This window comes from Bombus vosnesenskii, unplaced genomic scaffold (genome assembly GCF_011952255.1).
Source record: "Bombus vosnesenskii isolate JDL3184/JDL3185 unplaced genomic scaffold, Bvos_JDL3184-5_v1.1 scf7180000013267, whole genome shotgun sequence".
In the NCBI taxonomy this organism is placed as follows: domain Eukaryota; kingdom Metazoa; phylum Arthropoda; class Insecta; order Hymenoptera; family Apidae; genus Bombus; species Bombus vosnesenskii.
In genome coordinates this window covers 1,241,961-1,386,139 of record NW_022882927.1, presented here as the reverse complement: position 1 = coordinate 1,386,139, position 144,179 = coordinate 1,241,961, and the positions used below count along the sequence as shown (strand labels likewise).

The 144,179-nt window shown below is 37.8% G+C and overlaps 3 protein-coding genes and 2 long non-coding RNA genes across 13 annotated transcripts; 3 read left to right on the top strand and 2 right to left on the bottom strand.

Annotated features, from left to right (window-relative positions):
• The first annotated feature begins 1,231 nt into the window (after positions 1-1,231).
• Positions 1,232-2,563, top strand: LOC117230401. The gene is made up of 2 exons (XM_033487819.1): positions 1,232-1,792; positions 2,025-2,563. Exons 1-2 carry the CDS (start codon positions 1,606-1,608, stop codon positions 2,234-2,236), a joined length of 399 nt encoding a protein of 132 aa, XP_033343710.1. The 5' UTR covers positions 1,232-1,605; the 3' UTR covers positions 2,237-2,563.
• A 41,731-nt stretch (positions 2,564-44,294) lies between these two features.
• Positions 44,295-46,029, bottom strand: LOC117230405. Its single transcript, XR_004492781.1, has 2 exons — positions 45,841-46,029; positions 44,295-44,548 (listed from the first exon to the last, which is right to left on the bottom strand). It is a non-coding gene; the product is annotated as an uncharacterized LOC117230405 (long non-coding RNA).
• Positions 46,030-46,084: 55 nt separating this feature from the next.
• Positions 46,085-137,080, top strand: LOC117230404. Of its 3 annotated transcripts, none has more exons than XR_004492778.1 (4): positions 46,085-46,185; positions 46,278-46,363; positions 47,013-47,131; positions 133,674-137,080. It is a non-coding gene; the product is annotated as an uncharacterized LOC117230404 (long non-coding RNA). The 3 variants fall into 3 exon arrangements; XR_004492780.1 differs by lacking the exon at positions 133,674-137,080 and adding an exon at positions 94,216-94,987; XR_004492779.1 differs by lacking the exon at positions 133,674-137,080 and adding an exon at positions 92,658-92,763.
• LOC117230393 (acid sphingomyelinase-like phosphodiesterase 3a) lies at positions 74,011-123,857 on the bottom strand. Of its 4 annotated transcripts, XM_033487801.1 has the most exons (11): positions 123,383-123,778; positions 123,178-123,311; positions 99,910-99,983; positions 98,128-98,196; positions 97,008-97,164; positions 92,720-92,925; positions 91,492-91,688; positions 78,856-79,036; positions 77,139-77,248; positions 76,367-76,542; positions 75,097-75,349 (listed from the first exon to the last, which is right to left on the bottom strand). In XM_033487801.1, exons 3-11 carry the CDS (start codon positions 99,965-99,967, stop codon positions 75,097-75,099), a joined length of 1,407 nt encoding a protein of 468 aa, XP_033343692.1. In that variant the 5' UTR covers positions 99,968-99,983; positions 123,178-123,311; positions 123,383-123,778. The 4 variants fall into 4 exon arrangements, with proteins under 4 accessions (XP_033343694.1, XP_033343692.1, XP_033343693.1 ...); XM_033487803.1 differs by having other exon boundaries at positions 74,011-75,349; positions 123,178-123,778; XM_033487802.1 differs by lacking the exon at positions 123,178-123,311 and having other exon boundaries at positions 123,720-123,857.
• A 2,350-nt stretch (positions 137,081-139,430) lies between the features above and the next one.
• Positions 139,431-143,623, top strand: LOC117230398 (glutathione S-transferase 1-1-like). 4 transcript variants are annotated; one of them, XM_033487816.1, is made up of 7 exons: positions 139,431-140,020; positions 140,945-141,109; positions 141,182-141,382; positions 141,799-141,857; positions 141,914-142,055; positions 142,144-142,311; positions 143,222-143,623. In XM_033487816.1, the coding sequence occupies exons 3-7, from the start codon at positions 141,242-141,244 to the stop codon at positions 143,375-143,377; spliced, it is 666 nt and encodes a 221-aa protein (XP_033343707.1). In that variant the 5' UTR covers positions 139,431-140,020; positions 140,945-141,109; positions 141,182-141,241; the 3' UTR covers positions 143,378-143,623. The 4 variants fall into 4 exon arrangements, with proteins under 4 accessions (XP_033343707.1, XP_033343705.1, XP_033343704.1 ...); XM_033487814.1 differs by having other exon boundaries at positions 139,431-140,142; positions 140,945-141,090; XM_033487813.1 differs by having other exon boundaries at positions 139,431-140,142.
• Positions 143,624-144,179: the final 556 nt, after the last annotated feature.

The window sequence follows — 144,179 nt, the reverse complement described above, 5'->3', positions numbered from 1 at the left end:
TACTAACAAATTTTTTTACTTCACAGGGCATTAGTAATGAGCTACGAGCTCATGTATTGTTATCGATCTAAATTTTTATTATTTTTATAGCAACCTGGTTCAGTACCCCGATCAAAGAATATTTCTGTATCGATAACGCAAATCATATCGTTTCCACGAAGTTTAACGTCAGTAACGTTACTATTTACTTTGTTGTCATTGTACAGTTTTAATAATATTTGATACATGTCCCATTTATTTAAATATAAATTATAATAGACATCTGTTTCCTTCATATATTTTAAAATTAATTTCCATAAAAGTGAGAATGTACATACGTACTGAATTATTACTAATTTAAAATTTAAATTTAAGAATTTAAAAACAAACGTAACGTTAGTTATATTATATAATTGTGTTACGTGAACTAACACAGTTTTTGTTCCAAAAGAAATATTACAGCTAATGCGAACTTTCAAGTTTCGGAAACTTATCAAAATTACTTTGTTATATCATTTCCTGTACTGCTTACAAGTATATTTTGACTTAATACTCGTTTTGCTGTTTCCTTTCTTCCTACGCTCTAGTTAGATTATAAACCCTATTTACGATGATGTATCGAGACGTTGACTTATGTGATATAAATCACATAAATCTGGTTAAAAGTAGATGTGTGTAATTAATACTCATCATAACACAGAAACAACAGTTATAATTTTCGAACTTAATAGATGATGGATGCGTGTCATTATTCGTTATGTAGATGCGAGTTTTTATCGAATTCTGTCTATTGTATTTATTGTATTGGTTTTATTACTAACATCAATGGCGTTGTTATATTCGATCTCGATACAAAACGAACCAGAAAACAATGTATTCAACTGCAATAACTAATATCGATGCTTGGGTTCGAACAATAAACATTTAAGTGTCAAGTAAAGTGAATTTTGCTTACAAATTATATTTCTATCGGTAAATTGCTATTTGTTAAATAATATCTACTACTGCTATTTATAAAATATGCACGCTCTTCGTGGGAATCTTGACACGCGGATTGCGCGGAAAATCGAATATTTTCAGATCAACTACGGTTTGCTAAACGCTAAATATGTTTGGAGCGCAGCATTGAAATTTCGCGCGGGTAAATATGAAATTAATTTCATAAGATGTATATTGGAGGAATATTCGTTTAATTAATTCTTAGTAATATGAAGGGAGCTAAGCGTAAACATATTTTTCTCTAAATTACGATCAATTTACGAAATCTCTGTTTTCGAAGACAATAATGCACGTGATACGAGACGAATAAATACAAATAAAATGGCCAAAGCGAGTTCAATTTAATTGTTATTTCAGTATGCCATGGTTCATAAGTCGCTAGCTGTGTTAATCGATAATTTTAATACAGTTATGCATAATTTAGTTCCATAAAGTCAGAAACAGGCATCCTTTGTACCTGTATCGATGCTTTGAACAGTTCGTGTGCTGTAAGCGGGTATCGTATCGGTTCTATACCAGGTGTTTCAGGATAAATGCGATCTAAGATAATTCCTAAATCAATTGACGGTTCTATGGTATAGTAACGAACATTTTGTTTGTCCTAAGAAATATAATAGAATAAAAATTATGTCTCACAGATTGAAATTTAACGAAGAGAATAGATCTTCGTGCTATGGAAAACGGCATGCGATTCGAGTACTTATTGGATGTTCAATAATAATATCTCTCAAGCAAGAGTCTGCTACGAAAAGTCATACAGATGAATCCATTAGCAGTCCTCGGATAAAAGTTACAAACTCGTCCTCCACCTTCCGTAAGACTACGCTCTACAACTCTTTATCTTTATTAAGATATCTTTTAAAACTTGTAACAACGACTAATGGCATTATTATCTGCTGTTTTACACATCTATTAAATTAATAAAAGATAAAGAGAAGTAGCTTCAAGAATTTCTTTGTAAAAAGTTAGGCATTAATTATTACAAAAATTTCAACAAAGGGATTTATAATTCTAAAAATACTGTAAAAAAATTTTCGGAATTCTAGTAGAAAAATTAAAGTCCCATGACAAATTTCGATATTCTGACGCAAAAGCTCTGAAACGTTTTCGAAGTACCATATTTATCTTCGGACATCTTATAGAACATGATGTCAACGAGTTTTCTTGCGAGAAAGGAGGGAAAGTTCGCGCGAACAAGGTGTTTCACGTCCATTTTCTACTTTCGTCTTGCGTTACTGAGCCTATCAACCATTTATAAAAAATGATAAGGAAGAACGGCAGGCCCGGTCAGATACAAATTACCGGTGTGTTGCGTTAAGTTAGATGGAAACTAGCCTTGGGAATTGAGGGAGGCGCGCAGGGAAATCGCTATACGCCTTTTACCTCCATCTACTGCATCCTCCTTACTAAACATTTATCCTCTCTGTGCGAGTCCCTGCCCTTTCTAACTTTTCTATAATAGGACCAGTGTAACGTTGGTCAAGAACTGCAAGTTAACCCAATCTCCTTGGTGAGTGTGTACATTCTGCTGTCAAACTCATTAGGATGCAGCAGATACTCGATCGAATCGTTGTTTCACGCCACTGCGACAATTCTCCTTTTCGCTTAACGTTCGGTAAGTGTTAGTGCGCATTTGATAAAATTTCATAAAGATATACCGTTTCAAATATTGTTCGATTGTTCTTTTTTCCAGCTCTGTCTCAAAGAAGAGGAACGTTCACGAAAGTCGTGAGAACCGTGGCGACGGTACAACGCGTAACGTACCAACGACACTGACTATTGAAACCCGAAGAATAGCAAATATGTCAGGTATAGGAGTTATACAAAGTATAGAAATTATACGTCATGATTATTTATGACGGAATTTTATACTTATGGCGTGGGTTACGAAGATGCATGAAATAAGAAGGAATCGTAAATGTTATCGTAAAAAAATATTTAATATTTTTCACCGTTTTTATGTCGCATTTTAGTCAGGATATGCAAATCGTCTTTCTTAAATTCATAAACGTACATAAGTACATGTTTACTTGGAAAATAAAACGAATATCTAATCTTCTAATTTTCTATCGCTAATTTCATTATAACAAAATTCAATATTATCGATAGCTGAACCAACGCGAAACAATAAGATAAATGTAATATCTTCTCCGCGAAATAACGCGTACTGTTCTTTCTAACAACTCTCCGACGAGAAAACTTCCGAACGGAACGTTGCCGCGAAAAGCAACCAACACGAAGATCCTTAACGGTGGGTAGTTAAAAAGTCAGGGGGTAAGATAAGATCAAAATAGTAACGCGTGCCGTCGTAACGGAACTACACTCGGCCAACTTTACCCACTGATACTATAACAGAGAGGAAAGTAGGGTGCACCCTTGGGTTTCTCCGTTATACTCTCTATCTCTCCTACTTGTTCCTCCCATCTTCCTCCTCTCCAAGCAAGCTTCGTCGCTTCGTTCCAGTAGTATAGCCTTTCTCTCGCACCCTGTAGCCTCGTCTCTCCGTGTCCTTGCGCTCTCGTGCACGGTGTTTACGAGGGTCGAAGATTCGCGACGTAACACCTGGGGCTTATGATTCTGGGCATTATTGCCTGAGTAAATTAACCGTACGATATTGTTCCCCTTGCTCGACGTCTTCGAGTCTGCCTGACAAATTTCTCTTATACACCTTCAGATTGCAAACTTTTCGATTTCGGCCGCTGCATCCGCGTCGAATTTTAACGAGGCGCACGCTGCTCGGAATTACGATCGCGTTCCGTAACGGAGATACCAGTACCGAATTTACCATTCGATCCATCGACTTTCCACGATCGATTTCGCCCCAAGGAATACGCTTTACAATTTCCTTGTATTATGCAAATATTACTTATTAACAATTTTACAGTTTTCCGGGGGCGAAACGTTTTTGCCCCACGCAGGCTTTTGCTTCGATCGAAAAAAGTGAGAAGCTGTGAAACCGATTTCTCCGCATTGTTTTCCCTTTTTTTTTTCTTTTAATGTATTACGCGTCATGTTAAGAACTATTACTCTAAGCGCAATTTTGATTACCAAGTTTATATTTCTGTATGTATTTATTACAGCTTTTATAGAAGATTAAAAGAGTTGAGAAATAACTGAGACATCGATAGATTAAAAAGATGAAAACAATGTTATGGTATAGCGTAGTATAATCTATCGCGACTAAAACAAGATATATAAAATTCAACGTGTTAACAATGATTAAGAGAATTAACGATAACCGTGACGTTCCACGAGTTCCATAATTTACGCACTCACGGAAACATAGGTATATGCGAGGTCTGAGTATAGTCGAAAGCGTATCGATTGTCGTTCCCATGAAATTAATTTCCTGCTCGGGAGGATGTTCGAAAGGCTCTCCGGAGGACTGTATATAGGCACTGGTACGAGCTCTGCAAGCACTCAAGTTCACCGTCTAGTTCGCGGTTGAACCGGTAAAGTCGGTGTCTTACGACTTCAGGTTGAACCCTCCACTGGGGCGAGGTAAAAGGCGGACCGTAGAAACCAGGAAGGGCATAATTGAGTACACTTTATTCGTTTGTTGCATGCCGTGGTTACCGTGCGATATGAAATGGTACAGGTGAACGGAGATTTCAGCCAATTCACTTGACTCTCTGACAACAATTCATCCCTTCCCAAATAAATTCTGTTGTCCTTTAAGGAGGACGGATCGAATAAATTATTGAATTATGCCAAGTGATGTTGATCATACGAGAAGATCAATGTTATTCCGCAGGAAATAGCAATCATAAATCGATCATTGTTCCGATATAGAACAGAGTTTCTAGAATAGAATTCTGAATAGAATTTCTGTCGGCTTGAAATCATTTATTTACTCTTCGTAGGTTATGCCCAGTTTATAATAAGAATTCTATTATAAAGCCGGGTTGCTGGCTATTTTAATCCAATACATTGTTTCATTATTTTGGTTAGCAAAATTATTCTCTTATAATATTTATTTTGTTATTTTTCAAGTCCAACCGAAATATCCTATCTTAAATTCGTATCCTATCTTAATTTTCAATCAAATAAAAGATATAACGTTTCATATCTTACACGAAATATTTCAATTCATATTCATTAGTATGCGCGACTATATCATCGAAGCTTTTATTTTCGCTAACGTATGATTTAACAAATTCGAATGCTTTAATGTATTAATCACGCCAATAAAAGGTTTTCTAACGATTATACTACTATTGTAGCCTGCTTCGTTGATTACGTATTACGAATCGTTGAACTACTTTTATAGTATAATTAACTTCGATCATACCTGGCAATCATAGGGCATTTGTTTGCGGACTGCATCTAATTGTTCCGTATGTTTTTAGATCTGAGTAGACCCAGTTTCGCTCTACGTCTTAAGAACATATACTTCGCATGGAGAATTTCTTTATCATTCTTTTACTACGAATAGCAAGAAAGATGCAAAAATTTTGTTCCATATCCGATACAATTGATAAAAGTTTCTCTTATGAAATGAGAAATATTCATGATGTCCAACGGAATACTTACTTCTGAATTATTCGCAAACTGTCGTACAACTTATACACGTTCAGCTCTTCGATCATTTTGAAAAGAAAGTTCGTAGACAGGTGGCAGAAGCAGGATCGTCTTTCACTCTCTTCGTTTCATTAAATGCTTCTCAAGCGATTTAGCAGAACGAGTATCTAAAGGCATTTCTGGATGATTCTGCTAGGCTGGTTATACACTCTTAAACCTAAGTGGCTCACTTTTCTCCACTTCTCTTCCGACGTGACATCGTCGAGTCGCTCCCCTTTTGTAAACCATTCGAATCCTTGGTAAACCTCATACACCAACTTTCGTAGATTCCACGCTATTATTCACGCTAAGGATACGTGGATGAAGTCGTGGCCGGATGGTGTGAACTATTAAATCTCGAGTTTCGATAAGTTTCACGTAAGATTAATGATACGAAAGCGTTGCTCCTATCGCATGTAGATGTTTATAGAAATATAAGCAATTACTAACTTTAAATTTATTATTATCAAACTAAACTTCCTACGATAGAATAGTTTACAAATTTGTTTGGTCTTACGCTCTTTTTTATTTTTAGAACTCTTATTTTATTTTTTAAACATACACCGTTTCATACAGCGATACTGCAAATTATACATTTAAAATACGCAGCGAAGGCTTCGGTAATATGAGAGGTCAGTGCGCGAGACGCTGGAATGGTGGAGGTCAAGCGAAGCAGCGTAGGTACTTTTAGCAACGGAGAGCGACTATTTTCGAGAATGTATTTTTGGTGTTTATCCTTTCGATGACAATATTATCAATAATCGTTAACAGTGGCTGCGGCACGGTGTATCTTTCTCTCCCTCTTGTTGTTCGAAGGTAGAGCGTACTCACGGTGTTCACAAACAATGTCGCCACCCTGGCTCGGACACCTCTTATGGCTTACGTCGCCGGATTACGCTTGCACCGTGCGACTAGTGCTTTTACACCCTCTCTAATAATTTTTTCCTCTAGTGCAGTATCGTTACATAGTTAAATATCGCCACTTTGCGATTTCCTGCGAATTTCTTATTCGATTGATTTTTCGAATTTCTCGTTTAACGAGGCGTACGTGGATACCGATTGTTATTCGATAGCAGTGTAAACCACGCAATTTGCAAAACGAAAGATAACAATTAACATTTGAATTTCTTATAGCGAGTAACAAATTAACATAAGATATTGACAAATCCTGTTTTCTGCGAAACATTGTGAGTATGTTCTATGACTAAAGGGAAGAAAAAATTTCATAACACTGTAATACTGCAATTAAAACGCACAATAGGTTATCGTATTGTCAACGATACGCCATTACTTTTTTGCAACCGTCCTACACTGTTATTTGAGACACATTCTGCGGTCCTGTGAGCTAACATCTATCCCCGGTTGATCATTAAGATAAGCGTTAAGATAATTTAACTAGCGAAGCAGTTCTTTCGAGATTAATAAGAAGCACACGTTTGCCCTCGCATTGCAACGTTCCTCAATATGATAATGTTTTGTTCCTTCCTGTATAACTGCTGTTATAATTGTACTTGCGTAACAGTGTCGAGCGATGGTTACTTGCAGGATAACAACTGCCGTGCATAAACATACAACTGTTATTGTTCTCGCCTGTTGCTAAACTTTCATCAGATTAACTTTTGCCGTAAAACCTAAACCACAAAATCTGCTCGTTTCATGGTTTAGTAAAAGACAAATATAAATGCACGTTATTCGCGAGTAGTTTCATCGCAGACTTAGACTTCCCGTTCTAATCTCTTCTATTTATTAATTTAGATAAAAAGTTGCAGTACTTTCCATTTAGGGGAAAATGAAAAAAGCGACGCGAGCTGAACATTCGCACAATTGTATAAAGAAACTAATATTAAATTTTATTCAAATTGTTTCTCGCAACGGATATCCAGCAAGGTAATGTAAAAAATGGTATTTCATTACAAAAAATATACGATACTCGGATTTATAAAACAGAAACTGATAGGCAAAAGGAAAGAAATATCAGTCGCGCCACTTGCGCTACACGGTTACGCGCACGCGTACGAGCAATTTTGAGAACCGATTTTATAATATTTTTCGAATCACCGTGATGTACGATGCATCGCGTCGGCGCAAAACACGATTTATTCGTTTTCATTATTCGAAAAATCCACGTTTCGAAAAACTGCGTCCTCTCATGGACGTTATTCGTAAACCGATTAAACGGAATATTTACACGAACAGTCGAAGATGCGAATATTCCTTTTTAATGCGGATCGAATCCCGGTGAGAACATAGCGAGCAAAATCGAATGACCATTTCGAAACGTAATGGAAAATGTTCGATTTCACCACTCGAAATTGATTTCGAATTTTAATTCCGTTTCGTGTAGTTCCGTCTGATAATTTTTGATATAGAAAATTATGCGCCCTGAGTTTTGACACGCGTTACCGTTTTTTATCTGTTCTCGTTGGTCGAAAGATTAACGTCATCTGGCAAATATTTGCGGGACAGGATGCGAAATACGTTATATGAATTCACGTTTTCTGTGTTCGTCTATTTTTCTCACAAACTGGAACGGAACTTGACGTATCGTCTATCAAGAATTAAGAGCGATTCGTTTCCAATATACGGTTCAGGAGATTCCATTTTATGGTTTCTCGATTATTCCATTTTCTATTATCCCAGACTTTCATTATCCGATTTATTAAGGGTATACGTACTATATGATGCATTTTCAGATTGCATATTGAGTGGTACTGTCTATTAACAAATACTATATAACACGATATGATATTATACGCTATACTATACTATACAACATTCTCTATCAACAAATACGAAGATGTGCAATTTTTGTTAATTTCAGCACAGCCTTGAAAAATGAATTTCTCCCTTTCTTGCGTCATCTTAGATTTACGTCTTAATTATACGCTTAAATTACAGTAGGATGTAAAAGAATCCAAATTGAAGGAAATCTCGTTCCAACAATTCGTTACCTCGGTGACTCGACAACTTAACTTATACCAAAGATGTACTTGTTCTGAAGTTGAATTCGCTTGTTACGAAATTGTACAGGGGTCGACTTAACTTGCTCTGAAATTCTACTTATTTCGAATTAGTGCTAACTGTTTGCTGAAAAGTTAAGAAAAAGTTAAACATTTTCAGCTTTATGTAAATTTAAAATTACTAAATTGATCGTAGATTTGTGACGAAATTTCAGAAGCCTGTTATACGGAAAGTACTTGTTGATAGTCATTAGGGATTCTAATTAATCGAACTGGTAATAAACGGTAATAAACTGTTTTTCTATCTAAAGTGCTATTGTACAAACGATAATTTCCAGGCGTATTTCTCGCGAGAGGATAAAATTTAATGATACAAATATTAAAACTATAGTTGTATTATGTACCTGATAAATAATAATAAACCATTTGAGATGATTTTCAAAAAAACTTTAGAAATCTAAAATTAACTTTGAGATGTACCTACATATCTATCGTTTCACGAAAATGGTACAATCGAACTGCATTTATCCCAACTCCATTTGCCCGAACCCCATTTATCCAAAGTCCATCTATTGAAATGAAATTTTAGTTCATGCCCTCCGATTTACCGAACTCTCCCCGATCTCCTATTATCCGAACGACTGACAAACGTCATTCCAGTTAAAATGCAAACAGCGAATCAATGGATTAAAAAAGGTATCGCAAACAACATAAGTTAACCGATAATCGCATATAATATTATTATATATTTTTGTACAAGCATTAACATCGAGGTGTACAAAAGATACAGATAACAGAAACAGTTTCATAATTCAAAGTAATTTAAACAATTTTTTAAAGTTATCGTACAAGGAATTGTGATAAATAAAGTTGTTGAAACTCGCACCTATTCTTTGTACATGTGTTGTATAACAACTAATAAAAGTCAAGCACACTGGTTTATGTATTCCGGCTATGCTTCCTAGAAATTTGATTCTACGGCTGAATGAATGTTGCTCTTGTAAGTTGCGGTATGCTGCGCGCTTTGAAACAAAAACTAATTTCAGCATAAAAAACTTGGAAGGGAGGTTCCTGGTTTTATACGACAAATTTAATACGCACGTTTGCAGCCAGAAATTTAGTTCCGCTTGCACGAGCTTTGCAGTCAGGTTTTATCGCTGTTTATAAAAGGGACAAATGCGTGAACTGCGTTATTTCCAAAATACTTACATCAGGAACCAAACATATCGATAATCGTTTTTCTAAAAATATAAAATTTAATCCCAAGTAAAAGAAAAATTTTAATGATATTTACTTCTAGTTTAAAAGTTAGTAGTCCGTGTTATGTTTACAGGTATTATACATGCTAATTTTTACTAATCGATTCTTTTGATAATTCAAAAAATTTTGGTATGTGAAATCTTATACAAAGACTGTCCGTTAAAATAAAACAGGACAGTCTTTGTATAAGATTTCACATACCAAATACAAATAATATACATATTGCATCGATCGAGATTCGCTAACTAAATAGATCTAAGATTCGTTCAGACAGATTTGACGTTTTCTAACCCTGTAATTTCGAGCAAAGTGATTCAATTTGAAACTGGGAGATTTTTCCTGTGTTCGTTTACAATTCGCGATAGGAGTATGTCGCACTATGGCCTCGTAGGAGTTGTTATAAGTTGCAGACAATTTTACTGTAGCCTAGGACCAATCCTTCTACATGGCGGCAAAAGAAGCGAAAAGGTGTGAAGAGAACGGCAAGGAAGATGAACGTCGTAACAGAGACAAATAGAGAAACGAGAGCAGCAGTAAACAAAGAGCAGTGGAATAAAAATACGGGGGAGAATAATACAGGGTAAGAGAAGTGGTCACAAAATAGGAGAAAATCGTCTGCGACTTATGACCCACCCACTATGCCGTAGCTACGAAGCATAACTGTACAGCGTTACGCAAGAATAATATCCAGTATAACTGTCATAAGTTATAGGTAGCTATTCTTCGTTTCTTCTATCGCGTTTCCTGTTAGTGGAAATAAATGGAATTGCGAAGAACGGATATCAGATTACAAGTATAGACACAAGTATATGAAGAAATGATATATAGGATGAAGACATTGAAATATAGATACTACAATCAGAAGTAGAGGATGAACCTATTTAATCCTTTCACTTCTATATATATACATATATTATGGATGAAGCAAGTAGATAGGTTCTATGACAGTATACACATAACGATTGCAAGTCTTGTTTAACATATAATCTAAGAACTAGTAACCGGATACTGCGAACGGAAGAGCTAGACTAATCAAAAATTTCTTATTTAGCGATTAACACTAAATTACTATATAACATACCATTGTAGTGTAAAACACTGTAATTATAAGCGCGAAACAATTTCTAAGCTATAGCGATCATTCCTCCACTGTAATAAGATTTCACATAAATCCCGTTTGAAACCAATATGAATCGGTATCATGATTGAAATTTGAATCAGCGAACTGGAACGAATATTGCTGATTAATCGAACTAAACATCCCATCTCCACATATACATAACACATATATGTGAATACAAGTCCAATAATTTTGATTACTTTGAATATCTTCGGTATTTTTAAATATATATACATGGAAAAACTTTATTTGTACGAATTATATCGAATGGAAATAGGTATGCCAATAATATTTACGGATATATCAGGATCATCTCCGATTTTTAATATTTTACAGCGAAGAATATATTTTAACGAAGATACGTCTTGTGTAAGAATTACGATGCTACAGACGTACGTCGTTGGCACCTTCTTCGCTTTAAAGAATTCACAATATCATCGTGCAGAAGTATCTTCTCTCCCAAATCTCTATAATACACTACTCATAAAACTCGAATAACTAGGAATCTCCGAACTTGGACACACTTCTTTTACGACGTTTCGCGTGTAACGTATTGTCATATACGATTGATTGATAGAAACAAGGTAAAACATAGGATATACGCGGTGATAATGCTTGCATAAGTACTCGATGATAACTATACATCTCGTTTAGAAAGTTACATAACAGGAAGGTGTAACTTTGAGCTGTACATTGACTCTCGATCTACTTGTGTCAGTAAGTGACTACGAATTCTGAATTTTGCTTGCTATTGTATTATGGAACAAAGTCCAATTATAGTTTCCCATTTCCAAAGATCAAGTAAATATTCCTATTAACAATCAAAAGCGTGGTTTCCAATTTACTACGTTAAATGTTATCTTAACTATAACGCTGTACAGTAAGCGATGAACAAGCTGGAGAACATTATCTGCGATTTACGATAATATTCGAAAGCATCCGCACAGCATCCGCGTGATACGATATGCCAGTAGCGGTGCGTTGACATAAATACTAATACCGTTCGACCAATACGCCGGATGTCAACCGGAATTACGTCTCAGTCCATACGTTAACTGATGAAAAAGTTTTAATACCGTCGCCCAACTCCCAACGGTACACTATATTTCCATGAACTTATTGTCGAGCCGCGAAACTCAGCTTTTTGCGGGACACGTGTTGCCTGATGTATTCTAGCGGCTCGAAAACTTATTTGCCCCGGAGACTACGCGCCATATTTCATAATGCGTCGGTATATTCCCGGCAGGTCGTAACGTCGCGTTGCCCTAGAATCAAAATAAAGACGACCATCCGCTGACGTATTCCCTTCCTGCACCGCGACGCGATTTTTTCATCGAATCGTTATACAGTGCGTGATGTTCCAGAGTGTCCACAACCATATACTTTTAACCTTTAATAAGCGCGACTTACACGTATCTGTCGTGTTAAGCGAAAAGAGTGTATCCGCAACTTTCGATACTTGAAGCCATTGCTATCAAGTAGCACAGAAATAGTTTATCTATATACATATTAAATAAGACAGTCGTGTCCGCATTGAAACCGAAGATGCAACAGTTTATATTTCGGACTATGCGAAATCGATGTCTGCTTGTTAAATACTAAGTCATTTTTCCCAAAACTACCTTTTGATCGGACACGCGTATTTAAACTTACACGATGGGGTATATCATTCGTACGAAAATCAAGCCAAGTCATACATCTTAATGCCAACGAATGATTGATAATTCAGATCGAAGTGTTATGTTTATATTCGACGGTTCGTATCGCTTATCTCTATGATAAGGATCGTTTAATAATAGTTTTGCAGTTTACATGAGAGCACGAGTTATGTTATTCATTAATATCGACAGTGGTGGACAAACGCGTTGTTTTGGTTGACGTTATCAGTAATAATTCGGATACACGGTTGAAACCGCTTTACAGGCAAATATTTTCGATATTTTACATTTTTACATTGTTTATATATAGACGATGGTTTTCATGGTGGTGAATAATGGTTGTGACAACAGATCAGGATTTGATACGAATATTTAGAGTCGGCCGAGATAAATTTAGTTCATAGAAGTTACCTAACGGAGGATACTTCTGGAATATACATCATCGATCGTCAGATTTACACGTTTCTTCTTCCTCTTCTTTCCTTTTTCTTTCAAAAGATGAAAATGACTCTCAAAGTCAGTACGAGATCTCGTAGAAATTTCGTACATGTATATTTTATGGAAATCGACGTGCCAATTATCCGAAAACATAGATACCGAATGTTAAATCAAAATTTACTATTTGCGAGAGAAGTTTAATCGGAAGCTGAACTCGCTGGAAGATAGATTACAGGAAGGTAAACTCGAAAGTATGAGCGGTAAGTGCATCGCGGCAAGAATGAGATTGAAAGTAAAAGTAATGTTGGGAGAAAGTCTATAGTGGCAAGAGTAAAAGTACGAAATTTTAAACGAATAGTCATCAAATCTGTGTATTCGATCGTCAATTGAAGAGCGAATAAACAAATAGTTAAAAATACTTAGATTTTATTTGTATTTACGACTACATAAAGTAGCGTAACATTTATAACCAGAAGAAAACTAAATTCAACTAAATCCATCTGTTATTCCGATGCCATTGCAATTCCTAACAATTCGTATTCCATTTTCACAATAAATATCAGCATTATTTGTAACAGGTACGTTCCTGAGGATCGCATCATCTCCTTTCCTTACGATTATTTATTTTACCACGCCATTCAACGCTCGTGAATTATCGGTTGCTTACATCATGAAAATGGAAAGCGAATCACGATATTTCGCTTTTATTAATTACATCTGCCACCGATCGTACGTTTCCGTGCATAAATGCGCGATTTAGTAGGCGTGTATATTTCCCACAATGTGTTACCACATCGGTTCGCGGTTACTCCGCATATTCACACACCATGAACCAAAATTTGAGTCGCGTGTACGAGAATCTCTCTCGTACGAGTGAAAGCTGGAGGTGGATGAGGGAAACGACCGAATATAATTCTGTCGAGCGATAAGCGGACGCGTAAGTCTTCGTTTGAATAAATTCGCGCATTCTCACGCGGATAATTAATCCGTAATCCGCTAACGGATATTAATTGTCCTTCGCTATTTAATTTTCGCGATACCAGCACGATAGAGAAAGGGGATTTTTGATTACCAATATATGAACATCGAAATATTAACTGGAACTGTGTATTCGCAACAGTCTAAATGCTATCAATCGTTGCTTCCAATTATTTTATCTTCTTACAAAGGAATTTAAACAGGAGCTTCTACCATTTTAGAGAGAACCTCTGTTGGCAGCGAATGCCAGAACAAATTGATATATTTCGCAAAGTTGTTCCTTTTCTTTCCATATTACAAACGAGAATTTGACAGAATATAATAGTGCGAATGAAATAAAAACATTGATATAAATAAATTAAAACAGAGAAATTTATTACGGGCTAATATTATTATTATTTATTAATTAATATATGTGCATGTAGACGTCTATGAAGTACGCTGGTGTACCTTCAGAATCCACTTCATGCAAGACGTACATTGAACCATATGTTGTCTGAACAGGTTTTTTGCGTTAACACGATATATAGAATACGAAATATTTATTGACATTCACGTAACATATTGCATCGACATTTTACATTTTCGTCATGTAATTTTTTATATTTTTCAATGGGCATAGAAAATGTGTCTCGCAGTTTCCATTAAAATATTATACATCATCCTGTTACTGAAATATCTTTCGTTCGGACGTCCGTGATCACCGGTTTTATCGATCGATTAATCGTCGTTGACGCAAATTACTCGTAACCGTATAAATCTCAGGAACTACAAAATAAAATAAATCGATTCTTTTCGATACAGTTTTGCACTGATTTACGACAAATCTTAACTTATCACTGATCTTAATTTTAATATTTTAATATTTCCTCGATGAATCGTACGTTCCCCGATTACGAAACCGATCTAGATTCTATTCAACTAATTGTCTGCAACTTTTTAGGATTCATCGATTTATATTTTATCAATCGAGGACAATCAAGGGCATTGCGTTAATGTATATTTTTTTTTTGTTTATCCACTGTAAAAAAACGCGTCCATCGTGATTCAATTTATGTCGAATCGTATCGGAAATTGAAATTGAATACGAACAATCTGGAATTTGCGTTTTGTTATGAGATTACAATAATATTGTTTGATCGTGAAAAATGCAATTAACTTCTCCCGTTTTCGATGATCGAATTTTTAGGGATATAATAATCATCCAAATTAATTTGCAACACAGCGTATCGATAGAAAAATATTTTTACGGATATAGTATTTAATTTACGATATGTGTTAAGCGTGTGCGCGATTCATTGATACTATCTATTAAATAAAGCCAAGTTACGCGATTTCCCTTACAAACGATAAGTTAGGAATAAAGAAGAAGAAACAATTGCGCGACACTTCGCGTTTGCAGTAAACGTATAGACGATTCGAGAAATTTTTGTTCGGATCCACGGAAAGGGTAAGTTCTAACTTTTGAAATTACTTTCCTTTTCGCAACATACTCCGTTTTCGAATCTGCTTCTTCAATCTCTTTCGCAGCTTTCCAATCCTTGTTTCAAGAAAAGCATTGCCTTGTGATAAAGTCAACGGTCGCTCTATTCGTCGGGAAAGTTTCGTTGAATTCCTTTCTCCAACCAACAACAACTTGCTAAAAATGAGGAACAAACAATAATTTTCCCACCCTTCTCTCCTTCCCCTTCTCTCTGTCCAAGAAGCGGAACCGTGTGTACGCAGTGATTAAGAGTTTCAAACGGAAGTTTTCGCCGACTTTCTTTGATGTTACATCTAAAGTTATTACACGCTGCTACCAAGTACGCAGCGTGAAACTTATGTTGTTACTCGCAGTACACTTTATAGAATAAAACGCATACTGTGTATATAAAAGGGAAAACAACTGTGTAAGAGGTTAGTCACGAGGACCGAAACACCTAATAATATCTTTGTTGAATTGATCGAAGATAAAAGAAAATGTTACAAAAATTCTAGCGTTTCTGGTTGAAATAAGTTTGTCGCGTGAAAAAATCTTACAATTTCCCATCGTGGTTTAAAATCGTGAATACAACTGTCGTATTAAAGTGTCTTTTGCCTAGTTTAACAAGCAGCGACAATTACGCTATGGCTACAACTTGACATTTCTTTTTTCCCCAAATCGTTGTCGCATTTCCCGTGCGTTGTTCTGACGCATTCTTTTAATTAGTGTGAAAGCTACGGCCGCAACGAGATACAGGTATGAAATTTTAGCAAACATGAAATTCAAATGAAGTCGCCTCGGAGAATTTTACAAACCACGCCGATCGCGGCGAGACAGCGTCGTCAAGCCAGATTATAGAAGACGAAGAGGTAAAAATAATTTACATAGGTTTATTCGCTACTCTGTTATTTCATTTGCTTAATGGTCAGCAAATGCATTATTTATTTTAGAAGATTATTAGCTCTTTACACGTTTCCTTCTTTTTTCCATTCCGTCTTATTCCCCTATTCTCGAACGATCAGGCTAACGATAAGCCAGTCGATCTGACAGAATTATCTAGAAGCAAATAATTTGTTGGAAGATTATGTCTCAGCACGCTCTATTAAACACAGTTGGCTGATCCGTTTGATGCTCGACTAAAACAGTTTGATTATGCCGTATATATTAGGCTTTCTAGCTCTTTTGCGAAAGACAGAACAAGCGCGATCATCGCTCTTCTTTCGGAATAAAAACGATTTTGGATGTGAATTGGACGTGAACGTAGGTAATAATTTGGAGATGTTGAAAAAACTTTGAAAGAACTTTGTATAAACTTCGTATATCGTACTTGTGAAATTCTATAATTTTATAAAGTTTCAACAACGGATGGATTCAAAAAAGTATTTTTAGTGATTCAAGTTTAAATCAACAAAAATGTAATTTTTGATTTGTTTGAGCGAATCTACGAGTATAACAGGAAGACAGATTTGCGTTAGGAGTTTATCAATCTGCCAACTACGTGATCGCGAACGATTTTCGATTTGAGTGACAGATCAAATAGATTGACGAATCATATCGACAAAAGCTATCGAGTCCGTAGAATTTATTTAGGTTGCGTTTGAAGAAATATTACTTGTAAACCACGTTTCAACAAAACAACCTGATACCATTCATTGATACATTACTCACGGCTCATGGAATATTTATTTCGCATTTTTAAGATGAATATCACGATTATTCACGAATGACAAGCTAAAATTACAGTTGTTTTTTTATATAATAGATGAAATAAATTTCACTAAAGAAAGAAAGAAAAATAGGAAATATAAAGTGTTCTCCATTTAGCAGTTAGCATCCACTTTGATAGACATTAGATAGATAGAAAAGACATTTCAATAATATGTATAATTCATTGCGAAGCAAGAATGTTATCTAGAATTACGTCACACCGCATCAAAGCAGAACCAACTGCTGATGGTTGAGTCAAGCTGCTCTGCTTCTTGCATTTACGAAACTTCATTTCGTTGTTAGAGGATAAATTCTAACGATTATACTGCTTGTTAGCATTTAATATAACAAAACGGTATGTAACAAAAACGGATTGGAACCTTGTTTGCGCCATTCTGGTCTTACTATTCGTTCGATTTTTCGTTTATAAACTAAAGATTTTCTTTCGTTTGTTTTAGAAGATTTACGAATTCTTCGTTCGTTTAATTCTTAACAGCAGTTTTTAAAAATTTAACGTTAACAGTTTACATCGTAAGGAGAAACGTATTGTAAAAGAATCGTACGCGAATGTTATTACTTACATGTATCTGGAAAAATAGAATATTTATTTTGTACAGTTATATCGAAAACTAAATTGTTGCTCACGGAAATACAGAGTGTTCTGTTTTCAGTTTCTCGGCGGTTATAGCACTGAATCATTGTAGTGCTGGTTATCTTTATACGGCAACGTCAAAAAATTTACAATTAGTTATATATATAAGTTTAACGGAGAAAATGTGTTGGTCATGAATCATAATCAATTTTAGATATACACGTACATTTTTACAACATACTGATATTAATGAAGTTCGGTATATAAGCAGAAGGCAATTAATAATTTCTTAATGCAAATGAAGCGTTTTTTTCTTTTTTTTTTTTACTATAACCAGTGCATTTTTATCCATTACGTTTTCTCGTGTTTTCAATTATATGATATTAAACTAGGACCTTAATTTAGTCAGATCTAGGAAAGGTCTAATTTGCTTCATAATTCTAACAATAAATCATCATACTCGAATTATATATTCTCGGGTGTGAAGAAAATCCAAAAAGATGCGATGACAGAGCTGGCATCCCCAGCGGTCCGGCACGTTGCCTGGAAGATTTATGAAAAGAAATACTCGTAAATTATAAACACGGGCTTTTTGCGAACATGATGCCAGCCGTAGCATGCGGTTGTAGGCCAGTTTGATACATGACGTGCAAACAGAGCGAACGTACGCTTGCTCGGAATCTGGCTGACGTGTTTGGTATCTATCATCGTGCAGAGGACCATAAAGCGCGAAAAAATCGTTCCAGCTGTGGAGCGGAAATTAGGACGTATCTCCATTTCAGTTTGTATCTTATCGAATGGCGTATACTTAATACGGTTACGCATTCGAACGCCCAACAAGCTTTTCGCTCTTCAATTCTGCCATGCTGTCTCATAGATCAATTTATCGTTAGCTCGTAATCTTCATGCACGTTATTTATTCATACTGTGTGTCGTGCTCCACTGTTTCTTATTCGTAGATATGATTGCTGTCATTTTGGAGAAATTTCCAATTCAAAAATTCTACAGAATGCGCTCAAATATATAAAATATATAAACTAGATCACATATGATATTAAGTAGATAAAACAATTCTCTATTTAAATCCCATTTGTTTAACTATGTTTATAAAAATATAAAACTGCATAAACAATCGCAGTCTACTAATATATCGAGTCGGAAACGAACGAATAATTTGTAACGAAAGAAAGGTTCGTGAAGAATGTTACCGAGGCGAGTCGTATAATTGATAACGAAACTCGATTAGCCAGAAAAAATGATTCGAAATGTAAGATGGTGGCTCTACTAATTCTAAGAAAATCGGCCAGATATCAGACGTGAACATTCAAGTAAACAATACAAAGTGTTTCTTGCAACTATGACACTGCTATCACGTTCGTGTCGTTTATATTTTCAGACAAGTTTCTTTAAACTTTCTTTCTTGTTCCTTATCCACATTTTTCACGGCATGGCGAGAACCTGGTCAAATTTCGTATACTTGGCGACCAGGTCCACGGGAGTATACTATATCAGACACCTACATCACTATACCTTTTTCCATATTTTTTCCACTTTGAATTCCACGCTCGTAACTTTCCTTAACTTTCTTCGTTTTCGTTTCCCTTGAGTGTTCTTCTTCCTTTTCCTTTTTTCTCTATCTACAGAGTGGCATTCCCACCCCAGGGAACAATAGATCTTAATGCTCGTTTATCCTGTCAATAAATGCAGTTGCAAACAGCTGTTGCAATTATTCGATAGTAATCACGTATGATATAACGATATTATGTAATTGACTAATGTGTAATTTGATATACGAGGCACAATTGACCGATACGTAATCTCCATTTGATATAATCTATTCGATAACTTTCGCGATCAAATAATGCCCATAGAAATCCAAGATTCATTGAGTTTGCTAGACAGCTTAAGAAAGATCTAAGCAATTAGACAGACTTTCGTCTTGTGCCTTAATACGAATACAAACCCAATTAGCAAGCTTATAGAAACCGAGAAAATTTTGTGCAGCAAACGCAAGCTTCGCCTAAATGCTTGAATTTGCAAAGATTTGTACAAAAACGGTATGAAGAATGTGGAGAAAACTTACATATTTTTGAGCATTTGGAATTTAAATATTCTCCATTTTGGACGTTGCTTCGTTTCTTCAGCTTTGAAATCGACGTTTGGCGGAAGTAATAAAAGTTAAATGCGTCAAAGGATCATCGAATCGAGCCGGCAGAAAGCTGCAAAGACGACTGGTCTTGTTCGATGACGTATCAATGCGGGTCCGAATCCCTATGTACTTGTGAGTTTGTTGCAAAACTCGCCTCGACGGCTGACGAATTTCAGCACGTTTCGCACACTGACGTTTAATCTTCCTTGAACGTGTTCGTGGTGCACGCCACCGAATTCACTCGTGACACCGTTTTGAGCAGCGCATAGGAGACGAAATTTCTCTGTCTTACGTATGATTTTGTTTGACTTTACTGACAACCGATGGCAGAACAGCGGTCGTCGTTGTCCCATTTGACGTGATTAGAAAACGCGATCCGAGGGCTCGTGCGAGAGTACGAGTTACAGCGAAAACAATCGATGCAACTTTTGAAAATCGATGGAATCCCGTTGAAATGATCGAGAAATGGCACGGAAGTTAGAACTAGCCCGCCATTGGAAGTTGCGAAGTTTGCTCATTGTTTCCCCCGAATCTTTTACGGTTTCGTACCTTTTTCTGACATTCTTGTTGCGCAGAATTAATGAAAATTATTGGAACTGCTTGAAACATCGCGTGAACATTGTTTAATAGCATAACAGTGTATAAAAATTCACGTGTTTATTATAGTTTAAAATTCTAGGGAAGAAGATGAATTACCAAAACAATATTAACATTCTGTACCTTTTTTTCTACCACATTTTCTCATCTCAGACTCGACAAGTTTGAACCTTCAAAGGAATACAATCGTACAGAGACAGATCTCGTTATACCACTCGTTATATCACACGCCTGCATTCTCGAATTTTCTTCAGTTTTCGATTTTTCCCTCAAATATTACCGTTCCTCATTACGAAACAAATTGTCACTGGAAATATAGAAGATATTTCATCATCATCCGCCGTTATTTCACGGATCGTTATTTTTCGGAGCAGGTGTTTAGTCGCCCGATGTATCAGCCACTATAAATTTCTTCGGATAGGTATGCGCGTAAATTAACTGCTAAAGAGACATTTATGCACTTGTTGCACTAAGTCTGTAGTGTACGTGTGGCTTTTATGATTTCCACGTGTCTTTATGGTCACCAATTCATCGCGTTAAACAAGACGAATTGCATGTGGGCGACGTACGCACGGCCGTCGATGAGACCGATTCGTTGCATAAACGTCGGCCCATGGATGACGTACGAACAATGAATATGTATCAATGCAGACTCTTCGGCCGTCGTTCGCGTTCCACTCTTCAAAACACTTCGACACTGTTATCCTTGTATTTGATTTCCGGCGCTGGTTCGAACGAGGCGTTTCTCGAACGTTGATTGGAATAATTGATAGGTCGTGTAAACCTAGTTCGAATAGAATCGCAACATTTTTGTTGTAAAATAGAAGAAGTATACAAATTTTAGAGAGAATCACGTGTAATTTTAAATATAAGTTTAATCAAGCGCTATATTCTAAGTTGAACACGAGTTTAACTGATTTAGCTTTAACTAATTTATGTCTCAAAAACGTGGATTATGATTTTTAATTTATAGTTCATTAAATATAACAAGTTCTCAAGATTAGAAGTTCCATAGAATAGTAAATTATTAAGAACAGTAAATATGTTCCTAATAAGGAGTTTCTTATGTAAAATTTCTTATGAACCAAACGAATTTGACGTATAAAGAGATTTAAAATCTGGACATGGTTCTCGCGGACCACTTGATTTTCACTTTTTATTACTTTCTTCCGTTATCTCTGAGCTTTCTCGCGTTTCCCTTTCCTACCTGTCTCTTTTTCTTCTACATCCTTTTTAACTACATCCTTTTTTGAAACTACATGAACTGGTCGTAAACCGAATGGACTGATCAGTCGATGTATGTACCTGTCCGTTTGTACTCGATTTTGTCCAAAGTTTGTTATATCGTTATTTGTATTTATTCATCGTTGTATTTAGTCATCGTTATTTAGTCATCGTCGTATATTAAAATTGAGCAGCAAACTCTCTAGTTCATTAAAATAATTTATGAGGTGAAAATAAATGGATAGATAGAAACTTTCCTATTTTTAAGAAAAGAAATTAATAATGAAATATGCGAGTAACAAATCGAAGAACTAAAAAACTTCAAATGCAATCTTTAAATGTAATCTTAGTGAATCGTAGAATTACCGAACTTGTATATATATCTAACAGGTTTTCTATCAGACCTTATTCCCACAAATTCTGATATAGCTATCGATTCCCTCCAATAAATCTCTCGTCCAAACATTGAACGTCTCTACGTTTAATTTACGAATCCACTAGATAGACTTATCGGCGATTCCATTATACTAAAGTAGTAAGATTGACGACTGCTTACATTAACTCTGCAGTAGAATTCTTAATTTTAATTCTGATTAATTTTAATTATGCCAGTTTTATTCTATTGAGATCGCGGAGAATCTAATTTCTCTATCTTTCTTCTATGAATTATGATTGCTTTTAATTCGTTGCTCTTCTTCTTTACATCCCTAACTAGAAGGGAAACGTATTAAAAATGCAGAAACTAAAACGTTGTGATTATCAGTCAATACACTATTGATGTCTCCACTAATGATTTTTGTAACAAGTAATTTTTGTATTTTCATTCCCTTTAATAAATTACCTACCAATTAATCATTGCACACGTCAATACCACGACGAGGGTAACTTTCGCAAATTTTTCCAACTTTAGTTTAGTTTTCATTGCGTAAAAACTTGACGTATATTATTATTGATAATTCTTGGAGTTTAAACGCTACCGATCGTTAAATATTTCAAATGCGGTATGGAAAGCAAAATTGATCTGCTATTTTATCCTTTGCAATTAGTTTCGAGAGATCGAGTTTGCGCAACGTACAACAGATATATGCGTAACTACGTTCGGACAAAATTTGTTACATAACGGAGATTACCGACATTACTGCAGATGAAGAATGTATTATTTATTGTGATTACAAACTTCGCAATTATTAAATTTCCGTCTACTACAGTAACCAGCGGAACGTTGGTGAATTGTAATTAAATTTATCTCTCTTTAATGATTACGAAGCGTAGAATATTACGTGTAATTGAAATAGCTTGTCCTGTGAGCTGCAACGTTCTTTTGTTGTTAAGCACACGAAAAAAATTACGATGTTTCGCGGAGTAATTGACGTATGTTGTTTATTAAAACATGAAAATTAGCTACATACGGAAAAGAGGAAACCGTGCGGATATGCCCACGAAAAAATTTACATGTCGAATTGCACGAAGTTCAAGTTTCAGCGTAATTACCTAAGTTTAATAACAGTCACCGTATAATTTTTGCAACTGACGATCTTTCATATTTAGTGGTCAATTTAGTGGTTTAATAAAAACTCTGTTTCTAGAAATTACAGAAAAAATTCGCGTATACCGCAATTTATGTAAATCACTTACAAAAGTCACTACATGTACGATATGCAATCAACATAAAAAACTTAGAACCGTAATGCAGTAAAATCGTTAATATTTCAAAAAGGAAAAGATGTATTAAACATACGTGGAACGCGAGACTTGACGTTCGTGTTAATTCTTGCATAATATCAAATTAAAATATTAGTAGGAAGAATCTGACCGAAATGTGTATGTACATATGTACCTACATATACATATAGACATAGAAGAGCAAGCGTCACTTCAATCCATTAAATACAGTCGATCGACATATTGCGTTGGTTGCACGAGGAAAGCGTCGTACAATGGTCAGCGTGCGTCGTCATTGGCACGTGAGCACGATTCGTCGCATAATCGCCACGCCGTATACAACGTTTGAATATGCAAATGTACGAACGCAAGCATTATACGCGTGGTTTCCTCTAAATTCAGCCGGCGAGTTGTACTGTAATTAATAATCATGACTACCGATGTATACGTACAATGTATGTACGACGATCAACGAGAACGACTACTTACACAGACGATTCAACCAAGTTCTTCGGGGTTTGGGTCAGATTTATGTAATAAAATATAACCAGAAGAGAACAAGCGAGATAGACGAATGGGGGAAAAGAAACGGAGGATATTTTATCCTGGACTAGCTAGTAACCATCGTTAAGGGCTCTTAGCAAGCTCGTGCTAAGACAGGGCTGTGCAGGTTAGGTCAGAGAACGTATGTATTTGTATGAATGGGATAGTTAGGCAAGGCCTTTCGAGAATTCCCTTGGTATGAATTCCTTTAGTGGTCAGTATTACGGCATCGCCCCAGAAAATTCACCACGATGGAAAAGTAATTGCACTAATTTCTCCATATACGTAACTGTGATGTAATTTAATTCGTTCTTATAAAGGAAAGATATAAGCGTAAAAAATTAATTACGAGAATAGTTGAAATGTTCGAAAAGCTTATGAAGCTTTTACGGACGGAACATTTGTGGAATGTACATAATAGTACATAATAATAATCTTACCACATATTTTACTTTCTTTTAGCATGCAACCATTTTCTCACACGAAAACTTCATTTCATCTACTACTATCGTTAAAGAACTCTTATGTTAAAGAACGCTCGGGTTCACTTGAAACTTGAAAGGGTACGTCAGGTCAAATTGTATAACAGGACTACATTGCTACTACATTGCTACTATCGAACAATTTGAATTTAGAAGACCTGAAATCAGCTGACTCGATTAACAAGGGCAAGATATTTCAAGTCAAGAAAATAATAGGTTCACAAATCCAAGTCTAATCTTATCTAATCTTAACGATGTTTGAGGTTTTAATCAAGAACCTCATTTATAAAGTTTTTCAGTGACAACAAAAAGATATGGTATAATTATTTATACACTATGACATGTGTATGTAAACATTTAAGTGATTAATTAAGCTCTGTTTTATATACTTTAATAAAGTTTTAAAGTCCTAAGCCTCGACCTTTAAACTAAACATTGCAATGATATGTACAGATTGTAGGTTCCAAGAATATTTCCATATAATCGTCACATACTATATATTATTTCCAAACTAATAGAATATTATTATAATATTATTCATTCATATAATCATCATTCATATAATATAATTCATAATTCGTCGTGAAAGGACGTAGAGGGTATTTTTTTAGAGTGAAATGTGTACTTATTTTTTTTCTTTTCGAATAAGATCAATGACGATATCCACGATTACAGAAAAAGAAGATGGAAAAGCATGATTCTTTTAAAAAGAGAGACTAGACTCTGAAGATTTTTCATATGTTCGTGGGGTGACAACACGCATTATGAATTCTCATGCAACTGCGGGGAATTTAATCGCTTGTAACATACACGATGTCACGTACGTTGCCGAAATCCTGATGCGTCGTTCTTCCTAGCATTTGCATTCGTTCACACGAGCACAGTTCTCTCGTTAATGAAATTTTACGGAAAAGTCTGATAACCGATACGCTTACAGGAAAATAAATTTCTTTTATTACGAAATAATCAAATTTGTTATATTTTGTTTGTTCGCGTGCTATCCATTATCCACTGCAATAAGTGAAAACATAATTAGAACATTAGTCTAAATGTATCATAACTTACGAGAAAAATATTTAAGATCAATTTTTTCAAAACTAACACTTTGTTTGAATAAATTTTATTTCTGTATTCTCGGCCTGTTCTTTCGTGTAGAATCAATGTACGCGGTTATACATACCAACAACATTACGAGGCAGATACGGTGTGTACGTGGTAACTCCAAATGACAGTTTCAACGAATTAGACATTTTATTTGCCGATTACTGTTTCTACCAGCTTACGGTTACTACTAGTAATTGTAAAACATGTTTAATTGTGGAGGGGATATTTTAATTGCTATCCGTAATGCTACCACAGTCGTTTAATTTTAACCAATTTCGATCAGATTGAACATTTATCTGTTTTGCTTTGATTTAACAGTATTTCATGTGTTTTTGGCACTGTTTGCGTATTACTCTCTTTGCAGGCTGCGTATAAATAGAAACCATACTATTGCGAGTGTATTCGACTTCGGCCTTAGATACTAAATATATATCATAAATAATTATGGTTCCAAATCACGTGGTTTAAAAAGATTGATGGTATACGTATCTGGTAAATATTGTTGTATCCTGCACGTGATTCTAACGAGGTTCAGACATGTGAAATTTATGAGTAGACCGCGGATTTTTATGCAGATTCATATTTTTAAGAATATAATTAAGGGAGTAGAATCTTTGTAAAAAGTTGTTTTACCTACTCAGCATTACTGGAGGCACTATATTTTTGATATTTTTTCACATTATGTGCATCCTGTGTAATTTTTCATTTTCAGATTTCCTATGAATACGTAAAAATCCGCAGTCTATTTATGAATGATTAGGAATTACCCTTCATCGAAGGCATTGACCTCGACTGTTGAACTTAAACTACGGGTCACGAGGGCCATGCGGACACGTATCGTTCATAGGCTAATACCAGTGTCATGTAACAATTCTAGACTAATAATTTCGCTAGAATTAAACGATTTGTATGTGCTATTCAATAACATAAAAATTATCAAGTATAATTTCAGCATCAATGATTAATATTATATAAGACGAACTATTTAACGTGACTACTTCAGCTACTTTCCTTATTTTTAATTTATTATTTTCAATCGATTAAATTTTTCCTTTCATACACGATATTATCTACGAAATATATTATTAATTCCGTAGAAAGTTCTACATTCTGCAACGTTTAGCTGATTATAGGAACTTAGTTGGGTGATCGGTCGTCGTCTCGTGACTTTTAAGCCAGTACGAGATTTATAGCAGAATATTTACAACTTTGCAGATTTATGTCGCTGTTTAACAAACAAAATAATAACTGTTATACTAAATATGCGATCCAAAAATTTCTAAGATTACTTCTAGCGTGCTATAGAATACACATTCTCTATATCTTCTATATTATTCATAATCTTTACAGCCATCATTCGATTCATCGCCTCAAAATTTACCGTTCTGTTAGGTCATCGATGGACGTGCGAGACATGCAGATAGATTTATATAAACTCTCTCAATGGAGCTAGATTAATCGTGTGGGGTTAAATCAATCCAAATGCTATGCGATACGATTTCATCGAAATTGAACGACCATTCCACTTCGGTATAACCGGAATGGCAAAACTCTTAATGATGTCAATGCTTCGACACTTAAGCCATATTTCGTTAATTTTGACCATTACCTACTGGTCATTATGCTTATATAAGATACGTAATTTCTAGAACCTTTTTAGAAACTTTAATTGAAACAATGAGAAAATTTAAAATAAATCAAAAAATTTACATATACAGAAGCAGCATGACATTTAAAAATCGTAAAGAACTTTATACGCGTTGTTACATATTATACAATATTATACAATCTCTACCACATCTCTAAACTACATGCCTAAATATTAAATATATGAAAAAGTATAGTATAAAAATCAATATTTTAATCGTTCAAATTAGACTTTAACATTCTTCGATCAATCTATACGCTTACTCTCCCATACGCTCGATTAAATTCCTTCATCGAGCAATCGAATTGCAGATTTGCTAAATTACTTAGACTGTCCACTGTTCTGGAGTCGAGCAATCATACCGTGGCCGATTGCATGTGACTTATTCAGATTCCTTTGTTTCTGGGAATTTTGATTGTACGGTCAAACTATTCTGATATACCGGTGGCTGTCGTATCGAACCGTTAAGATAAATACCATGGCTCAAGAATGGCGTCGAGTAGACGTACAACGTTCGTTCATCATATTGCACCACTATTTCCGGAATTTGCATCGTTGCTACGGCTCACTTACAGTATTGCTGGCTACACGTAGCAAACGTCCGCAGAAAAGCTTAGCAAGGGAACATATTTCCGCGTCTCAATATGCACCATAGCTCTTGTTGGAGTACGCGTTTCTCACGTACAACATATTTGTTTTGTTCCATATTTATACACTTCGTCATCTTATTGTAATATATGATCGTATTGCCACGTGGAACAAGGATTTGGAATTCAGTATATTAGATATTACTATGGATTTTTATGTAGTTTCATATTTTTATTGATATAGCTAAGGAAATGCTACCTACACACAGATTTATCTCGTCTGTTAAAGAAAATAACATCTACTTCACTTTGAATATTTTGTGGGAAATTACGCGTATTTTATACATTTTTGCACTTTTAAATTTCCCATAAAAATGCGCACCCTCGTCATTACTGTATCATTTTATAGTTGACAACCTTCATTTGAGTCGGGAAGGGTATGTTATATTGCGAAGTTTTGTTGTTTTTTCGTAAAATTCTACTGTATACTTTACGCAAGTTTGTTGTGTGAGTACATAAAGTCGAAAATTTACCACATACTATTTTTCAGTACACAGGTCCGAAACACTGCTGCACCTATCACGACGTCGCCATTGTAATAACACAGAACCCCTGCCCCTTCATTAATACGTAACTTTTAACAATTTCTATGACCTCCGAAATCGAAATAGCATTTCTACTCTCAGAAGATCTCGATTCCCTTTAAGTACCCAGCATTTCTAACTATAGAACGAGATTTGTAGAACAGTACCCATAAAATACTATTATAAGCACCAGAGTTGGATTTAACTTCATTAAACCACGATTCACCGAACACTCTCGATTTCTCTTAACAAACTCCATAATCCTCTCAACAAGACTCCGTTACTACGTATATTACTATGTACAACATACGCTACATACGCTAACTTATTCGAATATTTATTGTAGAAAACTTTTGTGTTCATACTGTACGTGTTTTATAAAACACTTTGGAATTTCATTAGCATTGTAATGAAATACGCCATGACTATGTTGATTTTTGAAATCATCAGAAAATGTATATAGAAATTACAAGAAATTATTTAAAGAAAAATAAGTATAGCGATCTTAAATGATAAGTATTATGTATATTAAATATGATCCCACTGAAGTTAAGTTTAAATACTTTTATGATGCCTGAAAAATATGTTTGTATTAAATATCTTGGAACTTTTATGTATGTTTTCAGATTAAATATTGAAACCTGTAAACAAATTCTCATTTTACAAATTTTTTAAAGGAGGCGAACGTTCTGTAATTTTAAAATATTATGTCCATTTCCTGAAATTTTAGCTGCGAAATAAACTCTTCTAGGCTGGTATTTTCTCGGGCCGCACTTCGACTCCCTGGTCCCGAGGTTATCGGCGGCGGCCAACGCCTTGCGCGGCCTGCTGCCGAACATCGGCGGGACGGGAGTCGCGGTGCGCCGACTATACGAGGGCGTCGTTCGGTGCCGAGTGATGTACGGTGCCCCGGTATGGGCGGACGATCTGATGGCGAGTCGCCGCAGCATCCTGCTCCTAAGGAAGCTGCACGGGGTGACCGCCATCAGAATCGTCAGGGGATACCGAACGGTGTCCCACGCGTCGACGACTATTCTGGCCGCGTCTCCTCCGTGGGAGCTCCGAGCGTTGGTACTCAAGCGGAGATACTCTCACATGAGAGCGCTAGACCCTGGAGGGACGCGGCCCCAGACGATCTGGGAACCGCCGAGGAGGATGCGTGGGACCAGTGGCGGTCTCAATTGATCAACGAGGGAGGCGAACATCGAGGCGTCGAGACGGTCCTCCCAAGTTGGGAAGCACGGAGGAGCCGCCGCGGTCTCCCGCTGTCCTACAGGATGACCCAGGTGCTCACGGAATACGACGTGTTCAGCGAGTACCTGATGAAGATCGGACACGAGACGACGGACATCTGTCACCATTGCGGGGAGGGCAGGGACACGGCGTAGCACACGCTGGAGTTTTGTCCGGCGTGGGAGCTGCTCCGCCACACCCTGCATCTCGTCATAGGCAAGAGATTGACCCCCTCGGCGATCGTAGAAGCGATGCTGAGCAGGCCGTAAGAATACGAGGCTGTCCGCCTCTTTTGCGAGCGAGTTATGCTCGTAAAGAAGCGGGCAGAAAGGGAGAGGGAGCGTGTAGCGTCTCGGGCCACCAGCGTCCCCCTTCCGAATTCCTCTGCAGTAACTAGCATGAGAGCACTTTGATCATTTTAATCTGGTATTAGTGAATTAATCGATGTTCTACGATCGGAATTGACGTGTTTTTACAAGTAAGTTGTAGTAAATGAGTTGCCATATATTATTTAATTAACGAAAAAATATTCATATATTTATATCAAATGGAAAATATAGTTAAGGAATCTTTATTAGAAAAGTGAAAATATTCACTTGCACGAGACAAAACATTCCCTGTGAAAAAATTCTGACGTTTGTATTCCAATTTTGCGTACTGTCGAAAAGATTCCCGAAAGTTTCACGTGTACAACACGTTTACCAAAACGACGGTCGCAGTTATACTTAATCCGAGGAGGTATAAGAAAGAAAATAAAGAAAAGGAAAAACGCTAAAGGAAAGAGAAGAAGAAAGCACGTAGGTATATGCCATTAGGTGGTATTGATAAAATCGACAATCACTAGTTGCCAACCCAATATGTTCGTTCATTCGGAGCATTCTTGGATGACGGCTATGAACGCGTCTCGCTTCGAGGAAAGAAGAGAGAGAGAATTCGGGATTTCCTTTCACTCGTTTGTTCAATGATAACGCGAACGAGATGTCGGATCTCTCGTCCGTTCTCGTTAAGGATATTATGCGTCGAAACGGTAGAAAGAAAGCGGATGCAGATGTTGTCCGGATTATAGTAGCGTTCCAGATACTCATATCGTAGCGTTATCTGAAAATACGATCGGCAAAGTCGAGATAATCGGATTATGTTGATCCTATTGCGTCGTTACTCGTTTATTCCATGGACGCAGACGGTTACGTTGTTCGCATAGCAAGTCGACCGCGTGCGGTATCAAAGTTTCCGCGAGTATCGTCCGTTTATTACTGCGAACTTCGCAGGAACTCTTCACTCTCGCGAAACCGTCTGGGACATTCTATTTTCATGCGCTTTTATTGCGGCCGCTTGAATCGCCCGATCCCTCCCTCACCTTTTCACTCCTCTTTCTCTTTTCCTTCCACTTCTTGTACGGTATAATTCATGGCAAAGCGGTCTGGTTCTTGGAGGAATTCTCGCCATTCAGAGTTCACGAACCTGCGCGAAAATAATTGATTCGACAAAGCGCTGGATAGAACGTCTGTACTCGTTCGAAGAAACCAAAGACTTGTATCGATTGTACTGTGTTATCGTAAAAGCAACGCCAATTCTTTATTAAAATGAATAGTAGGTATAGTATAAACGCATGCCAGGTAACTAATGAATTTTTCAATGATTTATAGAAGAGAATCACGGCATTAGTTATGGTTCGAATTAAAATGAAATCTTACTATGAAGTTACGAAGAATTCAATCAACTTACGGTACTTGTCATTTAATTTATAATTGTATCACACAATGCATTTACCAATGTATGATGCAATTAAAATATATCAAACGTGTAATACCGATTATTCAGGTCTTACCGTGTGGAGGTTGCTGCGCATGGAGACTCACCCTAACCCACGTCCCATTTACTTTCCCTTTACGCGTAAAAAGTTATTCATTTATAATATCAATTTATAAATAAATTCCCCTTTACAAAACGTCTAATCTTTTGATCATTATGCAAAATGAACAACAAAAGGAACTTTAAGGAAAACCTGCGCGGGAAACTAAGCATAGAAATAAACTTAACTAATAGATCCACATGAGACACTGTTTTGTGTATCAATAATTATTTTATAATTTCATTGTTAAGAAAATGTAAAGCAACTGATAGATAAAATAAAAAAAGTGAAATATGTACCACAACGAATTGCACTATCTACTTAATTATATGTATATCTACTTATTCTCTGTTTATCTACTTCACATTACTTTATCTACTTAAATACCACTCTTAATTATGCATATGGTAATTACTAATGTACTGGTATTGTTAATTAATTACTAATGAAGAATTTTGGTTATTTTACATGGCTGATTTTATATACATAGCTGAAAAAACGACAAAATAACAGAGTATTGCAACACTAATTGGTAAAATGAATTCAATAAAAATTATTGTTCGTATATCAACAAAAAGCTATTTCGATTATTCGCGACAGTTACACACCGAAATAATATCAAATTAAAAATTAACGTCTGTTTAATTCAACTTCAGACACAGCAGAACATAATTAATGACACTACTTTATAATATACTTAAATAATTTGATAAATTAATGACTAAAACAAACTCTTGAGTAAAAAACACTTAAATAAAAATGTTAACAATAAATGTGCCTATTGAAAAAGAGGATAAAATCCAATGAAAATAATATGAAATTGAACGAATAATAATTGATTTCAAATGAAATATTTAACAGAAATATTCTCAGGCAATCCCTTCATCAAAACATATTCTTTGAGAACAAAGAAGTAGCGAGATTTGCCTGTCGCGAGGTGTTTTCTTGCACGTGAAATTTGATATCCTTGGACGGATAAAATTGAACTCGGGATCAATCACAACGAGACGTGCACTATATTCGCCAAAAATTCTATGTAATACAGCCAGCCACCCGTGTCGATTCGGACCTTCCATTCTACGAGACATGATTGAGTGACCAAAAGAACAAAAATGCATGCGACTCACCATTAAACGTCAAGAACGTTATCATCGATGTTGTTGTGGTTCAGGAGAAGTCATTATGAAGACCGTCAGTAAATAGAAATCACCGAATCCCACTGCAGGAGACGAAGACTGGAAGAAATCTGTAACAAAGCATAGAATATTACGATTTGTCCATAAAGACAATATTAATTCTTTAAAATGTGTGAAATAACAAAAGATTGACGTCGATTTGTTCTTAACATCATACTGTTGATTGTTTAAAAAATTTAGGACAATGAGAAATAAAACTCTTCGAACTTGACAATAAGAAGAACTGAAATTCTCATAAAGACTAGTTACTATAAAAATTGGAATTCTGATATAAAAAATAATAACTTAGAAATGACTTTAACGACATCTAAACCAAGTTAAATATTTTTTTATTTAATTAATATACTTAAATATTATTATGGATAGTAAAATATTTCTTAATATCGGGAAATGCCTATGAATATTCCGTAATATAATTGATTTGTAAAAATTTTACTCTGAATGTCTCGTCATTAGAGATGTACAGAGAGACATGTACTTCGAAATAATAAAATATGGCGTGCTTTCTTCGTCGGTTAAACACAGCTGCGCAATACCAAAAAAATGCAATGCGCAGAACGTGTCTGTGATTATCGAAAAAAGTAACCAACAGCATTATTACTGGAAATTCGCGACATACGTATGTAGCAAAATGTAAAAAGTATTTCAATATCTTATTCAAATATGCTTTCCATTATTTTAAAATAAATTAAATGTTACCAAATATCCATAAACGGTATCGGATTCATCATCTATCATGGCGTCCTTTTGAGTTTCATGGCGTCCCTCCAATTCCTCGAAGTTTTCCTCGCAATCAAGCAATAATCTACGCAATAGAAGACGAAAACATTAAAATAAATGTATTGATAGAACACATTATATAAAAATTAAACCATGACTAAGGTCAAATTACAAGTTCGAAGCTCATTATTATACATATGTATGTACCAGCTAATCGCTCTGAACATCAACACTGGAATGCATCTCCGCACCGCGGTTTGCCCAGCGAATTTCGGGTAGCGGAGTGGGGCAGAGGAGACTCGCCGGCAAGTCGAGCATGCATAAACTATACTCAAGGATATGTATTTCACTACACGTTCACTACATGTGGTCAAAAGGGAAAAGGTTATGAAGAGAAGCGAGATCATTATAAATAATGCGATCTTCACAATCGATCAGTGTTTTGTATAAAAGAAACCACCATTTGTGTTAAAATAAAGTGTTATCTATACTGAAATTGTGTCTCGGTTAAAGGTTAGAGTGTAAGCTATTGGTGATTCGGGCAGTCAAGTAGGAGTACGAACACACGTAACACAAACGAAATAATTTCGAGAAATTGTTTAATTCCGATATAATACTCTCTGGCGAACTATTAAATAAACGTGTATTAAGCAAAGGAATCTATGAAAGGTGAAAAATTAGTACATAGATGACATCACCCATTTAAAACAAAATGACATGGATGCACTATGCTTTCCGACACGAAACTGGTGTTTCGTCCCGCTAGATGCTCTCCTAGCTGGTTCCTGATTGGCTGAAGTGGAGCGGTATCTTCTCAACTTTTCAATTGAAATCGGTGCGGGAGATTAAAATATTATACGCTATAAAACTACAACGTAAGTAAGTACTTACTTATTTTTTCAGACTCTTTAAGTGCCCTACAAAATCTTGCATCTCTTAAAATAACCATCCAAATTAACTTCTATATTCTTACGGAACTGTGTCACCAAAAATTACATTATCGGATTTGTGTGGTCGATTATGGCAATAATTTTTGTAGGGTTGATTTAATTTCTCTTTTTACGAAATGTATACGTATTTCACAATTTCCTACGTAATTTCAAATGTTAACATACCACTAAATTCAAAATAAGATCCTGATCTGATTGATTTTAGTAGTACTAACAAGTTATCAAAACAGACGCAAGTATTGTTCCATGTAACAAATATTCAGTCAATTTCGCATCACTTTTGGCACACATTTACCCTATTAAGACGGCACTAGAACACAAAACGCCGCTTGTTAATCGTCACGAGATTACACCCTATGCTTCAGCAGTGATAATGAAAACTCCGGTGGAAATGCGATAATGAGCGTCATTAACGACAAACGACGCTTTTTCTCATTCACTTCTTATTCTTGGCTATGGTTCGTTGCCTCCAATACGCCGGGTAGCTGTGCGCTGCATGTATTAATTAACAGAGTTCGACTTCCGTCGAGAGGTTAGTTTGCTCCGAATCCAATGGTTAGGAAGTACGATCAGTTGTACACCGTGACAAATCGATATCGCTTTTGAGTTGTATCCTTATAAACGGAACGCTGGAAAATACAGGAAAAGTCAAAGTACTCTCTTCGGTGGATATTCAATTGTAATGTTTGAAACGTAGGTAGAAATTATCGTCATTGCTAAATGACGATTATATTAGTCACGAAAGTCTACGTACGTCTAGCGAATTTTGTTTACCTGATTTACCAATGAAATTAAAAACGCATTTTGTTATAAAGTTATTTATACTCGGATAGTTTTTAGTAACTGGAATATTTTCGCGCGTGAAATTCCAGGATTGTTCGGAAACACACACAATGCGATTTAGGAGGGTATTAGTGGAACTGCATAAACGATATTTTCCGTAAACGTATGCGCATTAATTATTCTTTCGATGACAAAGCTAACGATAACAAAAATTATTTTATGCAAAGAAATGTAGCTAACTACCATTTTAAGAAAGGTAATTTTATATGAAGTTCTACTTCCAAAAAATTGTTTATTATTATAAAATATATTTTTTGTATATAGTATACGTATATGAAGCAACATAAATATATTACTTAATTCATAAATTAACTAGAGTTTATTGAACATGTTTTTATTAATTACTTTGATAAAATATAATTAAATTATTAAATCGTAATTTCAATAGTAGGTATTTAATCGCATATTCACTGGGTTAATAGTGTGAGTTTCATTGCGTGTATTTTTCTGACAGCGCACTCTTTAAAATGTCGTTATAATTGTATCGTATACGGAATTAAATACATTATTCCTCATTAAGTATCCATGCTATATTGTCACGCGCTTTATTTTTTCAGTGATTACGTTCCAGTTGCCCATCAGCCAATTTTACATGCCGGTATGGATTTGGAAAACGATTCGCACGATTTTAATGCCGCCACACGGCTTCGTTCAATATTTTTCACAAATTTGTGGTTCAGTTAATTCCACAGTTTTTCGACTAACCCCGTGAAACATGACGTGTACCAAACGTGAGAATCCCAGTCTATCTGCAATGTATATACAATACTTTATTTTGTTGTTGTTGTTAGACCTATCGCCGGGTATGATACAGAATGTAAGCGGATAACCATAAAATTATAGGATGGCAGAATCGATATCGCAACAAGAACGTTTGGATAGCTAGTCCTGTAGGATTTATGAATAGATATAGGGTTTATATGATAAAGCTCTAAGAAGGGTATATCTTCTCATCTTTTAATTTATAATATAAACCTGGTTGTGTAATGCTGAACGAATTTTCTTAATCAAAACTTATCATAATTTAAATAAATTCTTATTTCAAAACTATATTTTATTCTTATTATGAAAAGGCTAACCTATCGTTACATATACCCCTTTAGATAGTATAACTACGTCAAATTTTTTTCATAAGGATATGTCGGGGATATTTAAGTGTTCAAATTTTTGCTGTTAGAGCAATTCAGTGAAACACACGTGCAGTGCTTCCGCATAGGAAACCTGCATACCTCATGCGGTGACTCCATGCCGCATTATGTAATATTCACGAAACGATCTGTCAGATTTTCATTGCCGTTCTTCGTGTCGCTATCTGCACCTGCGATACTCTGATAGCGATATTATACATATATGACATAGCATTAACTCCAATGATATAACATTTTATTTATTATAACATTACAGAATACTAATTAGTAAATTTAAAGCTCGATAAGTGCATTAATGTTTTCTATTTATTTATATATCCATTTTTATTTATAGAATATTTAAAGATATAAAACGACACAGATATTCACGATACAAGGCATATTTAAAACAAGGGATGGCTCTACAGAACCTTTAAAACATTCAATACGAAACGTTGATAATAACTCTGCCCAGTTATTCGTCGTATCCATCAAAATAGACGCTTGAAATACAATTTTTAAAGAGTGTAACTTGATTCCTCTTCGACTGTCACCTACACCTGTTAAACATTGATATGTTTCATGAACTCCTCTCGTCGGAGAACTCAATTACATTTCGATTCTCGTTCCATACGGTTTACGCATTTCATTTCTCACGTTTCGTGCAGCCACGAGATATCCTTTTTTATCTTCTGGGAGTTCCTGGCTCGTCCATCGCTTCCATTTTGGCCAACATAACGATGAATCCGATAGCGTAACCACAACCACGCGAATGTAGGAAAATTTTGTCTAGTCTCGATCGTTTATCGGACCCAGTACGTGACTGACGTATCGATGCATCCTCCACCAATGGCTGTATAAAGTTAAATGTCAGTTGTCGAAGCTACATTTTTTTTTAATTGCAGTATTTTGCTTCGTAATTAGCGTTTGGCAAAATAACAATGATAAATAATAAATTTACGCTTTTATTTGCAAAAATGCAACATTGTATAGGGAATTTTTGCAAAATTTAACTTATTAACTACACAATTTCTATTATGAAGTACAATAATGAATAGAAACGTAATGCTTCGTTAATATGCATAACCTATTCAAAGTCGAGACCCATAAGACTTTTAAACGAGCATATTCCAATTTTATATAAATACGATTTTACTCACGAAGATTATAGATACAGAATAACCACTCAATATACGTTTCAACAAGAAAATTAGATCTCACAAATTTTATATTATCGGCAAAATCGGATAGAACGTCACGCACATATTGTACATTTAACACGTAAAATGACCTGAGCTGGTTTTATAGGCTATACAAGCATAATCAATAATCAGCTTCTCTCTGCTCTACATCGTTATCATAAACCAACTCATTGGATGTTAATTGGGCATGAGAGCAGCTACATGTCGCGATAAAGATTCGTTGCGTGCATGTAATCTCTAGAATATGAATGTTGAAGAATTACTTTTACGTAGGTCGAATTATCCTAAGCATTTAACCTCGTACGTTCGGTTGAATTTTGTACGGAGTTGTTTCTCCGTACGGCAAAGTTTGACGCGAATTACGCGTTGAAGATTCTAAAAAAATTATAAGGATACGGATCGGCATGTTAAACAGAGCATCTAATAATGGTATATTTATTTTAACGAAAAGCAACAATCGATATCTGACACTGGCATATCAAAGACAAAGACTATATATTCTGCCTGTATATTGTTAACCCCTTCCCGTACTCTAGCGAGTCAGACTCGCGATGAAGATTTTGACCCAAACACGAATATCGCGAGTCTGACTCGCGACCAGATACTTGGGCCAAACGTAAACATAACAAGCCGAGCTCGCGGACTGTTTTTTTGCCCGTTACGATCGTGACTGAATGTTAGTTCTTGTTTACAAACGTCAATCTGGTCTGTTTTGCGCGCGTCGATGTCTACCGCTTGGGCCCGAGTTTCGTCGAACTAAATGGCACGGGAAGGGGTTAACACTGTTATAAAACGTTGCAAGAAAAAAGTGTGAAGCAAGACAAATGAGTCAGTAGAGTGATTCGCTATAGTGGTGCGTCGTAATGTAAGATGACATCTGCGAAAGCCACTATAGCGGCGCATCGTATTTAAGAGATTAAACAGATACATGGCGATCAAACGAATTTGATTCCTCAAACTCGAGATATCTTTTGATATTAAAATAATGTACTCAAAAAATAAAAAAATATAGAAATCGAAAATAGTTGCAGCAAGATTGATCAATTGGACCATAGGCAACACTGTTTTCCATATGATTGACATGCAGATACTTTGTTGAAGTTTTCTGAACATTTATCTATTCCTATGGTATATTTCTTTGCTATATCTTCTTAGAAGATATTCCCCAGTTTTATGGGATTCGATTCTGGCTTTTTCAAATTTGATTTTGTGCTTCACGGTGTTGTGATTTTCTGGTACAGCTGAATGTGTACACCAAATAATGCATCTTCTACGTTCTTTGAACCTGGTGCTCACCATTGATCCGAGACGTGAATACAGCTAACTTATAAACACAAACTAAATGACCAATAGCAGCGTGAGTGTGTCTTGGGAAGCCTAATAAAACTAACCGTAACTAGCGAAGTGCTAGAACGCGAAAACAATTGGATAAAGCTTAAACTCGCAAGCTTCGATTAATAGTTCAAACAATCCAGGCTGTGAAAACCTCAAAACTTTCATTAGGATTGATTGACTTTCTGTGTCACGATCTAAAACCTTTGCTCCTTTTTAGCAAAGGCGTAAAAAGGTAAATTAAGATAATGTAATGGTATTTCCTAGCAGATGAGATACGAATCCAGGATAATAATTTTGCCAAGACACTTTTTTTATTTTTTCGTTATTCAATTTATATTATTTTCGTTGTTAATAATACGCTATATAGATTAGTTCATCGAAAAGACTGTTTACTATAATTCATTGTTCAATCTTAGAACGAACTTGAAATCTACCGTCGCTATTCTTTCTTAAACGGGTGGTTTTTGCGCGGTGCATTAACAGCCACTCCGTCGGCTAACCGGACAAGAAGCGAGACGCCACGTTCTCCCTCTATCGCTAATTAACAAGTGTACGTTAAACGAGGGAGTCGCGTGTTTGCGCATGTCGTTTCGCTAAGGCGGTGCGCATAATGCTCGAAGCGTAAAGAGGTTCTTGCAAAGTGTCGCGAGTCGAGTCTGGTCGACTTTTGAATGGCTTTTTCACACCCTGCCACGGCAGCCAACCATGCGTCCTGTTTATAGCGCGCTCGAATTAATGCGAAACCACCGACCGATTAATAGTATTTGCAGAGCGTTTCCATATGTCGCAGACCAACTATGAAAGTGTTTCCTTTCCCTCTTTACTTTCTTACCTTGACTCGTCTGTTTTTTTTTTTTCATTTTTATTTTTTTTTCTAAACTATTCGTTCAGAGACGTGGTTCTTTCTCCACTGCAAACTGTCAGTATATTTTTCTAATTTGCAATTTTCTTTGTCGTATTATTCTTTCATCTTCAGAAATAACATCGAACAAATTATTTTGACAGAAATAATCGAAAACATCTGACAAAAGTCACTCGTTTGAAGAATCTCATAATCAAGAGTCATTTAAGAAATTATCACTTATTGAACACATTTATCATTCGTATTCTTGCCGTTTCGGCGTTCGCACCCTATCGTGTAAAAATCGCTTTTTTATTCCAAAACAAGTCATTCGCTCGGAGTGGCAGGAACAACTATATTTACCTTACAAAGGTTATTCGTCAACCATAGGAACCAAAACAAAACAAAAAGCGAAGGACAAAACAATGTTCGTTAAAAAAGTTCACAGCAGCATTCATCGCTGGAGACAATGAACGCACGATGCAATACGCTTTGGCGCGCGGCCACTTTGTTCCGTAGACGACCGATTCGGCCTGGATCGAAGTAATTAAGCGAAACAATTCAAAATCGCGACGCGATCCTGCATTGACGAAGATGATAGATTTCACGGAGTGGCACAAACTGAAACAGGCGAGCGCGTAAAAGCACGAGTGATATGGAAATACGAGATACGCGAAGGGAAGGTTAAAAATGTGTACGTACCAAAAGTTAGAAATTAGAATGTACAGACGTCATTGTGTTATTTACATGACAGACATAAACGTTAGCACAATGACAACGATGCTATTGGTGGCGATGGTTGAGAACGAAGAATTGAATGAAACTAAACAATACGGGTACAAATAAAAACTTCCGTTTTTGAAATAACTCTATGTAACTGGTGAGACGACGTGCTAAAACGAATGTACTTTTAATATGCTCGAACAAAAATGACATGGATAAAGAGATAGAATTAATTAAAAAATATATGTCACGAGCTTTCCTTAACATTACCATATAAAATACAATTTCGGACATGGAAACGGTACCATCAAAAGTATTTCAGATACCTTCTGAATAAAATATGTCAATTTATTTCCATTGCACATTACATTCATATATAATTTTACGGATTTAATTATTTAAATATAGTCTGCATATGTTGCACGAAATGGAGCTAAAATTACTTTAATATCACATTCGACGTTTTGAAATATTTATGATTTAACTTGAAATATTTATATCCGTTAGTCCATCGAGATTATTGAATTTCAATGTACGTAGAAATTTAATTAACACTTCTTTCATTATCGTTCGCTCTACGCTAAGCAACAATATTTTTATTATTCATTCATTAGTGAATGGTGCAAAATAGTAAAGCAAACTGAAGACTATAGTAATCTGTTTTAATATAATATTAGATATTATAGTATCATTTGTTACCTCATTCTTTGAGTAATTGTTGATCAACAACAGCAAATACACGTTTTAAAATGTTTTTAACTATTTGCACATATCTATCAAAAAATTCATCTATTCTATCTATTCTATCTATTTGTCTATCGAGAAATAGTTAATGAGAGCATAAAATTAATAACCAAGGCAAATAACTAAAACAAGGGTATAGAGGTGAAACAGGGATAATAACAGAGATAACTTGAACGGTGCCGTATATGATATTCTATAAGCGCTATTCACCCGTCTTCTCTTTAATCAGGATGTCAAACATCGATAAGTATGATTCACGCACGAATGTTCAAGAATAGTGCTCCGTGTTTCAAATAGTTGCTCGAAAGCTATTGAATCAGGTAAAGTGGATTGGAATTGTCTCTATGGTTTTTTTTATAGATTCATTATCCGTTGGAACTCAACCCTCCTCTTTCAGGTATTCACATCATTGAATCTTACTCCTCATTTAATGGGATACTTCTATTACCCTATCCCACTTGTTATCCACCTTATTTCAATCGCCAGATTCCTATAAATTCGCTTTGGATCTTTAGATAGCTATTGATTTTTCTTTTATATATTCACTATTAGCAATTATCTCACTATGTTTAATTATGTTTAACGTGGCGTTACAATATCATTTTTATCCAAGTAAAATAACACTTTTTGCGAAAGTTTTCTATTTCGATAAATCTCATTTTCAGATATAGCCATTCTTAAAATATATTCAGGAACGTCATTCAAAACCTTGAAAAACTTAAACTCTTGACTTACTCTACATAAATTCCATCATATTTTCACAGAATTTCACTTTTTATCAACCAATGTGATGATTAGCTGTTTGTTAATTTCGAGCTACAAACAGCGGCGGATTTGTTCTCTTACGCGGATTTAGTCGTTCTATTTATTCTACATACCTGAGCCGAGATTAGAACACGATAATCCTTCGTTTGGATTATTTCTGAGAATTGGCACTGTGACAGAGTCAATATTACAACTCCTTATTAATCGATATTAACGAGGCATAACTACATTTAGTTATAAGAGATAATTTATTACATAGGATAATGGAAATCATTCAACAAAATCAGATTTGTAGTTGAATAATATATCTCGATAAAGTAGAGAAATAAATCAGTATTAATTGTATATCAAAAAGGAATAAAATGCAAACGGATCATTGTGTCGCATTTTCATTAGAAATATTTTATGTAACTACTTTTTAGACGTCTTTCTTAAAGTGGCTCTATTCATTAAAAATACATTATGTATAATGATTCCAAATATAATAGGATAGTAAATAAACACGTAGGTTAAAAAGAATACTTGTGTTGAGTTATTAGCTGAAGGCTGCTTTTTGTTTAAATAACGAAATCAATTTACAGATCACTTTGGTTTTGACGTAACGAAGTTCCTTCAGCGTCGGTTCAGTCACTGTATGTTCGCATAGTTTCACAGGTAAAGCGGTCGATACCGGAACATTTCCTGGTCTGATATCAGTATGTCTGGACGCCGACCAACAATTGGTATATGCACTTCCGAATTCAATTGGACATAGGTATGAGAATGTAAGATGCCTGCGGGGTCAAGAAATTATCCCGTTTACTCGAAGATCTACAGGCAGAGGACCAAACACAAATGACGAGACGTCAAATGTAGTTGAAATAAGATCAATTATTATCTATTTTTAATCGTCGAACAAAAAGAACTTTTAAGAATAAGATATATTTGAATCAATTTCACATTAGTTTTCTATACATACTAGTTTTCTTAATTATCTCTTTTCTAATAATAGATCAAATATATTCTGAATATTATATCTGAAAATACCACACGTACAATTTTAATCATAAAACTTTATTAAAGTAAAATTACGATAAATGCTAGTACATCCATGAAAGCAAAATTTATTAAAATATAAGGCAAAAAAATATAAAGAGAGGAAAGAAAGTAACGGTTATTGAGAAAGTTACACTAAAACTTAATTTCGTCGTCGACCTAATTTCTTCTTAAAATATTTTCCCGCTATGTTGTCAGACCATCTACACGCTTGATGAACTAAAGTTACCAATACACCTTTTTGTTTTCTTCTCTTCGTCATTTCGTGGTTTCTTTTTATAGAATTATCGAGAACTTCAGAAAGTTAAAACAACTTTTCATGCTCTTTCAATAAGTAGAGTATGAGTATTATATTAAATTTAATATCAAGTTTCCTTATGAATTCCTAATAGAAATAGAGTTTTTAACAAGTACATACTATACATCTACCTTGAATTATTTTTCAATGCCTCGAAGAATCTTCGGCGGATCTAAAGTTGTTGGTATACTCAAAATTTTTATATTACTTTCGATAGCTGTAAATAGTTGCAATAATAAATCATATTTCATACGACAACAAAACAGAAAACAACTGCACCTAATTAATTTAACATGTAGCGCACCGATAACATCGTCACATCGTGTCGCATCACCTCGCATAATCGGTCTTACAACTCGATAGATTTGTTCAGAACTGCGATCTCTCAGTACAGCGAACTACTTGTATAACACAGTTATCATGTATAATAATACATAGTTATCACTAAATGGATAAGTGGGTATTGATACATCAGCGTTACCTCGTTAGATGTAGGATTTCTAACAGAAAAATGTGTATTTTTAATAATATTAAAATCGATACCTTATTTTGTAATTAAGTAATCTAATTTATAGTAATTAAGTAATAATTCGTTTAAACATTTAATAAACTCATTAATAATAATCAAATCGCTTTATGCATCGTCATCAATCATCACAGGTAATGTTTTAGTCGTCATAAGTTTTTTTTTCTCTGAAGTAATATTAGTTCCTTTGTATCCATACAATTGTATCAACCTCTCCATCATATTTGTTATCTCATATCACTACGAGTAATTATAGTTGTAATTAAAATTACGAAGTACGCCTTCGTCATAAGAAAAGAAGATCAGAGCATCTAGCTAAAAACGTAACTCGAAACACTTGCACGCAAGGACAAGTGCGAGCTTACCGTCGAAGCACGCGAGCTTTACTTCTCTAATAAAACACGACAAATTAAAACCATAGCCTGTACAGACTTTCCTATGTAATATATTGTAACAGCACAACAACGCATCTCTTATATAAAATTTAAACAAATAAAAAACTTTCGAATCGAGAATTCATTAATCACTGTATTACTATGTATATTCAGGTTTACATATTAGGTGCAACCAATTCTTTTTTTCTCCCCATTTCCTTTTCACCAGTATTCGCATTTTCAACGAGAGAGTGACGCGCTGTCGAAACGGAAGCTAGAAATGTTGGCAGGCTCGAAGTTTCGTTGGGTACAGACAGCAGCACTGCCGTTGTCTGGGCAATGCAAATTCGAGGTATACCAACCTGCGCGTGAAAGAGAACGAGCGACGTAATGCCCTCGAGGCGGTGCTGGTCCCCGTGCTTCTATTTATCTTTCGAGCTTGGAACGATAGGCGCGACATGCCGCTGGATTATGAGCCATTCGGTGGTTATCTGAAAATTTAAAGAGTACCTGAATGAAGTCATGCCATAGTACATGCTTTCTTTATGAGGGAACTTTTCATTATGACGGGGAGTGGATGAGGTTAGGAAGGAAAGAAAAAGAAGCACCGGACCTACGTTCATTGTATTCATTAAATAAAGTCCCGCTTGTCTACGTCTTTTGATCGGAAATCGAGCGGAACGAGAGAAAATGTACGGCGAGAAACCAGCATGGAATACTGTCGATAACTGCGAGAAAACTTTCATTGCTATATAGAGGAAATAATGAATTGGAGAAATGAATTGAAGAAATAAATTTTGAGGGAAGTACATGACATTTGTATTCTGTGACTGTTAACTACTAGAATCGTAGATGATCGAATTGCTCGTCTTTTTTATATCAGGATGTTTTATATTTTGTTTGTTGTATTTTATTAAAATATAAAGATAAGAACGAAAGTTACAAAACGAATCGAGTTGATTAATATGATACAATATGATTTTTTGAACATGGTATTCTATGTTCGTTACGCATAATTACTATTTTAACACTCTATTCTTATTCAAAAAGATATTCCAACGTTAAAATTATTGAAATTCTGCTATTCTGCTTATTGCTCAAAATAAATAAAGCGTAACGAACCAATTTTGATAAACGTTAACATTATATAGCATTCTAAAATACGTAGGGGTTGGCTTTTTGTTTAAATAGTAGAATGTATCGCAAATAAAATAAAATTTACTATTACCTAAATATTACACCCAAATAAATGTGGAAATTCGTACATATGTACATATTGCATATTCTGCGAAAATTCTCATTTACACGATGTAATATAATATCGCGGATAAAAGCATCGAGAAGAGCAGTAGAAAAAAAGGCAGTTAATTTTTTAAAAAATTAACAAATACATGAAAAAAGTGTAAAGTATCTCATAAAAATTCTGTTGGCAAAATGTCTAAGTGATGATAAATATTAGCATATAATATTTAGATTATTTTGATAACTTAAGGCGTACATTTGAATATAGAGTAATTCTAGACAAAATGTGGCCTAATTCTCATATTTGTAGAAAGTTAAACACGATTATTTATAATTTCTTGTTACCGACTATCCTAAATCTTCATTTAACAAAACACATACTTGATTATTCTATAGGTTATATTAAAAAAGAATGCTATATGATGTTTACATTAATATTACTTATATTATATATTAAATGAAAATTAAATGCTATAAAGTTCCAATATGATTTCTACCTATTAATTATGTTTATTTAACCTAATTAAATTACGACACTTACCTATATCAAATTTCTATGCTTAGATATTCACGTTTCAACTGCATAAATTTCGTCAGACTAAATTATACATATTACCTCATCTGTGTTTACTTTCAACGTTCATCTCACGTTTCAGTCCGACCTATCGTTTCTTTATTAGGTATAGAATATGCTTCCTACTGACAACATATATATCCTTGAGCACAGTTTATTTACTCTTGGCTTGCCGGTGAGCCCCCCCACTTCTTGCAAATCGAAGTTCGTTGGTAAATCGCGGCGCGGGGTGTCATTCTAGTGTGGATAATCGAAGCGATTAGATGTGTGTCCGTGTATCTTTACGATTAGTGCCGATCTTTCTACTACGTAGTATGTACTTTCATAATCACTCTTTCACCCCATAAATACACTAGTGTTAACTTCGTTTAATTAACGTACGTTTTCTTTGCACGTACTTCGAGGTATTACAGGAACGTTATGAAACTCAAACGGACGCCATAATTGATGATGAATCCGATACCTTTTATGGATATTTGGATTATGGATGGTAATATTTAATTTATTTTAAAATAATAGAAAGCATATTTGAACAAGATATTGAAATACTTTTTACATTTTGCTACATACGTATGTCGCGAATTTCCAGTAATAATGCTGTTAGTCACTTTTTTCAATAATCACAGACGCGTTCTGCGCATTGCATTTTTTTGGTATTGCGCAGCTGTGTTTAACCGACGAAGAAAGCACGCCATATTTTATTATTTCGAAGTACATGTCTCTCTGTACATCTCTAATGACGAGACATTCAGAATAAAATTTTTACAAATCAATTATATTACGGAATATTCATAGGCATTTCCCGATATTAAGAAATATTTTACTATCCATAATAATATTTAAGTATATTAATTAAATAAAAAGATATTTAACTTAGTTTAGATGTCGTTAAAGTCATTTCTAAGTTTTTATTTTTTATATCAGAATTCCAATTTTTATAGTAACTAGTCTTTATGAGAATTTCAGTTCTTCTTATTGTCAAGTTCGAAGAGTTTTATTTCTCATTGTCCTAAATTTTTTAAACAATCAATAGTATGATGTTAAGAACAAATCGACGTCAATCTTTTGTTATTTCACACATTTTAAAGAATTAATATTGTCTTTATGGACAAATCGTAATATTCTATGCTTTGTTACAGATTTCTTCCAATCTTCGTCTCCTGCAGTGGGATTCGGTGATTCCTATTTACTGACGGTCTTCATAATGACTTCTCCTGAACCACAACAACATCGATGATAACGTTCTTGACGTTTAATGGTGAGTCGCATGCATTTTTGTTCTTTTGGTCACTCAATCATGTCTCGTAGGATGGAAGGTCCGAATCGACACGGGTGGCTGGCTGTATTACATAGAATTTTTGGCGAACATAGTGCACGTCTCGTTGTGATTGATCCCGAGTTCAATTTTATCCGTCCAAGGATATCAAATTTCACGTGCAAGAAAACACCTCGCGACAGGCAAATCTCGCTACTTCTTTGTTCTCAAAGAATATGTTTTGATGAAGGGATTGCCTGAGAATATTTCTATTAAATATTTCATTTGAAATCAATTATTATTCGTTCAATTTCATATTATTTTCATTGGATTTTATCCTCTTTTTCAATAAGTACATTTATTCTTGACTTTTTTTACTTAAGTATTTTTTATTCAAGAGTTTGTTTTAGTCATTAATTTATAAAACTATTATAGCAAAGTAAAAAATAGAATCACCAAAAGAGAAGTGAAATGAGGAAATGGTACATCTAGGAATGACCCGTTATAACATAGATATGTTAAACATCTTTTAGGATTTTCGGGTTTAAGGCTTATCATGCTCATTACGAGGATTTCATTCAAGTAGTCATATTGTTCGCGTGCTCGGCAATTTGTCATAAAAGCGAGCAACTACAAATGGTTTTCTATTCTCTGGATCATTCACAGTTTGAGATGTCAATCTTGTTACTACTTTGTTACTATGCTCATTTTTAGTATTAGTAGTAGTAATAGTAATACGTAGTTCTTGGTCGATATATGCGTTGAAACATCTAATTCTAGTATGCAAATTGCAAGAGTAACTAATCACGTTTACCGTGTTTGAAATTAGTGTTGCGAAAAAATGTCATGGGACATACTTCATGCACTATTTATTTACAAAATAACCTTATTAAAATTAAAGACCTTATTTAATCTTAAATCGAGTATCTTGTGTAGTAATTCTTTTATTATCAAATTGTACATCAAATCGCTCTGTATCTTAGCCGTTTAGTTTTATCGATAAAATACAAAAGAATGTACTTGAATATCAAACGTGATATAACGATGTAGTAAGAGGAGCGAACAAGTCGAGACAGAGGGAGTCAGGGTGTTACATCATTGTAAGGTAACAAGACTTTTAAGAGCTACTCGAGCACAGTTTCGAGTGCAATTTAAATCTCAAGGCTGGAGAAAAATTATTCTCTACATGCTTGAGCCAGTGTGTCGAAGAAGATTCAAGAGATTTGTCATTCTACGCGAAAATAGAGCATTCGTAGCCAAAGTAGTACGAGGTGTCGCGATCGAGTTGATGTAACAGTTTCCTACGCAGAACGCATGAAAACTTCTGTGAGATTTCTTATGCTGGAAATGCGCGTTGTCCGAACTAAAAGGGATGATCTTCGACCTTTTCCCTCGCTTCCATTTTCTTTCTCTCTTTCGTTTTCTGTCTGTTCTTTAGAGAGGTCCACGATAAATGAGATTACGACTTGTCGTTTCACGGGCGTTATCGGAACGCGGAAAACGATGCTTCCGTACAAGGAGTACTAGGAATAGAGGACGTCGTCGAAGCTTAATCCAAACTCGATTTCCAACGAGTGGAGAATCGGTCGGCGATCGATCGTGGAGAACAAGCCCCCATAACAGTCTAGGGGACCATCGCATCGTTTAAATCGCAAACGGGGCTACGATAATTGAAAATCGAGCGGCGGTCGTTCCGTTTTCTAGCCTCAGCGACCAACCTCTAGTATTCGTTTTCTTTCGAAAAAACTTGGAGGAACAGAAAGTTTTCGATCGAAACTGAAGGTTGTCGCGCGCAATGCGTCCAAGCAACGTGCGACTCAGGCGCGGTTTGTCGCCGCACGGTCGAGCTATTTGCAGCTAGGGACGTTGCGTTTTTGTTTGTTCGAAAGCTCGTTCTCCGGTCGATCGTTTGGATTGGCCGCGTTCGACGACCGCATAAATTCGTAGATTCGAGCGCGCTGCTTCACGTGGACCAGCGATTTACAAGACATATGGTCGGTTGTTAGCTTCCTAACGAGGGTTTAAGCTCCAGCTGAGCGATGCCACTCGTTAACGCCGCCTGCTACGGCTGTACACTTACTTTCTAGATCCCTATGCAACGGCCGCGCCATCATTTTTGTCCGCGTCCTCTGGCATTGATCGCCATCAATGAAATTACCCTCTTGTTTCGTTTTTGTCTTCGACTAAATGTGCCGCTCCGGTACGCTGGCATTATCTCGAAAGCGCTTCGAAATTCACGAAGAACCGTAACTACTCTATCCTTAGAGTACCGGTACGCTGCCGCGCGTGAAAAGCTCGTTGGTACGCTTAACGGAGAGGAGAATGAAGGTTCGTGGCTCGAGAGACAAAGTGCCTCGAGCTGATCGCTCTGTAGACGTATCGTGGTTTGCAAGATCAGGACGCTGTAGTAATGGACAAAAATCTACAGACCTTCTTGCTGACGAGATTGTTACGGAGTGAAAATGGCGGTCCGTGGTTGCGCAGCTTTGCTCACTGGTAAATGCTAACAGAAAGGAAGTTTTTAGAAACACTTTGTGCCATGGCTTGCGGTTTGATGGTTAGAAGCAAATTGCGAGAAGGATTGAGAGCCTCGGCTTTGCGGACCTACTCTTTCCACATTATTTTTTTAACCAATGCATTCGAGTCAATTGCTAGAAATATCGATAGCGTTTGAAACTATGAGTTAATATCGTTAATATGTTGGATAGTATCGTAGCACGTATATATACGTTCGACACATTTGAACAGGAACATTTTATTGGCGATCTAGTCTAACGGAATCCGTGTGAAATCGATAAGTTTATAAACAGGTTGGAGAAGTTTAACTGTGTAAAAAGGCAACTGTGTAAAAACATGAAATTCTCAGGATTTTAGAAGCTTACAGTTTTAAAACATTCCTCTTATATAAGAGAGTTGCATTTACATTGCATGCTTTAAATGAAAATTCCATGTCAACAAGAGAATGTATGATACTTTTCATTATAAATAATACGTGCTTAAAAAGGACAACGAAATAAATATTTTTAGAACGTACAAAAGCGTTACTGTTTACTTTTAGTTCTCCGACGAAAATCAATTAATCTCATTTATATATTAATGTTCAGGTTATGCAAACAATAATGTTCTAAATTATTTATATGCCATATGGAATACCTCGGTTCTTATCCTCCTTAAAGTTCAATAATAATACTAGAAAAGCAATAAAATATTGACGACTAATTTTATCTTATTTAGGGAAATTTATTGTCTAAAAATGACATTCGTCTAAATTTCAAGCTCCATTAGACAAATAGTTTTGGTGAACGAATCGTTTCACTAAACGTAAAAGCCCCACAAAGAGTGTTGAGGCCAAACGTGTATTTCGAAATATAAACTTTCCCCTGACAACTTTAATTTAAATTCAGGAATTTATCGTTATATCATTTACGTTCAAAATGCAATGAAACGCAATTTGTGATTTTTATTTAAAATAAATCAAATAGAGTAAGAAACTTGTTCATATAAATAACAGGCATCAGTGCGAATTAAGTTGGATATGTAGGAATTAAATAGAACAAAAAGTTCGAAAAATTTTAAATTATCACTTCTTCCGAGTAATTGAAACCATTAAAAAATACCTGCGATATTTTTAACTTTAACATGCCAGAAATACGTAATTTTCTTTGCCATAGTATCTTCTTTGGTCATACTCTAGAATTAATATAAAAAAAAAATTGAGATAGTTCTCACGGAAGAAATTTTAAAAAGCAGAAATAATTTTTGCTTTTCAAGTTTCGTCATTCGTCAGCCATTCGTTAGGGAAAAGGGGGAATAATTAAAGAGCGAAGTTTTCATTACTGAATCTTAGGCACAGCAGCATAGATGTTTCAGTCCGTTTGCAAAACAGAATTTTCCCAGCGTCGTGTCGGGATTACGGTGGACTAAGATTTTTCAAACATGTAACGCGAGAAAACTTTACGTTGTCTCACGCGTTTTATTTCCATTCGCGCCGCGTTACGCAGCTTTTGTGAACGTTCCGTTTCGGGCTTGGTCAAAAGTTTCCCCGGCGTTCCCTTTTCGAATAATTCTGTATCTAGCGGGCAGATTTCCCGATAGTGAGGTCCTTTCGAGCAACGACGGTCGATGCCGGTCATAAAAAAGAACGGTTGCCTTTAATGCCACTACGTTCCCTAACGAGACAACTAAACGCGTACACGCTTATGTGCGATTCGCAAAAAGAATGATGGAAAAAAAGAATTGCGCTTCATGGCCCGCTAAAGTTCTACGCGAACTTTCGAACTTTCTTTTTGGATTAATCCTGGGGCTCGCCGCTTTTTATTACAAGCGACTACTTGTTTAAATTTACCTTTAGCTCTAACGCCGCGGAAATTTCGTTAATTATGAAGATCGTTTGTCAAAAGACTGCTCGTATCCCTGATTTCATTATTACGAGCGAGCTGAGCTATCTTGAGAAGGTGGAACAGGAACGAAGTTAAAATGAATAGTGTAATTTTATTTCAATGGATCTCTCTGTTTGTGAAACAGACAAGTTGAATTTGCACTGCTTATAGAAATTGTTTAGACCCCAATAGAAATTATATCGTAACGCATATAACTTACGCTGTAATGTACTTTTCTAAATGTAAAACATGCAAAGTATATTTGTTGACGACGACACGATACTTTTAAGCGTTACCCTTCTTTATCATGTCACAAATACTAAATATGTACAAATATACTAAACTTTATGATTCTGACTTAATATCGAAGCCAATTACTAAAGTAATTATACCTACTTAATAAGATCAAGATTTTTATCTTAATCAGTTCTTCTTCAATTATGAAAAACACAACATACGACGTCGTATAACAATAGCATATATTTATAATAGAAAAACATTTGTCAGATATTCTGCTCGAATTATTAGAACGTGTTATTATTAAGGTATTTATGTAATGGAATACGCTCTATCGTATATACGATAGTTACCGATACATAACGAATTGCTGATAGTACAGTAAAGATACGACATATCGATGTTTTTTCTATTAGCACCCAATTAATTGTATCAAATCATTTATATAACTGAGAAAATTAGGGGACTGTTCGAATCACACAAACCTGAAGCAACTTCCTCGATGTAAAACCCAAACTCTAATTAAATGATCGATGTATCCGACAGGTCAAACAGTTAAGTAGCATAAAAAATGATACAGCGTCACGATGCTTCTCATTGTGGCTCTTTCGACCCATTCCATTCCGTGATGTTATCTTCTTAAAGCGTCTGGAAACGCGAGATTTAATCAACCAGTCGACGCGTCTTGATAAGAATAATGGAAATAATTAATTAGAGAGCAGTAAAGGGAGAGCAAGGATTTCAGGCGCGCTTGTTATCGAGATCGTTTAAAAAAACGCGCCTTTTACTGCGTTTCATCGTTTCATGCCGACGAATTATATACGCGTGTACATAAAGGAGCTTGCCATGCGACCATTCCTTACTTTTTATCCAGATTAACGCCGACGCAAAAGGTGCCAGTCAGATTCGCGGTTTCAATTAAGCAAATGAGAATGCAGTGAATTACTGTAGTTTTTCATCGGCTGTCAACCGTTCGAACCAGCCGATTCGATTCAACCAGCCTGATTGCTCGAGAATTAACGTTTGCTTAAATCTCGCAATTGGTCGCAGTCTCTTCGTATTTCTTCGTCGCTCTTCCTCTCTTCCGACTTCATTCCCTTGAGTCGAAGTCGATCAAGAAACATTGGATTCGAATTGTGATCGAACTCACGTCTAAAGCATTGTCTGAAATAGTTCTTGATATGGTATCGACATCGGTATGCGATAAAGATTGATCGCCAGATATCGGCGACGAGTCGACCGACTATTTCCACAGTGCTGACATAAATCGGCAGCGACGACGTGAGAAGAACGCGTCTAGATCCGACGTAAATCCGAGGTGCTTTATCGTTATTCACGTATTGTACTGAAATGAGCACGGAAACATCTCAGAGGACTGAAACAGGAACTTTCTTCCTTGCTTTATGGATTTATTAAGTAGCTATTAAGTATTCGCTGGTTGGCCGTTCACCCGAATTCGGTAAAATTCGACGAAAACATGATCGAAGGTTGCCTCAAACTTACCGATGAACCATAATGTAATTAAAAGTTCTTCTGGCCTAGCCTTAAACTATTCTTATGTTCTATATAAATAATCACAACATAATCTCGGTAAATCAGTAAATATAAACCCTTAAATCTCTTACATTTGTGTATATATATTTGTAAGTATATGATAGAGGAACTAAATAATAATATAGCCGTATATTTTGGGTATGCTTGATCAAAGTTGCAAAATTTATTCCAAAATTGAAAGATGAATCCAACTACTCCAATCTAGAAACGTTTGGGAAATAGCGGAGAATTGCGTTAAAAATAAATACACTATACGTTCGTCGAATGGCTGTTCAAAATAAAGTGTAACATGATTCAAGTCTGTCGTAATTGACTGCAGCTGCAGTTTGAAACGAAACAACGAACAATTTCATTTACATCTGCTCTCCTTCAATTTCGCCGGTCCACTTTTCATCGACAGATTGTTCGCATTCTGTCAATTTACTTTTAGCGTATGGTATTCGGTCTAATGATCCGCCGCGATAATAGCTTTGCCGCGTATTTCCAATTGTTTCGCTAAGATGAAATGGTGTGGTGTGGGGCAGAGGCGAGAGAAAAGGCAAGTAGACGAATGCGAACATATGCGAACCAACGAAAGAGGGAGAGAAATAGAGGATAGGACAAACGACAGAGGAAGAAATGGTAAAAAGTGAGGGACGAGAAAGGGTTTCGCGACTACTGCGAATCGACAACGGAGAAACGACGTGGTACGGTTGCCTATCAGCCGCGCGATGCTCGCCATCAACGCGACACTGATTTATCATGCCTTGACGTACGACGTAGACGGATCGAGGACGTCGCAGGATAAAACGAATCGTCGCAATTGGCGGTGGCAGGCCGTGAGTTGTCGCTCTACAGCGTCACTTGTTTTCGCCGCCCGTTATTTCGCCCGAGGGACAAATAAAACTTGGTTAATAAATAAATGCATAAATATAGCGGCTGGTTAACAATTTGCTTCGTTGCTATTCGCCGCCATCTAGTCGGTCTCGGTTCTTGCATTCCGAATGAGCGACATCAGCTTTAGGGTTGGGTTTTAGGAAAGAAAAAATAAAAAGATAGGAAGACGCACTTGAGATAAAACATTGCGTCTCTGTGAAGATCTTTGCGAAATCAACGATTAGTTGTTTAACAAAATCGAACGTTCTTAGAGTATGATTTTGTAATTTTCTATTTCGAAGAAAAATGTTTAAGCCAGAACAATCCCAAAGATATATGCAGGAATTATCGATATAGATAACCATTTTTAAGTAACAATTACCCGTTATGCAATTTTATTCCATTTTCACGTCGAATCGGTTATACGATTAAATTCGTACTCTGAATGCTTCTATTTGACGCCTGATGAATAATTAATAAAACCACTGACTATTTTTTTATTCGTTTCCTGCAGCTTTCTTCTTCCATTGCGCTTTTTACTAAACTCTTCTTTAAGATAGAAGGTGATTATGAATTTTGTAACTGATGGACGGAAGTTTATAATTAATTTAAAGATTCTTGTGGTCTCCCGAAGATTATAATAAGAAATTTATTTGATCCGTGATGTAAATATTCGGCTTACCTCATGAGCGATATCTTATCGTTCTTATTATTTTGCTTATTACTACTCTTATTCCAAGCTTTATTAACTTAACTCGACGTATTCGTTAGGAATTCTTCGATCAGGAATTTTTCACGAAAGTATTATTCACGTTTTAAGATCCTCTGTATTACGTAGAAAAGATTTTATACCCGGCCTAAAAGCTTAATCGGGTTACAACTAAAATTAGTTGAAATTTTGCATCTACTTTTGAAGCTTATACTAAGGAATAAAGAACCATTTTTTAAAATTGTGTTCTGAAAGAGCGGTTATCTTCGCCGAAAATCTTCTCATAAAATTGATATTTTTCTACGTTATATGCAAGTATCTCTTGATATCTTCGTTAATTCGCAATAATCGTTTCTCGAGGCTAATCTCGAAGGAAAATTTATTTGTGCAATTATATTTGTTCAGTTGTATATAACCTTCCTCGTTGATATATTCTTTCGTCTTTGAATTTAACAAAGAGGTTATTTGTCATAAGCCAATCCTCATTTTATAATTCCTGATATAGAACGATCCGTTCCTTCTGCAATCGTTACACCGATTGACGGCTAACGTTTAAAGCTTGCCAGGATTTCCATGTTTGAACGGGATAAGTAACCCGGTAACTAGCAGCCAACGCCAGAACGAGAAGAAAACAGATGGTGCTGTGTTGAAATAGCTTTCATTACCTGTGCAGAGTTTGGATTCGTAGCACGTTTAGTTACGAACGTTCGTTCGTATTTTCTGCGCAGTAGCGATCTTTAATTTGCCTCACGATCGTTCAGATTTTTGTTTTCATAATGGCAACCGTTTCGTACGTACAATTTTCAAGATATTAGTTAACATGCCGAATCACATCGAATTGGAATAATTTCTGAATAATTTAAAGAAACGTGAGAATTAAAATGTGTGGTATTTATTTAACAAATGTTCAATTTCTTCATTGCACAAGAGAATCTTTGTTAATTAACTTTCTAAACTTTAAGTTTACGATATATTTGCTTATAAATTGACGTCTGAATTTTTTAAACAATTTTCAACCGCAATTTGCAAAACGAATCCAACGAAACCTTCCTTTCTCACACGAACAAATGGCAGGAACAAATTGCAATCATACATCTTAAAATCTCGCGTCACGAATCACGGGTGATAAAACGAATCGGCGAGATCATCGCTGCAAGCGTTCGTAGCCACGGCGCGTCCAGAACAAACCGGGCGGAACAGACGAACGAGCCTTTTTACTTTATAACTCGCCCCTCCTGTAACGGTCCACATTAAAAGCGAAATATTACGACAACCGAAATCCTTTTGCTACCGGTATGGCTATTTCCTCGCAGCCACCTATTTCATATCTTAATCTAAATGGTCATTGAGAAATAGAAAGTCACGAAAGCAACCTTATACTGATACTAATATATTGATGAATATTGGTTTCATGCGAATTGGTTTATTAGCGTGTTGAATCAGGCGAATTTTATATATTTCGTCCTGGAGCATCAATATATTAAAATATACTAAACCGTAACGTTTAATTCTTGCAAAATATCATGTTCCATTTGTGCACTTTTTCTCTCACAGCGTTATCTAACAATGGGCGAACCACAATTCGTAAATTCAAAAAATTATGAAACTGGAAATATGTGCAGAATGTATAGGTGTATATTACGCAATTATTTCTTGCTACCCAAATACACCCGAAGCGGATGAATTTTGTGTTATAACTCGGAAACTGCAAGAGATAGAAAAAAAGTTTTCAGACAAAAGTTAGTTCTTTTAATTAGGAATATATCGTTTGGTAAAAAATTTTTTAAAGTCAATCTTATCGCGAGTTATAAGGCAAAATCGGAAAATAGCCGAATTTTCACTCTTCGAGTGAATTCAGGCAGCGAAAGAATATTATGTACTATATACGTATTCCCAAAGTTCCATAATGTTATTTTTAATTTTGCGGCCTGGAAATCTTCCCTTGTAAATCATTCATATCATTGGAAACTTTTTAGTTCGTGAAATTTGTTTTATTTTAATAATTCTGAAAAATCTAGATTTGGTTTCTTTATATCGTTTGAGTGGCTAGTAAAATTTCAACAAAACAACTTTGCGTTAAATCTACAGCATGTAAATTAAGAATATCGAAGAATGTATTTGTTTCCAAAAATTTCATTTATTTACTTGTGCATGTTATAATACATTTTAATACCTGAATCTCTTTTACGACGTAAAGTATTTAGTTCAAGCATATCAAGTTGCTCATACGATGTGCGGCGACATACGGATTAAACACTCAAAGGGTTAAAAGCTTGCTTTAACGTGAAACCGATATTTTGTCACGTACTTGTACCAAATATTCATGTAAATTTATATGTGTATATATATATATATATATGAACAAATGTATTTTTTCGCATAAATGAATTATGTTCATGTAAATGATAATGTTCCGTGCTACCATTTTAACGGAAAAAATACAGATCGAAGGACAATGCGTGTTTATGTTTAATTTTCATATCAGCTAGCCAATTTTCACAGTGTTTTTACGAGCTTTCCAGTTAAAATTGATTCACTGTAAAAATAATGAATGTATAAGTAGAGCGTGGCTTCGGTTTACCATTTAAAAAGCCGTGGTCAATAAAATTAAGTTAGTTCCATTTATCTAACATCGCTAAATTTCATAAATATTAAAAAATTAAAATACCTCGTACTTTAAAGTAAATACTTTATATTTTGTGTTATTGCAGACCGTACGCAGGTAGTAAATTAATAGTAAAGAAAGATAATGAAATTGGCAGGCATGTTCTCCTCAACTGTACAAGTACAAAAGTACAAGTACAACTCTAACAAGCTTGCAGCATTATCGTCGATACACTTAGCGCGCAAACCTGTAAACGATCACTTTAAATTCAATTTCCGTAGATGAGAAGTGAATTGACAATATTGATTTATCGATTAATATCGGTTGCTAATGTTACAAAGATTAATCGAAGGTGCATTAAATTGACCGAGGTTGATCGAAGTTCTCTTTTATCGCACGAGATTGATCAGTCTTTTCATGTCCAATTTACGTCCACGGTCTATGCAGACCAACCAAAATTACAATCAATCGCGCGATTGTTTATACAACTTAACTTACAAATCGACAACTAGAAACTTTTTTTCATTTGGACTCGTATAAGTTGAATTGATTGCTTCGAATCTCGTTTGAGTTATTACAGTAGAAACTATTTGCATACGTAACTAGAACCATCTCAGGATATGCCAATCTCTTCAAATTGCAGTAGAATAGGAACTAAGAAACGATTCTCATTCCACTGAAGATTTACGCGCACAGCATGTATGGCATACATATAGTAGATGTCGGATAATATTCATCGGGGCTGATTTATCATGGCTGTCGACGTAAATCGATCGCGGAGAGACGCCAGCTGACAACGACGATGGCAAAACGGATCGTCGAAATTGTGAAAGTCGGAGGCGAAGTCTGAACCACCGGCGTGTTGTCGCGTCTTCCCGGAAAGAAATAAGGGTTGACGTACGTGCCAGGCTGGATTCGCAAACAGTTGTCCCGTTCCCGCCTCGTCTTCCGGAACACGTGGGTTTCGCGAGGGAAAGGAAAGGAGAATTCGTGGGCGAAGGAATAGGATAGAGGAAAAGGCACTTTGTTTTTCTCGCGGCTCGTTCTGCCGAGTGTCAGAGAATTCCGCGTAACGTTTGTCATGGAAACAGACGTAAAATGTATGCGACTGTTGTTCCCTGAGCGACCCCCTAGCCAGTTCCTCGAGGAAGTTCTTTAGTCATTTCCCCTCGAGGGTCGAAGAAGTCTCGGGGGCGGTCGCGTTCTCGAGGTAAACGGCGTCGTAATGCGGCCCAGTCCCCTCCCTCGTGTCTCACTGCTAAAATATTAACTCCATTACCGAATGACGCCGCGCCGTTCCTCCTTCGACCGAAATCGCTCGCCATTTCTCGCGAGGCAAAAACGATCTACGGTCCAAGTTGCACGTTTCAAGAGGGTTGAGCAGGTCGAGAGGGTCGAGAGACACTTCTGCGTTTGGAGGTTCGCGCCGCCGAACGCGTTGCGGCTACCTTCCGTTTTCCACGATCTTTTCTTGTTGTCTGTTCTCGAACGCTCTCCACTATTCCAGGCTCTTTTTCTCGCTCTTCTTTTTCTTCACGGCGAGCAGACTCTCGCGTCGATACGTTTGTCGACGTGTCGACCGGATTCATGAGACCACCTTCCACCCTGCTCGGCGACTTTTCATTGTGAAAGCGAAATGCTGTCGCACCGCCGAGGCTTTATCTCCAAAAGAAAGAGCTGGTCGATACAAAGGGGAGCACTTTACCGATTAGCGACACTCTTGCGCTATCGTTGATGTTCGAGATACTCGGGGAAGGAGATTCTTGAGAAGCCGGGATTTTCGGAATTTTCAGTTCGCCTCTGTACGACCGATCGAATCGCATTTGGACAATTGAAAGCGCGCTACCGACTCGAGTGGATTTTAATCGGTCGTGACTCAGATTCGGGACGTAGCTGAAAGTGCGTCGTTTCTGGGTCAACGAGCTACCTGTCGCGAGACTCGGCCTCCAATGAAGTCAGGCGAAATGGTAACTTTGATAATCCGAACTAATTAAAGCGGGCAAACGTTTGAACAGTCGAAACGCCGCACAAGAGCTCAACGACTAATTGAAATCGTCAGGGACGTTTGTAAAATTCTTGCTGCATTCGGAGGCAAGATTCGGGCGGCTCGACATTTTTCCATCGCTCGCAACGTTACTTTCTGGACCAGTGCGTCGTACCTTGTGTTAATTAAAGCTAAAAGTACGTTTGGATCGTTCGTGCGCGAGCCTGTATTAACGATTATTTAATTAAGAAATTGAATTGTTGAAACGATGCCCAAGTCCTTTTTTTTTCAAAAGCAGTTTTTGTATGCTCCGTTCATGTATCCGTTTATGTACGAAAAATTCTATCGCCAAGAGCAAACTTACAATTTATTTTGCGCGTATAATCGAAAAGCGAAGGACCGTTTAACATTAATTATATTAATTGCGCCTACATATATGTAAATTATAATTCATTGTACTTATGTAATGGTCGTAATTAATTATGTTTAATGGAAATTGTATAGCAGTACCAAGCACTCACTACGCAAGGAAAAATACCACTAATTTTATATTGTCTGACTTTCACCGCCACAATAGCCAAACGATAATTGATGACGTAGTGAAAACAAAGGCTATTCAGTAGAAATAGTCGACGAATGCGAGCTACGGCTATAGCACCAGTTATAGCGGCTGAAGTTGACGATCGCCTGTACCATGAATCAACTATACCTAGTACTAAAAGAATCAAAGAATTCGCTTAAATTTCAATATTTTAATACTCGAATAATACGAAGTATTTGTACCCATTTCGCAATGAATAACATCCGCATGACGATGCATAAATGGAATACGAATAAAACGCAAGATGCAGGTTTTAAGCCATTCTATAAATTGAATATTCAGCAAAAATATTACTGTACTCTTCATGGATGTTCTTGATGCTCGATCCAATTAGTAGATACATCCTAATCTCTTCTCCATTAGTACATTAACCGAGATATAGGAATCCTTTCAGCATCGAAGTATGATAAGTTTTAGAAGGTACTCAAAGCGGATTATCTCGATAATTCGAGAACGCCTATGATACGATATAATGTGATAGTCCTAGTTTATCGGATATTCGATGAAGAATCGTGCTTGCGAAATTAAAGAAGGCATTTTTAACGGTCACATAACGCGCATAACAGTAACGATAAATTTTAATTATCTGATAGTTTATTGCCACATTGTCTTTGCGTAATGGCGTAAAATAGCATAGAAGAGCCGTACACGCCAAGACAAATAATGCTCCCGATATCGGTTAATAATTCGAACAGCCGAATAAAAAGAAAATATCTGTGCATAAAGACCGATCCCCCTAATAAACGAGAGTTTATATATTTCCTGCGTTTATGCTCCATTATTTATCGGTAATAATTGGAATCAGACCATCGATTTTACTCTCCCATCATTATTCACGAAACGAACGAAATGGCCCATTCATATATCCAATTCCTCTTTCGTCTATGCGCATTGTTCCTATTCTTTCTATGTGATTTTTCATCCCAGAAGTAGAACTAATTCAACTAAATTAATGGGACTAATTGTTTACTCTAACTACGCAACTGGATGAAAATATTCGTTTACCATCTTCTTTTTCGTCGAATTAAAGACAGCTGAGGGTATCGATGTTTCTTAGCGTATCAAGGATTATTTTTTCTATTATTTTTAAAGTTTCGTATATCTGATGAAATTTTAATTTTATGGAATAACCTGCACATTCGGTATTTTCAGTGAAACATTGAAAGGTAGATTGTTTTACTAACGGTATATTTTGTCACTGTTGTTGGTGATTTTATTTTTTCTATATTTTCTTAACTGGATATCATGGAGTTGACGTTTTCACAAATAAATAAATTTCTACAAACAAGTAAATATCGAGCATTGTTTGTCTCTGCGTATATTAAATACAAGATTGCTACAAGATTCCATAAAAATATATAATTTCGTACTAACTGAATTTAAATTCAATTTTCTGTATCCAAAATTTAAATCATCAAAATAGATAATATTTTAAATATTTCACAAATAAATATCGCGCGAGTTATGTTTCATAATTGAATAAAAGTGATATATCTGATCTATTGCATAAAACTGTATGCTATTTCGTAGGGGAAGATATTTAAAAATACTGCACGTTACTCTATAGCATTCGTTGTTAAACGTGGATTACAAACTTTGGAAACTTTGTTCCTCGTTACTGGACTTTCTCATTCTTGCTGGTAACGTTCGCTTTTAAAGATATTGCTTTTTCACCAGCAATAGTGATTGAAGTATAATAAACTGGCAAGGTAGCAAGCGCCGTGTCCCTAATAAGTATGCAATCCCTAGATCCTAGTCTCTAGCAAAGTTTTGTTTATCAAAGTTGTGAGGTGCATATAGTAGACTAGGTGGAAACTATACTGCCGGAAATCTGTTCAACAACAAACATTTCGTATGTCCTTTTAATAAACTTTATAATAGACACCCGAGAGCATAATGTTTGTTTGTTGAGCATACTCGTTTAATTCGTTGATATTTATTTCAATATTGAAAATACTACCGCTACGATCGATCATCATAGCCCGTCAAGTCCAAAGAACCTTCTTTATCTTGTCCGTTTATTGTATATTAACTTATAAGACTAAGCTTTATCGTGTCATAATATGGCACGACATTTCCACTAAACGATCAATTCATCCTGTGTCTTTCTATCTGTAATTTCGTAATTAAATTACATTTCTTCGAAAATAATCAACGTGACCACGTATTCTTAAGGGACAGTGTATCATTTGCCCCCATGTCTATCGTTGAAAACGACTACGCAAAATGTAAAAGATCAATATCAACAACGCAATTGTCGTTAACACGAAGCTATTACGAAGTTCTGCCGGTTAGCGGAACGTAATTCACGCGTCACCGCGTCCAGCTAGGTTCTTCAATAATTTCGTGGGCCTTCACGCATTCGGTCGGTCGGCGAGGTCGACGCGAAACCCGTCGCTTAATATTTATCGCTGCTAACGCAATTACGTCGCGTTCCATTTAGCATCGAGCCAATCTAATTTCCACTCGAAATAGTTCATTACAGCCTGTCGCATTGAGCACTTTAAACCCTTGATCTGTCTCTAGGTGAATCGGTGCGTCAGGAATAAGGGAGCGGCTTTGTCAACGTAATAACTAATGTAATCAAACCGTAGCGATTCTGCGCAAAGATTATATCGGTAATCGTAGTTGGATCAAACCAGCCAACGCGAGATCAACGGCATTTTGTCCCAATGAAATAATAAAACGATCTCTATCTGCAGATTACGTTGAGGATTTCGGGATTTCAGGCTGTTTACTCCAATACGATTTACGATAAAGTATTATGATCTATTGATATTGGTATGCTAGTTTATAACGAGCGAATGGATCTTTTTAATCTGTTTGCCTATAAGTATCAATGGCCAAAAATCGATAAATTCTGTTACTTTTATTTACAGATCACGTTAAAAATCGCGATTCGAGTGAGAACTAAGTGATTTCTGATGCAAAGCCAAAGTAAAATTTTAGTAATCACAATTTAGTATAAGAATATCTGACTAAATAATAATACGCGGTAGCAAATATACGAAATAGATTTAACGTGGAAGATATTGTCAGAAAAATCGGCTATTTGCAAACTTAAAAATTATATTAAAAATCATGTTAGCGCATTTTTCGTCTCAATGCAATACTATTTTCGCATTTTATCATCCGGCGAAATAGAAATTCTGAACATCGCTAAAACGACAATATAACGGTTTTCTGAATGGAGAATGCTTTCATATCGATGATTAAAGGCTGCCAATTAAAACACGTCAATTAAAACAGAAACTATAACGTTGGCAGACAAAGCTAGATCGCATACTGCATGTATCTTTTGTAATGGGAGGGTAAATTTACGGAGATCGTGTTTTTTCTAATATCACCATGCTCAATCAACGCGTCGTTATTTGTTTTGAACAATTATTCAGGGAAAACTTGTTTTGAAAATTTCTTTTATCTCTTGGTTATTACAAAATACATTTAGGATACGATGAGAATACGCAAAGAAATTGATTTAAAAGGGATATGGTTACATGGTGACAAATATCTTGATTGGATAATGGAGCCTACCGTTGAAAAGTTGAAAAAAGTATAGAAAAACCTTTTATCGAACGAAACTGAAAAAGTTAGCGAACAAGACAGGAGAATAAAAGTGGTAACTGTGATAAAATTGATCTAATGGAGTGGCTCTACATCAGCGGAAACAATAATACAGACGACCATACTGTGCGCATTTTACACGAAATGAAACAGCAAACGAATAGTAGTTCGATGGTTTATGCCACTAGAAGAATTTAGGTCTACCTCGTTACTTACTAACATTGAAAAATTTAGGTAATTCAGCAGCTCAAGAGACATAGAAGCCATAAAAACTGTAGACAAACTTTCAATTTTCTTGGTTACTATTGAGAAAAATGAACTTCTATAATGCTACTTTAATGTACTTGTTGTGTTATTGGTCCATTGTTCGGTCCATAAGATGGAATTTGTTGATTATTTGACCATTACGCCTCTTCCTCCATCGCATGATACTAAATATTATAATTCCCGTTGATAGATTTGAAAACTCCTCAGGCATCGGCATATATGGTTGAATTAAAAAAATTAATAGATACAATTTCAAAGGTGTTGTCAATAATGGACAAAAGTGCCTATTCTTTAAAACGACAGTATTTAATATTTCAAGAACAAATTCAATTTCAACTGGGCAAATGAAACCATTATAACTTGAGCTAAACCATAATAAAATATCGAGAAACAGAGGAAAACGGAAGGTGGCGCGCAAAAAAAAAAGAGAGAATACCATTAATAAACAACGAATCGAGGAAAACCCATAACGGGAGAAATCGTTCCGGTGGCTCGCGTGCAACTGCTGATAAAGGAGTTTCGCAGGAGAACGAAGCGCGAAGGAAGGCCGCGAATTAATCGCTGGATCGTGTGTCGACTTCCAGCGGAGGATATTCGTTCCGCGGGCAACAAGGTAAACCAGAGAACCGGCTAAAATATCCGGTGCAATATTTAGATTACAAGCCTGATCCGGCAGGGAACTTTTCATTCGACTGACATAACGCATTAACCAGAGCGAATCAACGCTGAAAATTAGTCTCTGTCTACTTGACGAAAGACCACGAGTTTCTGTTTCGTTTTAAAGTTCGTGCGATTGCCTTTTTATTTGTTGCAAGTTCGCTGATTAACGTTTATCGTTAATCCATATAACATAAATTTTCGGCGTGAAAAGCTACATTCTCACGATTTTTATTCGCTGTTTATGCTCTAATAGGGGAGAGGCGCTGTGAAATCTTAATGTAAAATCTGACACTATCGATGAGTTTATAATATATATTTATCGAATGCTAGTTCCATTAATTTTCTACTAATGGACCTATGTTTTAAATACCTATACTGATATCGTTAGAAATGGACGTTATAGAAAATTTTTCTTTTCATAGAATCTCTGTTCTTCGTATAATAATAGTATCTTTTAATAGAAAGAACCATCTGCTATTACCAGATATCCTGTTCGAATGAAAGAATATTCGAATAGTGCAACGTTATAATATTAAAGTATATATGTATTTGGATAATGGATAACGAATTTTGATGCCGGATGCTTTATTTTATTTCCATCCAAGGAAATCGGCTGGTGGCACCTTCGTCACGAGTAAAATAAGAAACGATGCCGTGACAGGTTCAACTGACGAAGCAACGACCTTCTTTCGTTGGACAAGCCGCCGTCTGGGCCGCCTCCACGGACTAATTTAAAACGCGGCAGGAAAATGGTTTTCTTACTACCGTGGCGGCTCATTCGAGCACGACCGTGTTTCAATTAGAAGAATAGTTCTGGCAAACGCTGTATCCCGTGATCGTAACTGACATGGCTGTTATTAAATGGTAAGGTGAATTTGTATTCGCTGATTTTTGCATTTTACCGTGATGTGACAAGGTAACGTGATAGTTAAGATGGTAATGTAGGGTGGTATGATCATGTAAACTGAATTTTTACTGGAAGAAACAAATTTTATGCTAAATGTTCCTTTCTTATTTATTTATAACGTCGTACAAACATTGGGAAAATGCTTGTGGTAGCAAGGACGTTGAAAAAAATAATACGAATAGCGGAAAAGATTAATTTGCAGAGTAATATTAACTATTTGGTGGAATGTGACAGGAATAGTAAGGTTTGATCGCAAACACATCGCTTTGAAGAGTTAAGCATCCCGAGCAGGTTAGCCGACTTCGACATGCACAAACGCCCTTCTATACAGCTCTATGCGTACGTACATACATACATATGTACATACGTATATACGTACACGCATGTTTGCACGGGTATGTAATACACGTGTCACCGTGGTACGTCATACGTGCTACTTTATCAAACGGGTATACAGGCGGTCGATAGACCGTACGAGCGTTAACGCGATAACCCGATAACCCGATGCTCTCCTTCGCTCTAGGATCAAGTGGTGTCCCAAGATCAGCCGACATTTCGTTCTGATTAGACAGCAAGGGTATTTGTGCAAATTTACGTTATTATAAATGCGACTAAACGAATAGAACCTACGCGGAGATTTGTTTCGTCCACTAAATATTTATAGACTTCCGATATTTATGTAATGGAAAAATACACGCACGATCTTTGGAACGTGACAACGAATGAAAATTTCAAGTAACTAAAAAAAAAAGCTGGATGCTGGATTTTTCCCGGGTTTTACCCAAATGCTCGATAGCTGGGTATTATAAAACGCATCTGTCGCCTGAATTTGCTGACCTTCTGGCCTTTAAAATGGCCTTCGTCTTAACACTGATTAAGCATTTTTTACTTCCCTCGGTGAATACTTGAGCTACCAGGCCCTATGTCTTTTTTATCGTAGCCTCTATAAAGAAATGGAATATGTACAGTGGTTAAACAAATCCCTATTTCCCAATGAAGCCCTATTTCCCCATTTTTATAACAAAATCTATACGTTTCATATTCATATTATTAAATTTTTGCAATTATTTGAAAGTATAATGCTAGGTGACACGAAATGTAGTTGACTACCACTGACTGATTAGTATATAAATCCTATAATAAATACAATGATGTACAAGCAGCTACCGTAGGTCGAAGAAGAAGACGAAATGGGTAAACGACACGATACTCTATTTTTCTATTATATAATTGTTACCATTCTTTCGTCTAGCATATTTATGGAGGCAACGTATGACATTCGAGTTATAAGTACTGCATGCAATTTGTGTACATATATCACCTATACTAATCTACAGAACAGTGTAAGTCTCTACACATAAAGATTTATACCTTCTACACCTGTACTTTTCGCATGATCTATGCTAAACTGTGTAAATAATTATACGACCGGCATATTGTATTACTAGCGCCGTCTATTTTCTTCCTCGAAGAATCATGATATGGAGAGATCGAACGTGAGAAACTCGTGTGATTTGAATTTTCGATTTTATACGATATTCTTCATTGAGTTCGTTAATTGAACGAACGACTAGAATGGATTATTAGCGAATTCGTCGATATTATTGTCTTCGTTGACACCCAAGTATTAGAATTTCCCTGATAATTAATTTATCTAATTGCAAACTTTCTTTATAGAGAAAGAGAAAGTGCAAGAAATATACATAATTCTTAGTAAATGTTGTCGAGAAATTTCGCATGCATGCATAGCGAATTCGACGAAAATTTGTTCCATAATGTCGGTTTATTCATCGCTCTGTTCATTACCGTCTTTTCATACTTTCTACGAGTTAGTTGGCGCAAAAAAGTTTAATTTTACCAGCAAGACCCTTGTTTTCACAGCTGGAATGAATGTGAAACGGAATCGCAGTGATCTTGTATTAGCAGAGAAAATATTAAATTCGTAACAAGTTTGGCGAAATAAAAATTCCAGAATAACTGCTGTATGAGAAATCTCGTCAAGGTATAAAGAATTAACAAATATTTCTGTACATTCTTTTCTTATGATAATACAATTTTCTAAATGTATGTCGAAACAATTGTAGGATGTACATGTGTTGATTTTTAAGTAAGACGAACATAGGATTGTTAGAATGAATCTTACGTCTTCTTTTAAATATACAAAACAATCCAAATATAGAAATTTGCATTTCGTGGTATTTTAATTAAGCTTTTGTTCAACATTGCTATTTTAAACACACGTAGAACGGGACTAATTGATGCAGTTAGTTAATGTTAATTAAAAGTAATTCGTGTTTAGAAAACAGAATGATATATGCTTTCAAGTATTTCAACATTGGCCATCATTTATTTGTAACATACATGGATCTGTCGCAGGTTAATTAGATTTGTTCGGATGTTGTAGGTTAATTTGATAACGTTTAATTTCGCTGACCGCGCTTCGCGAATGTCTATTTTTATTTTGCAATACAAAACAGTTTTACTTCAGTACTCTCGACAATGTGCAAAATTACTTTGAGTTTATCGCACATTGCAGGAAATCTATTTCATATTAAATTATACTCTTGTTTTACTGCAAATTGGACTCATTGCTTTTATTACATCCTTCGTTCGTAAAATATACGTATCATCGCTATTTTTAGGAAAATATACAAATAACTTTTATTCTTCTCTACTACGTATGTACATAGTATGGTCATATTTTTCATCGCGACACTATCTTGCAGCGAATTCGACCAAAACAATGGAGAAACTAATATTAATCAGAAATTATTGCATGTATTTTAAACTGCGCGTACATAATAACATTTTTAATCGAGGTATGCAGAAGTTCCAGTTCTTTCAGATATCTGCCTTGCCACGTGTGTTAGCACTGTGTGCCGAGCGGCGGCACTTTTAATATCGACAAGTCGCCGACGAAGGGATATAGGAGGCACACGCTTTCCGTGACAAAGAAATGGCAGCCTGTAAAAAGTTCGTCCAACAAAGCGCGAAATGACATCAAGTATCTGTGTTCCACGTCGCTTTGACCATCCTACGTTGCTAGTGTATGCTTCAATGACGCGTGTCGAGCGTATAGTCGGCTGAGCTTTACATTGCCGTTAGCCTCTGTAACATACATTCCCGTATGCGCGTGCGTACATATCACAACGTGAAAGCCATTTGTCTGTACATCTATCAAATGTGCGTGTACACCCTCGAGTTTACGTATGTTACCTGTTTCAAGATCTGGTTAGGTTTGTGTCATCTATGAGTAACATAAAACCTATACCGATGCAAATATTGTTTAGATTATCTAAGAAAAGGTCTTTGATATTCCAGATATATAAGAAAATGGATTTACGTATTATCGATCGAAAATATGCTTGTACGATAGTTAGCTTGAGTCGTAAAAAGATCGAAATGTTCGTAACACAAATCGTGAAATAGCGTTATACTTTAAAAGTGTCTTGATGAATTTCTTACAGGTGAGATACTAACTAACAACATCTTTTTGTTCAGTTACCCGAAACGTCTAAAAAATTCCGGTATTCGTTAAAAGAACGTATATTTTTACTTTATAATGCTTTCTTTATTTCGATCGTAAGAGGAATTATCGAAATAAATCACATTGCTAAGCTGAAAGGCGAAACATTCTTGTAGAATATGACTCGGTTAAAGGTATCCGAAGGAGATATAGAATTTCTAGATTCTTCAAAATAAATATATATTCCTTTCTATGAATTCATATAACTCGCGTACTACATATATCACAATATGGAAACAACTTGTCAGTATAGTTGAAAATGCGTACAGACTCGCTCGTGAGCACATACGGATGGCCAACTTTAGAATACAATTGCGTTCGCATGGCTAAAGCGGATTTGTATAAGCTCTCCAATATTTTACCATGTACATACCACGTTGGTTGGCGTTAGACAGGAAAAGTCATTGGGTGTACCAGTTGACACGTTAAAACGCGTCTACGTGTTATACAGTATAGTGCATAAATTAAATATTTCCAAATATTTCAAACTTCTGAATAAGGACGTAAAGGAAATTACACGAACTAAATAAGTATAATAGGTAATGAGTTGTAGAAAGAAATACAGCGAGATATAGCAAGAAATATGCCCTTTTATCGCAACTGTAGTGCCGTAATAGTAGGAATGAAATATAATAATAATAACGTAATTGAGATATAACGGAAAAATATGATATGCACATTATCGATCTTCCAACGAAACGTCGTTTCGTCGGATTCTAAATACACTTCATTTTCGCAGTATCAAATTTTTATCGTCGTACGAAATTTAATACTGTATACTTGATCCTAATTAATTCGTACGTAATACTAGTACGCTTAACGTAAATGCTATAAATGGTGTACAAGTATTTTTTGTAGTCGCTGCACCTTTCCCCGTTTCTCCTTCATTTTGCAACGCCTATTTATACAGGCTAAGGCTGACGACAACCTTGCAACCCTTATCCAGCGTATTCGTATTATGCAGGCACCTACTCGCGAATTGAACACGACAGCATTTTCCTTCGCAGTGATGGCGTAAAAAACGAGGTTCACGCCGGACGTATTTGCAACGTAATTGTCAGAATGTGCTCCAGAGTCGTGCTTTTGTGCGTTGGATTGATCGATGACGCCAATGACTTTCCTGGTTGCTCGCGTTTCGCGCTGCATTATGTCGCACTAAGTTATGAGGAACGCGTGGCGTCGTACAGCTCGGGCCTTTGGTGTGTGACGGGGCTTCATCGTCAGATGCGCACGTACATTGGTGCATGCACGTTCTCGTTTACGCGGATATTGTCACGCACTCGTGCGGGAACACGTATTCAATTGTCGGGGCAACATTGTTCTGTATACACGGTGTGTAATGAAAAACATTCGTGTAAAACGCACGCTGTCGTCGCCAATAACTTGAACGTAGCCCTCGTTATTTCGCAACACAATGTTTGATAAGAAAGAAAGCACAGAAAAAGTGGAAAAAAAGAGGGAAAAGAAGGGGCCGGTTCTTTCTTCCATTGTAGACTATTAGGGAGACGATCGCGTGACAAACGCGAGACACTTTATATCGAACGGAATACCGCCTATTATCGTTGATCCTCGTTTGAATTGCAAGGAGCACCGGTGAAAAGTCGAATGCGAACGGACGTCTAAAGAGAGTTCGCGTTCATGCGAACCCAGAATTAGGCCACTGCTTAAAACCTCCGTTTGCAAGGAAATCATGCCTTCTTATTTCGTGCTCGTTCAGTAAACGAGAGAATTTCATTACTTTTGGGAGTTGATGTTTGCGATGTTACCTGAACGAGAATGCGTAATTATAATGTATATATTATCTAAAAATTCAAGATGTTAGAAATAATCGTCTCGCTGATTGGTATCCCATTCGTACGTACCTTGATTACTAATGTTTATGCATAATACGTATACGAAACGAACTGCACGTAACGGCAAACGTTCGCAGGGTAAAAAATTATTCTCATTGCAAGCACCAGCGATTTATACCCGTATATCGTATAAACGAACTCCATTTACTCGAGCATGTCGTTCATGCGACGTATCCTCGCTTTCCTATCGTTTCGGTCAATTTCGTGCGAGTCACGAGAGTTCGCGAAGGTCGATAGCGATTCGTAAATTTTCATGTCGCGCAATAACAAACGGAGCATCGAAAAATATTAAAACGACGACGACAGAGTGAAATCACGGAAAAGAGTTTACGTCGATAGGAATTTTATTGTCGTGCCATACAGGCCTCGTATCAGTGTCTCGAGAGAAGTTCTATAAGCTCGAGTCGCGCGTTCATGAAATCACTTTGCGACATGCGTAGAAGCAACGACTGCCACAATATCGTTTGTTATAATGCACGTGGAATATAGGAAACGCAGTGAAAAACGAGTTTGTGTTGAATAGATAACGAAAATCTGGTCGATTCGCTCATCGTTTGGCAGTTTGCTCGCATTTATTACTGATCATTCGTCTCTGCTACTTCAAGCTCCAACATCTTACGTTACAATATGTAAAATATATTGCGTCTATTTTCATTGTTAGTTATTCCTTAGTATATAAAATTTAATTTAAACAAAATAATGGTTTACTAGTTTCTTCTGGTGCACTGAATGAAGAACATTCATCCGTTGCAGTACCACTGGCACTAGTTTTACAATCTGTTCCATACCAATCGATACCGTGAGACTATCGTGAAGTTACACGTGATTATATTGCCTACCTCGATACTACCTATAATTAGAAACGATTCTGTTCATTTAGTACGCACTTTTTAAATACATATCTTCATTTGGTACATACTTCCTTCCCATAACACGCCATTGTGTCCAAGCTTTTTACGTTACAGTAACGTCAATAAAGTGGGGGAAAGTGCATAAGCTGCAGAACTTAGCCCGAACAACGTTGGACTAACTACTATCTCGCTCCATTTCCTCTTCTTTCATTCCACATTTACTGTACCCTATTGTTTACCTTAAAGACAAAAGCTGCAAAGCTGTTTAAAACGTGTCTGAAAGTAGACAAAACATGCAGTAGACTCCATAAAAAAAAAAGAAAAAAAAAGGGAAAGGATGTCGTTCGCAACTAGCAACGACCGACCAGCTGATTCTGGATAGGCTGTAGCGAACAAAAACCTTAATTTAAGACCCCTTTTACTCATCCACTCCGCCGCTTGTTAGACGGTCGGAGAATATTAATTTACCTGGTGGGTACAGGACCGTTCTAAACGAGTCGCCGCGAAGCAACAGTCCGAGAATCTTCGTCCTTGCCGGTTTGATACGGTTTCGCGACAGGAAACCCTGGGTCTCGTTACGTCACGTCGGTGCAATTCTCGACATTTTCCTCTGAATGTCCGTTTCGTGTTAATGAACGACTTATCTTCATATTTGCTGTCACCACGTGCACGAACCGGAGCTCGTTTACGGAAGTTGGCTAGCTACTCACCAACTATAGTAACTGCGGAATTAATTGAGATCTCGCTATCCTATCTTGTTATCCCGGTAAATTGTGAATTTCTACTAACCCCGCGCATTGGTGTAGCTTATTTAAGAACGTGCCTCGAAGCATGCGGAAATAAAGGTAAAGAAAACGAAGAAACGACAAAGAAAATTATGCGTTCGCCTGGAACACTGTGAACAGGAAGCAAACGCACATTCAGTCACAGAATAAAAAGATGATAAAGAAACTAGTAACTATTAATTGCACGAATCTGCTCGTTCGTGCTGGTCCTGGATTTTCATTAAATTACATTGTCCAACGTTGTTTCCCTTTTGATCGCATGTCGAGATTGCACGCTCGCGCTCACAGTTCACCAGGCTGATACCATTATTGTTTATTACCACTCGTAACGCTGTATTCGAAAACTCTGTCGACGGCGAAACGACCACTAGTGGAAATTAACTGGCCTTGAATATGCAAAGATCGTAAATTCGTCCTCCTTGAAACTCCTTGAAAAATCGTACCGGGTTCATTGATAAGGGTGATATAGCGGTGTTTGGTCTCTAAATTTCTAACTGATCTAGAATTATTCTGGAAATAGCGTTTTTCAACTTGTTTCGCTAATGGTTTCTTGTAACGTAGCAAATTATCGTGTTATTCTTTTCCTTTCCTTGGTGGATATGTTAGTTGGCTGCAATTTTCATAACTTTATCGATGTATGGACAGCTAATTAGACCGAACGTTTATTTTAATATTCAGCAAAACTGGCAAGATCGATATTTCAGTTTGCTTGGTAGAATGCGTTGTGGCAGTAATATTTCCTCTTGAACAACCTATTCTTCGATACACGCAATTTTTAGAAAACGTAAATATTGAAAATAAAGATAAATATGTGATGGATATTACGAAGCAACGAGAAACTACGAATAAATGTAAAAGCTGTAGAAGACGTAGAAAATATTGACGATGTGGAACTTAAAATTTTTATGATATTAAAACAAATGATTTTAGGAATGTAATTAATTCTGCGCCGAATGAAATAGATACGAAGAAAAATGGCTTTCCTGAAAAATATCATGACGTTTAATGATTCGTAAAACGCAATACGGCAGAGATAAGAAAGTTCGTTAATAAGAAAGTCAGAAAACAAGGATCGATACTTCCAGAGTGGTCCTTCGTTTTTTCCGGGCTATCAGATCGCATTACATTCTCGTAGAAAATGAACAATAGCAAATCATCTGAAGATGGCAGCAGCTCGAAGATGGAGTCAGCTAGTCGTTATTTTTATCGTTATTTATAGTACAATAATAACTGGATCTGACTTTTAGGATATTTTTCCTGTTGATATCCATTGTGGTTGAAAAAACTGTATCGAAATGTAGCCAACATCCGAATAAAAATAAAAGTTACAACAAATGGAATTGCTACGGTTTTGTTATATGCAGACATATATAGTACATCACTAGAGTACATGTAGCATATTTCACGTAGTAATCTTCTGATTGTTTCGCGTAAAAAAGTATTTATTCTTTTAAAGTCATTCCAGTCTAACGATAAGAAGGTCGGATCATCGTCGTAACGGGAAAGGATTAACGGGATCATGTTTGGATTAAAATAACTCATAACTAGTAGTTACAAATCCATGACTCGTTTATTAAGAAATACTGTATTGTTCCGACAATCGCGAAATGGTGGTACGATACGATAATGGTTCTCGGAGTTAAGAACGTTTCGACGCAGTCGTCCCGGGGTCACCGACGTCCCTCCCGCTGACGGTGGATTCGAGTCGTGCGACATCACCGAATAACGAACGGTTTCACGAGATCGATCGTGTGTTTCATGCATCGCGTAAATTCGTCGTTCTCCGTTACGTGGATCGTTCTTTGTGTTCCGCGGCTGATTTTAGGCGCGCGCCGCGCCCTAATAAATACGATTCTCTCGTGTTAAAACAACGCACACAAACGTTTAAGAGAAGCAAGTACAACATCAAGGTTTCATCGATTTCTTTCATTTGCTTTCGTTTGAACCATGTTTATATTTCAGGGTTACCCTGTCGATCATCTCCCTCTCTCGTCTCGCGGTTACATCAGGTCGAGCCACTCGCCACTCGCCACTCGCCACTACCGAGCAAATGCCAATCATGCCATGAAATTTCGTAGACCGAGTAATTAAACGATCGCTCAAACTGCGAAGAAGCAGTCGTTCGAGGCGATTATCATCCCGTCGTTCGGCATACATAGAAAATACTGTGTTTGGATGGGAACGCTCGCTTCGAGCCTACGAACGAATCCCCGCGGAACGCGCGACGTGATATCGCTGTGGCGTTGAGAAGTCCCATTTTCCCGTGACGTCCAAACCCCTTCGCGTGATACGACAGAGAGAAGACGTGGACAAAGAGACAGACATCGAGGCAGACACAGAGACAAAGTGAATCACTCGCTGCGGTACATACCGACGCTCCCTTCCCTTCTCTATCCGGCTGCTCCCCTCGTGAGCAAACATCGCGACAACGGAACGAGACATCGTCAACTGCGGTGGCAGTGTGAGATTGGCTCGAAGATTTTCTGCCGCTTAAACAAGATCCGAGTTCGACCGGTCGCGCGCGATGATCGCCGACGCAAATGTCATCGGCGCATCAGGAAGAGCAGGGAGCTGAGCTTTTGGTCGCTTTTGTAACGCAGTCGTCTTTCGCCAGGCCGTTGGGATTCCAACCTACCGATTCCTCAGTAGCTGCGCACAAACCAACAGGACGAGCAGGTGCAGCGAGAGGTAGAGTCGCGGCGTGGATGGACCGGTGGAAGCGAGTGCGTACGCATACGAGGAGTAGCATTGCCTGTAGTTTTCTGGGTTCAGCCGGGTGACCGTGCAGTAATGATGGAGAGCGCAAGCTCCGTTCAGCGGTCCTCCGCAGCCCCAAATCTGCTCCACTTCCCGCGGCAACGAGACCGTGTTGGCCGCGTAGTATCTATGGGAATATAAGCGGCCGCGTGCGCGGAAAGATAATCAGCCGTGGAGCTGGCTAGGCTCTGCGAGACGCAAGCCACCGTATCGGGACAGTCATTAGCATCGTAATGACGCGATTGCGTTGAAAAGGGTAGACAGTTATCAGCGTCAAGCTGCTCGAGGAATTATCGTGCCGGATAATTGCTCGAGAAATATGGAAATTATTAATGCAGCAACGGGTTCGGCGCGTATACGTCGCGACTAGCTCGTGCAATCGCCGCATCGGATCGCGTAAATGTTTCCGCGCAGTGTCGAGCACATTGCCACATTGATCCCCGGGTACAGGTGCTGCGTGGTCGCGCAACTTTGTCACGAACAACCTACGTCAGTCATCCGTTAACAGCACCTCCCCAGTGGGAGAGTTTTCAAGGTCTTTCGCGCGATATCGCCCATTTCACGCGATTACGATAGCAGGGATGAGCACGAGACGCCTTGAAAGCGAAATTAAAGCGAATTTAAATTACGAAGTTTCTCGTGAAATTGAATGTTGTTGCAAACTTTCAAAGAATCTAGCGAGCTTCGTTAAACTGCGAATTGCATCGTTTTAAATGTGAAAATCGTTGCTTTCGATCGTACTCGATGTTCTATTTTAATGATAGGTGATATATAAAATACTTGGAATATAAAACTAAAAGTAGGCAAAAAAAGAACAATATAAACGTGTCTACTATTTTTGAATCGCGCCAACGTTGCTCTATTTTTTTACAAGGTATAGTTCAAACTCAAAGTGCAGAGTTTAATTACGAATCGCGTACCATGCAGCAGCAGAGGAACGCGAAAAAAACCGAGAAATGCCAAAGTGGAAATACATCAAAGTAACGTTCCACATTTTCGTACGAAATACTCGAGCCCGAAGGAATAAACGGAACGAAAGGGCGGTTGTAATCCGGATGATCAATGATCCCTGTCCACGATACGATCGCGGTCACGTATTCTGCTAGACAGATGGAAAAATTTGTCGGTCGAACCGTTTACGTACCTGACGAAAGCATAATCATTGAATTGCGTGAATCGGTCAGCCAGGTCGTGAAGAGTGATCGCTGTAATTTCCTGAAGTTCATAGTACTCGAGCAGAGAGTACTCGGCCAACCAGTTTGCCGTCCCGGCTGAATTCGCGTCCGGCAGATTAAGATAGTACTGCGTATAATCCAGCACCTGAATACGACGGAACAGAAGAGAAGATGGGTCGACGAATCCTATACAGGCTGTTAGAAAAGAAAAAGGCAAAAGACAAAAAGATACTTAAAGGCCTTATGGTACTTACTCACTCAGAAAAGTAAGACAACGTCCAAGCATATTTTTATCGTTTATATAATCGAAGTACGTGCAATAGAAGTAGAAAAGTTTTCTCTGATAGCATTTTTCGTTTCGCGTTGGCGAGGGTTCGGTCGATCAGCATCGACTAAAATTTTCTTCCTATAAACGGTGTTCTACCTTATGTTGATTTACGATCCATAAACGTGAGCTTTGTATAGAAATGGGAGAAAGACGATATTGAACATTTACAAATACGACGATTTGTACCGATCTTCAAGCGTTAATAAGAGTTGTTTTTACAAGGAAAGGATTGGCTTTATAGTCTCTGTTGATCAGACATCTTTCACTTTACTCACCACAAGCTCTTTAAGTATCGGCCCCTTTTTCCAAACATCTTGTACGCTCTACGTTTCTTTCGATCGAAAAATCGCGTAAATAGAAATCGTTCGGTCAGAGACTACGAACGTCACGTAACGCAGAACATTTTTACCTACCTGACCAGTGGCAGTTTCGAATTTGTACAATCTTAAACCTGGATTATTTGGCCCTCCAGGCGTGCTCGGTGATATACTGGGTGCCATCATTATCCATGACACCGGCAGACCTAGCGGCACAAACGTCGTCAGGGTAAAATCAATTATTCTTTGAATTCTTCCCGCGTGTCGCAATGTGTATACATATTTGTGGCCGAACGAGTAGGACGTTAACGTAAGTGAACGTAAAAGAGATAGGAACGTTTTTAAAAGCGCGCCAAACTCGCTGGCGTGACCGATAAAGCGGACTGTAAAACGGCTGAAAAGTATCCTGGCTATCGAACGACACACGCGGGGAATTTATTGATTATCGTTCGCGGCCTCGGTCGTTTCGATGAAGGAACGCTCTGAAAAATATGAGTAGAACGTGACCGAATGGACCTATACAGCGTCGTAAAATTGAACCACCCTGCGTTTACAGTCACTTCACCGACAAAAATGCACAGGCGTTTATTCGATCGTGAAAATTATTTTCGAAAATCTAAGATATTTTAAATTCGTCAGGAAAAACGTTGATATTACTGTTATTATTTATAATCATACACGTTTATACGTTTCGTGGATATTGCAGAAATCGGTAAACTACGGTGAGAATAATATAAATCAAGCAAAAGATACAACGCGATAATCAACGTAATCGTAAATTAATCACGAAAATGTAAACAAATTAATACGCTTCAAATGTTGATATGCTTCGACAACACGTCGAAAAAGTTTTAAGTTATTTCCAGACATCGAAGCAAAAATTCCGAGATATCGAAATCAGTAGTACAGTACGAATGTAAAAGAACTTTTGCGTACAATTATATATATATAAATAGTGGGAAGATTAACAAAGAACGTTTTGCTTTAACGTATATACGATCGTTAATCTCAGGATAACAAAATAAATTGCTCGTTTAAGCTTTCGTTGGATTACGGGCGATCGACATCTACATTATCAGTATATCAGGCAAACTACATAGGAATAATTACCTGCTCGAAGCTTAATGCATTTTATAGATTTTACTGTCAAGCCGCATCCGTGACGGAGTTTGTAATAAAGCACCGACGGCACGCGTTTTTCATCATTCCTTTATGGTTGAACTGGGACGCGTTCAAACTTAGCCAATACGTGTTGGATCGTTAGGAAAGTCAAACCGCTATTGAATCGCCAACAAAGACGCGCTTCAGCCCGCAAACGACAAAAGCGAAATACGATAAAGCCAAAGTCAGCGTGACAAAAGGGAACGAAAGGATCAAAATCACGAATACAGCATCAACGGTATTCACGAGCGTAGCGTTTTGCGAACGGCGTAGCGAAACAATCGCGATAAAGACGCGGTAAAAGAACGAACGTCGATTTTACTTCCATTTCGATGCATTGAACGTTAAATGTTTTCACGCGCGAAGAAAAAAAGGAAGAAAATCCGAGTTGTTAAGTTCGAAGCACGAAGAAGAAAGATAGGCCGGATCAGAAATGTAGCGTGAAGCAAATGTAAGATACGGCTGCGCGCACGAAACTGAAAAAGAAAGAGGAACAGCCACTTGGTGAACCGCGTATCGTAAAAGGTTGAACAGGGTTTTGAGTGCGATACGATGCCTGCGCATCGATCCGACCACCTCGGTTGATTCACCGCGTTCAACCGCCACGCTTGTTGGTATTGCCAACAAGAAGGGACAAGACGTATACACGTACCGGTATCGCTATAGACCACGCGAAAAGTGTCCGAGTGCCAGTGACCGAAGAACTGACCGCGAATGATGTCCGAATACAACCGGATCAGCTGGAGATATTTGGTATTGTGACGTTCGCTCAACATCGCCGCACCGCTCTCACGATCGTCCACCCCTGGTGGTGTGTGACCTACGATGTATACCTAGAAACATTATACAAAATATCGGTTTAATTCGGTTGTTCGAACGAATCCGATTTTTCGTTTGTCGATCGATCATTCTCATCGATGTTACCCGTGTTGTGCCCTTTCGTATTGTTAGACAAATTCCAAAATTTGAGGAAACTACAAGAGAATCATTGTCGACGCGCGTCATTTGAATTTTATGCCAAAGCTGTTTTAAAAACACCAAAATTTTTAGTAATTAACGAAAGAAAAAACTTCTTCTTGGGTGAAACTAAAGTTACGGAGACGTAAAACGTTCGACGACCACAACAGGATTAACGCTATAAGACGAGATTTTTGACGGAATACGAAAAATGTGTCGCGTTAGAGCGTACCCCGTCAAAATTAATAGAATAGAAGGCGATTTCGCCGTCGCCCGCGGCTAGAGGGCTAAACGTAATGTACAGACTTAATTCGCAAGTTTTCCCTGTGGGGATTGTCACGTGACTGCATCTCGATTAAGTAGGCGCGTTGAGCAGCAAGAAGTGTTTCGTGGAATCACTCTCGCAGTAACTGCTCGTAATGAGCAACTCTCTCGTTAGCGTTAGTAAACTGAATTCCGTAAGCATTATCCACGTGGCGTGGAATCAACGCAAGATACGAATCGTGGGCGTGAGTTACCGTGAAATACCTAATCGAGCACGTTCGCCAAGTTAAACGCAGTCTACGCTGATACTGTACCGCAGCTTCTATGTTTAAAGCTTATAAACTGGCTGCTTCCGCTCGATTCCACGCAATGTGAGCGAAATAAAGTATAATAGCGAGAGGGTAAGTAGATGGAAAGTGTACTGCGTGTAATACTTTCAAGTTTCATATTACTTGTTATTAACGTCAAGGAGACATTTGTACATAAATTTGTATATTAGGAGAAAAAGTATCTTTTGTCTTACAACTTTCTTCCTCGTACATTATTTTGAATTAATATTCATTGCATTCTAGTATTTTCGTCAGAACCAAAACGGATCATTTTCGTGAATATATCGTTGTATTTCCCTACTTGAGTATTGATACAATTCAAATAAGAGCTATCTGCGGAGAATCGAATCGACCAGTCATAAATGTACCACTTTTAAATTCGGCTGCCTCGGCTTTTCGCCTTAATTGGTATGTAAAATGCGATGCAAATGAACGATGCGACATCGTTGCGATTTCGCTTCGGTAACGCCGTGCGATTCGGCAGGTTTATATTTCTAATAACGCGATGCACACAATCGTGCGAGAATGGGATCGCACGCTTTATTTTTTACAAATTTTTTACTTGTTTTTTACGAGAGCGCGTCATAAGCTTGCCAATGAAAACCTTCGTTGTTAGTTAAATTACGTCGACGATGCCAGAATATCCTTTTATGGCACAAATGTATCGTGAATTTTCGATAATTCATTGAATTTCGATAATTCGACCAATTATAAATGAACTGACGCGGAACATTCCGCTGTTTCTCTTGCAGCGCCTAGCTAATTTTCTTGCGCTAGGACAAATACACGCGCTAATTCATACGCGGTGTAAAATTTCCATGTCAAGGAACGAAGCCAGAAGCGATAATCTCGCGAAGCAAGAATGCGAGAAACGAAGGGCCGGAAAATAGAGAGCGAAAGACGGAAGAAGTAGTCGGACGACGCGTAAAAACCAAACGAAAAGAACCCGTAGGACAAACAAAGGCGACGAGAGATCGGGTTAGAGCAACGACAAGAACTGGTAAAATTGTAACGGTGAAACCGACGGTATGAGTTAAGGAATAAAAACCGTCTGTGCAAAATGATGAAAATAACGACGGTTAAGAGGTGAAGGTGAAGAGGCAACAAAGGAGAGAGAACGTTCTCGTGCAAAAAAATGACGTCACTGGCCAACGGATGATACGTAGCAGAGAAAAAGCGGCAAGGAATCAAAGAATACAAGAAAAGGGAAAGGTACGCAGAGACCGTGAAAAATAGAAGAAAACGTTCGCTAGCGGAAGAACAGAAGCCAGTGTCACTCGGAAGAAAGAAAAGGGAGAAGGTAGGATGGCGCAGCGTCGTCGGGTGGATAAAGAAAAGCTCGTTAAGCTGATAAGAGAAAAAAAGCGGGGGAAAAAGTCCTTTTCCATTCGCACGGAGATTCCTTCTGAACGAATTGCACCGCTGGGAAAAAGTAGATTTCTTTAAACGGTGAATACCGTCGATCGGGCACCGGGGAACGAAACTTTGCCCGCCGAAAGAGATAAGTGTTACGCGGTTCGGTAGGCACGAACGACCCACTCTTCCCAGACATTACGAGCCCGTATATTCTGCTTCCTTCGTATCGCGAAACACCTCTCTGCTTGTCGATTGATTACTTCTCGTATAGTCTCGTTACGCGCTGCACACGCCCTCGATATTGCATAAATCCTGAGAAACCTACGGCTGTCTTCCCAGTTAGCCAACCATCCACCGTTCTGAATTTTCGCGGAGACTGCCAGTTTGTCGCGTCAGTGACTCGTGATTTCCGGCATATCTCTCCGCTTTCCCGCCGCGCTCCGATATTTAATATTCGCCGTTTCAATTTCCAGAATATTTCTCCTGGTCCGAGAGAGAATCTTCACGTGCTTTATTGTGCCAAGCTATGCAAATTATTAGTCTCGATACAGTATCGTTAGAAATTTCGACGTTATTTGTTCCGCACTAAATATTTTCTTCAATTTCTGTTTAAATGCTTCTTCGTTGCTTTCACTTAGATCGAACAAGCATTTCGATTATCTGTAATATACTGCAACACGAGATTGAGATTCTAGGCATAGCGGAAAATTCATATCGAGATATTAACAATATCAAATTCGTGTTCATGAATTTTGGATACTTGATCAAATTGGCGGCGCATGTACGTAGCGAAGATCTTACACGGTCGAAACTTTTTTGGTTTATACTGCCGGTATAATTAAGCAAAAGCGGTTATATAAACATAACTCATTTAAAGCTTTATTCGAAAGTTACGATAAAAATAAGAAATACAGAGAGAACGGTACTTTTGCCTCGAATATCGCCTCTGATTTTACGCCATTGGACTTTTATGTGCGTGTAACTTCAAAAAAGAAAGACACATCGAACAGATATTATTGCGTGCGATACGTGTAATACGAACTGATACAAAGAATTTACTGGTTCACCGAGATGAAACGAAATCAAAGTGAGTTTAATACATAGCTGTTATACAAATATTACGTATATTATTAAAATATTATACATATTATATTGTATATGTTGTATATATATATGTTTCGTTGTACAAACTACAAACTGCAGAATCTTTCATATTTTTTAATAAAGCATATACGTTTCTGCGCTTTGTTCGATAAGTACGCTACATATAAACAGCGACTATTGCGTTTCTTGCAAACACCAAGAACATACTTATAAAGCGAGGAACGCGTACAGTTTCATAAAAAAATTCCATGCAACTCGTAAGTAACACGGAGAAATTTGAACGCGAGCGAAATGCGAAGCGAATACGTCTAAACATCCATCGCGGGTCACAATACGTCGTTTCTTGCCTTTCGATCAATCCGTAGGGAAGAAACCGTGTAGCGACTACATCGGTACACGGTACTCGTACAGCTTCTCTTTGAAAAAGGACTGTCGTCTCTGTTCGAATACATTCGTGCACGGCCCCGTTCGTACACGTCAGATTGATGGGTACACGACTTGTATATTAAAAGAAGCCCGAAAAAAATCTGATTTGCAACGTGAAATTGAACTATTTCGCGCGCGATACAGAGAATCGGTACACGTGTATATTACGTGTGGCTTCTCTGACATTCAACAGAGGCAAAAGGGAGCTGGCCTGTCGCTTCGCGCGAATTCGTGTATCGACAAAATCGCTCGTTTTTTTTTCCATTTCTTGTTTTTTCGTTTCTCGTTCACGATGTATCGGGAAATTAATCCGTTGCGAATGTCGGCTGTTCTTATTCCCGGACGTGTCACACGGAAACAGTGCGGCACGGCAGGCAATGAATTTCACTTCAGAAAAGAACTGCACGGTTCCGGGAGAACTTAACGCCAACTTCCGAGTCTTATCGTTGGCTGACAGAGTTTCCAAACTTCTTGGTGAATTTCGAATAGGCGGCGAAACTTTCTGTTCTTTCGTACAATTGATGAACGCGTTCTTTTGTTCCAAAATCGTCTTATACTTTGGACACTTTATTTACAAAACTGGATCGATCGTACACCGAAGTTTAGGAGCAATTTAAGAAATAAATTTTTACCGATGTTCCCAAGTTGGTCGTAGCTGTGAGCTACTTTTTGTATTTATATACGACGCTTGTAACGCTTTCGTATCATACGAAATATCGTTAGAAAAACGTGTAAAAAAACTGAACTCGCAGCAAGATGGATCTTGATGGCGTAATGATCAATGCCAGTGACAGAAGAAAAGCGAGGCTGAGTGCCTACCTTTGTATGGTTTGCGCACGTAGAGTTCGCGTCACAATCCAAATGGGACGTAGTATGCTTTCAAAGAATCTGCATATGATGGTAAGCAAGATTTTACGTAGTCGTGTTTCGTATACGTTCGTTGCATTCGCTTGCACACGAACGACACGCTTGGAGACGAAAGAGTGCTCGACATTTTACAAATACGCATGGTGTTCAAGTGTTACACTTTCAGGAAGAAGCTGTTCTATCTTTGCCAGACTGCATTTCTGTTACGGGTTATCACGTAGAACAGCTTCGTGCGATACTCGAATTTCTCTGCTCAGCTTTCATTCTAGCTTAGTGATTATGACGCAACATTTGTTCCATTTATCCGAAAATAATTTATCCACGAAGAAAACTCAGTATTTTCTTGTTAGAAGTAAATATAGAGCGTCTACAGATGACTATCGTTTTGAATAATTGCTAAAGTATCGCCAACGATATGAAAAAGATGTAAATGCGTTTTGTCTTTCTGTTTTATTCATAGAGCACGACAATGTGATAAAATATTCTCCTGTCGAATGCAAAGACTTATTTTCTTTTATTTATACCTGTTCGAAGAAAATCGTTTTTCACGTTGAGCTAAAATATTTTTTAACGGATAGCAACAAACAGAATAAATCCTATATACAAAACATATTTTTTTTCTTTTTGTATATAGAAAATACGAAAACGGTAGCTCTCGTGTTATAACAACAATTTAACGGACCGTCGCCTCTAGAGGAACGAAAAACAATCTTATCCAATTTTGTTTTGTCCATTGCAATTCGATATGTCCATCGAGTGTGCACCAACGAACGAATACAAAAAGTATTGGTACTCCGAGGTTGAATTTAATTTCTCGCGGCTAGCAATAAACGTAGCCGCGCTATCTGGCAGAAAAACAGGCTCACATATAAATTTTTTCCCTAGTGTGCCGGTGAATCTCGGTCGAACGTTGATTTCCAGCTGAAAAGTGCATCGTCGATAGGCACAAAAATCACCGTGCTATTCACGGTTCGGTCGTCGATAAATCGGATAGTGTAACAATGGTGTCGTTGATTGGTCAGTTTCATCCGCTGACGTGTCTAAACGGCTCGTAATTTGTAATCGTATTATCGGTCATCGATCGATCTTCGACATGAGCTTGCGACGATCGTTCTTGCCAATCTGCCGTACGAACGTTTCATATGATCCCCTTACGAACGTTCTGCACAGGATAAAGAGAGAGACAGAGAGAGAGAGAGAGAGAGAGAGAGAAAGAACAAAGACAGGCAGCTATAGAATAGGGGAACGAGCGTTGAAAAGGAGATGGAGGAAGGATTATATCTGGCTAGGGCAAATCAGATTTCTATCTTCCGTTCAGCCGACTACACACGGTCCAGCAGGATTTTTCAGAAAACTGCACGTAGAATCTCTGGAGATATCGCGCTTGAGTGATACTTTACAAAGGGTCGAGGAAGATTTACGACGGCCACGGCATTGGCTACGTATCCTAAATTAGCAAACCAACACGTAGCTGATTTTAGTTTTAAATTATTATTGCTAACCCAGGATCGTTTATTTTCCGCGGTTTCCTCATACGCTAACGAGATCGATAAAGCATTAAGTGGTTCCAGCCTGATAACTCGTTTGCGCTTGATATCGGCTTGCAGACTTGTTCGAGCTTTTATCGAAGTTCTGTCGTAGTTAGTCCGTTTCACTGGAAATATCAGTAACGCATTTTTGCACCCTTAAATTCTCTATAAATGAAAAATTCAATCGTGTTCTTATTAGTACGTTGCGTTTTCCCGTCTGTCTAAAATTCCATGCTTTAATTATTTTGCATCTTTCGTGACTACGGTAGGATCGCGGCAGGAACATTTTTTATAAAAATCTATAGAATATCCTCTGTACTTGAACGTGATCGAGAGATCAATAGGATCGGCACGCAACAATTTAGGTATACGAGTATATAGATCCTGGTTCCGTGTATGGAATTCAAAGTCCTACCATAATTTATCACCGCTGGTAACATTCAGCCAGCTTGAAGGATTCTCCTCGTTCTAAACGGCCGGAGGCTCGTAATCGATAACCGATATCTGGAGGCAGCGCGTCATCCGACACCGATATCGCGGCAATTGTAGCGCGTATCCGGCGAGATCGTAATGCAAAGAGCCCACCGGCCGAATGGTAATTGGCCGTGGAATAAATTCGCGGTCGATCTCATTCCGGCCACCAAACTCATAAAGTTCTCTTCCTCGTCGTTCTCCTAGCCGAAAGGGAACATAGGGGTGGGGCAACGCTGGAATTCTTTTCATCGCGGCCGATATGAAATAGACGTTTGTTCCGGATAAAGATCGAACTCGCAGCAGGGGCCGATGGAAACTCGTTTATTGGGCCGAAGAGTAAATTTTCGGGGAAAGAGTTCGGGCTTGATCGACGAGACACATTGCCCGGCCATCTTTCTCCTGCGGAATTCGCTCCACCCTATCGCAGATTCCCATGAAACGATGAAATCATGTGTTTTTGTTCGAAGTATGTTTCTTCGAACGTTAATCGAGAGAAAAATGGAAGAGCAGCTTTTGCTGGTGCAATTCTTTAAAAACGGTATTATACTGGCATCAGATTGAATTTTCATTAATTAGATCGATAAGCGATATTTTCGTATTTCTTTGGTTTCCGAGCATAAAAATAGTATGTACAGATTTTGGGCAAAATCAAAATGTGCTTTATTGTCAACCTGCAATTTATGCTTGATCTTAAATATATGAGGTATCGGGTGTCACGATACTTTCTTATTTTTCCTCGCGTTTGACGGTGTTCGGTTAAAGCGCATACACTTTATATTTAGAAGTATCCCATTTGCCTGTTAAAATATACATCTGAAAATAAATGAATTTTATGCGAAACAAATTTTCCTGCTTTTGGATTTAATAATCCAATACTTGTCTTTGTAATATTTTCTGACCGAATGTCTTTTAGGAATAACTGCATCCGACGAAAAGGGTAGGGAAACGCAAAAAGATAAAATCAATGAAGAATCGGCGATTTATGATGGTTAGTCAGAATTAGAGTTCTATATTAGTGAGATCCATAGTTGAAAATAAAGAATTAAGAGTAAGAGCCATCTTGGAGCTAAATTATATCTTTATTATCAAATATAGTAACTAGTGTCTCATTCGAGGTTCACGTACCAAACGGCCTATATTTAACCCAGGCTTCCTACAATACGAGGGAGATTTTGCTGCTTGGTATATGAACAATATTTTTACCTATCGTACGACAGTCAATAAGAAAGGAAATTTATATCTTCATATCTGATACTTTTAGAGGAAACAATTTGTAATGTGCACTGTAAGTCTTCCAGTTTTGGTGTGTGTGTGTGTGTGAAAGTCGTTTCTAAAGACGCGAAACACCGCGAATTGCGGCTATAACCGACTTTTTGCTAAAGATAAATCGATTCGTGATATTTCTGCGCCGCTAGTACGATTACGAGGGTCTTAAACCTGATTCGTTTACAAAGTTCGACGCCAACTTAAGCAGTTGCGGCCTGTTGGTCTGTGCCACTTTTTTATACCATTTTCCCGTAACTTATAAGCGTAGATATTAAATATCGATCTACCTTCCGCCTGTAGTATATAGCATGTTTAAAGAAGCACAACATCATTGGAAGATAAAGTTCGACGAGTACAATAACTTGGTGGAAGTAATAGTATTTTACAAAATTACTAATAAATTGCAAGCGCAAGATGTAAAATCTCGAGCGTATTAGATAAATTTGGAACAGTTCTTTTTCTTTTTATTATGACTGTAATACTCGCCTCGGTCTTGTGCAAGAAGTATTTTAAAATATGAAAGAATATTAACTTAACGCATCAAAAGAAGCAATTGGGAACAAAGGATATTGCGAAACATGAATTGGAAAATATTACGTAAAAGCTGGTTACTGAAAAGCTTTAAAAATTGTTTCTCTGAAATATTGGACGCGAATCTTAAATTTGCAATATTCGATATCGACGGAATAAAACTACATGTAAAAGAATTTAACAATATTTAATAAACTTCAAAATAGACGATCGTTATATCGATAAAAAAAAAAGTTCGTAACTTTCATACCTTAATTTCCGCATCTCTGTTCCTTTAGTAAAGAAAGAGTCTGTTTGGTCTGTAAATACAAACAACTTTATTCATCGTGCTTATCCTCATCCGCTTGTTTATCGTGATTGAACTTATTGATTGGTATTATTTATACGTATGTATATAGAAGAGTCAACGCGTTGATCGCATTACGAAAGAAATACAATTCGTAATTCTAGAACAATATTTTCAAAACATAAACTTATCCACGTACGTACACGAGACCTAACGCGTAATAACGAAATAAAAATAAACATACTACCGTTTAATTATACTCGACAACGTACATATTTCAAAATGAACAATACTGTTAGATAGCTGTCTAAAGATACGTAACTAGCACCGTAACTAAAGGCATTAATCGTAAAAGTTTGTGACAACTATATCTTGGATTTTTGCGTGAAATAAACAAACTAATATATACAATATTAATAGGAAAAAACATTCAAACGTATTTTCCGATACGAACGTAAAAGGTCGATAAATCGATATCAACCGTTTCGTTACTTTTTAAATTTAATTACTTCATTACTACCACCGTTCTACTATTACACATCTGCCACTTAACTCTTTCAATTACCATGTAAGAAGTACATTTTTGCAACTATGTAAAAAAGGTTTTATTCGAAAAGAATTGTCACGTCTACTCGTATCGATAGGATAGCGCTAAATCGGTTTAAAACAGCTGAAACATTGTACACGGGAAATGCTATCGCTTGATACCAATTACATGTAATATTAATGTATCTCGTATCGTTAAATTTCACATATTATATCACCTACTATTTACCAAGTTATATGTTTGTACTTTTCGTTCTCTCCCTCTCTCTTTTTCTCTCTCTATGGCTGTGAATTATTATCATCGTAATTCCCTAAAAAGATAACCATTCTATAAAATTCATCTGTAAGCGCGGTTTATACCGTTGTCTTCGAAAATTTCATACCGTGCATGCAGACGGTATCCCGCGATGGAATGATCATCGAGCTGTCGAACAATATCGAATATTAATATTTCCTGCGAAACTTCATATCCCCACACGGAGAAGGCGGATTCAACGGTCGCTTTCAGGCTATAAAGCTTTGGGTCGGAAGTTCTGTTATTGACTGATAGCCTGTCATCCCGATAACTGCGTCCCGTGTAAATAATTTATCGCGACGGGAACCAAAATGGAGGAAACGAAGCGGCATCAGCATTGATACTGCGCGGCGCCGCACGATTTTCATCCTCGGGAATTGACGTTTCGTCAATAAACTTCCTTTACCGCCACTTGGACGAACCTTCCCTGATTCTCTTCTTCCATTTCTCTCTCTTTTTCTCTCTCGCTATCTGTTCATCCGTCTGCCTTCCTCTCGTCTGCTCGTCGATTTAAACTATGCAGGGCTTGTTTTACGAGCGTGCACAATCCATCGTACATATGTCTCGCTTGATCCTTTAATTATCGAACTTGTCGTGCCACGAAACAAGTATCGTTCTATTATACAAGATAAATATACGCAATGGCTCACGCAAGTATTCGAAGAAACTTGCTACATTGTATTACGCGAAACATTTTGAAATCTCATTAGCGCCGTAGCGAAATTGATTTTTACGAAAATGTAATCGCGACGATACGGAATCTGAATTCACGACGAATTTCCCCCGGCATTAAACGTGTCATTTCCCCGGTATGTTAAATGTGTCGACTCTTTTGCCAAATACTACTTCGGATTAGTTAATTAATTGAATCGTTAAGGAAGTTTCTTCAACGATTCGTCGAAGGATTCTCATAGATAATAATTATACAGACCTTCTTTACATCTTACAAAGTTGGACTCGCTTGTACTTGGTACTACACATCGAATTGAATCTCTCGCTGTAATACTGCAACGTTCGTCGCAAGCAGCTTGTTTCTGAACAAAGACTATTATATTCCTGCCATAAAAGCACATTTCCCTTCGAGTGCCATTCTTCGAAAAGAAATTTCTTCGCACTCGAGCAAATCTTCTTAAGGGCAACTTCCTTCTGGATCAATGTTGATTATGAAATTTCCTTGCCTTCTTCCTTCGTACCATTTCATATCGTTCTTTGAGAGAAGCTATTACGTCTAGATGACAACGGTAAACTTTTAATTGCATTTTCTTCGAAGCAGTCATTTCGATGAGAGCTGTGGAAAACTGCACTTGAAAAATATTGACTGCTTAATGATGAATCGTATAATGAATTACAATTGCTATTGCTCCGACGTTTACTCTCAGAACGATCAAATAGCAGGCCCTGCAGGAGAAAAGCGGGTCGTTAAAACGGGAAAACCGAACAAACAAAGGAGCTGGCCGAGCAATTCTCCGAACGATGTTATTCTCACTTTCTTGTTCATGCTCCTTCTTTGTTTGATCAGGGATCTCGCTCGTAACGGTGCCGTGAATGCATTACGTCGAATTGATAGAGAGCATGAACATTCGTATAAATGTTCTGCGTGGAAAGGGTAACGCGGTTGTTCGACGTACTATGTACAAATTATTCGAAATATGCGCATTATACGAAACTTTTTGAAATTTCGTTATCATTATAACGGGACATGGTGATTATGAATCACGGTGATTATAGCAGTAAAATGTAAAACGGATCTGGAAACGTATATCAAAGTTACAAGAGACTCGTTGCGAATATACATTTCGTGAAAAATTAATATACAACGTGAATAATAATCGAAAACGTATAATTAGCGTAACCGATGGTCTCGTTAGATACTATGGCTTATTAATACAAAGAATAGTCGACTGTTTCAAACGTTACGAATATAATCACTATGATTCGTAATCATCGTGTCCCATTGTATGATAAATGTAATGGCAAAAAAATTGTATCACGAGGTATCGTCACTTTCTGTAGACGCTTTTATACGGTGATATTTCTTGGAACAAATTTTTTACAATTTAAATATAAATGCTGAAGAAATGATAAAAAAGTTCGTGAAATGTAAGTACGTAAAGTGGCAGATACGTTTCAAAGAAGTACAAATATATATAGAGAGTATGTCAAGAAAGTCATAAAGAAATATCATCTCTTCGCAACCGCAATAAAGATGATAATCTTCACATATTCGTGCTTCAAAGAACTCACGGTAGTGAGACTTCATGAAAGTCTCTCAAGTATCCAATATGTTTTTCCTTTTTCGAAAGAATAAAGATACGACAGAGAAAAATAGGGTTTTAATTTTCTAAAAGAATTAGTCGATCGAATCTGTGTTTGTCGACAAAATTTATACAACTTGTTGAAAAGCGAGAGGAACAGCCTGGAGGAAATGTCGACGAAGGATGGGATTTGATACGCAATCTCTCGTCCGGCTATATAACCTTGCCATAGCGGGGATAAACAAAAGTTTGCGAAGCTGCTGACTTTAATAACGTTACGTATCTTAAAACTCAGTGGAATATTGTTTCGACGCAAAAATAATAAGAACAGCAGGATACTGGAAACGATATCGCGATAACGACATGTTATGAGTTCAGTTTAATAATATCATCGGTGAATCGTACGAAAACCTCGAATAAGAGTCGATAGTACATTGCGATCAAAGTCGAAGTAGCAGCAAAGTATGGTTGCAAATATCTCGTCGAAAAGCGACGTGGTGTTAGTTATCTGAAACTTATGCTTAGAGTGCAGATTCGCTTGCGTTTATGGGAAATTTGGAGATGTAAAAACAGACAAAATGTAGACAATTTTTACCATACGCGATAGATAAAACAATTTCCTATCTAAATTTCATTGTTTTTAATTATATTCATAAAAATATGAGAATTCGCACAGATATCCGCGCTCTACCTATGGAACAGCGTAACTTAAAAACCGCTTTCTTCGAAACGTGCTGCTAAATGCGCGCAAGACCTTCGCTTACTGTCGGTTTCCATTCAATTATAGAAGAAATGTGTCTTACCGTTTCCTTCTTCCTCCGCGCGGTCTCGAGAGTCATCTGGAACCAGGACCATTGATCGAAAGGATCCTGCGTGTTGTCGATCGTACTACTTCCGGAGCGATGTAGCATACGATTGTCAGCCGTGTTCAACCACAAATTCGTATTGAGGAAAATGATTCGATACTTTTCCGAGCGCTGCTCTATCGTGTAATATCCGGCTGTAACAAGTGTACGAAATAGTCGGATGCGTTTAAGCTGCCAGTTTATGCGGAGTACGCTCGCTTTTTTTTTTCTTTTTCGCGATCTTCTTTCGCAATTCGCTCGGACGGCGGATGTTATTGGACTTTTATTGAAACGGCACGACGGCAGTAGGAAGCGGTAGGTAGAAGGGAGAATTGTTCGGGGAAGAAATTTTTGTTTGCTCGAGCGCTGCGCTTGAATTTTATTCGTTCGTGTGTTCGTAAAGATTGAAGTGGGTATACGTTCGTGGAAATGGCGGCTGATTGAAGCCAACGCGGGATGCTCGTATTGTATTGGGTGAGAAGTATCGAAGTGGTATTGATTTTTTCGCATAAATAATGGATCTGAAAAGGGTTGTACGGGCTATTAAAGCGACTACTCTGTAAAGGAGGTTGTTGGTGGGATAAAAATCTGTTATATCGTTAGGTGGAAGTTGTTGTTAATCGTATGTCGTTTGAATTAGGTTTCGTTCAATTCCGAATGGTAAAGAAAGAAAGGAGGAGCAAAAGGCTTATGAGTATAGCGTGTGTTGACATTCTTTGAATAGAGAAGCTGAAAAAATAAATAAACGAAAGTGAATAAAAACTGAATAAATTTGAAAGATGCTGTGCGAAACATAAATTAAGACAAAGCGTCGTATATGAAATAGTCCTTTCCATAAAACAGAAATAAGAGAGAAACGAAGCTTTGTAACTGTATAATCGGTTTAAAGTACACTCGTATCAATATTTTTTCTCTTTTGCCACGACTTGGATTCGGAATAGAAAACAGCAAATAATGGAAAAAGAAAACAGTCGTCTTTTATCGATATTACTAAAACAATTTCTCTATATGAAACATAGGTATTCTCGAGAGATTCGGACTCAAGAGTACGTCCGCTTGCTTTAATCCGATTTCCGAGCCGTTCGCCATTGCAAAACGCTTTCACATAGAGAAATATCTTCCAGTATAACGATAGAAGCCAAAGAGAAGAGTCAAGGCAGGGAAAAAGGAAAACACTTGTTCGTACCAGTTTTAAAGGTATCCAGAGCTTCCTGCGGCAACCAATGCTGCCAGATCTCGGCGAGTTGTGAGAAGTTCACCCCGATGTCGTCGTGTCCGAGCGCCGGAAACACAAACTGTTCCTTAAACGTGCGAGACAACAGATCGGTCAAATTCCGCAAACACTGCAGACGAAGCTCGGCGCTCATGCCAGTAGTGCGCGTCAGCGCGTCACTGCAACAAGTAGTTACAGGCTCGTTAGTGTAAGTACGTTAGAGTACGTAACATATGGCTGACCAGCGTCTGTCAGAATTATTACGATTTCCCTGGCAAATACGAAGAAACGTTACTTCGCGTAATGCGAATAAATTCAAGCTGGATGCTGTAGTTCACCATCTCAACGGTTTCAGCTCCAAGTCGATACAAGAAGAACGAGACTGACTGAGAATGACTGTTTTTTATTATAGTATGTAAGTCATAGACTACTAAAAGACATGTTGGCCATTTTGTATACAGATTTTTACAATCAAGAAAGTATACCTGTTCTCAATCGATTCGTGTCTGTCTCTTGATCTAAATTGTTAACCTTTTACTGGGGAATATTTTCTTGCGTATGTAGGAATAACTATATTCACATGACGAAATATTTCGTCATACCCGGTTAGGGGATTAAGGGGAACTTTTATCGTTATTGCTACTAATGAATAAATTAATTCTATCATAAAATTAGTACATGACAGATGTTTTCAAAAGAGACGGTATCGGTATTACGTATGTACAGCATAGTTCGAAACAGAAAATAGAATGTTCGTCGAAGCGTTAAAAATTAGACGCGATAAACCCAGGAAAGTATGTAGCTTAAGAAACGATGGACGTTAAGTATACACACGTATGGCTTCCACTTAGTACTTGGCACACGCTTGGTAACACGTTTTAGCTCTGATTTATCGAAAGGCCTTAAAAGAATTATTACAGACAGATCCCCATAGAAAATGAAGTCTTTCTCTTTAATAACGTGTCTCGCAAAGATTTCACTTAATTCTGACTTTGCATTGAAATATCGTATCATAAGAACTCGTTAAATAAGAAATTACAGTTATCATTTTACATTTCTCCCTTCCTTTCCTTCTTCCCGGTGGTGGAGAGAAAAATATCTTGATGTCAAAGCGTCAAGGTTTCCAAATGAATGAAAATTTTCAACCTGTTCGTATCTAGACGTGCAAAGAAACTTTTATAAAACCGTATGCATTTTTAAATGGCGAATTTAATTAAGAACTTGGAAAATCGAATGATACAAGTCGAGAAGTATGAACAGAGGATTCGTATCTAGACAAGTACGTAGTTAAAAATGGTTTGTATATACTACGTACACGTGTTGTTGGAACTTAATGAGAAAGCTGCGGAACTTCGTACCACCCTTTACCAGAACGCCATTACAAAAATTGCTGCAATTAGATTCTCTTAGAGACTGGATTTTTTCCCTGGGAGCGAAGATTTTCTTCATTAATTTTTATTTGATTCCAGAATATTACATTGTCTGGACCCGCTGCTGCTGTTAGGAGTTGTATCTTCCGGCTGTGCATGTGCGCGATCTTTATAATTTCAGGGTAATATAATTCCTATATGTAGGAACCAATTTAAATCGGAGCAATGCCGCTATAAGAGCTACATTTTACACGGAAAACCTTGATTTCAACATTTGCGTTCTTTATCGGCATTCTTTGAGAAAATTTAATTAATCGTCAAAATCTTTTCAATCTCTTGCGTAATCCTGTATATTTGATTTTTGTTTCGCGGACGAACGTACGACAGATGCAAACTGTAATCCAATATATCGGGCAATTTTAGATTCGTAATAATGTGGTCGAAGGTAGTTTAAGATGAAGCATTAAAGTACATTGAAAGACTGAAAACAGAACGCTATAAACGGAGGAACGGGAATAGAGAAATTGTAGATTTCGCGTGTGACTCTGACTCTTGCTGAGTAATCTGGATTGTTCGTGAGAGTGTGTGATATCAACTTTGTATTGTGAATTGATGGTGAAATACGATATCAGTCACGTAAAGTCGGAACAACCAAAACCTCGAAATCGAGTTGCAGCGCAAACTTACATGAGTTAGCATTTGGATTTCTTGTTCGATAACTCGTTGTATCGTTACATAAATATTTTTGACGCGTTAAATATTCTTTTTCGTCGATAATGTAGGAGTTTCTTTGATAAAAGAGCTGAGATAATAATTGCTACGTCGACGTAATTAGCATAATTTTGTTTTTCGATAAAATGTTATGTCTGAAAAGGTGACTGCTAAAAGAAAAACATTTTTTCTCGTACTACTAATTATTTCAAATTAATATACGTAGAATTTTTTAATTTATAAATGCATAGAAAAAAAATTCCCGAAAAAAACAGAAACAAAACTTAAGAGAGATAAAGCAATGTTCTTCAGCATCGACAATTCAGAAATTGGGAAATCGTAGAATCAACATTGGAGAAGTTGTTTTCATTCTAAATCGTTTTTAGAAGAGTTTACAACCGGTTTATAAACTCTTTTTCCGTAAAAAAGAAAGTTAAATGAATGTGAGAGTGAGTAACTATCCTAACGAATAAAATGTGTTTTCTCCGTATTTACTTCTCTATCTTCCCTATTGTGAGAGAAACAAACTTTCTTAGTTACCTGATAATTGGTTAGAAGTATAACGCATACATGTATACACATGGAACTGCTGAACTTTCGTGCATGTTATGCATGCTGGATAATGTGGTTGCACAGTACTATGCGTATAAGTTTGTTTTACAATAGGATTACAGCTCAAACACTATATGTGCATATATATCTGTACCTGCGTAGAAATACTTAAGAATTAATGGAATTGTTACGTTTTTACAAACTGTGTAACATCTGCTCAAAGCAAATAAAATAATATTCCAGGAATTGTATTATTTCAAATCGTATTATAGATACACACGATTTAAAATTTCAATGGAAGAAAATTAAAGCGTAACCGTCAAGAGAGAAACCGTGAGAAAGTGTAATTAAACACAACTCCCGCTTCTATAATTTCTTTCCGATAATAAGCTAAAGAAATTACAAGTGCAATTGGCTGGGATAATAAACTTATATCGATACTAATGAATGTTCATTAGATTTCGCAAATCAGAAGGGAATTATCAATTTGTTCGATAATTTATTCATAAGTGCATTAACATTCGCGATTCGGTTGTATGTAAATAAATCGATCAAACTCTATTAAACTAGCGATTGTACGGTTTAATTTATACGGAGCACGCAGCCACTGTGTTGCGTCCAACAAACACAAATCTTTATAGTCCACTACATTCTTGTTCCTCCAGTTTGCGAATTATCAATTATCAGATTAGTTTACGAAACTGCGTGTTAAAGGCTAATCAGTTTTCGTTGATTCATCGGCCAATTTACTAATAGCCATCAGAACATTCATGCGATACCGATTCGTCATCCAATCGAATGCTCGTTAATTTCATCCTCGATTTCTATTTCCGTCCGTTGTTGACACGTCGAATATTCGTCGTTTATTATTTTCGTAGTTACCCAGTAATTAGAATTTCACGTCACATTATCTGGACATTCGTTTTTATTAATTTCTTACTCCATGAAAATCGAATTGTCGCGTTAAGCTTGTTGCTCCGATGATAGCGATACGCCGATTAATCGGTTGAGCATTCCGCAAATCCTACATCATATCGCTAATAATAAGAATACTAAAGCGAGCAGCGTTAGCGTAGTATTTTTGATTGTCAACCCAACTCTATATAACTTTTGACTTGAACCGCGAACGAAGTTGTAGAATGAAAGTTCTGACAGTGTCGAGATTCGCGCTGTATAAGCTAATTTTTCAACAAGTCAGACACCGAATTTAATCTGTCCATCGAGAAACGCGATATTTCGAACCACAAACTGAGGAAATTTAAGTCGGTTATCAGCACTTCGGAAGCTTTTCATTTCAAAAAAATACTATATAATTTCGTTACTCCTTTTCTCGTTCGTTTAGTTGTTTGTACGAGCAACGTCGAAAGTTCTTCGACGATAAGAGATATGCTCGTAATAGCTGTAAAAGATATTAGCACATACCCTTGCAATATCGACATATATTCTATACCATATATCGATATATCCTTATTAAACCTTTGTAGTCATACGATAAGTATCTGTTATTGAGCGATACAAAATTTAATGTACTTGTACCTATTTAATTAGTATGTAAATGCAATAAATGTAAATACGATGGCATGTCAATACTATTCATAGTCATTCGTAGTACAAATTTGTAAACTTACCCCGTCCAAAGAACGAACTTGATTCCTTCGCCGCGGTTGGATGTCATTGCCATCGCTGCTGATTCTACCAGGGCCCAGGGCGAATCGCAGCCGTAGTCACCGAATTCTCCGGGGGTTTTCCGACCGCTGTTCACACCGTTCTTCGTGTTCCAGCACGCTGAAAGCAGGGACCTGGCTAAGCTGAAGAGGAAACAAGAAGACAAAAAAAAAAAAGACAAAGAAAAACAGAAATGAGGAAACGAACACGTGGGAACATAGTGCTCGTATTAAGGGAGCAGCGCAGCGGACGCTCGTGTATTGCCACGCTAACGTCCAAATGACACGGAGTCGGCCCCAGCTCGTGCTTGGTATGGGACGCAATTTCAGGTAGCGTTATTTCATGCAAACCTCGTGCCAACCAAACACGCCAGGTACTTTAAAACGATCGGTAAATAGCGACGGGAACAGGAGGAAAATATAGGCACGGGTAGCAAGGGGTGAAAGCTGAATATATTCTGTTCCTGAAATGTTTGACTAAACTTTAGGGGCGTACTGTGCAAAGGTTACATCGCCGAAGGGAAAAATTTTATCGAATATTTTGCGACAGAGCTTGGGGAAAAAAGATTTCGTTTCTTCGGATTTGATTAACAGTCGGTGCTGTGATATTTAGTCTTTTCAATGCCAATTATAATGGAACGACTGCTCTTTTACGAAATTTTATGCGAAAGATATAAATAATATCGAATCGCTTGCCGAAGCGAATGAGATTGAAAACGAAGGGCAAGATTTCGAAGCCAAAACATAGGTTAGTATGAAACATAAAGTTTCTTTATTATATTTTCATGTTATATACATCTACTTGTTTCATATACACGTATTACAGTAGCGTAATCGAAAAAAAACGTATTATAATTTCGTGTATGAACTGTCATCTCTGTTTACTATTTTATCGATCCAGGCGATCATGATGTTTGTCAAGTTTTGTCGGTAGGTGTATGTATATTTGTATATTATATCGATTGTGTGTATCTTTGCATCTTTGAATTTCGCACAGATGCATAAAAAATCGCTGTCTCGCGACAACGATAAGGAGAAGGCAAAGACATATAACGTACGTACAAAATAAAACGAAGTTACTTACCGTTTGCCGCGTTTGCTTGGGTGGAGTACCTCGGATCATAGTGGATGTCAGTGATGTGCCAGAAATACCCTAGAAGCAGAGAGAACGAGGTCGTCGCGCCTTCTGCGTTTCAGCTTCTATTTGCATCTCGTTCCGTTGCATTTTCATTCATCGTTTCTCCCCTACCGTTTCCGCGAATCAACGTAACGTCACGACGAGACAAGGATGCAAAACTGCGAGGTTGATGCCTTCGAAAACGCGAAGCACGGTTTCGAACGAATTCGATCCTCATCGGTAAACGGATTCGTATTTTCCAGCGCGACGAATCAAATCGAGACGAATCGAATCGCCGAACATAAGACGGATTGTTTTAAATTAGTCGCGCAATCCGTTTTCTCACGAAGTGCGGCTAGTTTGCAAAGTAATTAGACTCGACGATCGATTCAACGGGTAGATTGAATTTATCAAACCAACACACGCAATCCCGATGGCTGTTGTTGTTGAATCTCGAGCGTTTTAAATTAGGATGAATTAATATTTTGACCAGGATCGTTTAATTAGGATCGATCGAGAATTTTAAAGCACCGAAACGTAACAATATCGTGCAAAACTTTCCTGTCGGATAGGTCTTTCGCTGTGCGTTTCAAAAACACAATATCTACACAATTTTTAAGTAATATTGCACATAAGAGTAAACAGGACAGGATGGCGTAACAAATAAATTGCATACAGGATTGTTAAACTACCGTGCTGAAAAATTTGTAGTCAGTTCAGTTTGCAAAAGAAATCCGTACCTTCGTTCTATCTATATTCCGATCTAAATCTATCTTCTGTATTCTATCTTCTGTTTTAAATCTATATATTCCGTACTATTCCAGTTCTAACGTGATTATTAACAAGACTTCGGAGCTATATTTTTACGATCGATAATAAAATATTTATTTTTGCATTTCAGTTTCAATAATATCTTTATCTATCCACTATGCGCTGTACTACTATGTTTGTAGCCGCACAATTGCATAAAAATATGTACATAAACAGAGTGCAGAAATTTAACACCATTTAATTCTGTCCTGAAAGATGTTTTTCAACCGTTTAAAAGAAAAATGAGTATATACCGTTCTGCGTAGGCCATTAAAACGCTTCTAATACGAAGTAATAACGCGGCGTTATATCCAGGTGTTGAAGTTACTGTTAATTATTTCAAATCATATTTATAGGTTTAATAGCAAGTACAAAATGACTATGCATTGTAAAGAAATAAATTCCATTTCAAATGTAATTTTTCATTTGAATGATCCAACGAAAATTTTTGTTTCACGAGTAAAATACTGCCAATGAGAAACTTTGGAAATTGAAATACTTTGCAAGTAATCATACTTATATCGGCATTCAAAGTAACCTTAGTTGAAACAGAATACCTTAGGGAAGATAAAGGAAAGGAAATTTCACGTGAATTGGGTCAAGGAATTTTCGTGAACTCGATAACTTTGTTATAACATTTTCGTTAGTGGTCGTACGTTACGTCAGCTTGTTAACTTCGTCCATAATTAACCGTAACAAGGGGGAGGACGTTAATGTACGACTGTCGAATAAATTCTGTCTCGATCGCGCTCAAAGAACGCCGACCCATATTCGACGTGGAAAGTTTCACTCGTTTTAATAATTCAGCCAGTCGGCAACATGGTTGTATGCAACGAGAAATAACGCGTACAATTCAGACGCGCGTTACGTAGAATCGAGGTTGGATCTCCGCGGTACGGTAGCAAACACAGTCGTCTATATACGTATGCATACATTTACCTATTTTTCCTTGCACCGCGCATAGCCACGAGAGCAGCATCAGATAGTCACGAATCATCTTTCCAGCTTTTGATCTGTAATCAAGTAAATCAGTCGCTTAAAAAGTTGGTTAAAGTCGATTCAGCGCCAAATCTACCATTAGCCCATGCCAGAGCCCTGGGGAACGATTCGCGACATCGGTAGTCTCATTGTCATCGAAATTTACTAGTTCAAAATTAACATAATTTTATGGGTAAGTTGGAATAAAACCCTGGCGGCCTTATGAAATTTCATGAATCCGGCAACTCGGATCCGTTCGGTGCTAGGAACAACGGCTGGCCTCGATTTTAATCTGAAATTTAATTTCGACGGTCGTTGACAACGATGTGTCTTGTAAAAGAGCCGTGGAGTAAACGTGCATCATAAAACACTTTACAAGCCTCTTTCGACTGCAGCGAGAGATCTCGGAAAAACGTCGACAAACCAATAACCGCTGCTCGTGGATCGTTTGACGACATAACAAAGAGCTGACGCAATACTTGAAGCGCATAAATACGCAACGTTTGGGACGACGGCACGCGTCGATGGAAGCGAACGTTGCGAACGAGCTTTAGACTCGTTAGCGCTAGATTTGCTTGGTAGAGAAAATGTTTCTTCCTTTTCTAAAGTAACACAAGATTATTTCCCGAAACACTACGAACGTTCGTGAATTTTTCTGCAATTTGATATGAAATTTCTGTATTAAAAGCTATTTTTATGTTTTTCTAAGAATATTTCTATTGAGCTGATCTTCAGAGGTTGCAGGGTATTATCCGTATAGAAGTATAGTTGTTCCGTCAGAGAACTACCAAACCATTTTCTACTTGTATAATTCTAATACTGAACCAACGATTCGAACTAATTTTTATGCTACCAATACCTTCGTATACGTGTATGTAAAAATATCGATAAGCAGTTCGCCAAACACGTAAATCACAAATCTTAAATCAAATAGTAAAATAACGTTCCAAAAAGACTTTTCATAATTAATACCACATTTAAAAGGTATGAAGGCACTCTTTGATCGAACGATCTTCTATCGCTTTTAGTTTCAAGACCCTTGCATAAAATATAAGACAAAAATCGAACTCAATTAAACTCGGTATCCGCCTTTCCCACGGCAGTAAAGTAGTTCAATTAGATATATTCTTGATACAAAGCATTATCGCGGAGTTAGGTTAATTATTCAAAGAATACTTGATGCGAAAGGTAAGTCTTTCGAGTTCATAACTCGATGCTCGTCAATATTTAACGTCTTGATGAATACTTTAACCGACGGAAAAGTTAAACGCTCGCTCGTACCTTCTTTTACTCGCTGCTAGAAACCATGAGTATGGTTTCTGGCGGTGCAAACACAACAAAATCGACGAGCTTTCGTGACGGCGCGCGGTACCGCTTTTCTATTTCAAATTTTCACTCTCGATGGATTCCAACGTTAAAGTCGAGATAATCGACTACGATCATCTACGTTTACCTAACCTGGCTCGCTACAATTTCTAGCTGGTAAACTCGATTAATACATTTTCAACAATAACCACCCCACACCCCGGAATTTTTTCTTAAATCATTAAAAAACAAATTATTACATTATCGACGTACGTCTAGGTCTTAACGAACGTAGACACAAGTATAGACAAAATCTGTATTTTTAAGGAATACGTTTGATAAATATAAGTTACGATCTCGCTTTGGCTCTTTTATAACTATGAACTCATATACCTGCAGGGCTTTTTATATTCAGATGAGACGCTCGTCACGAGGTAAGGGTCGATATGTAGATGTAGGTCATCTTATTCGATAATACGAAGAAATTACAGAAAAATGATCTCGGTGACATGTGGTTAATAAATGAATATGGATACAAAGATAAATCGTTATTTTTGCGAACTGAACTTAGATTCGTAGATACTTGTTTCTTTGACATTTTCTCATAGCAAATTATTACGCTGTTTACTCGTTTTTTTTTTTTTTTTTTTTGTTCTACTTTTCCCCCTATGATGTCGTTTATATATCACAAAATATATACGATATTTCTTTCAAGAAATTAAGTCATTTTTGTTTTTATGAAAAATATCACACATATAAAATGTTGGGATAGATATGCCATTACGCCGACTATAAAATCGTTGTTTCTTCTTTCATCTTTTTTCTCTATACCTACTGTTTAGCAGAAAACGCTGGTTAGTGACATATTTTGCATAAATAATAAACGTTGTGTCACCTGAACTAAAAATTATAATCAATGATGGAAAAAGTATTTCGCTCACCTGCAGCCTAAGTAGGTTGATTAACTTTACTCATGAAATTAACTCATTAGCTCCTGTCACGAGGTGTTCCATAAATTTCTAGATGCTCTTGTTTGCACGTTCTGATAAGCGTTCCCGACGTTATATAATTTTGAACATTAAAACACTTCTTTTAATCTATAATTTTTCTGCTCATACTATGAACCACCCTATTAATAATACATTATGGATTATTCATAATGATCAAACAGATGACATTTGCGTTTTGCACGCTTTAAGTAATATCGAAAGTATTGAAATTTTGCGAAAAATGTTAGATTCATAATTCGTTCAGAAACATACCTCGTAAATTACAATTAACCATTAATACCGATATCGCGTTATCAATTCGTAGCCGACTTACACTTTACATTTAAAGAAATATTAATAATCTCAAACGAGTAAAGTGAGGAAAAAGTCGCAGTTGTAAGAACTTTGGACCTATTATAGCCGCTAATAATGGAGCACCATTAATAATAATTATTGCTAGGAATTTGTAACTGTATCGCGCGTCTAAAGAACGAGGCAATATCACCGAAGCTTCTTTCAAAAATATGGTTACACGTCACATACTGCTTTAATTCGGACAGATTATAAAATGGTAGTTCGATACTGGGGGGTCTTTCGACCCTTTAGAAACGAGTCACGAACCGTTCGAAAATTTGTAGCGAATAACGTGAAACGATCGCCAGAATACTCTCGTCGCGTACCGCGTCGTAATGCTGCTTCATTTGCGAAGTCATTCAGAAACGGTGATCCCTTAATTGTTTCGAACGTCGTATTTACACGTGTTCTCTTTGCGAAACTCGAAAGTAAACTCGACGATCACGCGTATTCCTCGAATCGAATTGCTTAGCAGGTTTAATTGCCTCAAACAGTCTGCAAACTTCCACAACGCGTAAAGTACTTACGTACGGATTTAATCCCGGTCCCAACGCCGTACAATAGGGGTCGCGTATCGACGTATTTCGAATCACAATTTCTTCGACGTTCGACCGTACTTTTTACGGATTGTGTCGGTGCTATTGACGCAGCGAATCTTGGAAAGTAGAAACGACGAAACGGATTTAATTACGCCCTGGGGAGCGTCATTATCCTATGGTTTCGTGACTATCTGTACTCTTGTAGCCAAACGTTAAGCAATGATTCGATATCAGGCACGCATCACGAGCAATTAATACTCGTTTCGTTCGTTCATGCTTATTCGTTGGAACCTTTTTAATGAAATTGCTGAAATTTTCCCGGTGAAGGTAATACGAATCATGGCCACGTTCGGATATATTTCAATTACGTGACACACGAGTTGTAACAGCTGTTAAACTTTTCTCTGTGTTTCTCTGGGTCTTAATTTTAATTTTTCACTTTATTTATTTTTCATCGAATTTGTTATTTTCACGGACAGTCAGAGTGCGTACATTGGTGCACACACGGCCGAATAGCCGTTAAATGTGAAATATTGTACGTTGAGTAATTTATTTAAGCGTTGAACGCCACGTCCTCCGTTTATTGGGTGACGTTTTTTCATCTAAATAGGCAGGTCGTTACGAATAATTCGCTAAAGTTTCCGTATTAATTCAATAGTAGCAAGAGTATTTAACGGTAATAACGCGTAAAAGCGTAGGTATACCGACGGTTACGAACAATATAATATGCAGAGTGTCCCACGCAAGTAGGACGAGCTATAGCTCTGAAATGATAGACGATGGAAGAAATTTTCACAGCGGGTAGTACATTGTACGTAACGTGTAAGTGGTTTATGAACCGTCTATTAAAATATTCGATACAGTTAAGTATTAAAAAGTTAACGTAAGGGGTGTATCGACCAGGATCATACGTGGCGCCGGAATACTTTCGTTAAAAAGAAATTATCGGTCGAAAATGCGGGCATTAGTGCGAGCGCATTAACGTTAAATACGCACTTTTGCTGAAATTTTATGACATCCCGAACACGAGACCGAAATTCGAGCAATCGTGTACCTAGATGACGCATGATCTGCAATAGACGGTTGCACGAACCTGCCCACCTTAACGAGGTAATCGAGCAGAAATGAAAAATTGCGACCCGGTCAAGTGGATGTGCAGGCGGTAGCCAGCGTTTTTTGTTTAATCTCGTCCGTGGTATGATTTGATGGCCGCCGACCTCGTCGAAATGGATTTTAATACGATCAAGAATAAAAGGAAACGCGTATGATGAAAAAACTTCAATTCAGAGGTGGATTTTCATTGACACTTGATTACCGAAAATGAGATGTGCCTGTTGATACAGCTAAAAATTATTCTATTTTTTAAATTTATTTCACGTTCTTTTTTCTTCGTTCTCGTGCATTTAATTTTACAAAATCGGGGTTAAAATATCTTAATTTAAATTAAACGCAGATACTTGATATTTCCGATATTTTTTTAATTAGTAATTAATAACATTCGATTAATATTTTTAATTAATCGTTTTTAAGCATAAGTACCTTACTACGATCCCCTAAAATATAAAATGGTGCATCTGCTGGTGTACAACAAGTATATAGCTCAATTTAAAAAATAGGGGTAAAGTTAACATCTTTAAAGCGTCTCCACTTCTAGAGCAGTCACATGCACCACTCGAAACCATTTTAATTCTGCCTAATGAAATTTTCGTTTATCTTCTACCGTTTGAACGCTACGGCTTGACCCATTTACCCGAGACACCTGTATATATCATAAATATCAAGAAACGTATAACAAATTTTAAGGGTATAACTCTAATGATATATATTTGAATATCTTTTACGAGCGTAAGGAGAGATTAAATATTTCGAACAGCGTCGAATATTTAGTAATCTTGTCTTATATTTCTCGTTGAACGACTGGAAGGATGGTTATAAATAAATTTGAAGATCGATCATCCGGATGATACGAACGTTGTAACTTCCAAGATTTACGTAACTCGCGCAATAACCGTTCTCGCGTGTTTTTATAAATTTTCCCTGGCGAAAGGAAAATGCTAAGTTATAACGATAAAGACTAATCGACGACGGCACAAGTAGGGATTAAGTCTTAATATACAGTGTCGGGCAAGATTAAACAGAAAATTAAAGCTGCGCGAGTTGCAAAGGGTGATACGAAGCGTGTTTTTTCATTTTGTCTCTAGAGCGTAAAGGCCTGTATCGTCTAAATCTCGATTACGAAGTAAAGCAATGAAAGCGTGCGGCAGTTACTTACATCTTCATGCACTGGCATAAAGGGTTGAAAGCATCGTAAACAGCTTGTGTTGTAACAATATTTTTCTATCGCTTTTACAATTTCGCAAAATGTTGCTCGGTATAGTAAAATTTTCTACCGTAACTCGAGCTTTTTCAACCTAAATCGTATCGACGATGCAATATGACTTATGGTACATGACTACATATATTTAGTGTAGTAAAGAGTAAATCTCCATGTAACTTTTAGACGGTGCATAATTTAAAAAATTCAAGCTATTCGCGTTAATAAGAACCCCGGAAGTATGGAGATTTATTTTCCTTAAAAATTCTAAGTTACATCTTTCAATTAAACTTCTTCTGTTAATTAAAAATTTCATTTAGGATTTTTAACTTAATTAAGAGTTTCCTTTGGAATTTATAAGATGAGTATTCATTTTCCTTTTAGAACCGGTGTAAAGTTTTCTCCTATATAAAACTGTAATTTTTTTTGTGTCACAAACAAGTAGGCTATATCGTTTAATCTTACGCGACGATTGAAAAATCGGCAGATTGTAACAGAAGGACAGAAGAGAGTGGCTGGAGCGGATATGATAGATCGAGATACAGTTTTTAGCAACCAGGTAATTGATATAACTTGTCAAAGCAATTTCCGTGAATTGTGCGACAACAATTTCTATCGTCGGTAAAAACCGGTGTAATTCGTGTCGCGTCGAATCGATTGCGTTATAATTATATAGACGGTGTATACTGGTAAACGTACGTCTGACGTTGAACTGCGAATCGAGGAGTCATTAGCGAGTCATCTTATGGAAAATAATCGTCCTTCTTATCGCTCAGTTAACCGGAATGAAATGTCTACCGAACGACCTCGTATCACGGGTGAAGGGGTAATTATTGATGCTTTTCTCGCCGATGTCGCGATGATATATAACATGTATATATACTACACAGAAAATAGAGTTGGTGCAAGCCTGCAGCTGACAAAGCGTCGTTCTTGTTATTCACAATTAAGGGAAATGAATCAGGTACAGTCAGCCGCGAAAGTCTACGTGTACATCATCTACCGAATTTTGTGCATCTGACTCAGCACGTTAAGGATTCTAATAATAAGAAAGACGTTATAAAGCGTTGGGAATTTGAGCAAAACGTGAGAAACAAATTTGGATGTAGAGACAAATTTGAGCAAAGCCCAATAAATTACCCTTAATCTCCTGTTAACCTCTTACAAGTTGACCTTCTTTCTTAGTTCTTGTAATCCTCTTACCAAATTAGCAAGTCAATCACCTTGCTTCCTCGGTCGATCTTTCACCATCAAACTGTTGTAAATCATTCCGCAACAGGCACTAATTATCTGCTTATAAGTCGAACTTTGAATTCGACAGTTCTTTCGGTGCAATCGACGAATACGAAATATTACAATTTCGCTTTGGACGTCAATCCGAATGCCTGAATGTCGTAATTGCCGATGGGTTAATAACGTATTTCCGGTAATACACGATTTCTCCTTGATCAAGAACGCGCGTCGAGAACGATTATTTATCGGAATGTCGGCCATCGTCGCTGCAGAGAACGAAGCTCTCTCTCTATCCATCTATCTATTTACCTATCTATCTATCTATCTATCTCTATTTCTATCTCTATCTCTCCCTTTCCCTATCTTTCCCATTCTCTCCTCTGTCTCTGTCTGGTAATCCTTTGGTCGTGGGCACCGTGAATCGGCAGAGGATCACCGGTATTCGTGTAAACGGAAAAGCAGAGAAATTCCCGCTGGCCCGCAGCCGTGGCCCGAAATCGAGCTTTTAAACCGATACTTTTATCCAGCGATAGTGGCGTAGAACGAATCTCGAATCTCGCTGGTAATCGCGGTGATGCGGTTTCAATGCGGGGCGAATCGGGCGAAGGGAGAGGAACAACGCCGACCGTCATTTGCGCCCGTTTCACGAAATTTCGGCCGACCCTATACTCCGGCGGCTGGAGTCGTCGGTAAATTTGTTCGATGTTGTTTGCGTTCCGTTCGCCAAGAGAGAGGGATTGTTGAAAGTGCGGTAGGTTAAAAGCGTTGTTTGATATTTAGGACTTTGTTGGCCTCGGACGAAACCGCACGGTAAATATGCCACGCGAAAGGGAAGGCATAGAACACACGGGACGGGAATATTCGAAAGAATTGCAAAATGATACGAACCTAAAATACAAAATATTTCTTGTCAACTGTTGATCGACGTAAATTGCGAAAAACACGTGCGAGCACTGCGTATACGTGTGTATATATAGTGGATATAGAAAGTATCGGCAAGTACTTTCATCAGATTTCAAATTTCATTTTCATAAATGATGCGAAATTTACGGAGCCATACGAAAGTACCGCTAAATAATACTTAAACTCTCGATTTCGGTATAAAATCCAAATTGTCCTGTAAATATCAATCGTACGATACTCCACAAATTATATAATCGTAACTTTATACGTGATTCGATAGAAATCTGTTCGATAATTGCGCGCTCGACAAACGGCTACACTAAACACAATCGCATTTTCCACTCGCATGTCCACTCGATCGAGCCACCTTGTCACCACTCGAAAAACGTGCCACTTCCGTTACTCGTTCGAGCCGATTTGAAAAAGCAATTCAAGCAGCCGATCTCGCGCCCGTGTCCACATTCAACGATAGATCGCGTGTTTTATCTGTCGCACAGTTGCTCAACTGAGATGACAAAAGAGCAGGGTGTATAGAAACGGGGGCGGAGATAAACGCGTCAAAAATTTCTTGCTCGTTTATGCGGAGATCGCGTGTCGTCGTATTGCGCGGCTTAAACGCAGCCTGTCACGTGAGAGTCTCTCGAAAGCACTCGGTAGCACGCTTTAAATCTGGCAAAAATCGAGGGTGAGTCGGTTTTCTCGCCTCTGCAGCCGCCCTCTAAACAACGACTATCGTCGGCTCACGTGACAATTTCTTAACTCGCCGCCGCGTACGCCAAGTTTTACTACCGGTCTCAGCCTGGCTGTCTCCCTTTTGCGCTTTACGACCGCCACTTTGCGCGCCCGCCCTCCCTCGCCATCCTAAAACTCTCTATCCTTCTCTCTCTCTCTCGGTTCGCCAACCCCTCGATCCAGCGTCTTTTATGCGCCATTGGCTTACGTGCCTCCCAAGTTTATCGGTAATTGACCTTTGCACCCTGCTCGAGAAACCGCATCGGCACGCGGTTCATTTGCAACCGCTCACCGTGATACGCTGAAAACGTGGAAATTTTACCGATACTGGCAAGAAGATGAGCACGGATAAATCGTGATTTATACAGGACGATCGATCGGTCGAAAGAACGATCGTAGTACGTTTTAGTCAAAGTTAAGTGGACGGTAAAGTATGGTTTACGGTCCTTGTCGATCGTGCGAATACACACAGATGGAAGAAAACGTAATAGCGAACTTAAACAACGAAACGCGTCAAATATGTTTTACGTTATCGTTATCCGATATCTCTATTCGATTATTCGTGCTAGGTATGTTAAGCTGCCTTTTTATACCGTCGACTCTGATTCATCATTATCATAGTCTGTCACATTCCGCTTATAAAACAATTTATCCGCGTGAAATCCACTCGACGCGAATCAAAAATATCAGATTAATTCCTCCCGAGTTCCAAGCGAACCCACCTCGAGGTAATCTCTGAAATCTTTCTTTATCAAAATTTTATCAATTTCCATCGCGACTGTTCGCGATTCTATTTAACCGCGAAGAAGCATTGCCGCGGGCAATGAGATCTTTCCATTCGTGCGAGCTTTCGTTTTCTCCCTTAAAACCCGGTTGCTTCATCCTTTGGTTCGTTTTTCAGGCGCAACCATCTGTATTTTCTGGCGAGGAATTCTTACGCTAGCCGCGTGGTTCTTATCGACGTTATGACTTTCATGCTCGTTAAGTTGGCCCGTCGCCAATCAGAGACACACGTATAGAACGCGCCGGTGGGCTTTGTGCGGGTAAACGGAAGTCGTCAGAAACTTCCAGTTGGCACTGAGCAGCCGAATATCGTGCATGCAATTACTCGCCGCGCAAACGACAACAGGCAACTTCGCGCGTACAAGTTGTTGTCGTCGTGGTAGTTTCACGGTACGTTGCCTTCGAAAACATTCGGCGACGGAATCGAAAATCATGGCGAGAGCGTAAAGTACGAAGGGAGACGTTATAGAACTGAAGTTAAAAATTACTGGCTCGTATACCAATGTAATATTGGTTGTAACGAAGACACAAATAGAATAAAACTTTTATTATACGACTACGTTTTATGATTTTGCATCTTTCTTGTTCCGTCACACCTACCGCTGCCAGTGGTGCATTAATATCAAGAACAAAAAATCGATTACGTGGCAGTTACACCAGGTTTGTGAATTCTTACGTGCATAATACAACAAGGTCATAAAGTCGTTTAATGTTTAATTCGTAATTTAATTCGACGTAATCTTCGATAAAATGGCCGTGAACTAACATCTTATAATAGTAAATCTGAAAATAGTATTGCAATAAAAACTATGTAATATTTAACTAGAATATATCTTTATTTCTACAGAAGAATATATTTACTTGTAAAATAACTTTACTTTATCAATGTATTCGTTAATCGGATTAATAAGAAAATAATGTAGAGAGATAATGTTTGTTATAGGTACCTACTACCAGGCATTCTGTTTTTCTTTTCTCCTTTTTTTTTTTTTGCTGTTCCTTTCTACGTTCAATTAAGCAAAATATACGACTCGTATCAATTGCGTGACTTAACTTAATACAGAATGGGTAGCAGTTCGTGACAGGAATAAAAGAAAGGTGATTTCACAATGGCAAATCGGAAGTGCGGAACAAAGCTATTTCATGCAAGATTTTATTCTTGAGACAAATTCCCTTTTATAATTGTGACTCGTTTATTTCTGTTGATAAACACTGGCGAAACTGAAACTAAAAATAGTGTAATTTCTCTTTGTACACTCTGCTCGTTGTAAATGCACGCTGGAGATCGAAAATATCAAATTGTAGCGTTATTATTAAAAGGAGTAATCACGTGTAAGTCGATCGTGTTTATCGTTTGCTTCTAATCGTTCATTGTAATTCAAACTCTTGATTCTTCTGCCAATATTGTTACAATTATGCTGTGCATGTCGATTCTACTAGTTAAATGTTTGTTTTATAATAAATTTGAGAAATACAGAGGCTTTGCAAGAATTAGAGAGAGACAGAAGTTACGAAAATTTGAAACGTTTATATGAAGTTAATGAAAAGTAAAGCGTTGTGCTAACAACGTACACTGCACCAGGTTGATCTATAGTATGTGGTGTAACTGTTAACGTATCTACGAGAGACTGTCAAGCTACAACGTAGTAAATGAAAATTAAGCGTTCAGGAACATGAACTTAGATTCAAACTTGTTACATAATTTTGTATAAACATACCGAAACAAAGTAGCTGCGATTTGTTTTAAACGAAGAAATAGCAATTATTTAACTGCGAGAAAAACACTGATTAAAAAACGAGATAAAGGACAAAAATCGGTGTTACCATCGTCCGCTATTGCAACTTTCAACAACTTCGTTTTATCGAGATAGCGTTACCGATTAATCAAGGACATCGTGAAATTATTCGTACGAATACGTTCTGACGACAAAGCTACCTAAACGAATGACGCGGTTCTCGTCGGAGATGTTCAACTTGAAAATGATACTAACACGACGCGCGAATAAATCACGACAGGTCGTGCAATTGTCTCATAGGGTCGTGGTAGAGATCTGAGAAAAATGGAAGAAGAAAAAGAAAAGGAGAAGGATAATAGAGGAGATGCGCTCGATTCGAAAGAATCATGATTAGAACACGGATTTGGTGCACCATTTTACAGCGAAATACCAGCAAACGAGTTGGAAGGAGGAGCTGCAAGCAGGCCGAAGAATTTCCTGCGCCGCATTCTAACACGCCAGAATCTCTATCTATACTGCTTCCTTTTAATGCTACTCGACCGCTAACGCGCGGCTAAAAGTGTGCAATCGAGGCCATAGTTCAAACGGAAACGAATCTCGTTCGATTCCTAACACCTGTATTCTTTTTCGCCCCCTTACATTCCACGTTTCTTTCTTTTCCCTCCTGTTCCTTCTCTTTGTTCTTCGGTCTTTTCTTTCGATCTAGCCGTTTCGTTTTTGAAAATTTCCGCAGCGGGTAATCGTATTCAGCGATTTCCTCGATGTATTCAACGGATGAAATCTTCGAGCAGGACATTGTCGCGAATTGCAGAGCGATCCGATTGAATCGAATTCCGGAATGGTAGAAGTTCCACAACACGATTTCTTCCGACGCGATGCCCGCAACGCAGGATGCAAGAATATAGTTAATTTTTTTTAGGAATTTGCCGTTTGTCAGATATCGACCCACGATCGAACTGTATCGAAAGTAATAACAGTTACCCGGGTTTTGTATGGAAATGGGTCAAGTACCAGACATATAGAAAAAAACGTTCGTTGCTTATTACACGAATCCTGTGATAATTTGTGTTAGTAAAGGAATTTGTCAAGGTGAACCGATGAGAGGTGAAATTATAAATTATAAAAGTAGGAATTTGGCAACAGGAGTTTATAATAAACCATTGAGCTTTTACAGCTCATTAAAGTCATTAGCAAAACAAATTATCACAGCTTGATCTACAGCTACTTTGTTCGTACTTAAAGTTATATTCCTCGATCGTGCAAAAATAGATAGACGACCTTATAGTCCTTTAATTTTTGAAATCTCGACATCTATAAATATTCCCAAGCTATTTTCGAGAATGACGATGCAGTGCCAATGCTCGAACTTCGACCACTGGTAATCATATTCCGAGAAGAGATAAAACGTTGCAACACAACGTATATCAAAATCGATATGCACGATATGTATCAAAATTTTATGAAAATCGATAATGCCTAAGTATTGGTAATTCCATCCAGCAACGCAACACCTCCTATCATAAATCAGCTCCTTGACCACTCGACGACTTATCGATATGTCATCCTCGTTTTAAAAACCTGTCAACCGATCACAGTTTCCCTTTCCAGTATCTTCGAAAACAGATTTATACTTTTCCAGTATCCTACCAATCGCTACTTCGTATACTTGTAGTTTGTTCGCTCGTTTTCTCGTCGCGTATCGTGGAAATTTTCATAAACCAAGAGTTCGTACATTTTCTACCGTATCGCAGAAACGTTACGTAACTATGATTATATCGATACGGTAATTACAACGATACACCGGGCCAAGCTCTTCCACGATTTCGTGTCAAAGATTTTTTGCTTCTTATAATGATCCTGCAAATACGAGTAAAAAAGCACGAATTTGTGGTATGTAAATATCGATCTGTTAACGACACTGCGATAACCAAGAGACGAAAAAGAAGCGCAGGAGCGTAAGCGACGGAATCGTCATGGCAGATCGTTATCACGTATAAACCATGAATTAGAAAAAAAACGCATTAGCATTGCTGGTATCGTGTCAGAGCATTAAAGAGGCTAACTGCCGTCTCGTGGAATATCAGGGAAATATCGCCCGCTTGGAAAATTTATTTCACAGTCATTTCGCGTCATTTTACTAGCTTTATTACCGCTCAAGCAATACTGTAACAAGAATTTCATGATACGAACGAAATATCCATGTGATATTTTTCAAAATCAAAACGTTTCGGTCGAAGGCGTATTACTTTTACGATTAGGGGGGGAAACTTAATTAGTCTTTTAAAGCCTGTCTTCCGCTGAATAGCAATTGACGTGTCACACTCTTAGCACTGACCAATGCACGAACGCACATAGTACCTTTGAAGAATCTTTGAAAGACCTTTCAAGGATCTCACAGAGCGTAGTCGACGGTTTTAAGAGACGCTCCTGAAAATTCATGACCTTTCAGGATTAAACAGTGCACTTCGCCGTTTATTAAAATTTCTACGAAGATACACGTGCAAAAACAGGCAGGTAAAGCACAAGTATAAAAGACCAAAGTAACTAAGGTAGAGAAATTGTGGAATAATTTTCCAAAATTAAATTGAAATATATATAAAATCGTGTGTTATTAAAGTTCAGAAGCTTTCAGAATATTTTGATGAAAAACTTTAAATTTAGAATTCCTGCGTTTCGAGCATTACACTTTGTATTAATTTTACCTCGAACATTTATTATCAGCTAGACGCCATAGCAAAAAATAGGAATAAGGGATACGATAAGGGATAGGAATGATAAAATAAAATTTTTGAATAAAAGAAAAGGTTAATAATAGTCGCTAAGGATTCAGAGAAGTATGGAACAGGATTTCTCTCCGTCGTAATATATTTAAATCAACGAATGAACGTTCGAAACGAATGAAATAGGAAGAAACTAGTTTGAAAAGTCGAAGGTGAAAGAATCTAAAAGAGAATAATACTGAAATTTTTATTTAAAGTAAAAGAATGAAACAATTCTTTCTCGAAACTTTTTAATATAAGTTCGTAAGACTATCCTAAAGGACATGTGTATCGATAACCTTTTTTTATTGTCATGCAATATAAAAGTATATTGTATCAAGTAAGTCCTGTAATAAAGTAAGAATAAATTCTCCGAGTCTAAATTTGATCATTTAGACTAACTTTTGAAATATTCATTTCGCATAGAATATTTTATACAGAGAATAGATTTCTGGTGTCTGGCGAGTGTTTTAAATAATATACTCGTTTACGACACACGAACATACGAACGTTTAGCCGCAATTTGTTTACTTCGTCGTTTTTACTAAAATACGTGGTAAACGATTCGTTTCAATTCGATGAATAATTTTCTACGTCCTTAAGAATAGCTTTCGTTTCGACGTTATTAAAATGGTATGGTAACTGCTTGATTTCATTGCATGCATTATTGATTCAACGATTTGTCGTAGATAAATCTGCTCGCTGCAAAAAATTAGCTTACGTATTTTTAATGATAACGTGTATCTAATCAAAATCGCACTTGCCTTCTATTACATTATGTAGAACAACAATCCCATATATTATTCGCATATCTATGCACGTCGACGTGAAGAAGAAAGTTGTTTATTAACGTGGAAAGATACATGTTTAAAATAATTTTAAAAATGCTTGCAACCTTGAATATGCTTTATTTCGATAACAAGTACAGTTGAATTTGACAACCATAAATTATATAAATAATTTCTCATTTGATATTATAATACTGACTTACCGTAATTTTTTTTTGCAACAGAACATCTTTCTTTAGTCAATTTGTTCATTGAATTCGAAAACATTTATCGAAGCACTTTCTTCGCTGGAAATTTATGAATTTATACAACTGACGATCGAACGTTACGGATAAAACCAAGAAACCAACTGGCACACGAAATCTCTTCTCCTTGTCCAAAAGCGAAGACACAAGAGCGAAAACGCGTTTCAGCAAATACTAGTGCAAGGCAACCAACAATCGCTGGCAAGTCAAATAAGCGATCGAGTTCAGCAAATATTGCACGCCGTAATATTTGAACAGCGTGACGCATAGGTGCGTCCCATCCAAGATAACGCGATCAGCGTTAACGGAAGCTCGTCAAAGTGCACGAGCATACACGTTAGACGAAGCAGCGTTTAATCCGAACCGATTCATAATTGATAAGCTGTTTAGAATTTCTTCGTAAGCAGTAATTTCACGTAGCCGACCTTTGTTGGTTTATGGCAGGCAGAGATATCATGGCCCCTGATGGTGTGCTTCATTGCAGCGGTTATCGGTTGCACGCCAAGTTTATACGCGCGGATTGCAGGCGCGTCATCGGTGACAATCTATCATAATGTCATCGCATTGCAAGACAAAGCCGCTCGCATCTCTGCCGACACTTTAAAATACAACAGCCGAAAGTCAGAAACGTATATACGTTGACACCTTTCTATTAAATGAATATAGAACACAAAAGAGTATGTTTTATGAAACTGAAAAAAAAAAAAAAAATCGAATGAAATAGAATGTCGAATGCAGTTGGACGTAGGATCACAAAGGGTTAATGGTTGTAAAGATTTATCTCTGGTTGGTGTGAATTGGTATAACTCATGTTGTTCCCTATAACGTGAAAGGTGCCTCTCTTGGTGCATGAAAATCGACTGTATTTTGAAAAAATAGAAAAAAATTGTATTTTTTCAAAAAATAAAAAATACACGGTGAATGATTTGAAAAACTATTTCATGGAAAAAAATCCGTTGAGACGGCTGAAGATAGATTGCTATTAAATCTGTTGGAAGTAAATTGCTATTAACGTTCTAAAGCACGAATCTCTTCTATTAAACTGACACATATACATACTTATGCATGAATATTCCATATACACGTACATAAATGATATCAAGGTCCAATGATACTAACAGCATAGCCAAGGTATGTAAAAGGTAATGCAGGTTTAGGTAATACATATACATGTTAATGCGATATTCGTAACAAGTGTATCACCTAGTAAATCGTCCTAGCGTTGATTCGCGAGAATCAAAGTTCGACGTCACTCTTTCCATCTCCGTAGCATTTAGTTACTTTCGAGCGTTATCGTTACACGAACGATTATACATGTATTTCTTCTATCTTGCGTTATTTTGATAAAAATCTTTACTGAAAAGTAGCTTCCTCTATTCAGCAATGGTACGATTAAACGAACGATGCACAGCTTTCTACTAATATTCGTTGATTCAAGATATCTGTGATTAATACGAGATGTATTTTACCAGGCGGAAAGTTTTGATCGTTCAACAAGCGTTAATTTCTGATTCGTGCACGTACTAACTTGGCCGTTTCGCACTTGCGTTTCTTTTTACCAGTGAATTTATTCCTCGAACGTGGCCTGCTATAGCGACAGATGTATACTGGAGACTTACGTGACCGTCTACGGCTTCTACGTTGATTGTGCGCGCCAGCTCGATAATTAATGGTTACTTTTAAGACGTTCTAAAACGCGTCAAAAAGCCGCCGAGATATTCCCTATGATTTACGATGTGCAAAATGTAGCCGCTGCTAGGAGTTCGTTCCGTGACGTGCGTGTCTTCGACTCTCATTTGCATGCGTCTATGTATTCACATGTATGTACGTATATGCCAAGATCACCTGGCTACGCGAAGCTCGAGGTATTTCGTGAAACGCTGCGAAAGCTCACATTTGTAGAGTGGAAGAGGAAGCATCGAAGAAAATGGCTAAGACAGAAGACGTTGAAATTGAGAGATCGTTGATTCTTCTATCGGAAGAATAGTGGTAAAAGCGGAAATAGTGGTTCTGAAGAAAAGCGTGGTTGTAAAGCCTGTTCTGGCAGTTTCGAATGCGAGAAACGTAAAGTTCATAGATCTAAACGCGAAATAAATACGGTTTATAAATTATTTCATGTAATTACAGGAACTAAAATTACCGTATCCGTGGACCATTTCGAAGACGATGTAATTAATGTTATTTTGCAAAATCGAAAGAACGATACTAGTTAAATAGTTACTTTTTGAGCAACTGTCTTAATAGACCTTCGTACACTGTGTAAAATTACGTTAGAACTACCTGCCATGAAAATGTATGACCATATTTTACAACTATCCACGGACACGTAGAAATGCAGAGAACATAATTTACACAATTTCATCTTGACATTTTCCTCTATTTGTAACTGTTTCAAAGGTCTCGCTCGTGGGAAAATGTATCGCTTCGACAAATAACGAACTATGGCTTTGTTTCGTGATGTCATTGGAAAGAAATTCTCGATTCGACAGTTTATAATCGAAGAGCGCTTTCGACGCTGTGGAAATGTATTAGTCGAAAGACGAATAATTCACGTACGAATCGTAACGGTGATTATTCTTCTTCCCCTTGTCCTTACTTTAGAGACGTTTCAACCCCCTCTATTCAAAAGTACTCGCCCTCTTGTAATCCGGATCGCCAGATGTCTTTTCACCTTTTAGGTTAGCAGCAATAATTATTGTACCTTTATGTCTCATTAAATCTATGTCTTTTCTCTTAAATCACTCGCCTGCTTGCTCGCTCGTAATTACGCTTCCCTCTAATCATTCTTTCGGATTCCCCTTCCACCACCGCGCCTCTCTTTTCTTCTCTTCTCTCTTTCTCTTCTCTTCTCGCGTTATTCAGTCTGCTCTCCGCAAACAATTGTTTTTTTCATTTATTGCGTGATACGACGATCCATTATTTTGAACCCCTATCTTGAATTTGAACAATAAATTAGACGATCTACTCAACATTTACATTTGCTCATTCGTTGGATACCCAAACGTATATCTTTGTCACTTTGACTAGCTCGTTTTTAATTAACAACATCTCTCGCGGATTTATCGCTAATGCGACACGAACCTTTCAAATCACACTCCAAGTTATATAGTTCCGAGCAACGAAAGTAACCCTCACTTTTTTCCTAATGGAATGATGTTTCTTCTTCTATTGAAATTTATTGCGCACGCTGGGAGAATTCCACCGAGTACCTTTTAAAGGGAAATAAACCTGACCCTTATTGCTTTGAGCATTAGGATCCTGAACAAGATTTGAAATATACGTTACACGCGCTCTTTGATATCGAGCAAGTTTCCTGCGGCAACGCTAATTCACTTCGACTAATTTATCGCAGTTTATCGAATTAAGGATATCCAATTTATTTAGATTTTGATAAATTTCATACGTTTCTAATTACCCTTCTCGTACTAGTTGAAATACTATTAAATATTCCGTTAATTATAAAATAAAAGATCATTTTACACCTCGTAACACGTCGAGTACTTGTTTGTTACGAAATATCGTTTCGTTGTTCCCCTTTTCCAACTTTTAAAAACTTCGTCGGCACAAATTTACGTTAAACAAGTCATATTATATTCATATTATACGCGTTCCTTTTTTTATTCTTTGTTATCAAATCAAGGTAGTTACCGTTTATCATTCGGAAATTTATCGTAATTTGCTTTTATATTTTCTCATTTTTTGATAAAATCGTCCGAATCGCCACACGTGACAACATTTTGCTTCTATCAGGCATTTTCCAAATATACATATACCGAGCATTATCACACGATTGTTTAAATCATTTCTGCAAACTCGTTTGGCTATAAGAGTTTCTTACATCGCACCGTCAATTTTCGAAGCTTTACATTTCCAAGCGATGCGTTTCGGAACGAAATCTTCCGGCAGAGAAACCAATTCGCTGGCTCGTTCCGAGCGATTCGGGTGAAGATACATAACGTGTGTATGCGTGTGTATTCGGTATATACGTGTATATTCTGGCGGACAAGAACGTCTAATGATAAATTTCGTCGGAAATAAGATCTTCGTCGGAAAGGGCATTAGCTAAACAGTGACAATTCTCACTAGGCAGGTGGAACCAGGCAATGAGCCGAGTATTTCGGTACAAACGGTTTAATTATCTTGCTGTCTTAGGTCCCGATTTAACGCGATGAAATTATATAGTAAAGGGAATTTAACTGAACGTAATTCGCCGGCGGAACGAGAATTGCACGTGACACACTGGCACGTGCACACACGTAGCCGCAATTGTGCCGGAAATCTAGCAAAACAGACTCGTTATCGATCCTCCTGATCAAAATTTGCCAGGGAGCGCTGAGTTTCCTCGTAAATATTTACGATCACTTTCCTCGGCAAACAACAAACAAATTCGCGAAGATGATCGGAACGCACTGGCTCTTACGCTTGAAAACCACCACTTTCCCAGATGGCCGAATTTAATGGATCGCTTATCACGCGCGCTATTTTACGTTCCACTTTCTTTCTTTTTCTATTCGAGTTTGAAACAAGGTTTTCAGGCACACGTATTAGACTATGTAAATACCATCAGGAACTTACATGCCAGCGCACGTACGCAATTCAAACATGTCAGCGGTAAGTGTGAAGACCCGTTCGTCACGAACTACAAGAGAGCATCAAGAATCGGTGGAAAATTCGCTCGTGTAAATCACTTTCGCTCGTGTTACGTGCAAATTAGACTCGCCCGCGGCCGCGAAGATAAGAGCGCTAGCAAAGTAATCAGGAAAATAGTTGCCGCAAAGTTGCTTCCAAGTTATCGCGCGATTATATGGATTTTTTAAGCACTTCTGCCGCGATTACAGGACTGTGAGGTACGACCGATCGTTCATTCGCCTACTTTCCCCTTGGAAGATAGGAAAAACGCAGAAAGAAAATGGAACGATTAATGGCAAGCTTATCTTTCGCGATAGACGAGATGACATAAATATCAAGATCTAACGTTGTATTGAATCAGAACGCCGAAAGAAAAAAGAGGCGAGACCGTAGCATCAAGATACAACTATAATCTTTTAAGATGAATCTTTCCATATTTAGAATGTTTAAATTCCATATTTAGAATTTAGGTATGTTTCTTCTATTTTTCGACGATGCAAGTTTAAAAGCTCCTTCGTTCGCCGTCGCTTATCGACGAATTTTTAACGTTATAGACACAAAGGGGTATTATCCACGAGCTATCGGAAAATTAATCAAGGATCAAAGAACTTAGAATCTCAAACAGCAGCAACGCGGAGATAGTTGGGATATTTATCGCGATGAAAGTGACGAATAACTGAGATTTCGAAACAGCTAGCGTACAATGCTTTTAGCGACGTAAGTTCCTCTTATAGAATTTGATATCTTAGAAGGAGAAAAAGCTGCTTTTACGCGACATTTATTATTCTTTGAACGATGGATCGAAACAGCTTCTACTAGTAACAATAACTAAGAGCGTTCCAAAACTATCTTTGATTAAATTAATACGAAGATTGAAATACTCCAATATGTATTTAGCTAGGAAGCTTTACGATAGTTACTTGACGATATTCGAATATTGAACGTAGACATCAGGTTAATCAACTTGATAGATCTTTATGCACAGAAGTTGTATACTATGATATTCATAGGAGCGAATGAACGACAAGCCAGTAAATAATTAGTTTTCGAACAATCTTTTCATTTCTCCTAGGATTTACAAAAACAATTATATTTCTGCGTAAACACTTATACTCGTCCATCCTGTGCATAATTAATTTATCGTGAAACACAATTAAAACTATGTAAAAACGATATATACTTAAAAGGCGTTTAAAATGCAAAATATAAAATGCATTGGCCGTTTCATCAAGATATGCACAATTAATGCATACACCGTGAAAAAATCGTTTTGTCCCGTCCATTTTTAATATATACGATTCATACTAGCGCAAGTACACGAGCATGCAATCGTATAAGTTTTATTTCGCGGAAAACTGACAAACTTCCTCTCTTATAAATTTCATACGAAAACAGACAGTAGCGGGGCTCGAACGAATGAACGGAAGACTACACCAAAATGCTGACGCACACACATATACGTACATATGTGCTGTATATGCATATACACAAATACATATCGTATATTCCGATAGGGTCTCGTGACTGTCTCTCTTCTTACACCATTTTGTGTCGATCCGTCGATAAAAAATTTAGATTTCACGCGATCCTGGTTGACCAACGGTAAAAAACGAAATCGTCGCATTGCATCCAATGTCGCACGACTTAAAGCGTAGTTACGGTGGATACGTATCCGAATTAGCGTCCTGACGAATTCGATACGTCGATGTAATCAAATACGTATGCAAAATATATATATGTATGTATATAGTGGCCCAAAAAGGTATTCAAACGCGTTTAGAAATTTTTCACGTATAAATTATACAAACGATTTTGAAATCTCGTCGATTATCGTAGTCGAAGTATATTGGTAAAGGTCGAAACGCATTTGAAAATATATAGAGATTCGTTGAAAGTGTACGTCTCGCAAAGATCATCAAAGTATTTGGACAGTCGATTCAGCGAGACCATTTGTTGCACTAACTGTATGTTTCGGGCTACCATTCATGCTGTATATTTTTTCTACTAAACGTACATTCCCTTTTAACGTCTTCTAACTTGTATCTTTTGCGTATATTTTCAAACTCGTTTCAAATTTTACTACTATAATCACGGCGTTTGTATCTCATCACCATGAAAGTGAGCCACTGTAGATTTCTATAAGCGTATGCATCGCTGTTTCCGGAGTTTTCATTCGTCGGAACGGCATCCACTGGAACCACGACTTAACGTCACATGCCAAAGGCAACCATCCTCTGTCAAATATACATATAACATCGACGATGTTAAAGCGACGAGAAACGTATTACAAGGGAATTAAACTCATCGACCGACGCGTTTTCGCCAGCCAGCAAATCAGGTTTATGACGCGTAATATCGTTACGTCGAATCGTAGGATTCCGTACGCAACGTCTGCCGGGTAACTCGAGTATTCGTTTTCGGTCGTTCTCCCCTTTCCTTGGCCCTCGCCATTCGCTTGCATACGGAAGGAGAAGGGATACGAAAGAGAAAAGGTGAGGCGAGCAAAACCGTAATATCCGAAGGAAAATTTGTTCGCCGAAATGAAATTATCCAGCGACGATCTTGCATTATACTCGCGGTCGTACGTGCTCGGCATAACGCGTCGAGCTGCTACGTCCCTTTAATACGTGGAATACGTATCGAACGATCGTATCGTAACTTCCGTTCTCGAATCGACGAAATACCTTGGCCAAATTGCCTGGGATTCGATTTTACCATTTTTTTTTACAGCGTACAAATTGATTCGTCCCTGTAACACGACGCGCGATGGTGAGCTTCGCTCCGATGATATGTAAGAATAATTGGTTACTCGATACAGCGTCGATCAAGTCGAAAGACAAATAGAGAACGTTGAAAGTCGAAGACAAGCGCGAGCATTAAGCTTATTTCGATCGAATGCAAATAGCACAGAACGCGATATAGAAGGGCGCATAATTAAACGATGCCGTGCTCCTCGGACGACATGGACTTTCTCGAACACAACGTCCACCAATGAAATATGGAAGAAATGGAATTAACGAGAAAAAGTTCGACGCGACGCGATACCGGTTTAATTAAGATGATGACGTAAACATTGTGCACGCGGAGCTGTATTTTAACGCATCCCGTATTCTGATTCGTTGGAAACGTTCTCGTTTCTCTTTTTTCTCTGCCTATCTCTTGGAACAACTATCGACTCGCGGCATCCTCTTCGATTAATCGCTGCCTTCTATCCGAAGAGCAGATACAGGCGTGATTTTGAAACGTATTTGAGATAGATAATGCGAAAATCGTTCCGCGAGATAAATAATTCGACTATCGTATGAAACTCATTTGCGGTTTACTTATTCCTCGATGGAACGCACAGAAGTTAAATTCTCTTCGAGCTCAGCCATGCGTTAAACATTTTCTGACCGCACGAAGAGATCCTGAGATTCTAATCGTTGGTCGTTCACCAAGAACCAGAGATTCGCAAGTTCCAACTTTGCCATTACCACGAGCGTTAGTAAAGTATTCGTTTAAGCAACGCGATTTGGCGGTTTTTCCTTTTGACTTCTGCCTTTATCTCCGTTAAGAAACTAAAAAGAAGTAAAAAAAAAAAAGTATAATAGAAAGAAGAAAATGAGCGAAGCACGTTAAAAATATTATACACACTGATATTTTTCTCCCCCGAGACGGAGGCTTAGAGTTAATTGGCTCCGGGAGAAGCGAAATTTGAAATTGCAATATCCTGCACCGCGATACAGAAGCTGCCGGCTCATTTCCATCCGTTGTCCACAAAATCCCGCATAGAGGTTCACCGTGTATACGGCTCATCGGTCGACGGAAATACGGAACCCAAAACTCGCGTATTATATTCCGAGAGCCGCGACAAAGGCAACGACGATTTCAGAACGGTGGTGCACAAAATCGGACATAGAACAGATGTAATCAGCACTTACATGTTCGTCGGGCTGCTATGTAAAAGCGTGGCAAAAAAAAAAGTGTCAATCGTGGTGGGTCATATCGGGACGCACACCCATACGCGCACGTTTCTCGATCCCTCGATGCTTCTTTTACTCGGAAAAGATACGATCTGTTAGGGAAGGATATAAAGTTCGATTCGATGGAATCCTTTGAATCGTTCCGACTGATACGTTCCTCTACCGTTTGATCACGAACAGCTACCGATCCACACTTCCTGGATCATTCTTTCACGTACGAATACGATAAGATTTCTTCTCCGTCTTCTTGGTTTGAAAACGCGCCACCTCGAGGCAGCCGGTTGCTTCGCGGTCACGCGACCAATTCGTCCGTTGATACTTATTCACAGAGCTTAATATGCATTTAATAACGAAGACATCACGATGCTAGATCACAACGAAAATCGACTTAGTTAGGCGATCACCTTCGAAACCTACCGATCGACACAGCTGTTTTTAACGTGGGAGCGCGCGTTTACAGGAACGAAAAGAATGACAAGTTCCGCGAGCACGAAACGTACCGGAGGTTCGGCGAACCGTGTGCGGCCCGCACCCTCGCACGAGACGTACTCGGTTTGTCCTCGAGCTGGTAGGATGCTAACACCGACGCCGGCGCTGCCACCGCTGCCACCACCGCTGCCACCACTGCCCGCCGGGGGTCGAGGATGGCTCCGGCTTCGCGACTGCGCCCTTTCGCCTCTCTTCAACCCATTACGGTTCTCACCCGTTCGCGCGCACAGTCATAAACACACGTACACGGAAAGACCTTATCATACAGAGGCGCACGGTGTACGACGTAAGACCAACACGTTGCCACTCGCGCGCTCGTACTCGCCCTATAATAACGTTTCCTCCTTTGTATGGGTGCGTTAGTTCTTCCTCGCAACCCGCCTCGTCCATCCTGGCCTTCGTTTCATCCCCCATGGCCTCGTGCCGCGTCGCATCCCCCTTAGCCGCAACACGTAGCCGAGCCAGCTACTCGGCCTGCCTCCGTCTACACCCCGCGATACATCATCGTATCGCTTTATGTCTCGCGTAACGTTTTATTAACCAGAAATCAAGCACGCGAACCTTCTTTCGCGCTTGATCCTGCCAAACCTCCTGTTCTCCCAATTTTCCAGTTACCGGTATATCTTCTTCCTCGATGATCCCGGGCCAAAGAGACAAATTGTTTGCAATCGATGTAAATCTGGCGATGTGTTTCATCCCGTCAGCTACTGCCGATGCGAACAGTTGACGTCGTAATCTTTAACTACCTCCTGCGAAGAGGGGAGGGAGACGGAATAACGATCACGGACGTTATGGTTAATCCCTTCCGTACGATCGTCCACTATAGCCGATAGCCGCCAAAAGCATGCACGCAGCCTAGCGTCTGTCATCTTTGGATGACCTGTTCGTGTCCAATGCTATTTATTTGCTCCAGGCGGTTCGTTGTAAGTAGCCGGTCGACTTTTGTATAATTTCTCCCGGTCACAAGCGAAGATCTCCAACCCACAGGTTCAAAAGATTACGAAGCTTTGGCGAAAGGTAAAGTATATATAGATATATGCGTTACGTAACTTTTTTTGCTTCCCAAATTCGCTCTAAGAGGATGCTTCTGGATATCATCTGGCTAATTTCCTATCTTGCCTTATAACCGCAAGCCGTAGAAGATAGAAAGAAAGCTTTCAAAGAAAAGTTGCCTTTAAATATAAAAAAGGTTACTTTTAATTAGAACTACAATTTGGTAATGTTGCCAAAATTTACCAACGTTACGGCAAGTTGTAACACACGATCGGAAAATAGCCGAATTCTATATAATAACCGGATTTTCAAGGATCGACTTCAGTCCCCTAGAGCGAATTTGAGGAACAAAAAAATTTCCTGCTACATGGCTGTATATGCTCTGCATATCCCCAAAGTTTCATAATTTTCTGAATTTGTGGATCGGCGATCGTCTTTCTTTGTCAGTTTGAATAAGTATGACGGTTGACGTCGAGTGACGCTACGCGGTGAACGATCGTCGTACCGAAAAGGTTAAAAAATCAAAGTGCGCCACATACTCCGACCAACGCTAGTTGTCAAACTTCGTTTCGTCGAACTGGGTCCAAACAACGAGTTTTCGAAAAATCAGTTTAACCGGCGCGAATAATTGACTTTTCAGGGACATAACACGACACGAACAATCGCGTGTCCCCGTCGCTAAAGCTGGAAGCAGGAAATGGGTGGCCGACCACGTGCTTGTCGATTCACAAGATCGCGGAAGAAACGTGATTAATTTGCGAGATAGTTATTCTATTGCTTATTAATAGCGAAACGAGATCGTCCTGGTTATTGTTGTTTGAAAATGAGAATTGGACGGAGCCCGATACAAGGAGCAGGTATTTCTCGATTGCCTTCGTCGATTGTGCTATCGTTTCCTCGTCGCGTAATTGATATCGCGAACGTGGAAGCCAAAATCTGTAGAAGTAAATCGTGAAATTGGGTTTAAATTGTTTCGAATGAATCGAGATACGGCGGTATTATAGAGAATGTCGAGGAATTATCGGGATGTTGCGAGGACGCTTGCAGAATGATTAACGTGTTTAAGAAAATAATCGAGTTTGCGTGTTTGAATATTTTTGTTATTCGATAAAATTTTCCACATTTGTATTACGTACTATCCTTTTGTCCGCCAGTATAGAATGGCATTGCATTTTGACAAAGAAGGTTTCATTGTACATGTAGTTGCTCGAATTATTGCGCATTAATTATGCCACTTTGAGTCTCGATAGATTTTGAGAAAATGTAATTTAGGTATTTAATACTTTCTGATGCCATTTTCACGACCTGAATTATCACGTTGAACGCGTTGTCACGCTGTATACCGTTAAGTGTGCATGACGCAGTGCGCGTAGAAAATTGTACAAACAAACAATCTAGGAGAATCGTTTCTCAATTGTTCTTAAAATTTTACGGAGCTTTTGCGATATTGGGCGCTTTAATAATGGAGGAGTATACATCTAAGAGGATTTGCCTGGAAACGGTATAGCCCGATGTACGGTGAACCAACAAAGAATAGAAAAAAGTTTCAACGCCTTAAGAGCTGCTTTTAAGCTGCGTATAATTTTATTAATTTACAAGCGAATCGACTAAATAATTTTCTACGTTCCTTTTTCGTTTTCAAGTTCTTCGTTTCTCTCTCTCTCCCTCTCTCCAAGTGATTAATTCAAGCAAGTACATTTTGACTAGTACGAAGTGATTATTTAAATACGTGCATTTTTTAACACTACGAACATACGAAAAAATTGATTTCTTTCTTTTTAATCATTCGCTGAAAATAAATTCGAAGAAGATAAGAGGCGGAACAATAATCATAGTCACAATTTTTTGTAATTGGACACTTGAACGATATTTAAACACACGGTATAAAGATTCATACGGAAATTCGTACATTATCGAACGTTACTTAATCGTTGTAACAGAAATTCTATGATTTTGTTTTCTTGCAAAGAGAAATGCAAACGATAGCGCACCACGAGTAGAACCAAAAAATGAAAACTCGCGAATGAAAACTAGTACGTATTTACATACAAGCGCGAACAGCGTCGAATCGATCTAATCGCAATCGAATTTCGTCGCTGGCAGAATTTCAATAACGCCCTATGAGGTTGGCCTGAAAATACGAACCGGAGATTCCGCTTAATACGACGCGATAAAATCTCGCCCGTTACTTCGCTTGCCTAAATAACAAATTTCCTTCGGTTTATAAAATGTTTTTCTCTCGGTAACAAATTACAGTGGCTGTTAGTCTTAATGCACGGGAGTGAAAAGACACGCGCTCTGTGGCGAAGTCGCTCGCGCGAACAGCCGCGCAATCGCGCGGTTACGTTGCACCGGCAAGCGAGAGAGTGGCGTCGACTGGCTCGGAAAATAAATGTCGGGGCGTATGATCGTACGCGACTGTTAGTACTATAACTGTCTGTTAGTTATGTACCCAGGACGATTCCACGGACGAGTTTAGACGACCGCTGGAACCGCTTTTCTAAAATATGAACATATGAGATATGAAACGGAAAGGAACGCGAAGCGTTGTTCGGAGTCCGAAGGAATTTTCCCGAGTGAGATTCGAATTCATCGAGCGAGGCGAATCTCCTCGAAACGAGAATCCACGAGGGACGAGTTTTCGCGACGCGAGATGGCGCTCTTTCAAATTGTTTTCCGTCCGAAACCGAATACGACATGTCACGGTGAACGTCGCGCGAATTCCTGACAGAGCTGCGGCGAAGGCGAGCTGAATCGATCCCTTAACGAGAGCTCCGGTTGTCCATGCAGAAATCAAAGTCACTTGGCACGGCGGGTTCAGAGGAATTTCATTTGCCAGATTCTAGCAACGCGACGAACCTTCTCGACCGACTAATTCGCGCGACGCTCTAGATACGGGCTAGAACTTTGTAACACGGACGAGCCACGTTTTACCTGCTCGCTATCGATTCTTGCCGTCGCGTCGTAACTGGCGTAACCGGTGTATCCAGCCAGGCGATACGAAAACGGATACGATCTACTTGATGAAATGCTTTCGTGCAATCCGTTCGACGATGTCAAACTCCAGACTTTCCTTCCTTTTTCAGATTTTTTCCACGTTACGTGCCACGATAATTCAAAGTTACTCGGCTTTGTAAACCGGCGTTGTGTTTATCGGCAAACGTAACCATGCATATAATATACCTAATACTTATATACTTATTTATACCTCGTATAATTATATACTAATTTACCGTTGAACTCTGATACTCTTGCATACCTCGTCCATTGACAATCTTCGTAACTTTATCAATGACTTTAGCAATTAATTTCAAAGGATGTTTCTTACATCTTCTACATTTGCACGATAAGGATCGACTTTTCTAGACAGAAATTACCACCCTAAGACCAAATTGTGGCAACTAATCACGCAGGTATTATTTCAGAGATCGCTCTGCTGTCATCCGATTCTAATGAGAACGGTGAACGATAAGAACGAATCACGTTGAATCTTATTCGGATAACGATCAATGTCTTTGTCATTGACCCTCAGAAATTCGTTTCAAATCGATCAAATGTTCTTTTCACTGCCACTCTTTAAAATCTCATTGTACAGGAATAACGAGAATCGCAAACAAGAGTTCCAGCAATGTGATTAAGAGGATCTAAAACCTTGAGTTTCCTTCTTCGACTTTCAAAAATTAGTCGAGTAATCGTAGGACGATTGTGTTGAACGTGCTTTACCGTAGCTTCGTGTAACGTATGTTGAAAACGCTAGAAATCTTAGCCAATGGCGCACAACCAGGAAAAGGAGATGGATTATAAAATTTAAGCATTCTCCTAGATGGAGGGGACAATATTTAAGCTGGTCAAAATCGGTCGCCGGTCCCCAGCGACAGATTTGCTCGTATGATTTACACGTGGCTGGCGCACTTGGTCGACATGTGCATATACCATATACCTTGCGAAGAGGAAGGAAGAATCGATCTCGCAGTGATATAGATAAATTAACGACGATACCGTATATCTTGACGCCGGTAATTCCCCGGACGATCGACGTAACAGCTTCTGAACCTGAGTGCACGTGTTCGTCACTCGTTATCCGGCACAGTTGCCCACGAAAATACACCAACATCGTTAAGAAGCAGAGTAAGCAGAGGATACGCTAGTTTTGAGAATGTATAGATGAGATTACAAGTATATTCCTGTTTAAATTAGAATATAGATACGTATAATTTTTCTTGTATAAATCAATTTCTTGGATTATTCTACGTTTAAAAATAAACCATTCATTTAGCGATATTTAAAGATGTACGTAGTCGGTGGTTTGTTTGTTATTTTGGTCTTAAATTCTTAGACATAAATAGAAGATTATACCGTTCTAAATTTCTTTATCGAATAATTTATTTTCCTGATTTTAAGCTACTCGATAGGTCTATCTTGTTTCGTTCAGCCTCTGAAAACTGCTTCCTCTTATTTGGTAATGCTCTCACGATTAACAATACCATCGTAGTAATATTATTTGTATGATTATAAAACAAGGTAATTACTAGTGTTAAACACTTTCCAATAGTAATATCAATTTACATGAGATTATGTAAAATCGTCGATTATGTAACTCGTTTATCGAGTTCATCCCGTGACGTGACTGTTCGATAGGATTAACATCTCGTGCTTACTTCTACTATATATCTTGATATATGTGCTTGTTCTTGACTATACCGGAAACTTCAGCGAAATCCCCTACAAATTGCACAGAGATAAAAGTCTGTAGCGATACTTTGCTTATCCAAAGGAATAAGTTAGAATTTAAAAATTAGGTATGACACGATAAATTCGCTCGATTATCCTTCATTTGTACTACTTTGTTGCTCTTTTATGAAACAACAGATTAAGGAGACAAAAGCGAAACGCGCAATTTCCCTTAAGTAATAAACTCATCCACCATATTCATCAGTAGACGCAAACACCTTTTTCAAGGTATTCCTGCCAAATCACCGTGACAGTTACAAGCACGCTTGGTTGCTCTGGGAGGCTGATAACGCCGCGTTGGAATCATTAGCACTCAACGTTTTTAGAAAAAGAAAATTTCAATAACACCGAACGACCAGGCGAGTTCAGTTCCGCGATCAACGTGCTCCTCCGTCGAAATTATTCCAGCCGCGGGCAACGTCGAAATCGCATTCGACTGTTTGTAGATCGTAACTTAATAAGCGTAAGAATATTTCCTTTCTCTTGACTTATTTCGATCTTTGCTCCTGTATGCCATTAAAAATCCGCCGATAACAAACCCGTGCAAGATAAAAATTTCGTCCGTGATTTCGTAGAGGAAAACATGAAAATGACCCGCCATTGGAGAGGGTTAATATGCCAAAATCTTTATTTATTCCGCAGACGGTTGCCGATCGTTCGCTAAATCGGCTGCTCTATCGAAGGTCTCGTTATTTATGCGATTATTATTACGCCAGGCGAATACTGGCGGTGGTTAGGTGCCGAGAGTGATGTGTAGCCCTGCGTGTTCGACATCGGAGCCGATAGGGCGGGACTGAAAATTCCGAGGACGTGCTAGGAACGTCGTCCCTCTCGGAGCAATTGTCCAGTTCCCTGTTAGAACTTGACACACCGCTCACGTATAATCTTCCCAGGTTAGCCGATTCCTCGTCAGTGGAAATTGCGAATACACGCACAAAACGCGCGTGCAAATACTCGATCCATAGACGCATCGGCACGTATTTGCTGGGCGTTTTGTAGTACCGTTTCTCCGCATTGCGCCTCGACATCCGACATAATTGCTAGCGTCGGTGGAGAGTAGACCATTGGCTGGAATTAATACCGATTCACAGCAGTCGCATTCGTACGAACAAACGAACGAACGAACGAACAGACGTGCCGCGGCTAGGACCGATAGTTTGTCGAACCAGCGAGCTTCCCTCGCGGCGTTTAAGAGCGCCCAGCATTGAGCCGTAACCGCTTGATATAACTAGCGATCAGCGAATGCTAATAACTATGCTATAGACGACGCAGATAGGGATAATCGGAGGAGCAACTAAGATGATTACTGCTTATTGTTGTATTACGAGATAACTCCTAATGAATCGCCATTACGCGACAAACACGCAATGATCGTATCGTATGCTTAGTGTCGAATCTGTGTTCGGCTCGCTCTTGTTGAAATGGATGAATTTATGGAGCGATGTTGGCCCGGAATACGTATATAAAACGTGTTGGAAGGTGACGATCAGTTTGTTTCGTAAGAGGAAAAGAAAGGTAAAAAGAACAACGATCCAACTGAAAACTGGTGCATTGTTCCGTCTTATTTCCTTGTGCTGTTTTTAACGAATGTCAACAATTGATTTATCGTAAGAGACAGTGATTTTTATTATTCGTAGTTTATCCTATGTATATGGATTCCCTTTAATCCCTTTAATCCCTTTAATCCTTTAGTCCGTCGTGATATAAACAATACCTTATAATATCGTAATATAATAATACAAAACCGTAACACGCCGTTAGACTCAAATAGAACAACACTCATCGGGTTGATTTTAAAGCTTACCTACCCTTTCTTTCGAAGAAAGGAAGATTAATCCCGAACGCTTTGTTATTGTCCGTCGTAAGTTCTTTTTATCTCAAACTAATGAAATGACATCGTTAGTTTGCACTACCTCTAAAACTGCCGTTGACAATATAATATATTATCCCTTGCTTTCCTCTTATCATATATCTCAAGAGCAATCAATAGTTGCGGAGGATCAATCGTAAATTAAAAAGGAGGATATGTACTTGAAAGGAACGGCAATGAAATTAAAACAGTTTATTCTTCGTTCAAAACTGCGATCGAAAGTTGCGAGGCTTAATTCGATTAAAATCAAATTCGAATAACGAATTTGAATAATTAAAACCTTTTTTTATCGTCATTTTTTCAGAAGAATGGTTCTTTTTACAGGAACTCGACGATTGTATCGAACCATTTGGAAAATTGAGTCGATGGAAATTTTTTCGATATATATCGCGAGAACGGAGTGGCAAAGATTTATGGACAGCAAATGTCTAGAGGGGAAATGGGAGATGAAGCGGTTGCAAAGACTTTGAAATAGATATATCGTTATATTTTTCCAAAGTAGTAGATCGCTCCAAAACATAATCGTTTCTTATACAAACTAAGAAGCGTTTTAAAAGCGCATCGCTTACTCGCGTATTTTCATTTAATATACTAAGAAAGTTCTGGCGTATAAAATAGTTTAATCGTTTAGCCTTCATCGCAGAGCCAAGTCTAGTTTCTATGTTATCAGGCTTAAATAAATAAATACACGCGTGCGTACAATTGCTTGGCCTTCGCATATTATATATTCTACCGTTTTATATTCTACCGAATATAATCAAACCATCAGTGATACAATTTGAATGACAGCGGAAGAAAATGCCAAAACGTACCTATTCTCCGTACGTACCTAAACTTAAGTTTATGGTAATTTAAAAATAATAAAAATCCACGAGGCTGCTTCTTCTCATAGCTCCCGCTGAAATACAAAGCATTACGTCTTCTCTATTATTTAATTAAGAAGCATCCCGATATTAGTTCACTAACTTTACCTCAATGTCTAGATATTAATCAAGAATAGTCGTTTAAAAGTTTATCGTTTCTACCTTGCCGTAAGAAAAGTTGTTCAAACTCTTCGTTTACATTCTTTCCCTTCAATAATTTCAATTTACCTGTACAATTTGCACGTTTAATCGACGAATAAGTTGGACCGTACGATCGTAAGGTTCGAATCAATTTCACTTTCTTTATATTCGAAGAAACTCATTTCGATTAATATGTGTAACCACACGGTACGCGATATAACGTAGAAAACGTTAAGTAACGTGCGAAACTATGTAAAATATCGAAAATGGAGTACTCGTGTAAATAATTCTTGCAGCAAATTTATAGCAAAAGATCTCTTACGCTTCTCTCGTATCTCTTTAATTCTCTCTATAAAAATACGAAACTGAAGATACGTAATAAGAATCTGCAGTGTAGTCGTCAGTTACGCGTAATTGCGTTGTTCGTCGCTATTTTCCTTATCTACAAATTTATATTAGATGTTCAGCGCATGAAAGCTGTTCGTAATCGGCGAACTTCGAAACTCGCGTCGGCAATACTCTTGCATGACATAGCCGGTTCAAAGACTTTTCGGCCGCGGTCGTGGATCAAAGTAGCGCGCCAAGTGAACTTTCAAAGGCTTATGAAATTCCAGCAGTCGCTTTTATACGCGAATCGTTGCGCGGTCGCGGATGGTAACGAGCGAATCCGTAAGTTTTTTTCTTTCTAATTAACGACACGGAAAACGTGGTCGCGCGGCCTTTTCAGTCGCGAACCGTTTTCCCGTTGAAGCCGTGTGTAATCTCGCAACTGAGCGTCGAAGGAAACAAAGAAAAACCAAGAATTTTACGTTTGTAAAGGAGGAAAAAACGGGAAACCAGTCGATCGACGAATTGTACGTTGATCAATAGTCAGCGACTATTCTCTCGCGGTAATGATATCTATTCGTTTCGTAAAAAGAGTAACGACTGTTTGATCTGTCGAGGATCGAGGTATACGAGTTAACCAAAATGGAACGTTAACCTCGAATAAGGGCCTAAAGCACGTTTGTAATTGTAAGTTTCGCGAAAAAGGTTGGGAAAAGTTTTTAAGTCACGTTATATTTGACAAACTGAATGCGCTTAACGAACGACTATAAAACCATACTCTACCGCTAACTCGATTTTGACCAAAATGTGTTATACGATTCCTGAATTTAAGCGCTCGAATCAAGAAATAGATACAGAATGTCGTTAAATCAATTATATAAAGTCGATGGCGATGATCTAACGAAATATTCAGACAGAATACAACTTCCGTTTTAATCAAAACGTATAGGATGTCGTAGCTATAGGATTTTGCATGTTACTCTGTTAATTATCCACGCAATTCGAGGATTTGATTCGCAACTGCTTTGCATTTCTTCCAGCTACCTAGTTTACATATGTCGTGATGCAGGTTTGATGAAGCGGAGGCTTAAAATTCCAGCAGGCCCGTCACACCGGATATGGAATAACAAGCGTATCTCGTAACAGCCAATTCCCTCGACAGCGGAGCTCAAGAAAGCAGACGGAAACTAACGCGTTACCTGCAAGACAGTTCGTAACTCTGTGGAACTCGTTGAAACTCGTAATATCTTTGCTACTTCTCCACTGACAACGAAGAGAACAGATTGGAGATGTATAGAAAGAGAACGGAGCTATCTTCCGCTGGCTGCTTTCGTTCCTATACATCTTCCTAGTTGACGTCATTGTCGACGTCCTGGACTCGGCATAGCCGTGCTGATGGTCGCTGTTAGTCAACGAAATCCTTTGATCCTTTACCTCCTACCGCTTCCCTTTCGAACAGCGTACATGCGAACGCCGAAATGTTGCGCCACTTTTATCTCATCGATTTTGATTTCATTAACCCGGAAATCTCTACCAATATCGCGAACATCGAGACACAGATTTCTGTTCCGAAACTTATCGATCAACGGAGCCAGAGCAGCGTGCAAATCTTATTAAGGATCGAGAGACTCTGAAGGAATTTTGGCACGCCACGAGGAAAAGCAGCTGATTCGGATTAAGTTTCGACCGATGGAAATGCGTGGAAAGAGACAGAGAAAAGAGGAACTAACATGGTTGTATAATCGGCGGCCGGCTGGTTTAAAATTTATCACTTTTGGCTGGAGGCCGTGCTCGTAAAATACATCTGGCCTTAACGGGATATCGATGAAAGCGATCGGCGTGTGTTTTCGTGAACGGCGGGCGACCACCACGTATAAACCAGCCCCTCCCCCTCCTGCGATGTGTAATAAAGTGGATCAATTAAGGCGGGCAACGATGGAAATTTAGATGTTAATTAACCCACGGTCTAGAATATGGATGGTGTTTGAATGTAGCGATGGATTAATTTCGCCGAAACGTTTACCCCCGCTTAAGCGGAAAAGCAAGAATTGTTGGCGAAGCTGTGCCACTAATTAGATGAAAAAATATCGCGCGTAACCGCTGGTTTCGTCGTAGAAAATGCATTTCGGTTCTTGTTGATAAATACAGCGTGGAATTAAATGACACGGTCTCGCTTTGATATCCTTTAATTGATATTAAAAAGTCCAACAGGCTTTTGTTTCCGTTTGTTTTAGCATTGTGCCATTTACATGTAACCCAAATGAAGGTAAAATTAAACGGTTCGATAATTGCTAGCGATATGCGTTGTAATATTTACTGGCATCTGACATCTTCGTACACGTACAAACGGTTTGACGATGATCGTGTCAATAATTAGACAAGTTTCTACCATTAAAGCTATTTAATCGCTGCAATAATTCACGACTCAGGCAGCAATATCTATGTTTGTTCGAGCGAATATAACGCGATATAAACATTCCGTTGCCAGTGTGTGAAGCAACGCGTTTGTTGTTCAGAATGCACCGTACAATTAAATTGATACTCGTACGAAGTACGTTAACGATCATCGTTAAATATTTATCTAACTTTAATCCCACTTTGTGAATTCACTTGCACGTCGTAGTAAAGAACGCGGAAATAATTCTTTTTTTTTTTCAAAATACCAAAGCAATAATTTGAAAAACTAGCATGCGCAACATCATCGCTTTTTTCTGTGGCTTCTGAACGGTTCGATTATCAGCAAGCCATATTTCAGTTCGTAGGCAGTTCGCCGTTCACAATTTCCTGAAAAGTACTTTACCTTTCTTAATGGTGTGTACATACACGTACATACATACATGTATGTAATAATAATGGTGCTCGTGCGTCGTGCTACTGGAGACACGTCGAATGAAAGACGCGGCTGAATTTGTACCGCGCATCGTCTGATTTAACTCCATTTAGTCTGTCAATCATTCGGAGAAATGTATATTAGCAGGCTCTGAAGCGTGTCGTTTCAACAACGGCGACTAAACGATCTTCGATGGTATGCAGTTCCAAGCGTCATAAAAATTAAACCAGGCTTTCCATCGAAGTCGTCGAATTATTCATAACCTACCGAACAAAGCTATTTCTACAAATGAAATATTCACGGGGACTATACAGGATTCTCAGTGAAATCCAACTACCAATGGTATCTACTCAGGCTGTCGGTAACGTTACGAAGTAACGCTAATACCCTTGCATACGGACAAGTCGTTGGTGAAAAAATAAATCTGCAAATATTGGGTTCGTTGGGGAAAGAAAGCAGTCGCCTGAGCCGCGGACAATCGACTATTGACAATGGTCCAGGCGATGGCGAATTTCGCGACCTACGGCACAAACGCAACGTTCCAACGTTACTAACCATCGATTGTCCGTATCCCGAGCGAGAGAAGTAACGGACAAACGTGGGAGAGACGCACAGCGAGAAATACAGAGAATGGGGAATTAACGAAGCTAGAAAAGAGGGAGACGGATCGGGTCGGCTCGACTCGGGTAATCGCAGGGCGAGCGTCAGAGTGGGAACGAGGGCTGAAACGAAAGGGCTAGGCTATCTCGGCTAGATGCCGCATTTCCATGACGGCGTCGATGAGCCGAGAACGATCGCGGCTATTCCATTTTCCATTCGAGTGGATCCGCTCGCTTAATCGATAGTTACAGCGCAGACACGCCCGGCGCTAGCTGCGATAACTCGGTCAGCGTAAGCACGAGACTCGACCAGGTCAGCGAGCCAGATGCAAACTCATTTCGCGACGTTATCGACGGTCGGCCAGACGCGATAGCGGTTATCAGTACCGTTTCGTGAGATTTAACGAGACACGCGGAAAGGTCGCGCGGAACCGGAGGAATCGCGCGAGTCGTGCACCCCGAAATTATAAAAGGGTGTATGCTGTCTTTGTCTTTCTGTTATCTCGCGAGCACAACCTCCAAAACAAACGCGTGGAATTCGATTTTAAGATTAACGGTGATATGCTCGCGACGATCTTGATAATCGGTTGGATCACGTCGATCCGTGGTCAAGTACAGTAATTAAAGGATTAATCGTACCAGCGGTAGGTATCAGATCCGCGCCGTGCTCACGGCATTATCGTTCGTCCCACTTCCGCTTCGTTACACCTCCAACGGATCGAACTCCGTAGCATTTGTCAACCATATGAATAGCAACGCGTAAATAATTTACACGGTCGAACGATTGATGTATATTATAGCTGATTCGATGCGTCGTGCTCTAAGGACGGACTCGCTCAGGTGGTCGACGAGGATCAACCAGGGGACAGATGGAATTTCTTTCGCGTGAATTTCATAAAAGCATACACGTACGAATAGTTACGACGACCATTGCGATGAAAGCATTCGGAACGTCTTCGAGTTTTCAGAAATTGGTTAAACTTTGACAATTAAATAGGACATAAATTATGCGATGATTGAACGCGGAGCAAAAATAAGTCGCTTGATATTTGTTTCGCGCTGTTCCACAGAAACGGAGACATTTTTCTGTGGATGAAATAGCATAAATTGCGGAAGTTGTTTGCTACGAGATACGTCGATATTTTTATTGTTCGATCGAGAACGATACCGTTTAAAGATAGAGATGGCAAAATATTTAAAAGATTGGATTAAAAGGTGAGGAATTTCAGAAACAAAGTCAGTTTGGAATTATTCGAGAATATTAAAGATTATCTCTCAACGCATATGTAGAGTGTAAATGGTTTGGTAGCTCTACATACAGTAGCGGTAGTGAAATTTATCGAGCTAATTTCGGCTAAATAGCCATTTCACTAACTCGCAACGCACAAAAATCAATGTTGCTACGATTAAACTCGGCCGATTAAACCCCTGTTTTCAACGTGAACTTTTAATTCCTTGGTACAGGATTAATCGCCAAACTTAAAAATCATTTTATCTAATTCAAGAAAAATAATATTTTGCATAAAAATACGTGTTACGTTCGTCGATAGTTTTTGTAAATCAGATGCTTGATATTTTTGTTATACTCTATTTGCACGTTTTGCTTGCGGAAGATGTAAAAAATATACGACACGGAATAAAGAATTGCTGGATGGAACAACGTATTAAGCCAATGGCTACGATTAGCGATCGGTTGACTGTAATAAACGAACGCGAATAGTTTTCAAATAGCAACAAAATAACGAGACGAGTAGATTGGTAACGAGAAATGAACTGAAAACGACCGAGCTTGGTACGTTCGATCGTATAACCGGTTAACTTACTAAAGTTATTGTAATCATCTATATATTTGATACCTGTTAACATATATTCGCATATTTTCGCAACGATGCTTTCTCGCATCTGCCATTTATAAATTTCGTTCGTGCATTGTACATTGAACACTGAACACAACGAATAATCAAACCGTGCACGTAGCATTTTAAAATTCGATAACTGTAAAGCAAAATAAAGGTCGTGAATTTTGATTATCGAATTGAAAATTAATAGCGGTAAATATTGGAATTTCTTACCAACGAATAACATAATGGGATCTGGTATAATAGGGTACAAGATATCATTCCGAATTATAATTACGATAAATGAATCAGAGTGTAAACGAAATTCTTCGCGTATCCTCGCGTTAGAAATTCTTATCCTTATAATAGGAATATGATGCCTCCGTGGTGGAAATGTTCGATTTTTAAGGGTTAGAACGACTGTATACTTAAAAATTCGAAAATATTCGTCCTCGTACGAATTCTATGAAAATTCATCGTAGTACATGTTAAAATCCGTTGCTCGTTCTAATTTACAGCTCAATTAAGTTGGATCTGTTAAAAAGAAACCGAAAAATTGATTATCAATTAACATAATGGATGCAAATTGATCGTTGTTTCCACTGGTAGAAAATATCGTGAGTTTCGCTAACGTGAATGGACGTGGTCTTTATTTACGGTTGGGCATCGGTTGATAATCGTTTAAATGGCGATTAAACGAAAACTCGTCGCCGGGGTTGTACGCGAATAAATTGAACGAGGGCGCGGCCGCACGCGGACGCATTCATTCGCGACCAAATTACATGCTCGTTCGCCGAATAATCGATGTTTCTAGTTGTCCATGACATCGTTAAAACGACACGTTTTGCTGATGCTCCGACGGAGAAATAATTGGCGCGCGAGAACAGTCCACGTTCAGCCGTATGAATTTATGAACAACCTAGCGGAGCGTTACAATGGCGCGCGGTTATTCTTACGCGCAGTCGCGATGTATTTTCGCAGCCAATTAAAATTATATCGCAGTAACAAGTCACATGTAACTGTCCGGTAAAATGAGATCGCACCCCGGCCTCCCAGGTGACGACGATAATGAAGGAAAATTTATTGAGATGAACGAGCGCGAACGTTCGCGGGAACACCGCGACAATCCCGCGTACGGCGTGCTTCCAGCTTGATAACCAGTATCCTTTTAACAGTTATCTATCGCGAAGTTTCTCGAACACGACGGAGCCACGATGATATCAAGCCTTAATTCTTCTTCCTTCTTCTTCGTTCGCCTTTTCCTCCTCCAGCGAAATACGATTATCGACGACCAAAAGGAAATTTATCTACGACAATGGATCATTACTGGCGGTTTTCAGCCAGTGTACCGTACAAATTTTGGAAACGTGGAATATTTGACGATTTAGTTAGAGACACCGATCGCTTTTCCTTTAAATCGTCAAATGGAAATAAAGATAATCGTCCGATGCGAATACCCTGTATCGAAAGACTAGACGACTACAAATTACAAAAAAACGATCAGAAACCTATATATTCGTTCGTGTCCTCTCGCAAAACTATCCATAAGTCCGCGAAATTCGTTCGACGAACACGCGCCACTGAAACAAATCGTGTGTCTACGCCTGCTAATTAAAGCCATTGAAAAGGGCATCGTTGCTATAAATAATATCCAGTCGAAAGCTCTATATATAAAACGATAGAACGATTCGCTGCAAACATTTGCCTACGATTTGTTACGCTGCAACCCGTTCGTCGTAAAACATCGTGGCTGTTTTGGATTTCAATCGTAACCGCCTGCAGCCTGCAACGAAACGTTGTTCGTGGATTAATACGATTTTCCCTGTCGTGGCCGTCAACATTGGTCGACAACGTGCACCAGTAACCATAGTCGTACCTGCACCTGTATCCGTACCTACCCGGTGCTCGTATCCATATCCGTGCCAGCACCCATACCAGCTTTCACAATCGCCTCCGCATCCGCCAACCTATCACGAAGCGACGCGATTACTTTTCAGTTTCAATCGCGACCACCCGAGGCTTGTTTTCATATCGATCGCTACCGATGCAGCCTTCGAACGCGTCCAGCAATATCGTCGTTACACTTTGACGCTTATGTTTGGCGTTACGACATCACTATGGTAACTTGATGTACCGTTCGACGTTATGTGTTTGCTTTTGCTTCGTTGGACGTATTCGAGTTCTATTCGCGAAACCTACGGATTTCCTGCGGTGTAGCCGGTTAATCGGCGAGAAACCTGCGGTACGTTATTTCGCAGTCAGTTACTCGAATGATCGATTAGGAAATCGTTAACATATGCACGCGTACGCGTATGTGAAACAGTGTAGGTTCTAAGGTGGTTCGTCACTCGAAAATTGTTAAAAACGTGTCGTCCAAATGAAAGGAAATGAAAAGAACAAAGGAAAGTATTCCGTCACTTTGCGATTAATGCCGATTAACGTTGCGTTTAGCAATATCGTACGATGTGAATTAGTACGAAGGGAAAAAGTAAATTCCTTACGTCGAGCTTCTCTTATTTCAGAGTGATCTTCCTTGCGCTATTTTGAATACGCTATTTTGAAATAAAATATCGTATCGTTTGATCGATGCTTGACGTATAATATTTTACTCTGTGTATTGTCTTTCTTAATTTTATCGCACGAAGGATTCGAAAATACCTCATAAATCGAAGATAATGTACAAAAAGTTGTCTGAAAATGTAATTTAAATTCTCGAAATTCTCGAGTCATGAGACACGTGCTTTCACAAACTCAACCCGATTCGCATTTCAGATTCTCGCACATCTCCATCTACCTGATATCTTACATCAGTTATCAGAAGAAACGTGTAGAAAGAATATTTAAAGAATATTTAACTTACAAATAACTATAACGATATATTTTGTCGAATCTTTCACCAAATAAATTTAGTAATTTAATATATTACGCAGGCGAACATAGTAATTAATAATTTCACATCGTATTTCCAGTAAATTCGTAACGATAAAATAATAAGAAATAATAACAGTTCGTCTATCGTTTTAAAACGCCATTTGTCCTGCCAGTCTCTCGTTTACATGATCGAGTTATACTCTGAGCGACCGTACTCTTCGAGAAAGATTTCCATAAAAATCCGCACGATCTGGTCAATACCCTTCCAATCCATAGGATCTGAGATACGGTAATCATGTGAATTTGTATGCGAGCCGAGGTACATGTGGATGCAAAATGTAAAGATTCGAAAGATTCTTTATGTTGGATCTACTGTATAAAAATCTCGTTTGCGCGCAATGACATTTCAGAAGCAAAAGAAAGAAGAGAAAACCACGTTGACACGAAAAAGGTAAAGGAAGATCGAAAAGATGCCAATTGATTTATACGGCCTTGTGTATAGTCCGCCATGTCGGTCAGTTCTACTACTGGCAAAAGCGATTGGAGTCCACTTGAACCTGAAAACGGTTTCCCCCATGGACGGAGAACATATGAAGCCTGATTTCCTAAAGGTCCGTTTGATTTTGTAATCATATAACGGTAGAATATTTTTGGGAAAGATTTCTCGCGAAATATATTAAAAATATATGATTTACTATAACAAAAACGTAAATAATAGTTATATTCGAAGCGCTGCGTCTATTTAGAACAAATAGAACAAATTGAAAATGTCTTACGGTTTCTGCCATAAAATTAAAGGAAATACGTATGTAGTATTAATAATATGAGTAACTAAATCATGGTTGACACCTAAGTACTAATAATAGTAAGCTGATTTTATTTAATCGAAGAGTCATTAATCATATATAATGTTATGTACTTCGATAGGATTTACATTCCCATCTTATCGATGAAACAAAGACGTTCGTTTTAATAATGCATGGCTTTCTTATTCGCCGTGTATTTACACAATTATTACGCTTTTTAGCTAAATCCTCAGCACGTGATACCGACGATAGACGATAACGGATTCATTCTGTGCGAAAGGTATGCAACGATTATTTATCATCCGCGTGAATTCGTTCGTAATGTCGTGCTTACAGTCGGCCAATTATGGGATATTTGGCGAGCAAGTACGCCAAAAATGACTCTTTGTACCCAAAAGATCCGAAAAAGAGAGGCATGGTGGACCAAATGCTATACTTTGACGCCGGCTCGCTTCACGAGAACATGATTAAATGCTACGTACGTATACTCTCTATATATTTTATTGCCGTAATTATTCGTATCATATATATATTACATTAATATATTCACATACGTGAAATATTAGTATCCAGTAGCGTTACATGGAGCACACTCCCTGAACGAGGAAGACGTACAAGCAGTAGAAAAATCATGCGAATTGTTAAACACGTATCTGGAGAATAGAGAGTTCGTTGCCGGTGATACTCTTACCATCGCTGATTTTGCCATCCATACGACTATTTGCATTTTGTTGGTAAGTGTGTAGGCATTCGAAAAAGCATCACGTAATCGAATAATCGATTTACGTAATGAAAAATAGAATTAGATATATAGCGTGTATATCGATACTGGGCAAATGAAAACAAAAATGAAATTTGATATTTAAGTAACTGGCGAAAGAAAACCACGACCTCTTACCGATTGCTTTCTGGAGCAATAGCGAATTTCTACGTTGTAGAAAATGTACAAGTAACAAGTAAAGCAAAGAAAAAAAATGTCTCGACAAAAGAGACTCGCAGGGTTGAAAGTGACTCTTTGACATCAAACGGTTCGTTTCACGTTAATTGACGTTGAAGTTAGGATAAAAAGCAGCAAAAAAAGAAACATAATGCACTCTGTCACACGAGCTTTGATCGTTTAACAATACATCGAACTTTATCTTGATTCCCATTAAGCCGCTATAACAGAAAGTAGGTTATTCCGAGATTACACTAAATTACAAATCTCATTGTAATTTATAACTTAGCGACAATTATAGGTAACGAAATATGTATAAATAACTTGTAAAGAATAGTTTTACTATTTACATTTTGATATTCAACGAAAACGTATGCTTCTTTGTGTAATGTAACTTTCAATTCCGTTAAATGATATCACGTGCCAATAATGTTTTCATTCGACAGAGTAGCGATTCTGTTTCAGTTAATAAATTCCGTCCGTTTTCATTTTCTTGCTCCGTCTAACTAGTCTGTAAAAAATATCGTAACTATCATTTTACGGAACGTTATTCTCGCTCGCTTTTAAACGTCTGCTCATAGAAATGGAAGTAGAAATGCGTTATATCGTAAACGTAGCTGGAACCGTACTAACAGTATACGGTCGATATTATAAAAAGGTTGAAAGATGAAATATCATCAACTGGGTGTAATATATTTTGTTGACAGTGCTTCGACTTCGATATTGGTCGATACGACAATGTGGCTGCCTGGTACAATCGTTGCAAGCAACTCCTGGATAAATTCGGTTTCGAGGATGTGCACGCCCCTGGGACAAAAATGTTTACCGAATTGTATCAGGCGAATTTAGGAAAATCTAGTTAACTCCGTGGTTGTAGAATACAATGATAGAACCGTGAACTCGATGCTCGTATACCGATGATCGAGATTAGACATGAAACCTATTCCATCGTTTCGTAAATCATCGTTTCGTAAATCATCGTTTCGTTTAACGAGAACCTTGTCTCGTTAAGAATAATTTTCACCAAAAAAGGTATTAAAATCATCGATTATTTATTATAGCTTAAATTGAAAGACAAATATAATTAAGTAACGAGTATATCGATAAAATACAACGGTTATTTTCCAATCCTCCCTTTCTTCTTATAACTTATAATAAGCTATTAGAACTATAAACAAATTTGTTTGCGCCACACCAATTATTTTATATCTATCGATTACTATAAATACGTACAATAACGATAATTAAGATATATTACCGATAAATCAAACGCTACAATTTCATGATATCTATATCGTACAACGTAGCGAACGTTTCACCTGGTTGCCTTATATCATCTTTAACGCGCAACATCCATCAGTTATCGATTATCTCGTAACATATTATTCGCGTGCTTGACCTTTCCGAAATTTATTTATCTACTTGTTTGCAGCCTGATTTCAACAAACTATACTCTATCAGATTCTATGATTAGCACATGGAGTTGGAACTACGATTCGTCTTCGACAATCCGGAAATCCACGTGGAATCGAGACTCGTCTTCTGCGATTAGATAAACATTTCTACTGACGTTTGTGGTATCGATCTTTCGATGACAACACGATATTCGCGAGTCGTTTATAAAGACACTCCTCGCGACAACTGACTCGGTTAGATAGTTTGTAA

What these genes read in the sequence shown, in the direction of transcription:
- LOC117230401 (XM_033487819.1), top strand. Translation starts at nt 1,606, where the DNA reads ATGTCTCACAGATTGAAATTTAACGAAGAGAATAGATCTTCGTGCTAT. An exon ending in AAACTCGTCCTCCACCTTCC is followed by an intron (nt 1,793 to 2,024) that starts GTAAGACTACGC and finishes TCGGAATTCTAG; the next exon opens with TAGAAAAATTAAAGTCCCAT.
- LOC117230393 (XM_033487802.1), bottom strand. Translation starts at nt 99,967, where the DNA reads ATGATTCGTGACTATCTGATGCTGCTCTCGTGGCTATGCGCGGTGCAA. An exon ending in CCAAGCAAACGCGGCAAACG is followed by an intron (nt 97,165 to 98,127) that starts GTAAGTAACTTC and finishes CCCTGCTTTCAG; the next exon opens with CGTGCTGGAACACGAAGAAC. An exon ending in TCGAAACTGCCACTGGTCAG is followed by an intron (nt 76,543 to 77,138) that starts GTAGGTAAAAAT and finishes CGTCGTATTCAG; the next exon opens with GTGCTGGATTATACGCAGTA.
- LOC117230398 (XM_033487816.1), top strand. Translation starts at nt 141,242, where the DNA reads ATGCCAATTGATTTATACGGCCTTGTGTATAGTCCGCCATGTCGGTCA. An exon ending in AGAACATGATTAAATGCTAC is followed by an intron (nt 142,056 to 142,143) that starts GTACGTATACTC and finishes GTGAAATATTAG; the next exon opens with TATCCAGTAGCGTTACATGG. An exon ending in CGACTATTTGCATTTTGTTG is followed by an intron (nt 142,312 to 143,221) that starts GTAAGTGTGTAG and finishes TTTTGTTGACAG; the next exon opens with TGCTTCGACTTCGATATTGG.